General features: G+C 40.9%; 32 protein-coding genes across 32 annotated transcripts in view; 15 read left to right on the top strand and 17 right to left on the bottom strand.

Annotated features, from left to right (window-relative positions):
- The window catches only part of M430DRAFT_17370 (glycoside hydrolase family 18 protein), a gene marked incomplete at both ends in the record, with an annotated part of 1,087 nt that extends 252 nt beyond the window's left edge, over nt 1-835 (top strand). The window contains one exon of the mRNA XM_024863656.1: nt 1-835. This exon is cut by the window's left edge and continues 20 nt beyond it. Within this exon, the coding sequence (XP_024723494.1) occupies nt 1-835 (835 nt within the window).
- Nucleotides 836-1,494: 659 nt separating this feature from the next.
- M430DRAFT_117655 (hypothetical protein) lies at nt 1,495-3,709 on the bottom strand. The gene is made up of 3 exons (XM_024861678.1): nt 3,227-3,709; nt 2,561-3,170; nt 1,495-2,503 (listed from the first exon to the last, which is right to left on the bottom strand). The coding sequence occupies exons 1-3, from the start codon at nt 3,380-3,382 to the stop codon at nt 1,602-1,604; spliced, it is 1,668 nt and encodes a 555-aa protein (XP_024723493.1). The 5' UTR covers nt 3,383-3,709; the 3' UTR covers nt 1,495-1,601.
- Nucleotides 3,710-4,359: 650 nt separating this feature from the next.
- On the top strand, nt 4,360-7,620 carry M430DRAFT_65054 (hypothetical protein). Its single transcript, XM_024869146.1, has 4 exons — nt 4,360-4,493; nt 4,547-4,887; nt 4,945-5,452; nt 5,502-7,620. Exons 1-4 carry the CDS (start codon nt 4,432-4,434, stop codon nt 7,585-7,587), a joined length of 2,997 nt encoding a protein of 998 aa, XP_024723492.1. The 5' UTR covers nt 4,360-4,431; the 3' UTR covers nt 7,588-7,620.
- Nucleotides 7,621-7,624: 4 nt separating this feature from the next.
- Nucleotides 7,625-8,724, bottom strand: M430DRAFT_136392 (hypothetical protein). Its single transcript, XM_024862462.1, has 3 exons — nt 8,586-8,724; nt 8,297-8,520; nt 7,625-8,235 (listed from the first exon to the last, which is right to left on the bottom strand). The coding sequence occupies exons 1-3, from the start codon at nt 8,617-8,619 to the stop codon at nt 7,837-7,839; spliced, it is 657 nt and encodes a 218-aa protein (XP_024723491.1). The 5' UTR covers nt 8,620-8,724; the 3' UTR covers nt 7,625-7,836.
- An 881-nt stretch (nt 8,725-9,605) lies between these two features.
- M430DRAFT_217261 (hypothetical protein) lies at nt 9,606-11,567 on the top strand. Its single transcript, XM_024864562.1, has 4 exons — nt 9,606-9,934; nt 9,996-11,054; nt 11,112-11,298; nt 11,377-11,567. The coding sequence occupies exons 1-3, from the start codon at nt 9,784-9,786 to the stop codon at nt 11,135-11,137; spliced, it is 1,236 nt and encodes a 411-aa protein (XP_024723490.1). The 5' UTR covers nt 9,606-9,783; the 3' UTR covers nt 11,138-11,298; nt 11,377-11,567.
- On the top strand, nt 11,211-12,227 carry M430DRAFT_97651 (hypothetical protein; the record flags this gene model as incomplete). The annotated part of the gene is made up of 2 exons (XM_024870059.1): nt 11,211-11,298; nt 11,377-12,227. The coding sequence occupies 2 exons, from the start codon at nt 11,211-11,213 to the stop codon at nt 12,225-12,227; spliced, it is 939 nt and encodes a 312-aa protein (XP_024723489.1).
- A 28,916-nt stretch (nt 12,228-41,143) lies between these two features.
- On the bottom strand, nt 41,144-42,271 carry M430DRAFT_17364 (hypothetical protein; the record flags this gene model as incomplete). The annotated part of the gene is made up of 3 exons (XM_024863652.1): nt 41,144-41,422; nt 41,473-41,575; nt 41,652-42,271. 3 exons carry the CDS (start codon nt 42,269-42,271, stop codon nt 41,144-41,146), a joined length of 1,002 nt encoding a protein of 333 aa, XP_024723488.1.
- A 349-nt stretch (nt 42,272-42,620) lies between these two features.
- Nucleotides 42,621-44,678, top strand: M430DRAFT_65050 (hypothetical protein; the record flags this gene model as incomplete). The annotated part of the gene is made up of 4 exons (XM_024869145.1): nt 42,621-42,780; nt 42,867-43,167; nt 43,324-43,783; nt 43,831-44,678. Exons 1-4 carry the CDS (start codon nt 42,686-42,688, stop codon nt 44,676-44,678), a joined length of 1,704 nt encoding a protein of 567 aa, XP_024723487.1. The 5' UTR covers nt 42,621-42,685.
- A 25-nt stretch (nt 44,679-44,703) lies between these two features.
- On the bottom strand, nt 44,704-45,246 carry M430DRAFT_274031 (hypothetical protein; the record flags this gene model as incomplete). Its single annotated transcript, XM_024865600.1, has 1 exon — nt 44,704-45,246. A coding segment is annotated over one exon (487 nt), but the record flags the coding sequence as incomplete, so codon positions are not given.
- Nucleotides 45,247-46,354, bottom strand: M430DRAFT_217191 (hypothetical protein). Its single transcript, XM_024864559.1, has one exon. The coding sequence runs from the start codon at nt 46,136-46,138 to the stop codon at nt 45,395-45,397; it is 744 nt and encodes a 247-aa protein (XP_024723485.1). The 5' UTR covers nt 46,139-46,354; the 3' UTR covers nt 45,247-45,394.
- Nucleotides 46,355-47,043: 689 nt separating this feature from the next.
- M430DRAFT_17361 (hypothetical protein) lies at nt 47,044-48,469 on the top strand (the record flags this gene model as incomplete). Its single annotated transcript, XM_024863651.1, has 2 exons — nt 47,044-47,448; nt 47,516-48,469. The coding sequence occupies 2 exons, from the start codon at nt 47,044-47,046 to the stop codon at nt 48,467-48,469; spliced, it is 1,359 nt and encodes a 452-aa protein (XP_024723484.1).
- A 325-nt stretch (nt 48,470-48,794) lies between these two features.
- Nucleotides 48,795-50,875, bottom strand: M430DRAFT_136382 (hypothetical protein). Its single transcript, XM_024862461.1, has 2 exons — nt 50,486-50,875; nt 48,795-50,425 (listed from the first exon to the last, which is right to left on the bottom strand). The coding sequence occupies exons 1-2, from the start codon at nt 50,767-50,769 to the stop codon at nt 49,108-49,110; spliced, it is 1,602 nt and encodes a 533-aa protein (XP_024723483.1). The 5' UTR covers nt 50,770-50,875; the 3' UTR covers nt 48,795-49,107.
- Nucleotides 50,876-52,085: 1,210 nt separating this feature from the next.
- On the bottom strand, nt 52,086-53,366 carry M430DRAFT_217181 (hypothetical protein). Its single transcript, XM_024864558.1, has 2 exons — nt 52,365-53,366; nt 52,086-52,309 (listed from the first exon to the last, which is right to left on the bottom strand). Exon 1 carries the CDS (start codon nt 53,358-53,360, stop codon nt 52,539-52,541), a length of 822 nt encoding a protein of 273 aa, XP_024723482.1. The 5' UTR covers nt 53,361-53,366; the 3' UTR covers nt 52,086-52,309; nt 52,365-52,538.
- Nucleotides 53,367-53,991: 625 nt separating this feature from the next.
- Nucleotides 53,992-54,995, bottom strand: M430DRAFT_26338 (hypothetical protein; the record flags this gene model as incomplete). Its single annotated transcript, XM_024865373.1, has 4 exons — nt 53,992-54,017; nt 54,317-54,343; nt 54,650-54,924; nt 54,982-54,995. 4 exons carry the CDS (start codon nt 54,993-54,995, stop codon nt 53,992-53,994), a joined length of 342 nt encoding a protein of 113 aa, XP_024723481.1.
- A 1,145-nt stretch (nt 54,996-56,140) lies between these two features.
- M430DRAFT_65048 (hypothetical protein) lies at nt 56,141-57,092 on the top strand (the record flags this gene model as incomplete). The annotated part of the gene is made up of 3 exons (XM_024869144.1): nt 56,141-56,353; nt 56,418-56,812; nt 56,900-57,092. The coding sequence occupies 3 exons, from the start codon at nt 56,141-56,143 to the stop codon at nt 56,919-56,921; spliced, it is 630 nt and encodes a 209-aa protein (XP_024723480.1). The 3' UTR covers nt 56,922-57,092.
- A 2,332-nt stretch (nt 57,093-59,424) lies between these two features.
- On the top strand, nt 59,425-65,888 carry M430DRAFT_117631 (hypothetical protein). The gene is made up of 7 exons (XM_024861677.1): nt 59,425-59,435; nt 59,485-59,683; nt 59,734-59,862; nt 59,925-60,197; nt 60,248-61,222; nt 61,275-64,690; nt 64,747-65,888. Exons 2-7 carry the CDS (start codon nt 59,611-59,613, stop codon nt 65,416-65,418), a joined length of 5,538 nt encoding a protein of 1,845 aa, XP_024723479.1. The 5' UTR covers nt 59,425-59,435; nt 59,485-59,610; the 3' UTR covers nt 65,419-65,888.
- Nucleotides 65,889-67,025: 1,137 nt separating this feature from the next.
- M430DRAFT_217150 (hypothetical protein) lies at nt 67,026-68,545 on the top strand. The gene has a single exon (XM_024864556.1). The coding sequence runs from the start codon at nt 67,252-67,254 to the stop codon at nt 68,356-68,358; it is 1,107 nt and encodes a 368-aa protein (XP_024723478.1). The 5' UTR covers nt 67,026-67,251; the 3' UTR covers nt 68,359-68,545.
- A 700-nt stretch (nt 68,546-69,245) lies between these two features.
- M430DRAFT_65045 (hypothetical protein) lies at nt 69,246-71,783 on the top strand. The gene is made up of 2 exons (XM_024869143.1): nt 69,246-71,013; nt 71,070-71,783. The coding sequence occupies exons 1-2, from the start codon at nt 69,477-69,479 to the stop codon at nt 71,474-71,476; spliced, it is 1,944 nt and encodes a 647-aa protein (XP_024723477.1). The 5' UTR covers nt 69,246-69,476; the 3' UTR covers nt 71,477-71,783.
- An 814-nt stretch (nt 71,784-72,597) lies between these two features.
- Nucleotides 72,598-75,190, bottom strand: M430DRAFT_117624 (hypothetical protein). The gene is made up of 2 exons (XM_024861676.1): nt 75,126-75,190; nt 72,598-74,886 (listed from the first exon to the last, which is right to left on the bottom strand). The coding sequence occupies exon 2, from the start codon at nt 74,846-74,848 to the stop codon at nt 72,713-72,715; it is 2,136 nt and encodes a 711-aa protein (XP_024723476.1). The 5' UTR covers nt 74,849-74,886; nt 75,126-75,190; the 3' UTR covers nt 72,598-72,712.
- Nucleotides 75,191-75,327: 137 nt separating this feature from the next.
- M430DRAFT_33896 (glycosyltransferase family 21 protein) lies at nt 75,328-77,459 on the top strand. Its single transcript, XM_024866453.1, has 2 exons — nt 75,328-75,540; nt 75,590-77,459. Exons 1-2 carry the CDS (start codon nt 75,452-75,454, stop codon nt 77,097-77,099), a joined length of 1,599 nt encoding a protein of 532 aa, XP_024723475.1. The 5' UTR covers nt 75,328-75,451; the 3' UTR covers nt 77,100-77,459.
- Nucleotides 77,460-79,640: 2,181 nt separating this feature from the next.
- M430DRAFT_40606 (hypothetical protein) lies at nt 79,641-83,669 on the bottom strand (the record flags this gene model as incomplete). The annotated part of the gene is made up of 2 exons (XM_024867412.1): nt 79,641-83,487; nt 83,565-83,669. 2 exons carry the CDS (start codon nt 83,667-83,669, stop codon nt 79,945-79,947), a joined length of 3,648 nt encoding a protein of 1,215 aa, XP_024723474.1. The 3' UTR covers nt 79,641-79,944.
- A 712-nt stretch (nt 83,670-84,381) lies between these two features.
- On the bottom strand, nt 84,382-85,533 carry M430DRAFT_17350 (hypothetical protein; the record flags this gene model as incomplete). Its single annotated transcript, XM_024863650.1, has 6 exons — nt 84,382-84,450; nt 84,522-84,795; nt 84,850-84,954; nt 85,006-85,083; nt 85,135-85,191; nt 85,244-85,533. The coding sequence occupies 6 exons, from the start codon at nt 85,531-85,533 to the stop codon at nt 84,382-84,384; spliced, it is 873 nt and encodes a 290-aa protein (XP_024723473.1).
- A 368-nt stretch (nt 85,534-85,901) lies between these two features.
- Nucleotides 85,902-86,674, top strand: M430DRAFT_40605 (hypothetical protein; the record flags this gene model as incomplete). The annotated part of the gene is made up of 1 exon (XM_024867411.1): nt 85,902-86,674. The coding sequence occupies exon 1, from the start codon at nt 86,198-86,200 to the stop codon at nt 86,672-86,674; it is 477 nt and encodes a 158-aa protein (XP_024723472.1). The 5' UTR covers nt 85,902-86,197.
- A 465-nt stretch (nt 86,675-87,139) lies between these two features.
- On the bottom strand, nt 87,140-89,874 carry M430DRAFT_40604 (hypothetical protein; the record flags this gene model as incomplete). The annotated part of the gene is made up of 4 exons (XM_024867410.1): nt 87,140-89,157; nt 89,214-89,331; nt 89,391-89,628; nt 89,696-89,874. 4 exons carry the CDS (start codon nt 89,872-89,874, stop codon nt 87,245-87,247), a joined length of 2,448 nt encoding a protein of 815 aa, XP_024723471.1. The 3' UTR covers nt 87,140-87,244.
- Nucleotides 89,875-93,745: 3,871 nt separating this feature from the next.
- M430DRAFT_98219 (hypothetical protein) lies at nt 93,746-93,919 on the top strand (the record flags this gene model as incomplete). Its single annotated transcript, XM_024870104.1, has 1 exon — nt 93,746-93,919. A coding segment is annotated over one exon (174 nt), but the record flags the coding sequence as incomplete, so codon positions are not given.
- A 3,225-nt stretch (nt 93,920-97,144) lies between these two features.
- M430DRAFT_136363 (hypothetical protein) lies at nt 97,145-99,316 on the bottom strand (the record flags this gene model as incomplete). Its single annotated transcript, XM_024862460.1, has 2 exons — nt 98,977-99,316; nt 97,145-98,922 (listed from the first exon to the last, which is right to left on the bottom strand). The coding sequence occupies exons 1-2, from the start codon at nt 99,059-99,061 to the stop codon at nt 97,145-97,147; spliced, it is 1,863 nt and encodes a 620-aa protein (XP_024723469.1). The 5' UTR covers nt 99,062-99,316.
- A 423-nt stretch (nt 99,317-99,739) lies between these two features.
- Nucleotides 99,740-101,690, top strand: M430DRAFT_65042 (hypothetical protein). The gene is made up of 2 exons (XM_024869142.1): nt 99,740-99,916; nt 100,051-101,690. Exons 1-2 carry the CDS (start codon nt 99,802-99,804, stop codon nt 101,514-101,516), a joined length of 1,581 nt encoding a protein of 526 aa, XP_024723468.1. The 5' UTR covers nt 99,740-99,801; the 3' UTR covers nt 101,517-101,690.
- A 787-nt stretch (nt 101,691-102,477) lies between these two features.
- On the bottom strand, nt 102,478-104,605 carry M430DRAFT_17345 (hypothetical protein; the record flags this gene model as incomplete). The annotated part of the gene is made up of 4 exons (XM_024863649.1): nt 102,478-103,218; nt 103,274-103,602; nt 103,655-103,866; nt 103,917-104,605. The coding sequence occupies 4 exons, from the start codon at nt 104,603-104,605 to the stop codon at nt 102,478-102,480; spliced, it is 1,971 nt and encodes a 656-aa protein (XP_024723467.1).
- Nucleotides 104,606-104,653: 48 nt separating this feature from the next.
- On the bottom strand, nt 104,654-107,500 carry M430DRAFT_17344 (carbohydrate esterase family 3 protein; the record flags this gene model as incomplete). Its single annotated transcript, XM_024863648.1, has 7 exons — nt 104,654-104,754; nt 104,806-104,994; nt 105,040-105,145; nt 105,200-105,493; nt 105,544-106,014; nt 106,066-106,875; nt 107,006-107,500. The coding sequence occupies 7 exons, from the start codon at nt 107,498-107,500 to the stop codon at nt 104,654-104,656; spliced, it is 2,466 nt and encodes an 821-aa protein (XP_024723466.1).
- A 1,305-nt stretch (nt 107,501-108,805) lies between these two features.
- Nucleotides 108,806-110,347, top strand: M430DRAFT_217047 (hypothetical protein). Its single transcript, XM_024864554.1, has 3 exons — nt 108,806-109,106; nt 109,163-109,711; nt 109,765-110,347. Exons 1-3 carry the CDS (start codon nt 109,057-109,059, stop codon nt 110,327-110,329), a joined length of 1,164 nt encoding a protein of 387 aa, XP_024723465.1. The 5' UTR covers nt 108,806-109,056; the 3' UTR covers nt 110,330-110,347.
- An 18-nt stretch (nt 110,348-110,365) lies between these two features.
- On the bottom strand, nt 110,366-111,301 carry M430DRAFT_40598 (hypothetical protein; the record flags this gene model as incomplete). The annotated part of the gene is made up of 3 exons (XM_024867409.1): nt 111,248-111,301; nt 110,937-111,191; nt 110,366-110,861 (listed from the first exon to the last, which is right to left on the bottom strand). Exons 1-3 carry the CDS (start codon nt 111,271-111,273, stop codon nt 110,366-110,368), a joined length of 777 nt encoding a protein of 258 aa, XP_024723464.1. The 5' UTR covers nt 111,274-111,301.
- Nucleotides 111,302-125,378: 14,077 nt separating this feature from the next.
- M430DRAFT_87122 (hypothetical protein) lies at nt 125,379-125,537 on the bottom strand (the record flags this gene model as incomplete). Its single annotated transcript, XM_024869640.1, has 1 exon — nt 125,379-125,537. A coding segment is annotated over one exon (159 nt), but the record flags the coding sequence as incomplete, so codon positions are not given.
- Between the last annotated feature and the right edge of the window lie 10,597 nt (nt 125,538-136,134).

Genomic DNA, 136,134 nt, shown 5'->3' with positions numbered 1-136,134 from the left:
TCCCCGCTACCACACGCTCTGGGCCGAGCTCCGCGTCCTCCAAGCCTCCGGCATCAAGGTCATAGGCATGCTCGGCGGCGCCGCCAAGGGCTCTTTCACACGACTCGATCTCGACGATTCGACATTCGAAGAATACTATATCCCTCTGCGCGACATGATACGGGAGCGCGGGCTCGATGGCTTGGATTTGGATGTCGAGGAACCCATGACGCTCGCTGGGGTGATCCGTCTCATCGATCGATTGAAGAGCGATTTCGGGAGCGCCTTCATCATCACTTTAGCACCTGTTGCTGCGGCCCTGATGTCTGATAATCCGAAGCATAATCTCAGCGGATTCAGCTATGAGGCGTTGGAGGTCATGCGAGGGTCGCAGATCGCGTGGTATAACACCCAGTTTTACTGTGGCTGGGGAGACGTGAGCAAGCCGGACGGATATGATTATATGATTGCTCGTGGCTGGCCGGCGCAGAAGATCGTCGTCGGAATGGTTACAAATCCGGGGAACGGGAGTGGATGGGTGCCGTTTGAGATTGTACAGGAGGTCCTGCTTACGTTGAAGGCCAGGCATCCGGGGTTTGGCGGCGTAATGGGCTGGGAATATTTTAATAGTCTGCCTGGAGACAGGGAAAGACCTTGGGAATGGGCGGCATTCATGACGAGGATCGTTAGAGGGCGGTTACCTGCTGCGACAGAGGCCCCAGTGGCTACAAGCAACGGTGCTGCAGAAGAGAAGCCGAACCCGTTCCTGCTTGCTGATGGAGATGCAAAGGCCAAGAGTGAGGCTCCCTTACCCGCCGAGTTTGATTATTACACCGACGGCAGTCTCGAGGAATGAGGAAGGGATCTCATTTGACACTGTCAATACTTCTGAACTACAGTCTCTTACATGTCCGCGTAGGAACGAGTCGATTCAAATGCCGTCGAAGTCTTCAAGGCAAGTGCCAGGTAAGCTGATAGCAGCTTCGAGGGGGGCATGTTAAACATGAGAAGACTATGGGAATAATTCAGGAGGTTATATGCCCTCTCAATTACCATGTTTTACGTTATGAGATATGTTGCGGTTATATGCAGGAATGTTATAATAATTATATGAATCAGCCTCTCAAGGCCCAAGCTTCTTCACACAGTTGTTGTAAGGTCATATATGCAACTCATCCCATCTCAAATGTTTCAGCGAGTCCCACTTTCTTCTTCACCCCTACACAGCACATGACTAGTCCTTCTTCTCACGAGGTATTATTCCCATCATCATCATCATCATATACTCTCCTATCGCTCAAAATACCAATCCATTCCGAGACAAGAAAGGGGGGGGGGGGTTGGTTCGGCTAATTTGCTATTTGGACATTACGTCCCCGCCCTCGTCCAAGGGACGTGGGTCCGGGACTGGATTGAAGCGGCAGCTCCAAAGTTTTATTAGGAATCGTACTGTTTTCTTGCGTGTATTTCCAGAGCTTTTGGGCTGGCGTTTCAAGAGCGGGTAAAACAACAAGAGCGAATGATTGAAGTTGCTAGTTGTATTAATTGTGAAGTTTACTGGTGTTTCATCATGTCATAAATCCCTATCTCTTGCTAATTCTCACCGCTAATCAATTAATCACTCATGATATAGTAGTAATTTTCGTATCCGCCTCTTTTCTTTCACTGTCAACCTCCTCCAAGCCCTCACCATCATCTCTCCATTCCCTCAATCCCAACTTCTGCGCTTCGGCAGCTGTGAAGGTACCGAAATAATCCGCCTCATCCACATCGCCCAATCCTCGGGGCGGATCCAGCTTATTCAGGATGAAGTAGGCAACGAAGCTGATAGCGAAGCCGAGCGGGAAAGCCAGGTAGTACAATTCCTGCAGTTCTTTCTTGACGATAATGCTAGGCGTCACGGCGTTGATGAAGCCTGGCATTTGCGTCGCCCAGCCGACCACCCACGCCACGTAGGACCGGTAGTTCACGCCTTTGAAATAATAGTAGATGCCTTCCTTGTGCGGGTCATACAGGTCTGAGAGCTTGATGCGACGCTTGCAGATCAGCCAGTAGTGGCAGATCTGGATGCCGCACATGGGGCCGAGGAAGACAGAGTAGGCGGACATGACGTTGATGAAGGTGCCGGCGCTGCTTAAAAGCTCCCAGGGACACATGGCGATGGAGATTATCAGGCCGATGTAGGCGCCGCGGCGGATGTTGATGAATTTGGGGAAGAGCCCGCAGAGATCCATGCCGGTGGAGAAGGAGTTGTCGATGGTGTTGATGGCGAGTTGGCAGACTACGAGGCCTACGCCAGCAAAGAAGGCAGCGGCGCGGGTTCCGGAGGAGTAGGAATCACTCAGCCATTGTAGGATGATGTCGGGCGGGTTCCAGATTGCTTGGCCGTAGAGCTTCTGCGTTGCTGAACTCGTCAGGCAGCCGAACAGCGGCATGATGGTGCCGAAGCTTAGGATCGAGAACCATTGTCCGAATACTTGATCACCTGGATGGCGAGCAAATCGAGAATAATCTGGTTGGTTGGCTTTGCGCATACCATTAGTATTAGATTCGAAGAGGACGGACAGGAAAGATGGCTTACTGAGTCCAACAGCTATAGACCCAATCACAGTCGTCACTCCTTTCACAATTGCCCAACCCAGCTCGGCGCCTGTCGAAGCAGTTGCAGGAGCGGACAGAAGTGGCCCTGCACCACGCGCCGCTGCCAAAGCCCATATCATGATGCTAGTCAGCGTGACCAGAGAAATAGCGTTCATGATCATGAAGACACGCTTTGTTTTCTCCGGCGGCATATACAGCATTGGAATGGTAACCAGATTATACACCACCCATCCGATAAACTGCGTCGTGGTCATGTTCGCGCTCTCGGGGAAGTGATTCTTCATATGATGGAAGGAGGGGAACATGGCGTCGAGAACTGCGGTAATGCAGAGCCCGCCGGTCCACGATTGCACCGAGAACCACACAAGGCCGAGAAGAATTCGCTGCACGAGTGCTAGGTACGAGCCGTACACACCCCAGATCACACGCGCGTACACTGGGTAGCCGATATGCCATTCAGCACCTACGTAGCCGTTGAAAATAGCCACTCCTGAAATGATGATTTTGCCAATGATGGTGGCAATCATGGCTTGCCAGACTGAGAGCCCGACTGCCACAAGGGAAGAGCCGACTTGCCAGTTACTGAGGCACTATCCATATCCCTCTAGTCAGCAGTGGGCGCAATATCAAGAGTAAGAAAACGTACGATCTGATTGATTGCCCAGAAAGAAATAAATGCCAACTGTCCCCAATGCCTTCGCGAAGGAGGCATGGGACGGATATCATCGTTGATCCATCGGGAGGCCGAGGTCCCTTTCGTGGTAGGGACCTGAAGAAAGTTCACCAACCTCGCGGCCTTCATCTTTCAACCGTCTGTAGGGGAACAGTTGGAGAAGAGATCGGGTCTTCGGGACGACTATCCAAAATAATAGACGGGTTTCATCATATATTCTATTCAAAGCTGATGGTGTCCAACCTTGAGATGTAACGACGCGTCGTCCCCATTTTTTGATAAGAGATGAACATCCGTATATTCCACCATGTCATAGCAGTGACAGCGGTAAAGTTATCTGTTTCCGGCCAAAAATGCGATAGACGAGATCTTATCGTACAGACTTCAAATGAAGGTGCAGGTTCTCACAGGGAGGGATCTGCAAGACCGTGTAGGATTCGACGAGTGTGATTCTGCCCCCCGGTCCCTGACTCGAGAACACCCCCGAGCTCTGATGGACATTATTCGTATATGGAGAGTTTTCGGAAGATATAACTCCCGTTGAGCTCTTCATGGTGGTCAGCTATCCGAGTTATGCTCCGCCATGCATCCTGAAAAGGACGTTCTGGACAATCGCCAAGGATGTTGATAGTCTCGACGAAGAAGATAGGTTCAGATAAGTCTCCACAACGACAGATCGGAGACCACGACCGAGTCCATACCCCGCCGGCCGTTGATCGAGCTGAATTCGCGGAGAGGTCAATATCAATCTGATTCTTTGACACAATACTCTCCGCGTTGTTTTATCACGATGCCTCGGCTGCGATAGAAGTCAGGGGCAAATAGGCATTTTGACGAATCTGCCGATCTCACACCACCCCATTCTTGAATCCCTCCACTCTCAAACGACATCAACAACATCAGTCCGCAGACATGCCATTGGATGTTATTGCGTCGAAGAGTGCGGAGAATTCCACAATCCCTCGCCAAGGATAATGTCCGGCGGGTAGAGACGATAGATGGGGTCGCGGATCTCCGCTTTTGATACGCGGTATGTCTTGTGGAATGGCTTGATATATCTTCATTCTCTGGCTGTTGCCCTCTTGCATACCTATCCTACGGTGTATTATCTCTCTTCAATTTGGATTTGTCCTGTACTTACTGCAATCTTTATCTACCTTAGGTAAAGCACTCACAAGATGGGCAGTTTGGCTGTGCAGAAGACGCTGCGTATCGGTGTCGACGTTGGAGGGACGAACACGTGACTTCCCCCTGGCCACATTGGTTTTGGATAAGTTGCTGATCATATTCAAGTGATGCCGTGGTACTTGACCCTTCATTATCCAGTACGCCAGAACGAGGCGTCCTTGCACAGCACAAGACACCGACGACGAGCCCTAATGTCACGGACGGCATTGAAGCTGCTGTCCGCATTGTGCTGGAGCAATCCGCAATCGACAGGAATAGAATTGCGTGTCTTACAATTGGGACTACGCATTTCGTGAATGCAATCGTGGAGCATGATGCTCGGCGATTGTCGAAGGTGGCCATCATGCGGCTGTCAAAAAGCTTCACCAAGGAGATCCCCCCCTTCTCCGATTTCCCGCCTGCTTTGAAGAAGATTATGAATGGGTATTACTGCTTCGTTTCTGGTGGTAAGATTACTCCACGTACTACAAGGTGAACCACACAGTTTAAGAGGAAATATCTAGGTCTCCATATCGATGGCTCCGAAGAAGCTCCCATTGTTGAAGCTGAAGTCGTAGAGCAATGCAAGAAGATCAAAGAGCTGGGCATCGACGCCATTGTTGTCTCTGGTGTCTTCTCCCCCATTGATGAGCACTTCAAGCAAGAAGAGCACGTGCGTAAGATCATCCAGCGCGAGCTTCCCGGCGTCGATATCGTCTGCTCTTCCGAAGTCTCCAACATCGGATTCCTGGAACGTGAAAACGCCTCGATATTGAACGCCTCGATCCTGAAGTTTGCTAGAAAGACCATCAGAGGGTTCAGAGCAGCAATGAAGAGATTGGATCTGCATTGTGCGCTCTACTTGACTCAGAATGATGGGACTCTGATCGATGCTCCATCTGCTGCGAGTCTGCCAATTCGGACATTCTCGAGCGGGCCGACGAACTCGATGCGCGGTGCTGCATATCTCGGTCTCGCTGACTTCGAAGGAAAGAAGACTTCCACCATTGTGGTAGATGTGGGAGGTACCACGTGAGTATGATTCCAGGGGTGAGCAGGCTCGTTACTCACATGGCTTTAGGACTGATGTCGGCGTGTTGCTGCCCTCCGGATTCCCTCGTCAAGCTTCGGCCTACGTTACTGTAGCAGGAGTCAAGATCAACTTTTCAATGCCTCATGTCGAATCCATCGGACTGGGAGGAGGTTCGATTGTTCGAATCAACGGCGAAAGTGTGACTGTAGGACCCGACTCTGTGGGCCATTATTTGACCACCAAGGCCAAGGTCTTCGGCGGTGATGTTCTTACCGCTACGGACATCGCAGTCGCAGCCGGTGAGCCGATTGGTGATTCCAGCAAGGTCGCAGATTTGACTCCCTCTTCAATTTCTGCTGCACAAGCTAGGATCAGGACTCTCGTGGATCGGGTCGTAGATATGATGAAGACGTCCCCCGAACCTCTTCCAGTCCTTCTGGTCGGAGGTGGATCGGTCATTGCCCCGAAGGAAATCGATGGCGTGTCCGAAGTCATCCAACCCCCTTTCCATTCAGTTGCCAATGCTGTCGGTGCAGCAATTTCGAAAGTCGGAGGCACGATTGATATGATCCAAAGCACTGCAGAGCAGACAATTGCACAGATCGTTGAGAAAGCAAAGGCAATGGCAATTGAGCGTGCGGTCGCCGCTGGTGCAAGCCGTGAGACGGTCATGTTGGCAGAGGTAGACGCCATGCCACTGCAATATGTTGCAAACCAAGTCCGTGTCATTGCACGGGCCGTTGGAGAGTTTTCCCCTGACGCCTTCTCGGGCCAAGATGCGGCCGCGAGCTTAGATGCAGAAGAGGAGGAAACATATGCTGAGGAATCAGCAAAAGAATCCAAAGCCGGAGTTGAAGATGCGACTCCCATTATCGACGTCGACACATACAAGCCGACCGTCATCAACAACCCCAAGACGGGGCATCCCGAATGGTTCGTCTCAGAAACTGATGTCGAATGGCTCGCAGATGGATGCTATGTCCTCGGGTGTGCAGGCGGCGGCTCTCCATTCTCAGAATACATCAAGCTGCGAGACATGATACGCGCCGGGTACACCATGCGGATCATTGATTCCAGCGCTCTGAAAGAAGATGATCTGATCTACTGGGGCGGTCACATGGGCTCTCCCGCCGTATCGAACGAGCGGCTCTCGGCCAACGAAACCTACGACGCGATGATCGAGCTGATGGAATACTACAAGCACGAGTCCTTCGACGTAGCGATGAGTCTCGAGATCGGCGGTGCTAATGGCCTACAGCCTCTGCTCGTCGGGAGCTCGCGCTTCTTCGACCGGCCCACCATCGACGCAGACTGGATGGGCCGCGCGTATCCGACCTACTGGCAGACGACGCTCTGCGTCTACGAGACAGGGCAGCTGGTTCCGTGCGCCATCGCGTCCGGCGATGGGAAATCCATCCTGATGACTAAGACCACCAACGACGAGATCGTAGACCGCGCGTTGCGTGCCTCCTGCGCGGAGATGGGCAGCCGTGTCGGAATGGCGGCTAAGCCGACGACCAAGGAGAGGGTGGTCAAGTACTCTGTGCTCAACACGATGAGTCTTGCATGGCGCATTGGGAGGTGCATAGCTCGGGCCAAGGCACATAACACGACAAGCTCGATCGCGGAGCAGATGATTGAGGAAGTTGGGGGGCCGGAAACGGCGAAGGTGCTGTTCAGGGGGAAGATCATTGGGGTGGAGCGGCGGTTGTGGAAAGGGCATTCATATGGCGAGATCACAATCCAGCAGATTGCGGATGAGGAGCAGGAGAGCTCGAGTGGGCTCAGAAAGACGGTGGCAGAGGGGGGGGTGCTCAAGATCCCGTTCAAGAATGAGAATATCTATGCTAAGCATGTGAAGGATGATGGGACCGAGGAGTATGTGGCGATGGTTCCGGATCTGATCGCGGTGCTGGATACGCAGAGTGGGAAGGCTTTGGGTGTTCCGGAATATAGGTATGGAGTTATGGTTACGGTGCTCGGTATTACGTGTAGTCCCCGGTGGAGCGATACCCCCAAGGGGCTGGAGATTGGGGGCCCGGCTGCTATGGGTTATGATGATGTGGTGTATAAGCCACTGGGGAAGTATGTTGAGCCGAAGAGCGTGGTTTTAGAATATGCGCCTAAGCCGTAGATTAGATAGCTTCGTCTTCAAATCAAGTATGTGACAAGAAAGATATGCTTCTAGCACTAGTAACAAATCAACGTGATGTTTCCGGGAGGGGTTGGGATAAGACGCTGAACTGAATGTATCATTCTTCTTCCTGGTCAGACAAGGATATCACAACTACCTCCCCAGACCGAACAAAACGAGCAAATCCCAGAAAAGAAATTCGAACAATCCCTCCCAAACTCCACCAAATCCCCCGCCAAAAGAAACAACTCAATTGCAGAGTGCCGGACACTTTCCCACCCACTCCTCACTATCCAACTGGTCCAAAACCCAAGCCGCCGCACTCTTCCGGCTCAAAAACAGACCATCCTTGCCACTCCCCGTAAACGTAGCCGTGACATGTTTCGCGTCCCCGTTATCCAAGAACGGGAGACGGATCAGCGTCCACTTAAGCTTCGCCGGGTCCTGGCTCGTCACCTGGGCGCCGATACCCTGGATCTCGTGATAGGCGGAGCCGCCGATTAGTCGGATTAATCCTACGACAGCTCTCCACTTCAAGCCGCCTTGGTCCTCGGGCGCGGTGTAGGAACAGGTCGCGGTTATGATGGCGCGCTGATAGTTGTGGGAGATTAGGAGGGGGAGGAGGAGTTTGAGACTGTCTGATACGGGCTGTGCTTTTGGTGTTAGAGAGGTGGGAATTTCAATTAGATGCAAGATCAAGGTGACGTACGGTTCCTGTCGAGCCAAAGGTAGGTCCAGCAAAAGAAACAAAAACAGTCGCGCCGGAGGCAACGGCCTGCTTCAGCTTTTCTTCGTCTGATAATTGGCCTTCGACGATGCTGACCTTCTCGTGACTTTTGATGTTTTCGGGTACCTTGGATGGGTTCCGGACATAGAGAGTTAACTGGTGACCGGCCTCTAGAGCTGCATTGCTAAAATCAATCCCCGTCTGGCCTGCAGGTAGGCTGTCAGTTCAGTATGTTATATCACGTGAGGAATTCTCATATTTGGCTGGTTACCTGTCGCCCCTAGAACGAGAATACGGGAGGTCATGGCTCTCAACACCTGCAATTGGGTAGGACCGAGATAACTGGAGACGGGGTATTCGTATGTGAAGATTCCAATCCAGAGAATTTACGAAGATGAAGCTGAAGAAGTTGATGTGAATGAGGTTCTGGGAGAGATGTAGAAAGTGATGCTTTGTGCGGGGAGCTGCTGACAAATCAACTGTTGTTAATCCGGATAGGCAATATCCCGCGTTCCGAGGTGGTATACAATGATAGTAATAATGTACTACTGTAATGGAAGTATAAGATAAGGTAATGCGACAGTAATAACGCCGTATCTGGGCAATTGCGTCATTTCCAGGTTGTTAAGGGATTAAGCAAATTAGAGCCGCCTCTCGCTAGGTAAGGTAAGTAGGTAAGTACCTTAGTGCTCCAGGCTATACAATTAACCTTAAACATCTTTAATCTTCTAGTACCTTAGATAAGTACCTAGATAAGATCTTATCCAAATAGCGGGGTCCACGTCCGCATCTTGCTCCGTCTTCAGAGACATAAAGTCGCATTTTGACTTTCTGTCTCTCATTTCCTTCATTCGCTAGATGCTTGAAGCTCTTGGCTGTATCCAGAGCTTCTAGCGATTGCTCGAGATATCCGCCCTCAACATCATTGTTCAAGCTTGACATGAAAAATTGAGACCTGAACAATCCTAATGAAGACTTGACACAGACTCCTCTCCTAAATTAGACTCTTCTAGCCTCACGTGCCCAATCAAATCCGTGAGTAGGTACCTTAGGTAGCATATGCTCGGTACGTCCCCCCTACGTCTGTCTAAACCCCCGTTGTCATGGAGCATGGCATGTGACCTCGCTTATATCATGTATATAGCAACGTCTGATAGCTTAACCAATCCACAGACTTAACACAACGATCAAGGATCAAGGATCCGTCTTGCGGGCCAAACCTATGTGGCTATGCCGCATGTTCAATTCGCGGAGAGGGCTGGCCAATCGTGAATAGGATTAGTCATGGCTGGACTTTCTCAATATGCTATAAATACGTTCTCCTGCAACAGCCCTCATTTCGCGCCCGATCCCCAGCCTTGCCTTTTTGTCCAAGGAATATTCAACGGATCTTCATTTCTCGATACGGCTGCAATTGATTATATCTTTCCGGACTATTAGCAGCAATAGTCGGACCCTATCGTGTCGTAATGAGCGCATCGCCTTCAGATGCCGACGACTGGGAAGGGAGGTTGGGTGTGCCAGCCTTGTCGGCGGATAGTTCGTCGACGAACAATAAGCGTGGGAGGGACGATCTAGGAAACAACGCTCTGATGATAGATGGCAGGGTTGATGAACTAGGTTCGCATACTTTTACGCAAGTCCTCTGTGTAATTTCTGACTTGCTGCGTTTCTGTTATAGGGCAGACTCAACTTGAGGGCTCACACTCGGGGACATCGAAACGCAAGAGATATGTCCCTTCCTCTTCAACCGCGCAGTATCAGATATTTCATGAAGTCATATGCCACAGGGGCGGTTTTCATGTCAAGCATGAAAAATTAGCCCATTATCTGGATTCACCGAAGCTTTTTGCAGGGGACAGTAAAGGTAATGTCCTCCGAGGCAAGGAACGGGTAGTCATCGAAGACTATATGGAAGGTCGCTCTGACATCGCCTTCATCGTTTACCGACTATATGACTGCAATTCGTACCATGATGAGGTAGAGGATGATTTCGATCGCCTACCAATGCCACCGATCGATCCCGACGTCATCTCTCGGCTCAAAGCATATTTCTTCTCTCTCAGAGTAGAGGGCCAGAATGCGAAGCCTGTCGGGGAAACTATCCAGATCGAATCTCCAAACTTGACTAGGGCTATTTCAGAGGCAGAGGCAGCGATTGGACGTACGCTAGTCGACTTTGGTCCGAGTACCAACACACATCTAATAGCCCCGTATCTCCCATTCTATCATACTAGAGAGATATTGAACAAGCTTGTATCTGATTGCGACACTAGTGGTCGAGATTATCTCGCCCTGTTGTTCAACTTCATGGCAATCTCTTGTGGCCAGGAATGGTCAGCTGCAGACGCCGTATTGAAAAATGGAATGATTGAAGAAACTCACCTTTCAAAGCTTTTCCGCCCTGGAGACGTGGTAGTTGAAATGGTAGATTCTCAGCCAAGGGGTTATCAAATCGAGACGTGCACTCTTATTCCGAATTCAACTTCTCTCGAACTAAAGACCACATCTTGGACTTTTGACGAAGGCTTCAGAAAGGAAAAAATTGATCTTGACGTGTATTGGCCGCCAGGGGACGACCGCATACCCATCACGAAATTGGATATATACCCTCTGCAGTATGATACTTCCGGGCTGGAGGAGCGGTTAAGAAAGCGTGGTGAACAATTCTGGAAGTGTCGGAAGAGAGCTTTTGTGGGCTATGATTATCCCAATCCAAGGCTCGAGGTCCAACCTGTAAGTATGAACACAAACTCCAACGTAATTGAGAGAATTAGAAAGTTCACAAATAAGACAGATAGTTCCAAGGTATATGGTAGATGATGCCACATACCGAGAGTTGCATTCCAGCGATCGCGACCCGTCTGCTGACGAGGATGACCTCGGGCAAGAAGTTATGGACTCCAATAACCCTCCCGAAGACCCGTTTCTCCTGCTTCTCCCAGAAACTATACGTGGCTTCGGAATGCATGATAAGAAGTGGAGTACGTGTAAAATTAGCAGGCGCGAGTTTCCTGTTGCAATTTCAATGAGCCATGCCGGACCATACTGACATCGAATAGAGGAGCTTTCGGTTGAGCACATTCGCCCTGTCCAATGGAACAAAGATGCCTTTGAACGCCATCTCGTCCTCAAGCCACAAAAGAAAGAGCTTATAAAAGCTCTGGTCACTGTTCATATGGCTAGCAGCAGCTCCTCCACAACCGATATCATCGAAGGAAAAGGGAGAGGGCTTATCATCTTACTGCACGGTGGACCAGGCACGGGAAAAACCCTCACGGCAGAGAGCGTGGCAGAACTCGCCGAGCGGCCCCTCTATCGAGTGACATGTGGTGACATGGGAACCGACGCTGAAAGCGTTGAGAAGTACCTCAATTCCGTCTTGCACATTGGCACCATCTGGGGCTGTGTCGTTCTCCTGGACGAAGCAGACGTCTTCCTTGAAGAACGCTCACAAATGGACTTGCAGCGTAACGCACTAGTATCTGTCTTCCTCCGTGTGCTGGAATACTACGATGGCATCCTCATTCTAACATCTAATCGAGTGGGAACTTTCGATGAAGCGTTCAAGTCGCGCGTGCAGCTAGCAATGCACTACCCCTCACTAGACGAGAACGGACGTTGGGAGATCTGGCGGAACTTCGTGAACGTGCTCAAAGATGAAGGAGATAGCGTTAATTATGAAGAACTGAAGGATAAGCTTGATATATTGGCTAGGCACAAGCTCAATGGAAGACAGATCAGGAATTCGGTCAGCACAGCGAGGCAGCTTGCAAAATATCGGAAGGAGAAGCTTGCGTATAGCCATTTTGATCAGGCCATTGATGTCACGAACGAGTTTGAGGAGTATGTGCTTAAAACGCATGGGCACGACGATGAGGAATGGGCCAGGTCCCAGAGGACAAGGTATTGATGTCGAACGGGGGAATCGGACTCGATTGAAGAGTAAAGTAGGTAGGTAAGGTCTAGAGAGGCTATATATACAGAAGTGGGACCCCTTAACCGAGGGTATCATGTGACCTGAATTTTACCTGATTTCTACCTAGGTACTGTAGCGATAGGAAATGGTCACATGATATTACTACTATTTGATGGGGTTCGCTTAGCTATATATCCCTTATAGTAGTAGCACTTTTATTCTTAGAAATACAACCCACTAATAAGCAAGGACTCCTACCCTATTACATAGCGACCTAAGGAAGATTAGTAAAAATCGGTTTATCTTATTAAAGTTAGTTTTATTAGTGTATTCAAGTATAGGAAGAAGGGTTTAGTTTATAAAGAACTAGTGTCAAGAATTAAGGTAATTTTTAAGGATCAACTAGTAGTACAGTCGTACTTTCCTATACATTAGTGATCGTAGATTACTTATTACATTTCTCTTATTATTTAGTCTCTTTTTCTTCTTACCTTTTAAGTGTTATTAATGTCTAATCTATTTAAACCTACTTTAAATTTTCTAAGATCTCTTCTTCTAAAGAAAAAGGGATTATTAACAAGTATTGTAAAAGTATTAGAATTAAGCTAATTAAGACTAATAGAGAAAGAGATCGACTATTTAGTTATAAAAGTAGTAAAGCTATTAATAAGGATATTAACTACTTTACTATTAGTAACCCTTATTATAGTACTAGCTAAGTATTAAACTATTATAATGTTGATCCCTTAACTAACCTTTAGAGGAATAAAGAGAGAAGATATAAGCGAATATATTAAGGTGATTAAATACTATATAGACCTATATAAGGGAGAGAAGAGGACTAGAAGGATAAAAGTAGTCTTTAGATATAGGCTAACTAGTTAGGTAGTAGTATAGTATAAGGGTTAACCTAAGACTATAAGGACAGACTAGAAAGTATTAAAGAAGAAGTTTAAGACAAAATTTATAGTAGATAAAGAAGTAGACTTTAACTAATAATTCTTACTATAGTAACAGATCTATAACCTTAAGTAAGATAATAAAGAGACTAAAGTATAGTATTTATAACAAATTAAAAAATTAAGTAAAAAATACCTAGTATTATTAGTATTAAAGGTTACTAGACAAACATTAGGTAGGCTAAAGAATGTAGAACTTTAGTACTATATATAAAGCTATCTTTTCTAGGTAAAGAAGATTAATAAGGATAGGTAGCTAGTTAAGGATACTAAATTTAAGGATATATGTTTAGTGTTTATTATAGCTATAAGGCTAATTAAGAAGCCGAATCCCTTAGAAATTAATAAAGAAGAGCCTGTTAAAGAAACTATAGTCTCTTAGAATCAAATTAACTTTAAGCTATATTAATTATTAAAGAAGAGTCTAGAAAAGCCTAAACTATTAAAGACTATAGCTCTACTACCCTTATACTATCCTCTTAATCCTTTTTTATTAACTATACTATTTTAGTAGTAAAGATTAACTTTCTATATAAGTACCTGTTATAACTATTTAGGTTAAGGTCATATAGTATTAACGTGTCTATAGACTAGGGTTATAGAATCCTAGTATTATAAGAACAGGCAGAAGGTTAATATAATAAGAACTTAGAGAACAAGATATATAGTACTACTTATAAGATAGTAGACAGCTATATACATAGTTATAAAGGAACTATAAGAGGTTACGTAGAATTAGACGTCTTATTAATTTAACTATCTAGCTTAATAGCCTACTTAGCCTATAGTATTAGAATTATTAAAGCTAGTAGCTAAAAGGTCGTTAAAGAAATTCCTTACTATAGCTATAACACTTTATTACAAGCGACTAATATACGGCTATAGTACTAATATAGTACTAAAAGCCGCCTAAGCGCTACTTTCTAGTATACTATTAATACCTACTATACTAGTAATCTATTCTATAAATAACTAGTATACTTCTAATTAAACTTAGCTATATACTTAACTAAGAGAAAATAAGGGTAAGGGGTAAGAGGATAGACAGACTCCTCTACTAACGTTATAAACACTAACTATAGTAGGTCTCTTATAGACTAGACCTTACGTTTAGCTATACGTATCCTAAGAAATTAATCTAACATTAAGAGTTAAAGATCTAGAAGATATTAAGGCTAATAAGTCGTAAACTATACTAGATTACTAGCTATAAGAGTGTTAGTATACTCCTTAACTACTAGCTATACCGCTTTCTTTATTCCTATAACCTAACTATACTAAGCTAGGCCTAAAGAAATCTATCCTAATTAAGCTATTAGATAAGGTAGTACTTATAAGATTTAATATTAGAGAGTTTCTTTATAATACTAATATTACTCTTAAATTTAGCTAACTACTCGACTAGTTACTATAGATCTAAGCCTAATTAGTATAATACCTCTAAGCTAAAGTACTAAGTAGACGTAGTTAGCGTAAGAATCTTAATGTAATAGTAGTCATAAATAGACCTCTACCCTAGGTTATAGACAATAGGCTAGTTAATATACTAGAAACGTAGTACCTTTATATAAATACTTATATAGATAGCTAGAAGTTTGTATAGGCTCTAGTTAATAAAAGAGTAGTAGTAAAGCTAATACCTTCTTAAGTAGTATAGTAGCTAGGCTTAAAGGTCTATTAATTAGATACAAGATAGTATATAACGGTTATAGATAGTGTCACGGTTATTACGTGGAATCGCTACTTATAGCGCGTTTTATGTATATTAAATTCTATAATTGTCCTGTTTCTTAAGATATAGGCTATTTATAGGCTGTACACGCTACGCTCCTTCCTTTTTGTACGTTATGTACTATGTCCTGTACGCTATATATAGCGTTACTTACTCTACTATAACAACTCTTACTAACTAAAGAAAAAGGTAGTGTCCTTACTATACAAAAAGTAAATAAAACCGTATAAAAGTAAGTAAAAGGGTATAGACAAAGTAAATATAATTAAAAGGGTAGTTAAAATAAGTAATACGTAAGTAAAAGTAAAAATGTAGCTTAGTTAAAGTAGTCTTAGTTACGTAGTTTAAAGTCTTTATAGACTATTTAGACTATTATAACTTAAAACTGTCTGTCTTATATACTAAGTACTTATCCTTATCCTTTATAGCCTTATATTCTTATATACTTCCTCTAACGACTTTACTATCCTTATAGTAACAGTTACGCTCTTACGCTACTACTAATCTATAAGTACGTATATACTTATAGATTATGTTAACTTTACTATATAGGTTATACATTCTAATTCCGGAAAATAAGGTAGTATTAACGAATTAGCTAGGTTTTACAAAATCCTTTTTTATCTAGTCTTATTTAAAACAAAGAAACAAATTAGGTAGCTTAAAGTAAGACTACGCTTTATATCTCTTTAGTTCGTAAATAACGTTATTACTAGTTACACGGCCTTTATAATCCTTTAGGTCTTAGCGTATCTTCTAAATCTAAGCCTTAATGTCTTTTACCTTTACATTTATCTTAAGGTCTTCTAGCTTTACGTATAATTCGTTAATAGTCGTTATAGCCTTGTTACTCTTAGTAATAGCCCTATCTAACTCTTGTTTAGTACGTATAGCTACGACTCTAAAGACTTTTATAAAAGCTAGAGCGTAAGCGTATTTTAACGTTAATAGTATAAGAGTAGTCTTAGTCTAGTTAGCTTTTACTACGCGTATCTTACGTAATCTAGAGGTAGATATCGTTACTAAGTATAATCGTTGTTAGGCTAGTATAGATACTATAGTAGCTACGTCTATAGCTACTTCTTTGTCTACTTCTAGAAGTAGTATTATATAGTAGTCCTCCTTATTATAGTAATCTAGTAATAGCTCTACTACTTTAATTAGCTTTGTCTAAAAGAATAGTACTACCTTTTCTACTCTTCTTTCTAGTATATTACTTATTAAGGGAATTTTAGAGTTATTAGCTATTAGCGTAATAACTTTTCTTGTTAGCGTTAATATAAGCTAACTATACTACTTTATCTTAGTATATACTTAACTATTTAAAGCAAAATTTCCTAGCTAGAGCTTTAACCTCTCTTATACTAATATACTTGTATTTAGTACTACTACTATTACTCTACTTATAAGTATTACGTTAGCTAGAAATCTATTAGTACTTTTGTTATTATAATACTAGTAAGAGTATAGTATTAGTAGTTTTACTAGGTTATAAAGAGCCTAGGCGCGCGGGTAGTCCGGGTCTTTATTATAGTCTATTCTATGTTTCTAGGGCTAGATATACTTAGTACCTTATAGTTTACGTACTTTATCCCTTACCTTTTGTCTTATAATTAGCTAAAAGCCTATATCTACTCTAGTAGTCTAGTAGTTTACTATAACGTTAGGAACATTAGTAAGGGTACTGTCCTTATCTTTACGTTATACGTCGTCCTTACGTTTCTTAGCCAGTAGTACATCCTTTATGTCTTGTACTACTTGTTTATAGGCCGGTTAAGTATCTTTCTATACTACTTAATAGTAGGATCCGAACTTGTCTTATAGTATCGCTTAGAACTAGAACAGCGTGTTATTAGCTCTATTATAGTCCTTATTATACTTCTTTACGTTAGACATCTTGTTCTATACTAGATCAGAATATAGCTGTTAAGGTAGATTAGAGTAATGCTTGTACTTAGAATAAGCGGGACAGAAGTGTAATAGATTAAAGGGATAAGTAGGATAGATCTGTAGATTAGAGGGATAAGCAGGATAGATGTATAATAGATTAGAGTAATAGTTCTGTTGTTACTATAAAGGTAGTAGTAGATTAGAGTAGTGGTTCTGTTACTATTGTTATAGAAGTAGTAACTGTTACTATTATTATAAAAGTAGTAACAAAGGCAGTTAACATAGATTAGAATATAGTAATAAAGGCTGTTTAGAATATAAGCTAACTATAAGCAAATATATAACAAAGGTAGTAAATTTAAAGGTAAGGTAATGTTATAATAAGCACGCTTTTAGCCGTACTTAGTAAGTCTATAATTACTATTAAGGGTATCGTTCTTTAAACTCCTTTATTAGATCCTTACTGTTTCTTAGCTATAATACTAAGAGCTATACATCTTACTCTAGTCTAAATCCCTTTTAGTAAACTAAGTATTTAACGCGTCCTTTTATAGACTTCTTGTTAATTATCCTCTTTAATTCCTACTCCTCTTTACTATCTATAATAATAGGCTTAGAGTATTAGGGCCGCTCTCTCTTATATAGTGTCAGGTGTATTTCTACAGAGTAAAAGAGGCAAGAGTTAATAGACAGTTATAGTATATTTAAAGGTATATCGCTACTTTAACTATAGACTAATCTCTAAACCCCTTTTCTTTCCCCTCTCTCTCCTCTATTCTTATACTCTTTAATACCTACTATTACCTTAGTCGTAGTACGTAGTTACCTTATACTTGATTTCTAAGCTATTATAATTTTACATATTAGCGTACCTAATATAGTATCCTTTTTTTTTAGCTTCTGTCCTTAGAAGCTTATAGGTAGCTATTAGATCGTAGAGAGGCTAAGGTAGGCTAATACCTCCTTAAAAACAAGAATAAATGTATAAGAATAAATTAGTAAGTAAATATATAACTATATAACTATATAACTAGTAGTGTTAAGAAAAAGAGAAGGGTAGCGACTTTATAGTATAGTAGAGGCGTATAGCTAAACCGTAAGATTTCTATTATATATTATACTTTTAGATCTCTATCTAGTATACCTCTTATATTTACTTTTAGTAAAAACACATTATAGTAAAGTACTAGTAAGTCGCTAGATAGTCGTAAGACCCTTAATACGTAATATAAACCGTATTACCTAGGCGCGCTAGTATTTCTTACTCTTTTACTACTTTTAGAAATCCTTTATTACCCTTTACTAAAAGGTCGATAGTATACTAATAGTAGGTAGCTATAAGGATTAAACCGTATTACCTATAATCGTATTTTTTAAGTAAATATAGAAAAAACACCTCTTTTGTCCTCTTTTACTTAGTCTGTCCCTTATAGTACTAAGGGTTATATAAAGACTCGTTTTTACTAGTTTATTACTTTCTTTTCTTCTTTTTACCTTATATAAATATAACGCTACTACGCCCTCCTTTCTTTACGACTCCTTTAACGAACTTCTAACGTACCTTTATTAAACTATTAATAATAACATAGTACTAACAAAGCGTTTAGTAGCTTATAAGTAATACTTAAACTAAATAGCTTTATAAGACCTATAAGGTACCTTACTAAAGTATAAGGATAACGACTATAAGTATTCCTTTTTAGTAAAGAGTAACGGCCTAATAGTATAGTAGCTATATTAGTAAAGTACGTCTATTATAAAAATCTAAAGAAAGAGTACATTTTTATAAGTATAACCTTTCTTAAAGCGACGCTCTTATGTCGTAGCTTTGTTAACGTTACTAGGTTGTTTTAACTCTCTAAGCTAAAGGAATTAAACTTTAAAAAGTAATTATAAAAAAGGATAAGGTAAGGTAGTCTATTGTTTATAGTAAAGTTAAAGCTAATATAAACAGGCTATAATTTAGGCTACCTAAACTTTAGTAAAGAAGAGCCTTTAACATTTAAAGTCTTAGACTAGAATGTTAGTAAAGAAGAGGCTTTATAGTAATAAAGTAGATAAGAAAGAGTACGTAAAGTAAAAGTTAGGTTATCTAGTAAAAATTACCTATTAGTTAGAGCTTTATAATAAGTTTACTATAACTACAAACATAAAGGTAGATCGTTATAATTAGCTTATAGAGAAGGTAATACAAGTATAGTAAGACTATATTACTATCTTTAAAAAGTACGTGTCTTATTTTAAGAAAGTTATAAGTATCTTCTACTCTAATACTAAGTCGCTACTAACTTAAAGGTAGTATGTATACGATTTATAGAGATCTAAAGAAAGTAAGAAAGTAAAGGATAAAGTAGTAGTAGATACTATAAAGGATAATAATAAAGAAAATAATAGTAAAAAAGGTAGTAATAAGGACAAATAATAGACAAATAAAGGTTAAAGCGTCTTTAATAAGTAAGATCGTACTTTAGATTTTTTTCTTTTTTCTTTTTCTAAGATATATAATAATAAAGTTAGTAGAGCTTTAAAAGGTGTTTACTAGTAGAAGAGTAGTTTAGTGTTTTTTTTTAAGATACTTAGGTTTCTAAGTTTTTATATAATAAATATAGAAGTTGTACTTACGTTACTATAATAACACTAGTAACATTATGCCTTTCTAATAATTATCTTAATGTATTTATTTGTATTTACGTAAAAGTAAGCTATTATTAAGGTTTTGTCGTAGTTCTTATAAGTTTTCTAAATTGTTATACCTTTTTTATTTTATAAAATAGAGTCTATTTCTTTATAAGCCTTTATAGTTAAGAATAGCTTTTACTTTAAATGTTTCTTTATCTAAGACTAAGATGTCTATTAGGCTTATAAGGACTTTGCCTTCTTACGCCTTATAAGGTTCTAGGCTTATAATTAGAAAGGTAAGATATAGCTATACTAATAAAAAGAGGCGTAGTCTATAAGTAAGTCTATAGTCCTTAATAACGTCTTTAATTTAGTAAGGGCTAATATACTTATCTACGAATTTCCTAGAAGGTTAACGTTACCTTAGGTATTTTATTAATAAGAGTACTTAGTCTCTCTTTTTAAACAAAATCTTTCTCTAGTTCTAGTTATACTATTTCTTATACTATTTTTAAGAATACTATAAGAATATAATAATTTCTTTACGACTACTTTATAGCTACTTTACTTATACGTTAGCTACTAGCGTCTCTACTAGCTTTAACTAGTTTAGGGGTATATCCTTAGGACCTTATAGCTAGTACTTATATAGTACGTATAATAGTGTTACGTTTATTATAGAGTACTATAAGGTATTATATATAAATTTAGTAAGATCTAGCTTAGTTACTTAGTCGTCTTATACAAAGCTATAGTAAGTTTAAAAGTAATACTTAATAGCTTAGTTCTACTGTTCTGTCTGCCTGTCTGTTTATAAGTAATAGGCGGTACTAAGTTACTATAATATTACTAGGTACTAGTAGAAACTACTCTAGAATTTGCTTATAAAGAGAGAGCCTTAGTCTAAGATAATACTATCTAGAATTCTAAATTGTTGTATAACGTAGTGTATTAAGAAAGACACTAACCTATCGCTAGTAAGACGATTAGTTATTAGAATATATAAGGAAAATTTTATAAATTAGTCTATAATAATAAGTATTAAATTATATAGTTTGCCTATTATATTATAAGAGTAAGGTAGCTACGTAATAAAGTTAAGTAAGATCTCTTACTAAGGTTTAGAAAGAATAAGGAGTAGGGCTAACTTACTATATAGTAGATAAGTCCTTACCTTTGTTCTTTAATAGATAGTATAAGTAAAAACGTAATAGTAGACGTCTTTATTAAGACTTAGCTAGAAAAAGGATTAAAAAAGCCTTTTTTTTGTTTTACTAACTCCTTAGTACTCTATAGTAAGTACGTTATAAAAAAGCTTTAGTAACTCTTTATATAAGCCCGGATTATTAGGTATATATACACGTTTATAATACTATAGTAGCGTATTATCCTTAAACGTCTATAAGGACCTAGTAGTGCCTTAGCTACCTTACTACTTCTTCTACTCTTTATTAGTAATAAAGGCGTCTCTTTACTACGTATTATAAAGGGCTTCTAATAGTAATAGTAGTAACGTTAACGTTACTATTACCTAGCTGTTACTCTTACTAGCCTAACTCTAAGTAGAGTTCTCTACTAGTATAAGAGTGTTTAATTCGTGACTTAATACTCTAGTAATAAAAGCGTAAGGTCTCTAAGACCTATAATCGCCTTAGTCTACTAGCTAGTATAAGTCTGGCCTCTTATACTAGAGTAATTCTACTAAGATAGTGTATGTTAAGAAGGTTACTAGACCTTTAAAAGGAATAAAAGGAATTAAAGAAATAAAAAGAATTAGAAGAATAAAAGAAATAAAAGCTTTGTTTTAAATAAGCCTTATAACAAGACTAACGGCTTCTAAAGTAACTATATTTACCCGGAATTTATTAAGGAAAGTTACTAAAGGAGCTTGTTATACCTTTAATTACTTATTAGGATCTTATAAGTTAGGCTGCTATAATAACTTATTAGTAAGGTTTTAGCTACTCTTCTTATATTTAATCTTAAAGTTAAAGACAGAAAGTTTCTCTAGCTATCTAGCTTACTACTATAATAACTTCGGCTTTATAGAGAGGTAATAGTAGTTTAGGTAATCTATTAAAACTAATACTAAACTTTGTACATATACTAAGTACGGCCTCTATAACCTAAAAGCCTTAATAATAGCTATTAACTTAGCGTTAAGAGTATTATAGCGTAGCTCTAGCCCTTTTAGCTTTCTAGAAATAAATGTAATAAGGTACTAGCGGCCTTCTTATAGCTATAAAAGGACAGTACTAATAGTATAGGCAGATATATCTGTTTCTATATATATAAGTAGTTTAAGGTTATAGTAACGTAAGAAAAGGGCCTTTACAAAGACTAGTCGTAGCTTATAAAAGGCTTTTAAGGCTTTAGAACTTAGTGTAATAGTACTAGCGACGTCGCCTTAAAGGAGATTTGTTAGTAGTATAGTAATCTTTAAATAATTCTTAATAAAGCGCCTATAGAACCTAGTAAACCTTAAGAAGACATAAATGTCCTTTATAGTTATAAGAATAAGCTATTCTTAGATTATAGAGACACGCTTAGGTTTAATACAAACTCTTTATAAGTTAATAACGTATCTTAGAAAACCTACTTACTTTATATTAAACTCGTACTTTAAGAGGTTAGTATAAAGGTTATATTATTAGAGACGTTTAAGAACGTAGTAAATATACTACGTATACTCTTCTTTATTTATAGAGTAGATAAGGATATTATTAAGATATATAATATAAATATTATTAATAAGATTTCTTAGTACTTTGTTAATAAAGGACTAGAAGGTCGCTAGTATATTTACTAGCCTAAAGGGCATAATATAGTATTTAAAGTAGCCGTATTAGTACTAGAAAGCCGTTTTTTACTTATTACTAGCCTTAATACAAACTCGATAGTATACTTTACGTAGGTTAAGCTTAGTATAGACGCGGGCTTATAATAGCTAATTAAGGATCTCTCTAATTAATAGAATAAAGGCTTAGTTCTTTCTAGTTATACTATTTAACGCCTAGTAGTTAACATAAAGTCGTAGCTTCTCTCCTTTCTTTAGAACAAATAGTATTAGAGTACTAGTAAGGCTCTTACTTAGATAGATCTATCCTTTTACTAAGGCGTCGTCTAAATATTTACGTAAGACACTTAGCTTAACTTTTATAAGTAAGTAGATTCGGCTATATAGTAGTACTATGTCTCTTTTAAGATCTATTATATAAGTAAGGCTATTAATTATAGGTAGTAATCTAGCCCTTTTCTTAGAGAAGACATCTATAAATTATTAGTACTTACTAGGTAAGGTTACTATAGCCTTACTATCTTCTTATAGTTCTTCTTATAGTTCTTTCTTACTTAAGGATTCCGGGTCGACTATAATTAGTTATACTATTACTACGATTACAAATTAAGCTTCTTTTATTACTTTTCTAATTTCTTTCTTTATTATATATAGCTAGACTATTAAAGACGACATAAGGTATATAAACGTCCGGGTCTTTTATAAAACGATTAGGTCTATAGCCTCTAGCTATAGAAATCTAAGTATAACATCTAAGTCCCTAATGTTAGTAACAATAAACTTACCTTAATGTTACCTTACTATTAAGTAGTTATCTTAGGCCTTAACAAACAGATCGTATAATCTAAAGCTTGTTATTATTTTCTAGAATAGTAAGGATACTATAATATAATTATTAAGTTACTATAGTACCTCTTGTTCTAATAGTTATAAGTAAATAAGGTTAACTTCTACTCTTAAGTCTAGTAAGGCTAGTATAGCTACCTAGCTACCCTTAATATATATCTCTACTTAAATACTTATTAAGGGTCGCCTTTCTTCTTATTGTTTAAGCGTAATGTAGTAGGCTACTAGTATAGTATTAGCGCCTAAAGTACCGGCCTTATTAAGGTACTAAGCGTAAGTATGCCTAGATTAACTATATATAGAGTATTTATATAAGAAGTACAAATTTACTTAATAACCGGGCTACTAGTATTAGTAGTAGTTACCTTATACCTTACTTACTAAAGGGGTTTTTACGACACTAAGAAAGTCTCTTTACGTATTTAAAGTTTAGCTACTAGATGTTTTTTATGTGTTTACTAGTGTAGATAAGGTCTTTAGATTATAAGAAGAGCCTTCTCTAGTATAGTATAGTGTTAAAAGGGCTTTATAAGAGCCTTCTTATTACCTTATCTAAATAAGAGTTTCCTTTCTTAATACTACTACCTTAACTACCTTAAAGGTATCTAAGACCTTACTACTTACTATATAAGCCCTTAACTTAGGCTTTAAACAATCGATAAGAAAGTAGATATAGAATATCTCTAAGAAGGCGTAGCTAAGTTTAATAACTAAAGAGTTATACTATTAAAGGAAATTCCTAAAGGTCTTGTTTTAGTTTTAAGTTAATATTTAGAGTTTTAATACTACTTTAAGAGAGTAAGTACTCTTATCTATAATACTATAGAAGAGCTACGCCTTTATTTCTCCTTAAGTTATATTAAGAACTAATCTACCTTTTTCTAAGAAAATAAAAGACTTCTAGCGCTCTTTAATATAATCCTTTAGTACTACTACTATAGTGCCGACACGTTTAGTATCTATTAGATAACTCTCTAGATAAGTGTTAAACTTTATTTTCTAGTCAAATAAGAAGGTCGTAATACTAGTATATATCTTGTTTTTTAGTAGAATAAAAGGGGTATTATAATAGCTCTTCTTTGTTTCTTTAATATAAGTTTACTAGAAGGGCTATTCTACTTTAAGAGGGTTATTAAATTCGTATAGGTTTATTAAGAGAGCCTCTTCTTTCTTAAGTACTATAAGGTAGTCTTACTTTTACTTAAGGTACTACTCTACCCTTACTTAGGCGATCCTCTTGTTTAACTCGGTCTTACTTAAGGAAAGGATTTCTATTAACATTTAGAGAGTCGTACTAGGTTTACTACTATCTACTTGTAAAGAGGTATTCTAAAGAGTTACTTAAAAAGAGGCCTACGTCTTATTAAGGTTTATTTGTTATATCTACGTTATTACTTCTTACTCTAATAGTCTATAACCTTTTAGTAAAGAAGAGAGATTAGAATGTTAAGTATATTTCTATAAAGTAAAAGAGACAAGAGTTAATAGATAGTCGTAGTATATTTAAAGGTATATCACTACTTTAACTATAGACTAATCTCTAAACCCCTCTTCTTTTCTCTTTCTCTTCTTTATTCTTATACTCCTTAATGCTTATTATTACCTTAGTCGTAGTACGTAGTTACCCTATACTTAATTTCTAAGCCATTGTAATTTCACGTATTAGTACACTTAACATATAGGTCGACACCTTTTATAGTAGGCTTTAGATATACTATAAAGAAGACGTTATAGACGCGCTAATAATCTAGGATCTTAAGCTTATATACAAGTTGTCCTACTCTCTTAATTACCTTTAACAGGCTTATCCTTTACTTGTTAAGCTTCTTATTCTTTTTTATAAGAATTAAATAGCCCTTATATAATTATAAATATACCTTATCTCTTATATTAAAGAATATTATTATTATTATTGTTCTTACTACCTATGCCTACTATATATAAAACCTCTATACTACATAAATCACGTAGTAAAACCGTACTAAAGCCAGGTAAAAACTTACGTACTACTACTTACGTTTATACTATTATAGTACTACTAGGGCACTAGGTCTTTATTACTACCTTACTAGAACTTAACCTTTTAGCCTAGTAATACTAAACATACTAACAAGATACTAGTAAGGCGCTAGTAAGGCGCCGGCTACTAGCTAGGGCTACTTTCTCTCTTATAACTCTTTTACTAGGTAGTACTTAGCTAGCCAGAACTATAGGAATTAGCTAGTAGACAGTAACTAACAGATTAGTATATAAGTACTCTTACCTTTTTCTGTTACTACTATAAAGTTATAGAACGTCTATAGTACTCTTAGGTAGAGCGCTTATTATAAGGCCTACTACTATTAATCTAGCTACTAGTAGTTAAGGACTAAGTATACTACTGTCTCTAGGGCCTTACTATAAGGGTACTAGAGGGTCGCTACCTCTAGTACTTTATACTTAAATAAGAAAGCCTAGAGTCTAACTTTACTAGTATAGATCTATGTTAATAAAGAGCTCTTATACTTATAGAAGAGTAAGTACTTCTTAAGGGCGTCTACTAAGAGGGTAGGTAGCGTAGCTAGAGTAGTGCCCTAGTAGTATACTAGCAAGCTATTATGTTAAGACTATTATACTTTTTAGTTCCTTTATAAGATCTTCTCTAGAAAAGAGTCCTTATACTAGTCCTTTGCTTATACGGCTTAGCCTACCTTATACTTAAGTAACGTATAGAGTAGTACTATAGTAGTGTTGTAGTAGTGTCTCTAGCGTTATTAAAGATAGGTTACTACCTTATTATAGATAGACTATATAAGTTCGCCTTTACTTATACGTTCTAGACGTTATTTAAAGTCTACTACTTACTTGTTAAGGTAAAGGTTAAGTAAGGGCGTAGCTATTTTAGACTTAAGGAACTAGATAAAAGTCGTCTAGTACGCCCTTATAATAATATAAAGGTACTATAACTACTTTATAGTAAGGTCCTTTATAATCTCCTTAGCTTACTACCTAGAAGGGCGGTACTAGACCCTTATACTATATACTATAGTACTCTAGATTACCTTTATATAGATCTCCCTTACGCGTAGTAGGCTATATCTCTATACGGACGCGGTAAGCCTTATAAGTACAAACTACTAGGTAGTAAACTTTTGTTTAATAGCGTTAAGGTAGCCCTTTTATCTAAGCTTCTAATCTATCTAAACTCTTAGAAAGCGCGCCTCTTAGACTAGGGGTATAACCTAGCTATTAAGGTAGACAGGCGTTATTAGTATAGTATAAGCGTAGGTAAGGTAAAGAAGCTTACTCTTTTTAAGGGCAAACTCTATTTCTTTTATACATAACTATTAGCTATATATCTACTACGCCCTTTTAAAGTGTTAGTGTGTCTTTATCGTGTCTTTACTAAAAGCTAAGAGGTTAAGGTCGTTAGTAAACCTTACTATAATAAGGCTTATATAACCTTATAGTAGCGTGTACAAGCTAGTAGTATAGAAGAGAAAGAGGATAAGAAAGAAGGGCAAGCCTTATAATACCCTTATAGTAACCTCTTAGGGCGGCACTACCTTTTTGTTAAAGAAGAGGCTAGCTGTCTAATTAGTAAGGAAGCTATATACTTACTATATAGCCTATATAAGGAACCTTAGGTATTAGAGAGTATAGAGGAGGCATATATAGTTTACTATATTAAAGGCGCCTTTAATGTCTAGTTAGAAAAAGGACGCTATAGCCTTATAGCTTTACACTATATATATAGCGTTAACTACTATTTTAACTATAAGGTCTATTAAACGTTATAGCTAGTTTCTTATCTACGTTTTTAAGAAGAGCCCTTATAACTCTATAGCGTTAGTAAAGCGCCGGCTAATTACTAACTTAATTACTTTACCTATTATACTTAAGAGTAATATTAGCCTATAGGCCCTAGTGGTTTACTACTGTTTAAGGGTCTTTCTAGGCTTATATAGTACTACTACCTTTACTACTTTAAACTATACTAAGACGTACCTTAGCTAGAGGCTTATAGTTACTACTACTATAAGGAGCTTAGCTAAGGGGCGCCTGTATACCTTAAGAAAGCTAGTAAGTAGTAGGTTAGGTCTTAGCGCCTTTTAAGTACCTGTCTTTTAGAGAACGTTAGTAATGTCTGCCTTTATTATAGTGTTATTAATAGTAAACTACTAGTACTACTTGTCCTAAAGGTCTAGAACGACGTTACTAAGATTAGCTACTAATTCTAGAAAGAACTACTAGCCTAACACTATTACCTTATTATAGTAGCTTATAGCTAGTACCTCCTTATTAGTGCCTTAAAGAAGAGAGAGTAAGGCTAGTTCTAGGAGCACGTAGCTATAGAGCCTAGCCTACCTTTTAAGACTCTAGAGCTTTTATTAGTCTTTTAAGGTAGTAGTAAGGGTACTATACTAGCTCTTAGTCTTTATATCTTAGATCGTCTAGAGTTAGTAAGTATTAGCCTACTAGAGGTTACGCTAGTAAAGTTTAGTTAAGGTAGTAGTATATTAATAGCGTACTACCTATGTTTTCTAGATAGCCTTAAGGACCTTACTACTTTACTAGGGTTTAGTACACTCTTAGCTAACCTTCTTTCTTAAGGTAGATAAGTCTATAATACGTATAAGCTAAGAGGTAAGTAAGTTAACTACCTTATTAACCTTATAAGGTATGTCTAGCGGCTTAGAGAGAAGGTAGAGCCTCTTAGCCTTAATCACTACTAGCTCTTAGTCTATTAGAGTCTAGCTCTACCCTAGCGCCTCTATAGCTTTCTTATAGTAATCCCTTACTTAGGTAGTAACCTTAATTAGCTAGGCGTAGTAGTTAGATCCCTTGTACCCTAGGTTACTTTAGTAGGTATACTAGAGCGTTACTATAGCCTACGCGTAATTAATCGTTAAGTCTTATTTACTATGTCTCTTTTAGGTTAGCTCTTCTTATAGTATATATAGTAAGAGCTACTACCTATAGGCTAGATAAAAGAGGGTCTCTAATTTAGGGGTAGTCTTACTAGCTCTGTCTTAGAGTAAGTAGTAAAGGTTTATGTTACTTATAACGATCTATAGCCCCTTTAGGTCCTCTCTAGTAAGCCGCTAGAGAGGGCTAGTCTAGCCTAGAGAGTTAGGAATTAGCGAGTATATTAACTAGATAGTAATACCTTATAAAGTAACGTAATACTAGTTGACGTTAGTCTTTACTACTTAGGTAAAAGGTAAGTACTACTTATAAACATAAATAACTATACGGCCTTTACCCTTATAGACCTACTAGTACTTTACTTACGCTAGGTAGTAGACTATCCTTGTCTATTTGTTATACTATAGCTTCTAGATTACTATAACGTTAGCTTTATAGCTATTATAAAGTACTATTAAGGTAAAGCTATTCTTTCTTATAGTATTCTAGTATACTATTATTAATTTTATTACTAAGAGTCTAGGATCTATAAGTCTTACGTTATAAAGGGGTCGCTAGACCCCTAGCTAGTTCCTTAGCTTAACATTTCTATAATGTCGTAGCTCCTAACTGTTACTATGTCTAGCGCCTTAATAAAGAGGCGCCTACGCCTTACTAGAGTCCTTACTATAGGCTTCTTGTTATTACCTATCTATAGTCTCTTAGGTACTATAACCTAGTAGCCGTTGTCGCTATCTTATAAGGACACTAGCGTAACGCTAAGTACTTAGCTAGTAAAGCTACTCTTTAATACCTTAAACTGTCTAGGTCTCTACTAATATGTAGTATATACTTACTCCTTTACCTTAAGGGCCTTAAGACACTAATAGTCTTATACTATATATAGTCTACTATAGTTAATGTATCTCTTTCTACTATTAAGTTAAGGGTACTCCTCTTTACTCTAAGAGTGTGCCGCTCTTATATAGTAGCTATACTAGGCCTAGTTCTTATAGAACTACCTAATATAGCTAAACTAGTAGTACTAAAAGTATCTTTAGATTTGTAGGTCGGCTAAATATAGCTTATAGTTAAAGATCTAGGCTTACTAGATTAGCCCTTATTTATATAAGCGCGTCGTCGCGTTAGCGCTCTAAAAGTATAGTACTATTGTTATAAACTTTGTTATAAAGGCCTTAATAGGCTTGACTTTAACCTTTATAATATGTAGTGTATAGGCTTAGATCTTTACTAGTAACGCTTCTAATTCTACTTATATAACCTAGTCTACTAGTAGGCCTTTTGTAATTACTATAAACTTACTCTTATAGAGCTAGGCCGTAGGCCTAAATACCCTTTATACCTAGCCCTAATCTTAGATTATAGTCTTTAGTATAGCCTTCTTAAAGGTAAGGATAGTGTCGCTACTAAAAAGCTAGTAGGTCGCTACTACTTTAGCGCCTCTAATTACTATATTAGCTACTATTACTACTTTAATAGCGCTATAACGTACTAGGTCCTCTATCTGTCTATCTACTCTAATCCTTAGCTCCTTAATCTATCTCTCTAGTATTACTTATACTCCTGTTAGGCACTAGCCTACTACTAACGCGTACGTAGCCTAAAGGGCTACTATAGCTATTAGCCTTTAGAAGGCCTCTTTTAATATCGTTCTTAATTACTTAATCGTTACTAGGTCGTTATTAGAGAGGGTCTTAGAGGTATATAAAAAGGTCTTTGTATTTACTACCTTTAGCTCTACTACTACTATCGTTATCGCGATAAGGTCGTGAAAGAGGCGCGACGCCTTATCTTCTTTACCTAGTATTATGTAGGCCTTAATTCGTTATAGGATTAACTTTGTTTTATTGTCTATACCGCTCTTACTACTTACTAGCTCCTTACTATAGCTTTCTATTAAGGAATAAGAGTATTAGCTCCTTCTTACAAGTAGGTAGTACTAGCTCTGTTCGAGTCTAGTATACCTACTATCCGTTACTATAAGCTTACTTATAGTCTGCTAGTACTCTAGAGGGTATCTAAGGGTACTAATTTTGATTCTATCGTTTGTTTTTAAGTTTTTAAGGCAGTTAGAGGCGTAGGCGACTGTTGTAAAGTTTCCTAAATACTAACGTGTTTGTATATGTTATTATATTATTAAAGAATATTAGTTTACGCTTCTTATTATAGTAGTATTTAGTAGATACTACTATAAGATCTAACGTGTCTATAATCTTAATTCTTATGTAAGGTACTACTATAACTGTCTTCTAGCCTCTTACTAGCTTTATTACATTATTTAGTATAAAGCTATATAGTACCTTGTTTAGTAACTTACTTATACTTATAGAGAGCGTATTATTTAAATAGAATTATAGCTCTAGTAGAGCTTTTAGCTAGAGAGAGTTGTCTTTAAGAGTGTAAAGATAGTATCTAAGCGCTATTTTAATCGTTTAATTAGTTTGTTTACTCTAGCTATCGCTCTATAGGTAGTACGCTATTAAGTATAGTAATCTAACGCCTAAGTATATAAATATTACTACCTATAGACAAGCTAAGAACTATAGACCTCTATCTATAATAAACATCTTAAGAAGGCCTTAGTCTAAATCTAGTAATCGTCTAATAACTATAGCGCCTTACTATACTACTATCTAAGTTAATTTTCTAGGTATTATTACTAATTTCTTTATTAATTTGTTTATTAAGTTAAGAAGTACGTTAAACCCCTCCTTTAACTAAGGTAAGCCGACTATAAAATCTATAGTTATTATATAGAATAAGGCCGGTAGTATAAGGATTAGTTATAGCGTACTATAAGGCTTGTACCTAGTCGTCTTATATACTTAACATTCTAGGTAGTAACGTAGAAAGGTATATAAGTACTTTAATAATTATAAGATATAAAAGTTCGTAGATATTATCTCTAACATCTTGTTATACCTAAGGTAGCTATACTTATATACTATTATAAATACTTCCTTAACATAAGATTACAGTATATACAGCCTCCTTAAGTAGCTATTACTACTCTTATAAAAGAGTAAGCTGTCTTTTATATAATTAAAAGGTAAAAATACTATATTATCTCTAAGCTTTAAGTTCTCTATAACTATATTAGTTACTTTTAATAATTTTAGGTTAGCCTTATAGCCGTCTACGATTAATTTCTTAAATGTAGGGTCTATCTTAACTAACGTTACTATATAGTAGTACGTCTCTAATAGTACGTCTAGCTTACCTAGTTCGTTACTACCGCCCTTATCTCTATCTTTAGCTATAGTAGACAGGCGTAATAGTACATCTAGTATAATGTTTACTTTACCCGGCTTATAACATACATCTAGGTTAAACTAAGATAGGTACTCGCTAGCTAGTACTAGCCGTAAGTTTAGCTTTTACGTTAACGTTATTATTATAATATCTAATTACTTTAAAATATTATATAGAGCGCTATAGTCTATAAACATAATAATAGGCTATACCTTTAAACCCTTAATAAACCTTGTAAGTTTCTATACTGTCTATACTACTCTATACATTTTAAGCTTAGTAGGCTAGTATCTTGTCTCTAGGCTACGTACAGTTTATAATAAAAACATTATAGGCTATACTTTTGTCTTTACTAGGTATTTACCTTTTTATAGAACTAGATCGCCCTATACGTAGTATACTACTATACTAATACCCCTTTGTTTTAAGACGTTAAAGTTAATAAAGAACTGTCTTTTTACATTAAAGTATATTAAGACCTAAGGGTTTGTTAGCTCCTTTTAAAGCTTAGTAAACGTAGCTCTCTCTACTCTAGTTAGATACACAAATACCTCTTTTACTATAAACGTTTAACAGGCTCTTTTCTTTACTAGTGCCCTCTTAAGTAGCTTAGTTTTATGTACTTATAGCGGCTTTATAATTTACGTAAATTAAGGTACCTTATTATATAACTAACCTACTATCCTAAGGTATCGTTTAAGCTATTATAGTGTCTTTAGGAACATTAGTTTTACGATAGCCGCTAATCGTTCTTTTATAGTTAATAAGCTAAACGTATCTACCTTTTGTCTTAGAATAATAACTAAAGGGAATACTATAAAGTATTTTAGCCTTTTAAGCGTAATGTTTGCCTTTATAAAACATATAAAGACCTGCTATAAGTACTTAATATACTTAGCAAGCGTTTTACTTACTATTACTACGTTATCTACAAATACTCTTATAAAAGCTCTTAGTCGCGCTATTAATACGTTAATTTAGCGTTAAGTATATAATAGCGTGTTCTTAAAACCTATAAGAGTATAGTTAAAGGTATGTTAACTTATATACGTTACGACTATAAAGTAGCGACAAGTCTTTAGATAAGACCTCTATTAGTAAAAATAACTTAATACATCTATTACTATAATAAACCTATAGCCTTAAATCATTTAAAGGATATCTTCTTAGGTTAGTATTAGGTAGGCGTCTAGTACGACTAACTAGTTTAATCCTCTAATATTAATAACTACTCTTTCTTTACGTTTACTATTTAGTATTATACGCTAAACTATAAACACTAGGTAAGAGAAAGGTATTAAGTATAACGTCTTTTCTAAGCGCCCTTAGTTAATTAACTTATTAAATATAGATTCTAGTACCTTACGATCCTTAACTCTTAAAGAGTATACTTTAGCCTTACTTAACATTCTGTCTTACTAGTCTTATTAAAGCTCTACCTTTATCTAGTAATCTTTAGGTATATTAATAAATCCTTTGTTATTCTAAAGGCTGTCTAAGAACTTATTTATTAACTAAGAAAGCTGTTTAACTTAATCTAGAGGGCCGTATATAGTTATACTATACAAGTACTTTGTTTTTATAAAAGTTATGTCTAGGACGAGTCTTAGTCTCTCTCTCTATAGTGTTTGTAATACAAGGTCTTATAAGTCGGCTATGTCGTCTAATAATTAAAAGTAGTCCTTATAATTAAACTTAATAAGGTCTCTAAGCTTTACGTCCTTCTAGACTTAGACTAGTTTATTTATGTCGTTTCTTACTATAACTAATATTAACTACTAGTCTATAAGATACGTAAACAAGCTAACTTAAGAGTCGCTAGGTTTAAACAGTATGTCCTAACTACTTTTCTTTATATTATATACTACTAGTATAGTTACTATAGTATATAGTAGGATAGTAGTGCCCTCTTTAGCTACTATAGGTATCTAGTGTCTCTCCTTTAGTAAGACGTTAATATTAATTATAACGCTATATAAGCGTACAAGTGCCCTTTTGTCTAATACTAAAATATTAATACGTTTAGGGCCGATAATATCTATACTAATAATAAGGTTTATAAAAAGAGTGTTAATAAGGTATATTTTACGTAATATTACTACCTAGGCCGTCTTACTAGTCTTAGTTCCTAGTAAGAACATGTCTACTATAACGTATTCTATAGACTATATCTTATTAGTACCTACTCCTCTAATACTAATTAGCTTTACCTATATTTAAACCTAAATGTCACTATACTATTTATATAGCTATACTTTACTAGCTATACTTAGTATTAATCCTATATTAAGGTATCCCTAGACTTAGTTTACTATTATACTTCTAAATACTAACTTAATTATTACGTAGTACTATAATTAAAAGCCGTACTCTATACTATTATTAAGTATAAAGATCGTTAAAGACGCTATTACTTTTATAGAATTTAAGACTACTATAGGCTCTATAGAGTTTACTACTACTATAGACTTACTACTACTTGTTCTTACTTAGGTAACCTTATAGGCCTTTTTAAGGTATATAAAGAGTTTGTTAGCACTTTTAAATCGTTCTTTATACTTCTTATATTAGTGTTAAGGGCTATCTACTTTAGTAAAATTAACCTCTATAAAGTTTATAATTAGATCGTTGTAAAACTCGTCCTCTTATACGTAATATATGTTTATAAAATCCTGTTCTATAAAACTAGGTAGCGGCTTAACTATATTAGCTTATAAATCGTCTTATATATAATACGCTTTAGCTCTTATATACTTATCTTTTAGTATGTCTTTAGCTATAGCCTAATAAGCCTATACTAGTTATAGTTAGTATTAATACTCGTTACTATTCCTTACGTAAGCGTTTCCTATAGTTATCTATAGCTGTCTATGTTATCTAGGAGGTTAATTCTAATATAGGGTCTAACTTTAATAGTTAGCCGTGTTATTCTTATTCTAGCCCTTACTAAAGCTATTGTTCCTAGTAAATCTACCTTATAAGTTGTCCTAATTCTACTTATTTTTGTAAGAGCCGCTAGACTAGAACAGTAGTCGCTATACAGGCTATAATACCTGTAATTACTATAGTTATTAAGGCTATTATAGACTCTACTATAATAAGTACTAGTACAGCTAGTATAAACGCTAGGCCTAAGGGTATAAGGCTATAGGTCTAGGGTTATATAGACAAAACAAGGGCCTACCTTTATTTATATACTAGTTTATAGGTAGCTACTATACTCTACTTATAAAGTTAACTAATACTACTGTCTTTAAGTCTATCTTCTTATAAAATCTCTTAATTAATATGTTCTTTATAAGGTAAGATACGTGTAACTAGATCTATAGATTAAGCGCTATCTATACTAACAAGAGGTTCTAGAAGGTTAACTTACTTCTTAATAATCGTACTAAACAAAACATTTATATTAAAAAGGCGCGTATTAACTTACTATCTTATAAATCTACTATTATAAATCTTTTTATATTTAATGTAGCGCGCGTAACCTTAGGTCGTTCTTAAAAGCGTTAGTTTATTTCTTTAAAGATCTTGTCTATACTTACGTCTATTAGAAACTTTCTCTTAAGTTCTATAAGCTCTATAAAATACTATAGTAGCGCTTTACCTTATAAACAGGTTGTCTATATATTACGTACTACCTTCTCTAAGTATTACTTTATAAGGTATTAGAGTTAGTCTATATAAAGGTAAACGTCTATATATATTATATACTTTTCTTATTAAACGATTCCTAACTTAGTACCCTTACTATTAAATAACAAGTTAAACAATCCTATTACCTTAGTAGTTAGGTACTAGGCATTAGTATTAGTGTTAGTAGTAAGGGCCCTTCTATTGTTATTATTGTTATTATTACCTCTTTAATTCTAATTACTAAGAAGACGTATAACCTGTTAAGTGATCGCTTTCTAATCTACCTTTAATAGGCTAGCTAGTAGTATACCTTTATTTATTCCTAAACCTAAAGCTATTTCTTCCTTAATTCTTAAGAGAGGCTCTCTTAACTAGGCTTGTAATAAAGCTGTTGTCGACGTACTACTATAGTGTTTAATGTTTAATTCTACTATAATGTTTATTGTTACGTTATTAAAATATTTAACTACTTAACGTAGTGTTAGTCTATCTATTACCTACTTGTTAAGATATACTACTATTAAGTCGTCCTTAATAGATTTAAGAACGTAATTAACGATTTGTTGTATTAAGGCTAGGACTCGTTTTATAAAAGAGTCGCTTACCTCTATAAACTTCTTAATCTGTCTAGTAAGAAGGACGGTTTCTTTGCTAACTATAGTATACTATTATATAGTTCTAATTCGTTAAATTAGTAGTATATATAATAGTACTATAGACGTCTAGCGTATATTAACGATTACTTAATTATCTTAATAAGTTAATAATCGTATTGTCTAACCGGTTTAGTAATTCTGTAATAATCCCTAATAATATACAGGTTTAGTAGTTACGTGTTTCTTAATAATCTGATTTAATAGAGGTCCTTAATCCTTAATAGTATAGCTAGGCTACTAGTACGACATGTAGTGTTGCTAGTACGCCTGTTAAGCGACAGGGCTAGTCTTAGTAGTATTACTACTAGATGTTACGGTTATTACGTAGAATCACTACTTATAGTACGTTTTATATGTGTTAAATTCTATAATTATCTTGTTTCTTAAGATATAGGCTATTTATAGACTATACGCGCTACGCTCTTTTCTTTCTGTACGCTGTGTACTGTGTCCTGTACGCTGTGTACAGCGTCGCTTACTCTACTATAACAGATAGTTAGAAAATCGCTATTACTAAATATATAAACCTAGAGGTAATAGTAAAAGACATTAGAACGTTTCTTTATACGTTTGTTATAAGTATTAACGACTCTTATAACATCTTACTATCTAGACACTAGATAGCTCTAGTTAGAGCTATTAAAGATTATAAGAAGAGAACTCTATATATATAAGGATAAAGTAGCCTAATTATAGATGTACTAGTATTAATAGCCTTAACTCCTTATATTACTATTAATTAGTAGAAATTAAAGGCGACAAGTAATACTACTCTAGTTAAGGACTCTAACGATACTAATAACAATAATAATACTAGCTTTAATAAAGATACTAAGAAAGATATAAATTAGCTACTATAAGAAGTTAAGACGTTTAACTAAGTAGTATATTAGGCAGGAAAAGGTATGTATTAGTAAGAGAGTAGACTCTTTACTAGTATAGCGACATGTCTACTTATATTAACCTTATATCTGTTTATTTAAATCCTAACTATATTAATATTATTATGTATATATTATTATCTATTAGACCACGGCACTACTGTAGCGCTACCTTATACGTTACTTGAATATAGGGCAGGCCGAGCCGTGTAGGCAAAGGACTAGTACAGGGACTCCTCTCTAGAGGAGACCTTATAAGAGAACTAGAAGGTACAGTAGTCTTAACACAATAGCTTACTAGTATACCACTAGGGCACTACCCCGGCCGCGCTACCTGCCCTCTTAACAGATGCCCTTAAGAAGTACTTACTCCTTTATAAGTATAAGAGCTCTCTTTTAATATAGATCTATACTAGTAAAGTTAGACTTTAGGCTTTTCTTTTTAAGCGTAGAGTACTAGAGGTAGTAACCCTCTAGTACCCTTATAGTAAGGCTCTAGAGATAGTAGCTTACCTAGTCCTTAACTACTAGTAGTTAGATTAATAGTAGTAGGCCTTATAGTAAGCGCTCTACCTAAGAGTACTATAGACATTCTACGACTTTATAGTAACAATAAAGAGAGGTAAGAGCGTACGTATACTAATCTGTTAGCTACTATCTACTAGCTAATTCTTATAGTTTTATCTAGCTAAGTATTACCTAGTAAAAGAGTTATAAGAGAAGGAGTAGCCCTAGCTAGTAGCTAGCGCCTTACTAGCGCCTTACTAGTGTCTTGTTAGTATAGTTAGTATTACTAGGCTAGAAGGTTAAGTTTTAGTAGAGTAGTAATAAGGACCTAGTGCCTTAGTAGTACTATAATAGTATAAACGTAAGTAGTAGTATATAGGTTTTTACCTAGCTTTAGTACGGTTTTACTACGTAATTAATGTAGTATAGAGGTTCTGTATATAGTAGGTATAAAGAGTAAGAATAATAATAATAATAATATTATCTATTAGACAAGCTCTAGAGAATTAAGATCTAAACATACTATTTTTATTATAACTACCTTTATATAGCTACTTAACCTTAGTAAATCGACCTATCTTATAAGAAGTAGTATCCGGCTTTTTAGTTAATAAAAGACTTATACCTAGACTAATGTTAGACGCCTTATAATAGTATATTAACAAATAGTTTAATAGGATTAGAATTAATATTAGTAATGTTATAAATATAAAGGACAAAATAGTAAAGACTAAGAGATTACTATATATATAAAAGAATTACTTTATAATATAGATATAGAATATAAAAGCTACTAACTTAATTAAACATACTATTAACCTTATCTTAGGCGTAATACTAATAGTCGACAAACCTAAGTAATATACTTAGTAAGAAAGAGAATTTGTAGTAAAGGTATTCCCTAAAATAAAAGAAGCTAGTATTTTAGTAAAGAGATTAAGTCTATAAGAGATAAAAACTTTATTCTTACTAAAGAAAAAGAGATCTAACTAATTCTAAGTAGTCTATAACTTTATACTAGTTAATACTTTAACTATTAAACTAGTCTACCTTATGTATAGTATTAAAGAAGTCTTAGATACTCTAGTTAAGCCTAAGTTTATAGTGTTTTTCTTATTAGATATAATAAATAGTTATTAAGTAGTACTAATAAGACTAGGTAATAAATATAAGGTAGTAATAATAGTACTAAATAGCTAATATCTGTTTAGGTAAATAGGCTAAGGATTAAAGAGTACGCTTTATACTTATAGTTAGTTTATAGATTTAGTTTTTAGACTACTCTTTAAGACTAACACTTATCTTATAATACCTATATTAATTAGAGACTATAGTAATATAAGGTTTACTCTATTTATAGATAACTATATTAGTACTATAACTAGCTTTAAAGAGATGTTCTAGTTCTTATATAATTAATACTTCTTATAAGTAGTATTTAGTCTTCTTTTCCTCTTACTTTTAAAGTCGTATTTCTTCTTTAGTTCTATTAATATAATTAGATTCTTAGCTAGCTTAATAAGATTACGACTATTATTAAGGTATAAGAACTATATAGTACTATAGCCTACTTTAACTTATTAATAAGAGATAGACGATTTTATATAGATTATACTATTTCTACGTATTTTTATACTAAGACAAGCTAACTATGTTTTTATTCTTAAGGAATTATACTAGTATTAGGTTACTATACCCTTAAAGACTAGAAAGGAATTATTAAGAAAAGAATAAGTAGAAAAACTGTTTTAATAAGGTAAAGTACAAGACTAATCTTTCTAGTATATTAAAGATTATATTATTAATAATACTATAGTAGGCTCTAATCTTATAAAGTAGTACTACTTGTATAAAGATATAAGTAAGAGAGGATTAAGAAGGATCTTGTTTTAGCTAGTAGATGCCCTAGTAAAGACAGAAGTAACTAGAACTATTAAAGACTAGATATATATCCTTATGTTTATATCTTTTAAACTTTTAGACGTTAAGACTAGGTATATAACTACTAAGTAAGAAGCCTTAGTAGTCGTAAGAAACTTAGTAGAGGTTAGATAAGTTATTATAAGAAGTCCTTATCTAACTAAGGTTTATATAGACTATATAGTATTAATATTAACCTTATAGAATAGTCTAGACTTATATAAGAAAATAGTACAATAAATAGATTAACTAACTAAATATAACATTAAAGTTTACTATAAGCCTAGAAAATTAAATTTAGTATAAATTATAGATAAGCTGTCTAGATTACCTAAAGTACTTTAAGATAAACTAGTCTAGTATAATATAGAATATATAGTATTTATAGTACTAATAACTATACTAATATCTAAGAGGTTAGAATATAACTAGTATAGGCTACTAAAGAATTATAAGGTATATAGTCTTATATTAGAGTATCTTTTAGTAAGGGACGTAAGAATTATATATATATTAAGGTTATAAAGAAAGTAAGTAAAGAGAAGGGCGATTAGTTACTATATCTAGGGATCTTATCTTATATATAAGGAGTAGGTAACCTATTACCTAGTAAAATGTATTCTAAAAGACAAAATAAGTAAGGTAATAAAATAGGCGTATAATACTTATAGTTACTATATAAGTACTTTAACTCTATATAATCTATAAGGCTAATTCTTTTAGCTAACGTATACCTAAGATATTAAAAACTAGTTAGCTACTTATAAGGTATATTAAAGAATAAGACTACGTTATAAGAGCTATAACATTAAACTAATTATCTATTTTAAGCCTTAGTTAATAGTAAGTATAGATTTTCTTAGACTTATTAACCTAGTAAAAGAGAATAGTAAGAAATATATACTACTAGTCATGTATTACTTTACTAAAATAGTATTTATTAAGGCTTATATAATAGTAGACTTAGTTATAGTAATTAATTTCTAGGTTAACTATTTAGTACTAATATTTAGGTAGCTAAAAAGAGTATACTTAGATAATAGAAGTTATTTTACTATAGTTAAGACTTATACTTTATTTAAATTTTATAGATTATTTATAGACTATATACCTATTACTTATCTATAGTTAGTTAGCTTAATTAAGCGATACGTTTAGTTAGTTTTAGTATAGCTTAAGAAATAGGTTATTAAGAAAGGGCCTTAGTTAGTACTAATATAGCCCTTTACCTTAGAGGAAATCTCTCTAGTAATTAATACTAGGCTAGTTAAGACGTATTCCTTTTCTCTAGCTAAAATAATACTTAGATATATCTTAATATAGCTCTAGATACTAGAAATTAATTAACTAGTAGCTCTTAATAATAGTAGGCATAAGGCTAAAAATACGACTAACTAAGCTAATTGTTAATAACCTTAGTAAGTTAACTAGGATTACTAATTAGATATTATCGTGTTATTAGTAGTTCTAAGAGAGTATTAGTTATTCCTTTAAGAGAAACGTAAAGAGCTAAGAGACTAAGTAGTAGTATTAATCGTATATACTTACTTAAAGTTAAAGAATATAAAGAGTCTTAGGTTCCTTAAACTATTATAAGGAGATCTAGTCTTTATACGTAATTATTAGCTAGACAAAGAGAAGGGACGTAAATTAGAGATATAATAGATAGGCTCTAGGCTTCTAACTAGAATAATATCTAATATATCTATAAAAGTAACAAACATATATAGTAATAGTTAAGTTAAGAAATACTATTTAGATAATCTAAAAGTATATATACCTAGGACTAATTAAGTAGGTATAACAAGGTTCTTTATTAATACTAACTAGACCTATAATATAAGGATAGTAGTACTTAATATTAACCTAACTACTATAAAGTTTACTAGTAGACTAGGGACGCGATACTTAGATCTTACTAACCCCTTTAGCTTCTAAGTTTAGATAAGTAACTACTATAGTAGACAGATAAGAGATTATAAGTACTAGAATTAGCTAGTAAAGTGCTATTATAGAAATGTATACAGGTTACTAGAATAGTTTACTCTTCTTTTATTAATCGCTAGTACTTACTATAAGTCTAGGGGTACCTTATAGCGATAGGAAATGGTCACATGATATTACTACTATTTGATAGGGTTCGCTTAGCTATATATCCCCTACAGTAGTGGCACTTTTATTCTTAGAAATACAACCCACTAATAAGCAAGGACTCCCACCCTATTACAGTACCTATGCCACAATTGACTATGAATTAGTACATGGGTATCGGTCTTTATCTTCAATGCCTCTTCAGGTCAAACTTTTCTATCGCAACATAATCTCCAGTTCCCGAGTCCTAATTGCACATAGGCGATCCTTTGACCGCAAATCATCTGCTGTAGTAAAATCTTGAGATATGGTATAAGTCATGAATAGTTTGCATTTCGGCTCTTCAACAGGCCGAGAAAATTTTGATATGAATAGGTGAGCCTGGGCTTGTTGTTGTAACTGCTGATGGTAAGGCAGCACCATATTGGCTTGACCTTTGATCCGTCTTACCCTAAGTTGGTCCAACTTCAGCTGCATTTCATGTCTGTATTGGTCCTACTCTTGTTAGAGACGCATCTCACTATATAATATTTCTAGTGGCGTACTTTGTTCGGCGACTTGTGGAATGTTTCTTTCTCGAATCTGATACCGATCTGAATCCTTTTATTCAAGTCCGGAGGGTTCGGCGCATGTCGGAGATTTTCAATTCTGATAAGAATTACGTCAGTCCCTACACTATAGAATAACCAACCACTCGCACACTCGCACACTCCACGCGACTCACATTTGGGCTATTAAAGTCCGCTCCTGTATCTGCACTCCAGCTTGCCAGCCGCTCAGAGGTCCCGTCTCCTGCTCAAGGGATTGGAGAACGGATTTTTTAATGTGGCGGAATTCCTGTGCACGTCGTTCATCTCTTGCCTTTTCGATTCGCCGCCAGAAGAATTCATCTACTCGCAAATTTCGTGTATCTTGCATTTCTTCGTGGCTCCGCTCTTGACCCCCGAGGATAGACTCTTGCTGCTGCTGTTGCTGTTGTTGCTGCCTTTGGTGATTTCGCTGTATCAACATGCCTGATTGTTGTTGGTATTCCGCACTATGTTCTTCATCTCCTAGTTGCTCTCTTGCAGCTTCGGAAGCGGATGGCCGGAGTCCTTGTACTCGCAAGTTTCGTGTATTTTGCATTTCTTCGTGGCTCAACTCTTGACTCCCGAGGATAGACTCTCGAGACTTGCGTTGGAAAAGCTTTTCTGCCGTTTCCTTTGCCTTCGATTTCGCTCTGCCCTTCCTTATTCTGAAGTTGTCATCGTTTACGCCCTCTGATTTAGCTATCGATGCCCGGCTTGCTCTTTTCTGGCGCAAGGAAGCCGGAGTATGGTTGCGAAGTGGGATACTGGTATCCATACTTCTGTATCTTATCCCCAATCAAAATCCAGCAAACCCAGTTCTGGTTCTCGTCTCGCTGGTTTTGTCGTGGATTGCCTGTTTCTTTGAGAGGTCAGCGAGAGTGCACACTTTGAGGTGATTGTTGAAAAGAATTACCTACCCCTGGAGGATATGGTATGACGAGAAGAATGTCCCCGGATGCGCTGGTTGATCAAGGAGCGATGGATTTTGATGAGAAAGAGGTTGATTGTTGTGAAAAGCTCACATGTTGTACGAGTGTGGCTATGCGCTGCATACCTTAGCGACAACGACAATCGTTGAGCACTTTTCTTGACAGCCTTCAGCCTTGAGCTCGGAAACCCATTTAACCCAGGATAATTCAGGACATCAACATCGAATCGGTTCCATTTTTTCCAGAATTATATTCAAGTGATGTCGGGTTTGACCAACCCCCGTAGACTGGCGCATACATCGCAGGATACGAGTAGTATCACATCGTGGTACCAGCCTCGCCATGATCCCTCGAGGTAAGATGAGCCAATGTGACGCGAAACGGCACCGAGAACCAACCTTGCCCTTCGTAAGATAGTGCTTGCTGACACTGTTGTCTCAGTCCGCAAGATATAGCCCACGAAGCGTACCTCAGCGCATGCGAGTATCTCAAGACAGAGCTTCGAGGCTCTCCCGAGCTTGGCGAACTTCTCAACAGCAAGACGACGATCAACGAGATCAGGGCTGTTGTCGACTCACTTCGGGAACGATATGATGCATCTACAAAGTATGGGAGGGTGCGGAAATGGCTCCGAATTTTCTCGAGCAGGATCATGTATTATGGTCAAGTCCTGGACATGTTAGCGCAACACCATCCAGAATACGTCTCTCTCGCATGGGGAACTCTGAAATTCATTTTGATGGTACGTGGAAATTTATGTCTAATGACAATATGGCTTTCGCTGCCATTTGTTGCACAGCTTATTGAACACTAGCATCCGGATATTCAAAGTTGAATAGCCGTGCGCTTCGCAACAACACCAATCTGTCAACGCTGCTTCCCTAACGCCAAGTGCCAGGGTATCCTCAACCACGCAAAACTCGTAACCGAACTTGCAAAAGCGATAGCCAAAATAGGAGATGTCCTACCGCAGGTCAAGCTCAGTGCTGAGCTCTACCCAACGCCCACGATGAAGAATGCCATTTCGCGACTTTATGCGCACATACTTCTGTTTCTTCAGCAAGCAATGAAGTGGTACAACATGAGTCCAGCTAGAAAGGCGGTCTCCTCCATATTCCGGCCATTTGAACTACACTACCAAGACACGGTTGATGAGGTTAAACTCTGTGCTCAGATGGTCAATGACATTGCTGGCATGGCCAATCGCGCTGAGCTGCGGGATGTTCATATCACCATTCAAAGTCTTGACCAGCAGTTGCGGCAAAGGGATTCCAAGCTCCTCGAGATGCAGGTGCAGCTTAACCATATCCAAGAAAAGCTCGATATCTCAACGAGTACGATATTGGAGGTGGCTACCAGTCAGTATTCAATGCCAATCCTTTTGTCCCTTGCTGACAATATCTAGGAAACAAAGCTATCACTGAGAGTATTCACGTCGAAGTGCTGAAAGTAAATCCGGCCATACACGATATACAATTTTCCAGGATTCTTCAAGTCCTGAACCCTGTCCCGTGCCCAGAAGAGACGCTTGAAAAGGCCCGGTCGCTTGCAAAACGAGTTCAGATTCCAAACCTACCCTCTCGAGACTCGGTCGAACTGGTGAAAAGCCTCGGGAACTGGGTCTCACGGGAAAGATCTGCCTTGTTCCTTGTTAAGGTCGGCGCGCGCGCAGAAGCAAACGCAAAGGAGTTTGCCGTGGATGTAGTGAAGTTATTGCAGTCAATGCGATGTGGTGTCATCTGGAACCTCTCGTGGATCAGGTCTCCTGGTATCGTTCCATCGATGACGAGTCTTATCAAGACTCTCATATTCCAGGCCTTGCAACACGATCATACGCTACTGAGTAGCTACCCTGAGGAACTCAACGTTACCAAATTTCAGTCAAATCACACGGAAGCAGAATGGATTTCTCTCCTCTTTCAAATCCTTTCAAGACTTTCAAAATGTTACATCGTTGTGGAGGCAGAGGATATCTTCCAGGCCCATCAGAGCGTGCCTAAATGGACCGAAGACTTCTTTGGCCTCTTCCAGAGGCTTGTTGACGAAGCTGAAAGCAGCGGAAACCGGCTCAAGATCCTCGTTCTAGGATATGGCTCCACTCTCCCAACCCTGCAAAATATGCCTGTTCAGAATCGCATCGTGTCGACAATCCAGCGACCACAGCCCGTGCCGCCGCATTTGAGGCGACAATTTGCTTCTAGACAGAATAATATTCTTCTTGCTAGCAAACAGAGATTGAGGTCCAGGTTCTGAACGTGCTTTCAGGAACGCTACAGCAGATCTTGCCAGACATTGCAGTATACAGAGCCGGTGAGAGGACTTGCATGTATCGAGCTAATACAATGAGATCGATCTTGTGCTCTTTGACGAGGTCCACAATCTTGCTCGGCCTTGGTTGCTGCCGTCACAGGGAGGTGGTGGAATGGGATGCTGTATGTCGCAGCGAGGGGTGCGAAGTCCGGATGATTGAAAATAATGAGAGGGATGTCCATTCCTAGCTGGGGTTGACGGAACAGAAGATCGTTGAGGCAGTGTCCAACCTTCGAGACCATGATGAGAACTCGAGTCTTTCGCGACGGTTCGGAGATCGAACTCCATGTTCATTGCGTCGGCCGTCTCTTGGAAGGCAGCTTTCAGATCGGTGACATCAGTGCCCGCGAAATGCACGCGCATGAAAAATTTCTTGGAAGGGTCGCCGAATTGCTGTGAGTCGATGTTGAAATCATGTTGCACCAGGAAGCCAGTGACGGCGTGGACATGCCCGACCAGTCGGGGCGTGAGAGAGTGAGGATGTATTCCTTGGCCATTTCGGGGAGTGCGGTGTGATGATGATGTCCGGTGTAAAATTTTGAGTTGATGCTCGCTTGATCTTGTGGAATGTGGGGAGAGACTCGTATCGAAATATCATACTAACCAGTGTTGAAAGTATTATCTACCTCTGTAAACAAAGGATTCGAAAGTCCCTTTCTTTACTCGTCTTGAATCAAGTCGAGATATCTTTGAGTATTGTCAAAGAAGGCAAAGAAATTCAGAGGAGTGTAATCGGGGGCTGCTATCCCGTGCCTCCCTTCCTGGTAAGCCATCCAGCGTTTCGAGACTAGATCGCAACCAGTCTTCCAAACTTCATCATGGAGGTCAAGACCCAAAGATCCGAAATCGTTCTCGTTAAAATACGTAGCCCACGTTCCCAGTTCGTCGAGTCTGCACAGCTCTCGTGGACTGCACTGATCGAGAAAAGCCGATGCTTGGTCCTGTAGGTGCGGAGCGCTTCCCATGACCCCAATGGTCCAGACACGATAGAAAGCACGTTCAAAACGTGCAAGTTCAGATGGCCTCATGTGCGGATCTTCTCCTCTGTCAAAGCATTCGTGGATCTGACAGAGACTCACCCAGCTCTCAGCGGCAGCAGAGGCACAGCGAGCGTTGAACAGGAGACGCTTGGCTCGAATGATGGACTTCTGCTTGCAGCTGTCTTGCGACTGGTTCACAGCTTCAGCTTCCTCCTGCACGTCAAGCAATCGCTCGGCGTCGGTGAGGTTCGAGAAGACACGAGGGGCGACGGCTTGGCAGATGGAAATCGGATTCTCTCGCCAGGTGTGGTAGAAGATACGTGCCGTTTGAGCAAGAGCGGCCACCACGGAGAAGTCGTCCGCAAACTCGAAGACCCGACAAATGATTTCGGGCGGGAGGGTCGAGAAGAGGGAAGCCGACATCTTGATCACCGCGTGGTAAAGAAATGATGGTGAGCGACTAGCGAGCAGGGTTACAAGCTGACGATGCCCTCTAAGGCCTGTGTGTTGGTATAGAAGACAGAGACATAGCGAGGGTTTGAAGGAGCTGAGAGGAGTTAGGATGATGGTAGGAGTGGTTATGATATTAGGAGCGGTGGCAGTAGAAGCAATAGTGACAGTAGATTGTCGCTCGGCCCCTGTTATCACATGATCTTATACAACGGTGTTGTCGTCTGGGCCTGGCGGCCTAAGGCGCGACAGCCCACTTGAGAGTTCGGGACACGTTACCCGATTAAGAAGCCGAGTTATGCCGTTCAACTGTCCAGTTACCAACATGGATTCATGAGGCTGAGCCTATCGGGGCTAAGCAACTTACAAGATCCAAGCAGAATGAGACGCCCTATAAAATCCTGTGCCATACATCTGGATGGATTAGCGGCTTGGTACCGCCACATCCAGAGTTGGATCCGTCTTGAAATGACAATCCTGTCCAAGAATAGGGCCCTGCAATGTCTTCACTGCTGTCAAGTAAACAGCTGGAATATTATAAGATGTTCCTCCTTCCACAAACTTATACGATTGCTCCCTCTATCTTGCCTCGATTCCCCATAGAAACAAGCCCTTCATCCTCGCAGGATTACACTTTTGTCTTTGTAGTCAATCCCAAAATCTCACCTTTACCAAGAGTTCTATGTAAGCGGCGAGAGTAAAGCAACGGTGCTACTTGCACTGTGATATTCTCCTCAGATAGCCCTCTAATGGCCTCCTCTCTTAACTTCTCATAACTATACTTTTTTATTACGCCTACAACTCTACCTTTCTTGCTTTACTTTATCGAGTTATTCAGCCAATCTTCTGTTATATACTCCTACTCTCTAGCAATAGAGATGCTCTCTAACATACGAGGCCAGAAACTCTTCGGAGCCACCGCTACCCTTTGGGTGCTCTTTGCACTCACAATCTTCCTTGATCTAGCGTCTGCCTTACCGCAACAGCTATTCGGCAATGGACTTTCTCGGCGTACAGGCAATGCGCCAGGAATTGGCGTTGAACTTGAAATGGGGAAAATCGTCATCGAAGGCAAGCAGAAATTAACGGCAGAGAAACGAGAGAAGATAAAGGGCGCCGAAATGATACCTACTGGCTTCGCGGGGGGGCCGAAGACTAACTGGGAGCTCACTGCCGAGGTTGGCCCACTTCAAGTCATGCCAGAGGCCGTTGTCGATGGTCTCAAGAATAAAGTTGGAGACCATAAGATGAAAGGCATCGGAGACGAGATTTTCAAATTCTTTGTATTCTTACTCAACCCTCTTGTTACTCCTCCTATTGCCTTTATTGCTGATTCGTCTTCTCCTACAGGAAAGCTGGGCGCCATGCGCAGGCAAAGACTGCAAAGTTACTATTAAAGGCTTTGACAACCTTGGTCCATGGTCAGTCAAATGGCCAAAGAATGTGCCAGTGGACCTTTCCAAATTTCCCTTCGGCCCACAAGTAACGACTGCGATGCCCTTGGGAGCTGTTCAGGAGATTCTCAGCGACACGAAAAGCAAAACCCATAATCCGCTAGCTAGTATGGGGGCGCTGTATGGGAGCAAGATCAAGATACTCACAAAGAATGATTTCAAGTCTTTCTCCAAGATCAAAGCAAATGACATTACTGACGAGTTTCTTGGCTATTTCTCCCTCCTGACATCTTATTGTATTCTGGCCGACTTCGGTGACCCCAAAGAAGGTCCAAAGCGTTTGCTTCCGATCATGCCTCGCACCGACTTTGTTGCTCAGTACACCCAGTTTATCGAACCGAAGCTGAAGAACCAACTTTCCGACAAGAAGATATCCTTGTATGATATTGTCGAGAAAGTGTCTGGAGCAGGTCCCAAGCTTGCTAAACAAACATTCAAATGGAAGCCCGGAACAGTAACCAAAATCAACGACAACTGGATCGGCAAAGCAGAAGATCTCAAGACTGGAACTTTGGAAGTGGAGAAGTTTCTGAACTACGTGCAAGGGTACGACAAGGCGACCAAGAAGACACTTACCCAAATGGATCTCGTGAAGCTTATGGACAAGACAATGCGGCACGGCCAGATTGGAAGTTTCGGTAGCAAGATGGAAACAGTCCTGGGAACGAGTAAACCTGCCCCTATCTTTGAGTTTCGCGAGCTTACTCCGGTTCTTGGGACTGCCCTCGGAGATACTATGGGGTCATATGAAGATAAGGTTATCGAGTACCACAAGCGTTTTGCGAAGCGCAGTATTGATGTTCGAGAGGACGCGGACATATTACAAGAAGAACAGATGGGACTTAGCTGAGAGGAAGGGCTCAGGGTGAAGAAACTAATAAAAAAGTGACAAGTAGGAGAAGGATAAGAACAAGGGCGATAGGTAAATAAGGGATAGTAAGGCGCAAATAGAAAAGGGGGGTAAAAGAGTTCAAAGAATTGGATTTTTAAAATCTTTAACTTGATTATAAGGTCCTCGCTCTTTTTCAACTTATAAGCCTATAGCTTAAGTGAGTACTATTACTTATTCAGACTAGACTGACTAGTTAGTAGGCTACACGGAAACCAGTAGGTCCATAAGAGTTAGGGACAGGGTTGTTGAAAGCTACTACAATAACCCTAAAACATACAAATAAGCCACTAAAGAGCCCTTAGATTTCTGTAAAGAGTAGAACATAGATCTTTATGTGCAGAGTAAATGAGAGATTATTAAACCCGCTTTAATTCTCAAGCTTCACCCCTAAACCGCTCCTTTTCCATATCCCCGTGTCTATTCCTATGATTCCCAGACTCTAAAATGGCAAACTCCATAAACGACGCGGGTATGCGAGCAACGACCAAAGTAAAACATAATTCCTTCCCATAAACACGTTTCGTAACATCATGATAGCGTAGTAGGAGCATCAGCTCCCGTCTGGCTGCCTCTTGAAGAAACTTCTTCCGCTGCGCTTACAGCCGCTCGGTTGTGCCCTCCTTCTGCTTCATCAACTCGTTCCCAATGACGGCGTCAGTCGGTTCTTTCATGTGTTCCTGGTTCTCTATCTTGGTGGTGGCTTCCGGTTCATCATCCTCAACCTCATGAACATCCGTACTGAGCCAATTCCACCCCCTGATTTCCCCCTTCGTTCCGAATATAAGGGTATCATCTTTCGTGTCAACGCCGGTCTCAGGATCCAATTCCATATCCTCTGCGCTCGTTTGGCTAACCTCGATATCCTGGGATCTAAGAAGTTGCAGGACGGCCCGGATATTCAACTTCATGATCCTCTCCGGCTCCTCGATCGCTAGGAATTTCCGCGTGATCCAGGGGAAGAGGACACCGAAATCAGACTGGCTCAGATGCGCCGAGGTTGAAGCGTAGTAGAAGTTAGGCTTGGCCCATTCAGTTCCGTCTCCCCGCTGATAGTTATATTCGTCGGAAGCTGGATTGGGCGACAGAACACGTTTCGTGGCTTTCAAGTGCACATGCCATTTATAAAATGCCTGGCTTTCTACCGCTAACAGCGCCTTCCCCCCTGGCCCATTTTCTGTATAACAAGGGAAGGGTTTATCCCATAACCACCTTGTGGTCGCAGCGCGGAGGGGGAGACACCAGACATCTAGTAATATAACCGGAGTGTTTGGCGTAATTTGCTGAACAATTGGCGAGCGCGAAGAGGGCGTGAAGAGCGTCTCATGTCCTTCCGGGACATTTGAGTTATCGGGGGAGTAGAAAGTACTCTTCACGAATTGTGTGACAGTAGCAGCGCCAAAGGAGTGGCCTGCGAAGGTGATTTTTCCCGGTTCATGCACGTTCATCTGATCTTTGAACATTGCGAGGGAGACAGAAGATGAGTTAAGATTTGTTATATGTTTACCGATGTCGATCTTCAGGATCGAATCATGGATTAGGCCGAGTTCCCAAAGGCGGATCTTCAATTGCGCGTTCCGTCCTGCCTCTACTTCAGGAGTGGGTGTGTGGGACAGACGGTGGTAGTTCACCGTCCGTTTGGCTTTGTTTGGCAATGATTTCTCTTCTGAAGAATTTGTGGATGGGACTTCTCGAATATAGGATATTGGTGTAGAGCCATCGCGGTGCTCAGGGGCAATGACAATGACGCCGTGAGATGCAATTGAGCCCACGAGGTATGAATATGCGTTTCTTGATCCCCCAAGACCGTGCGAAAATATCATCAACGGCCAGCGATTAGTTGAAGTGGTGGGTGGTAGGAGAGGGGCATTCTTAAGGACGGGAATTGAAATGTAATGGAGGAGACGAGGGAAGTATCTGTTGCGCCATAATGTTAGCAATGGGATCCTCCTCTCCTCCAGAACTCACTATACGTACGAGATTAGCTCTGCCAGCAAAGAGCCAGCGCCCAGGAACCGTGTATACGCAGAGACATAACCCCGCTGCGGCGCTGGAAGCCAAGTCGCCGTCTTTCCTTTGGCATCTGGTTCGCATGGGTAAAAGACGCGGTATTGGACGGTCGAGATGGAGTCGTCGGGAGCGGGAGAAGGAGATTCGAGTTCGGCGACGGGGATTTCGACATCAACGGTCCCTACTTTGTAAGGCCCCGTGTAGGAGGGGAAGGTCGGCACAGGGTTGAGACGGGAGAAGTAGGAGGGCATCCTGTCCTGGTGTAATTGCGGCGCGATCAAGAATCCCGGATACCAAAGTTGCAAAGGGCCTGAGAGATGCAGTGACAAGTCAAAGAGAGGAATGGAGAGTGAGAAAAGTAACAGAGGAAATATAGAGAAGAAAAGGGAGGGAAAAAGGAATAAAAAAAAGAAAACGTTTGAATCAACAATGCGCCAATGCGGTGCCTCGGCCAGGCCCTTCTATGACGAAATCCAAGGAACGGGGCGTCATCCGTGTGGCGTTTCTTCCTTGTACCTTGTGGCGCAGCAATGGGGCTAGCCCTGTTGCGGCAATAGGGCAGAAGAGCAGACATTTCCCCGCATCATTGTTTTTCCGTTCCAGACTTCTCAGGCTCTCACTCCGTACTCCGATCCCGCCATCATGAGCATGGAGATGCCAGGAGCTATTATTGCTGTTTATTAGTGAGCAGCTATCTACCTTACGATCTTCTATCCAGTGATAAGATATTGGGGTGCTTACTGCAAATGCAGTGATTCTCGCATCCCGAGGTTTCCGGTTGGTCCTCGTAGGATCCGGAGATGCCGCCGGGTGCTACTGACGCCGCTGCAAGAGTACTGCAAGTATCAATGGTCTGAGATCCGCGCAAAGTCTGCATCGAATCATGTGAAACTTACACAGTGTCCCTCAGTAGTAAATACGCTCCGCAGGTAAAGACGTCGCTTGTTTTCGCTTTCCCTGAGTTCAGTTGCTTTTCAACCAACTTACCCCTCCGTGAGTTTGTTCCTCTCGTTACATTTGAATACGCTTTGCTCCGATCGTACCATCATGTCGTAGCAGCCTGCGGGAGTTTCTCATCAAAGATATCTCGCTCGGGTAGTCAAATGTTTGTATCCGCCGTTGGTCACCATGTGGGCAGTTATGACTGCGTTATATCAAAATTTGTGTAAAATGATATATGAGATCTTGACTATGTTTGGAACTCTCCCCCCGGCAACCCCCTGGGGAATTCGACTTCCACGACCGAGTTTCCAACATCAAGCTCGCAAACACGTCTTGTTGTATTAAGGGTCGTTGGTCTACTTCACGCATTGTTCGTACTTCTTACTCTCAGATCCCACCATCCATGAAGTCTATCCGAGTTTCCCAAAAGCGTCGTAATGCCCTGTTTCCGTTCGTATCCCCCTTCGCTCCACGCAAGAGAAACCTTGGGATGTAGATAGCCTAGTCAGCTGGGCTATTCGGTCCGGAACCTTCCGACCTTGGAGGAGGAGTTCAGGTTTTCTCTCACAGTTCCTTGTTTCTTCGTATGCGCCGGATGGCAAGGGTATCTAGCCTTCGAAACCTTTTCTGCATTGGGGAAGCACTGTAATACTGCGTAGAAAGTATCATATGTCTGGTTTGTTCTTGGATATCTGAGGTGACGGCTGATCTCCGTTGACCCCTGAGCAGATCAGCATCCTGAGTTTCCGACTATCTAGATGGATGTTCCAGATGCTAGATATTTACATATTGCCAGCGGCCTTGGAATAGGTGGTAGGCTCCAAAGAGTTCTCTCGTTGATAGTTGCATCTGTATATCTTGAGTCAATCATCGTGATATAAAACTCAATAATGGGATGTCCTACCGGGTCATCAGAAAGGTGAGACATTGAAAAGGACTGTCTGTACAGACACCATGGAAGCGTTTCCTGGAGGCGTTTCAGGCACTATGAGAACAAATATAGTTCCAACATATGAGATGAGAGCTCTGCACACCTCGCCCACCTTAAGTTCTTGGCATTCAATGCTCAGGATTCCAGCTAATACTTGCCCTTTATAGGGGGGCTGTCATAATGAACTATGTGTAGCCTAAATGAAGGCTGCCATACCCGAACCTCCTCGTTCTCGTCCTCGATCTCATAAAGCTCGCTCCTCACCACAATTTCTTTATTAGAGCGGCTCAACGCACCGTACCAGCACTCGTGAGTATAAGGAAGCAAGGCAGCGCCATTCGGGAAACTGATCGTCAGCTCCTCGAGGCCCGTAAAGAGTTCTCGTAGATGCGTCCATAACGCGAACCCTTTCCAGCAGCCACGAGATACATGTAGAAAACGGACCTTGTGAGAATTTCCAGGTGCAGTGATAGACATCAGATAATCCATATCCAGGTCTGAGTCGGGCCCGCCAAGTAGAAACTGATCATTGGCAAAGTTGATATATGTCGTTGGGGAGCCTGGAACACTCGTAATTGTGCATTTTTCGTAGGTTTTCAGTGCCTCTGCGCGTGATTCTTGGCAGGCTGAAAGACATGATGGCAATGGTGGAGTATCAACAAATACACGTCGGTCGTCCTCTCCTGTCACCGACGTATAAGATACCACTATGAGACGCGGTACTGAGAGCGCGAAACCCCAGACCTTGAGGCGGAGCTCGAAAGGTAATTTAGAAAAGAGAGTGAATTGCTTATACGGCCCTGGTATATCCGTTTGTTGGTCTTTCTCAAGCCCGAGGAGTCTCGATGCCGATGCTCGGTTGAAGATGAGCCCTGACAAGTCCTCATGTGTTTTGAAGTTGAGCCAACGTGTATTAATAGTGGAGCAAGGCGGCCGATCAAACGACCCGGCACATTGACAATCGTCCATAGTAAGGTAATCGTGGGTTTGCAAAAGAAGGTTGGAAGACCCAGGATTACGTTGAAATGCATGTATGTTGTCGCTCGTCTTTGCCCATTTGTGCTTGGTGCGTACCTAATGTATTCCGTACATCGGAGAATTTCCTGTATCAACTCTCGCTTGATAAGCTAGCGGCACCTAAGACTGGAGAATACTCCACTGCACTTACTCCACACTTACTCCATACACTCCGGAGTGTGGGGTATAATATCAAAGTAAGGTACTGAAAATAGTCAACTTGAGAGAGCTAATCTATGGTAACTTCTCTCTAAGTACCGACTCGATTCCTCTTCTTCATTCTCCTAGTCTCTTAACTTCCAATCTTTGAGTATTTTCGCGGTGATACTAAAACCGAAACTGCTCTAACAGGCAAACGGCGAACGCGGCAATAGAGAAGTAGGAGGCAGTTTTCACTGACCTCCAGTTTTATTTCGAAGTATGTTGGATAGCCCTCCTTCTGACGGGACTTGCTGAGTAAAGACACAATTCCATGTGCTGAAGGGAAAGAAGAATTGGTTCTTGAAAATATAAACTTACTTTTTCTGGGCTTGACAAAGAAAAAAAGAAGACAACTACCTCTTGACTTGCGGCCGATTTAACCCTACGCTATTATAACATGACGATGATCTATAAGGGCATTTAATAGAATAAGAAGTCACTAAGTATATCCCAAAGCCTCTGTTCCACACATCGGAGTCATACTTGCCTCTAACCTAAATAACGGGGCACGCTTATTCGGAATGATGGTTCACTTTTGCTGTCTCCACGAATTTGGAGCACAAAACTTGGTCTCCAAGGTGGGAAAATATCCCATGGCTTGACTCTGAGCTTAAAATCACAGATGCAGTTCTCAAGGTAGGAAGTTGGATTGATTCCAGTCTCTCTCCAGATTCGATGATAGGTGAAAAAGCGTTGCAATGACTTACCTGCTGGCAGTGCATGGACATAGAAAGCTGAAATTTTCCAATGCGTCCATAAGCTGGGATAGGGGAGGAAGAACGCGCTTGACGTGGCGATTCGCTCAGGATAGGAATAGAGATAGAGATGCAAAGCAATCGGATAACATATGGAGGCAATGCAAATATACATCACACTGGGAATATCGACACATACACCAGTCATGAAAACGTATTTAAGTCATCCAGCTACGCCCCTCCCTTCCGGGAAAAATAACAACTCATGTATAAACTCATCAGGAATCCAGCCCTACACGAAACATGAGCCTCGATCTCCATACCCGCCCAACCCTCACAACAAACCAATTTTGATCCATCCTTCCAAATGCGCGTCCAGCTCAACATGCACGTTTAAATCCAACTCAATGTTGATCTTCAAGCTGGGTTCTTTCTCGTTGGCTTTAGTGGCTTCGCGGCCCCCGGCCTTGCCAGCCTCGCCGATGAGCTCTTTCGCTTCTTTCTTAGGGATCACGCCTTTGCCACCTCTACCTTTGCGACCGCCGAGAGTTCCCGTGGGCTCGACGTCTTCGACGGAGCCGGTGTCGCTCTGGTTGTCGTTATCAAGAACAGTGGTTGGGCTGGGAGGATGTTAGATAGTGAGCTTTGGATGGAAGAGTAAATGCAATGCAACGTACTCGTTTTCAGACATTTTCGGAGGGGGCAGTGGAGTATAGATCTCTGCCTTGGGTTCTTCTTGCTTGACAGGAGGCAGTTCTATGGTTCCTTCTTCTTTAGGTGGTCTAGAAGCAAGTCTGAATGACCAAAGGAAGAGGTAGAGGTCGTCAGAGAGGCTGCGTTTCGGGTCGAATAGAGACAGGGTGAGAGCTATAGTGCATATGAATGAGGGAAGCAATATGAGTTATAGCAGGGCCTTTTCTGGGTTCATAAATTATGCCCAGGAGCATCGATTCATCCTGTATATTGCTTTGGCTCAATGCTCACCCCCGTTTAACAGCCTCTGGGCTTAACGACTAAAGCATGATAAGATCATACAGGTACCATTCAAAAGATACGCCGCCACCTCAGCGGGGGCTGTACTCCGTATGATCCTGCATGAAGATCCAGAAGAATTGGTGGTAAGAACTTTGAAGTGCATGGCCGAATGATATCTCTCCTCTGGTGAAGACCCAACTGCTTAGTGGGTCCGGGGGGTCTCATCACGCTCTAAGATCCACAGAGCGATCCACAACTTCACAAGGCCAGTGATAATTGCATGAACGAATATCACTTCTCTTTTAGTGGAGCGACAGTCAGGATTCTCGGGTGGTCATGAATGCTCTCCATCCTTCAACTACTTGGCTGCAAAGTAGAGTAGGGAGCTTGAACAAGTTGAACTACATTCTCTGTATCATAGGTCGTCATGCCCCTCCATCGGCTGCTTTCCCGGTGCATATCTCCCGTTTAGCACACGGTACTTTGGTCCTAAGATACGGGAAACTCTATTATAGGACAACTGCACCGGTCTGATGGAAGTGATTTGCCATGACGTGCTTGAAGGACTTTCTCAAATCTTTGCATCAGGTAAGGTAGCCAGAGACGCTCGTCTCTAGTGTTGAAGATCCCATGTACAGGTCTGTTCTGCACCCTTTATGGCTAGTGACTGCCGTCACCTGGGATATGGTGCTCAAGGCTCAAGCACTGCGCCGTGGTTGTACAGGACATGAATATGAAGCTATCAGTATCTCGAAGGATATCTGCACTTGCAGTCTTACATGCACCAACAATTTCACTTGTCCTTGAAGTCAAACAGAGTTAATCTTCCACGTCATCTGCAAATCCTCCCTTCTTCCAGAGATGGTGCTGGGAATTCTGGCTCTGGCGACCGCGGTCCCTACCATCATCGGGGTAAACGAAGCCACCAAAGGCACGCAAGACCACGAGCAAAAGCGGCGCGACGCCAATCGAAAGCAGAGGAGCCACCTCATTTCCCTTTGTGAGCTGACAGCGGCTTCTGGGAGAGACAGAGAGCAAATCCATGGGGCGAAGGTCGTTCTTCGCGACGGGCTGGTAGGGCGAATCCCGAGCCGAGGTGGCTTTCTGCACATGAGCTGACCTGATGCGCCCAATAAAGATGTATCTGGAGAAAAACCCCAGAAAGGACTCCCATCCGTTCACTGGCGTCTACCACCCCCATCCCATGTTCGCGCCCAGCAACATGTCTGGCCTCGTATCGACCGTCAGTCAAGACCCACCGCTGCTACGCTGGGTCTTTGTCGATTCCAAGACCTTTGAGGTTAGATACGGTGGCAAGGCTGAGTCCGAGGGGCATATTGTCGGGCCCTGGGATTGGACAGACGACGAGAACAATGTCACCTTGGAGGGATGGGAAGGGTTCCTGGCAATTTGGGTACCGCATGAGAAGGCATGGAAACTGTATTTCGACAAGAATGACGACGGCTGTGGGCTTCCGAGAGGAACCAAGGGCGGGCTTCCGAGAGGAACCAAGGGCGTGGAGATCTCCCTTCGGTATGGCCCTAGGCTTTTCTTTCTCCTCCTCTGTTCTTCCCCTTTCACCATGGGGAAATCAAGACGCTGATATCATTTGGTTGGTAGCCGCATCCTGGCTGCATCATAGGGTACTGGAATCAGTTTCGATCGGCGTCCTGGAGGCGGCTGAAAGCAATGCGGTCTCTCTGCTCTCATGGAACATGTACTCGGTGCATGATTGGCCTCTGCCCTGTCCGATTGGCCAGTGATACGGGGTTGACTATTCTTCGGACAAAGGCACGAATGATATGGCAGTGCGGGTGCGGGGACATGATTCTCGTCCAAGGACGCTTGCTGCGTGACTAACGTCTCTAACCTTTCTGTCGATCATCCCTACAGAGGAGAAATCTACGTGTTTACATGCCTTAGTTCTAGACTGCGCCGGCTTGGGACAGCCCCGTAGGGCCCGTACTCTACTCCGCAAGGGAACGGTGCGATGCGATGGTGATACAACATGTCGTCAAAACCCGTTTCTGCTCGCTGTGTTTTTGATTGATCATATTGGCAGGACAATCATTGTTAAGATTTGACCCGGAAATGCCTATACGCTACGGCTCCTTGCTTTCAAAGGCCCTTCTAGCTCTACCTCGCTATCCAAGCCCGCGGGCACTTGCGGTTAAGATGCACCCAAAGAACCAGAAACCCCCTGTCACAGTGATATAGAGATTATATTGCTGTTATGCTGCGGGGGCTGTGGTGGAGGGACCTATTCGGGAGGACGGGACGGGAGAAAAAAAAGGGGGGATAAACAAGGTGCTTATCCTGGGTAACATCTAGTTACAAAGCATATCGCCCAACCTCCCTAGGTATCTTACCCTTTTGCCGCGTCGGTAAATATAACGGGTATAGCCGACGGATGAGAAAACTGGCGACTGGATTTAGCAAATCCCATATCAGAAAGCCAAAGAGGCGCTACAGAGCTGTACGCGTCGTACAGTGGAACGTCGTGGAGCTTCGGTTCCCAGTCTCTCCTCGCCTCCTCCCCTCCTCGCCTCCTCGCCTCCTATCCACTCACGACTCAGAATATCCACGTCCAACTTCAGCTTTCCAACGGCAAGCCCCTCAGTCCACAGAATAACCAGCGGCGTGGGAATCTACCCGCAATGGTCTCAACATGCATGTTTCAGCAGCCCGGTTCTGCCGGTGGCGCGCGGGCGCCATCACATCAGAACCACAGATTCCTGACTTGGGGATTGACATGCTCTATCGGAGTACGTGGGCAGCTTCAGGGCAACCTCAAGCTCTATCTCGTGATTCGCGATTCCCATTCGTTGGCTTGTGTGACATCGCACCTCTCCTCCATTCAAGAATCTCTGGGCGAACATGATTTGAAATTTCACTTGGAACTTCCCGATCTAGGCGTCGGAATCCCAAGGGAGCAAGTTGCTCCATAGACAGAAGAGCACTATGACTCTATAGTGAGGCAATCCTTGGTTTGATGAACCTCTGAGAAGCCCTGGTTTACCCTGGTCTGTTGAATATCTTGGGAACTGGAGCTCTCTTGTACCCTCCGTCTCACAAGTGCTCTCATGCATCGTCGGGGAGTTGCCCATCTGGGCTGCAGCTACGGTGCAGACGTGCCATCAAATTGGGTCGAGCATCGTACCGTCACCAGTGAGACATTTCCCTTACTTCCATGCCGTAGTATGCGATACCAGGAGACGCCGGCTCTAGGCTCAATAACGGCGATTTTCATCATTGGTCATGCAGTAAGGTAGGGTTCGTAAAGCTGGGGGTTGCAGTGCTTTCAAACCATGGAACATCAATCTCCTCTTTGGGGGTATGGTTACCGGTTGATGGGAAGTTATGGGAAACAGAGCTATTCATGACGTTATTCTCTTATAAAGAGTTCTGTGCTATCTTCTTTCAGGACCTTATACCTTACTTACCTGTGATGTCTGTCGCCCTCCCAGAGACTTTGAATCTCTGAACTTCCTCTCTATAACAAGTCCTTTGCTTAGCATGTTAGGTTTTCGAGGACTGAACTCAGTGAAATGTGAGTTTCATACCAAGGGCATACAGTGTCTTTCAAGCTTAGCAATGCTCAAATATCACAGACCCCAAAAACGAAGCTGAGGCCAAGAATATCAACGCTACCAATCCGAAAAATATAATCTCAACACCATCATCCTCCAACAATCCACAACATACTACAATGAGTCCTTCAGCGACACAAAAGAACGGTGTAGTGTCACCCTCTCCGTCGCCTTCCCAGTCCAACGGGGCCAAACAAGCCCCGCAGGTCCAGATAGACGGAGTGCAGGTAGACGGAAACAATGGCAAGCAAGGAGGAAGCTCCCGCAAGCTCACTACACTTCGAGATGCTACACAACGAGCCGTCGCTATATACCGTGCCGAGCTCGGATCATCTGCGCAACAATTCTTCAGCAGCTGTGAATCAGTAGAAGTTTTCTTTGATTCAATTGCCGGAATCCGACTTCGACAGATGCCACATCACAGCGGTCGATGGGACAAAATTCTCAAATGGGCTGAGTTCTTTGCTGCCCAGGTATATGGATACTTCGAAGAGGTATCTCAGTTTGCGGAGTATGCTGAGGAAGCAGCACACATAATTTGGGCAAGCTGTCTCTCCTTAATTGAGGTATTTTGTTTCCCTCCTGTTTGTATGCCCCCGCTGACTATTTGGAAAGCTTGGTCCAAAATACATTTCAGTCTTGGAAAAAACATTCGGGGTGTTCTACAGCTGTGGCCTCACTCTCGGATTCTTCCTTCGTCATCATGAGCTCTTGCACTCTTCCGAGGAGCTGCAGTTTATCATGGCTGCATGCTTCTCAGACCTCGTGAAGCTGGTTACTGGCATTAGCATTAATTACACCAGAAAGCAGCTACGTTAGTACTCCTGAAGATTTCTAGCTAAGGGTGCTAATGCGAGATAATAGATGTCTCATTCAGTACCCGTAGCTTCGACGAGCTTTTTGGCAAGACGATCAACACCTTCTTCTACCATGGTGATCATTTTACAGACACCGTGTGGGCGACACGCCTTCAAAGCTTAGCGAAGCCTGGTGGTAAGTACATCATATCTCGAACCTGTGGCCGCATTGTACCATGATATACTAATGATATTAAGACGTGTCGGTTGACCTCGTTCGGGAATTCTTAATGCCCCATGACACAGTCATTCGAACTCTGGCCGTAACCCGATTCATCAGAAGGCCGCGCGCGGATTTCACCTGTGAATGGTTCTACCGACATCTGACGGATTTCACACAAAGCGGAAAGGAATTGCTCCTCGTGACTGGGCAACCAGCTACAGGAAAAACATTCTTATCGGAATGGGTAGTTGAGCGGCTTCAGACCTTGACTGGCCGACGAGCTTCAGAAGTCATGACTTACACAATTGGTGGGTACGGCAAAAACCTGTACGCAACGGGAATACTAACCTTCTGATAGACCCCGACTTGAAGACTGAACATACGTCCTTGAGTGTTGTAAAGGGTCTTCTTCTTCAAACTCTCCAACTGAACGTAGGCGACAATGGGCTCTACAAGTCATTGGCATCCGCATACGAACTTTCCGTCAAAGGCACTTCGAGCTCCCTTGTTGAGGATGCACTATGGAAAGCCCTTGAGGGTGGTCTACGCAGTGATCGGAATCAGACCATTGTAGTTGACGGTGTTGATAGCCTAAAGGGTGGAGAAGCTAGTAGCTTGAAATTGCTGGCACGACTACACTCGCTGGCCTCCAAGCATAGCAAGACGAAATGTATCGTCTTTTCCCGGCCATTTTCCTCGGCCGTTCCTCAGAACTACTCCCATTTCTCCATCCAGGCCGAGCATGTCAACCAGGATATCCACTACGTTGCAGAATCCGAATTGTCTACGGTCCAGTCGTTTGACTTCCTGAGTCAGAAAGATCGCGCGACGCTCACCTCGACGCTCGTACAGGGGTCAACTGGTTCTTTTGGATGGCTCCTTCAATCCATTGAGATTCTTAAGGCCGAGAAGTCTCCAGAAACCATTCTAAAGAAGGCCGAAGGTCTGCCGAAGACCCTCCCCGAGCTTCTCGAGCTCTCCATTAAATCAACTGACTTGCATCACCGTGATACAAAGTCGATCCTGGCTTGGCTTCTTGCCGCCGAAAGACCACTGCTAGTTGGCGAGGTGCGTCAGTTAATGGAAATCGACACCTCAACCTGCACTCGTGCCCCTCGCCCGACTAGAGTTGAAGATTTCGTCGCTGAAAGCCTTGGTCCTTTTGTCGAAGTCCGAGATGGCTTTGTACGATTCCGACACTCTACCATCAAAGAGAACCTTTACCAGCGTGCGATGTCAGTCACTGACTTCAAGAACACGGGTCCTTTCCCTTTCAACATCCAGGAAGCTCATTACGACTTAACAATTCGCTCTCTGGCCTATGTAAAGATCAGTAAGTCTCTTCAAAGTTAGCCAAATCTGTACTTCGCGCTGACCGAATATAGCCTTGACACGTCCTGCGCAGCCAACTCTGGAGCCATTGAATCATTATGAACTGGATGAGCTCTTCCGTTCATACGAGCTTCTGCAATACTCGGCCCGGTACTGGTCAACGCATTTCCAGGCGTCGCCAATGCATGAACCCACTGTCCAGCACAAGATCACGGCTGGTTTCAAAACGTGCTTCGCGGATACTACCTTACTGCCCGTGATTGAAGGTTCTTGTTATCAGTTCCAGTTCTCCCTCAATGAGGCCATTGACCACTACCTCCTTACCCTATCCGTCCGCCGCCTAGTCCTCGGCGCTTCTTCCGAGGCTGTTCTCCAGAACCTTTTGAACATTGCCCGAACGAAGCAGGTGGTTCTTAAACCAGCGGAGGTCAATGAATACTACTACGAGGCGTGGCAATTGGCAACGACACTCAGACTGACGAACATTGCGACCACATGTGCTCACAAGTACATCGAGATCACCTCTTCCATCACGACAACCAAGAAGACCGACATCACCACTCACCGAATCGAGCTGTTGCAATATATCATCACTATTCAGCGGGAGACCAAGGTTTCGGAGCGTGAGATCATTGTCTACTTGGAGTTGCTGGCCACCGTCTACATCACCATTGGTGAGACCGAGAAAGCCACCCACTATCAACGAGAGATCTACGAACTGAACGTGCGTATCTACGGACGCAGCGCGCAGGAGACTATCCGATCGTACCAGACATGGACTACTACCGTTCAAAAGAGCACCAAGAGCGAGGAGATCTATGAGATCACAAAGAAGAACTATGAGGAGTCCATTCGCAGCTTGAGTGTGACGGATTCGAAGCGTCTCGAGTTAACCTGGTCCATGATCGATATCTACGAAAAGCAGAAGGACACCCACAGATTGGAAGAGATCTTGGTCAGCCTGTGGCAGAGTCTGACCAGTGTCAAATTCCAGAAAGATAAGACGGTTCAGGAGACCAAGATCGATGTCGTGCTTCGCTATGTGGAACTGCTGAAGCAGCAAAAGCGTACCCGGGAGGCCGAAAACATCCTTCGCGCCATCTGGATTGATCTTGAGCATGAAGACACCCAATCAACAACAGTCATTACTCGCACGAAGACAATTGGTGATCAGTTGCAGAAGCTCGGGGCTGTTGAGGTGGCGTCCTCGATCTTTGCCAAGCTTTGGGCCTACTACGTGAAAAGTGGAAAGCAGTCATCGGCCGAAGCTGCATCTGTTTCCACTTCTCTTACACAGATCACAAGAGAAACCACCACCGAGACAACTTACGAAGTGACAACTCTGAGAGAAATCTTCGAGACCACCATCGTGACATCGACCACCAAGACAGTCGACACCACAACTGTGAAGACGGCTGTGACATTGATTGAGACTTACTATCAACAAAAGCAGTGGAGCGAGGTCGTCAAAGCCAGCACGATCACCATTGGGAGGTTATGGCCAGGGTTCACCAGCGATTCTCTCGACACCCCGTTGCCAACAACGTACACCACAGAGATTATCGAGCTCATTAACCGCTTGGCATTTTCTTACTTCAAGCTTCGCCAGATTGAGTCTGCCGAAAAGACATACCTTCGGATCTTCTACGCGGTAAAGGCCACTCCTAACTCGCCGGATGAGCTTCTACTCTCGACGTCGAAGACGCTCATAGACTTCTATGAGAGTCACTCGATGCTCCAGAAGACTGTGACTATCTACAGAGATCTGTACTTTGAGATTCAGAAACGACATGGCAAGACTAACACGTTGACTATCAACACACTGTACACGCTGGCAGACGTCTCCATGCAGTTGAATGACCTCAAGAATGCACAGTTTGCATACCAGGAAATCCACACAAACCTCTCCCAGGGTTCGGATGTCTGCCACCGGGATGCAATCCGGGCGGCACTGGCCCTCAGCACCATCTATGAGCAGCAACTTCAATATGCAAATGCCAGGAAGGTATACTCCTCTCTCTGGCAGATGTTCGTCAAGCATGGCAAGGAATATGATCTCAAGGCCGAGTTCGCCGAAGAGCTTTACCAGAAGTATGCCCGCATCACGAAACAGGAGACCAAGAGCGACTATCCAACTATCCGCCAGCTGGCTGTTGATTATCGCAAGGCTCTTGTCCGATTCTATGGTATCGGCTATGAAACCACGCTGAAGGCAACTTTGCAGCTCGCTGAGATTGATGAAGAGAAGGAAGAGCATCGCGAAGAAGCCATTGCGATGTATGAGGAAGCAGACCAAAAATCGCGAGAGGTTTCGAAGGGGAAGATCTCCGAGGAAACTCTGGCGGCAATCCTGGCTGCTAGAAAGCGACTCCCGCATCTCTACTCGATCTCCAAGCTGTCGACTTCTCCAAGAGCGATCGTTCTTTACTCTGAAGAGTTCCAGACTCATCATACCAAGAATGGACACGCTCACCGAGAGACCTTGGGGTGGTTGAGCCTCCTCGCTATTGCTCACGCAAAGCAAGGAAACAAGGAATCGACGACCAAGGCTAACCAGACTCTTGAACTCTCTATCTTCGAGATCCTAAAGAGCGAGAACAGCTCTCAGAGACTGGCTGACTCCGGATCGAAGATTGCCGAGATCTATCTAAAATCGGGTCTGAAAACCGAGGCTGAGCAGCTCCTGGTGCAGCTCCGCAGCCAGACGGTCTTTGGTCATTCTAGTATCAGTAAGACGCTGAACCTGGCACCCGGCGCAAAGCTGGATCCGCGAACCTGGGCCTTCCTCGTTGCTTTTAGTGTGACCTTGGCTGGCAAGAGGGAATTCTATTCTTCTGCCGTCGCCGACTTGATCAATGAGGTCTTCATGTACGAAGCATACCATCGATCACTGTCACAAAAGGCCCCTTTCTTGACAACATTGGTCTACGGGTCACGCCTCCTGCAGTTTACCAAGGACATCCAGGATGACGCTGGCACAACCCGAGTTCATGAAGAACTCCTCGAGTACTTCTCAACCAATTTGAATGCTCCAAAGTCAATCAACAAGTCCGTCCTCCGCGACTTCCTGCAGCTCGTGATTGTCGAGATCCACACTGTGGAGCCGGATGTCTCGATCCTGAAGACCGCGACTCTCACCGTCGGTGGATACATCGACAAAGCCAAGTTCCAAGAAGCATTGGACCTTGCATTCTTGGTCGACCGCTTGCAGCAGTTCCAAGGAGGGTACAGCAATCTCGTCACGATCGAGTTCGGGCTCAAGCTTGCTCTCGCCCTGGCCGGTCGTGGGAAGCCGAGATCTCCAGATGAGAAGCTCCGGGCCGCCATGTTCGAGCTCTCGACAACTATCACGAAGCAGATCCTGAAGACGGTCCGCTCGTCTAACATCAGCATCACCGAGGTGCCGATCGACCAGCTGAACCAAGTCAGCGGGTTGCTTGGCGACCAGCAAAACTTAGATGACCTGGAGGTAAGTAATATTGACCCTGACGCCGCAAGGAAACATGCTAACGATCACCAACACAGTGGGTTCTCACAGCGCTTTGGAACGCACGCGCTTCCCAGCCATCCTGGTCGGCCTCCATGGTCGTCAACATCGGCCGCCGCCTCGTGGAGACACAGTTCGCCCGCGGCCAGCACGACCGCGCCATCCACCTCTGCGAGGACATGTGCTACAACCTCCGCCGCGTTTGGGGCGCGCTTGACGCTACGACTCTCGAGATGCAAGCACTCCTCTCCTCCTTCTACACCGCAGCCGGCAACCACCGCCGCGCTATGCAAGTGCACGAAGACGTGCTCCGCGACACCGTCTCGGACAAGGGCGACGAGCTGCCCCAAGCCGAAGCCTCCCAAGTGGCCGTGCACCACCTGGCTCTCCTGCAACGCACCTACCAGCGCCTGGGGGCCTGGGACAAGGAGCCACAGGTGTACGTGGATCTGTACCAGCAGCTGGCGCACGTGTTCGGGTCGGAGGAGAGCTGGAAGCGAGCAGCGCCGCAGAGCGTGGCGAGCTGGCAGGCCAAAGGCGCGGACCAGCTGGGCGTGTGGGCGCGCCCGGCGAGCTTCGAGTTCGTGGCCGTGGCGGGCAGGAAACATGCTAACTACCTACGCAAGTCGAGTTCCTCGTGGAGCTGGCTGGGCCATGGTCACGGGCATCGGTTGAGCCGCACGTATAGCTCGACATCGATCTCGACGTGAGGTATTGTGTCGAGCAGACTGTTTGACTTTTGAGGTTTTGTCTGGTTGTTGGACTCGGTTGCGTCTTGTTCCGTATGGGGTTCCTTTTTGTATCTTACTCTCGCTTGATCTGGATTGTTCTTGTCGTTGGTAGTACTCGTGTTTCGTGTTCCGCGGGGCTGTTTGATCTGGGCTGTTGATGCATGTACGATTGATCGTCTTTCGCTTATCTCTTCAATCAAGTTATATTGATTCCATCATTGGGTTTCCCTTGTGTCCAAGTTGGTTGTGATGCTCCTGAATCTCCCTCGGAGACATTACAGGACTGTACTGTCTGTATCATCTTATCTTATCTCATCTCGCCTACGGTCCTCCAATCCAATGCATAATCCGTTCTCTTACCTAAGATAGGGCGGCAAGCGCATACATAAACCTGTGCATAACGCGAACTTGCACAAATTCCAATTCCACCAGCATCACAGATCGTAACCGTAATCGTAATCGTATAAATCGTATAAATTGTGATTACACAACATCCTCGTTTATCTGCATAACGAATGAATGAATGGATGAATGAATGGATGAATGAATGGATGAATGAATGGATGAATTGCACAAGGATACCTTATGCGAGTTCAGCCCTGGGCGATCGATCCCCGGGTCTTGATGTATTGTGCGGTGGTCTGTAGATGGATGGATGGATGGATGGATGGATGTTGGGCTGCTTACCTTACTGTACAGCATAGCACGGTGATGGTTGACGCCGCTGCGACGTTACGGGCTGCTTGCTTGCTTGCAGTGCGGTGGTGTAAGGTAAGGTAAGGTAGTCTGGACTGTTCGGGGGTCCGGGGGGGAATGATTGATGGATTGATTGATTGATTGATTGATTGAATGCTGCTCAGCTGAACATCGAATGGGCCGGGTCCTGCGCCGCTTCAGCCGCGTGGGGTTGTTGATAGGTAGTATTTCGCCGGGGATAATCTGACGCATATATGATCATCTTTTATGATTCTAATTTTATCATTCCAATTTGAAAACAGCTGCATCTGGGAGCGACTGTTGTATTTTTTTCTTATTTATTTGATTTATTTTCTATTTATTTCTCTATTTCTCAATCTCTTCGATATACCCTTACCTATGTTTCCATTCTGCCGCGGTGGAGGCGGTGTGGAGCCCTTGGGTGGGGCCCTGCCTGGATTCTCTGGCGCCAAGAATACGGGTAAATGCAGATTCTCCGGTTACGAAGATACGAAACTGGAAAGAAAAGAACGCCCCGATATTTACACGAGGCGACGGTTTACACGATTATACGCTGCGTCGGGATTATACCGCATTAGAGCGCACATTCACGCCTTCACCCTTCACCCTCTCTCTCGCGCCTTTTACGTTGGTGGCTCTTGAAGTCTTCTTCGCTCGTCCTTCTCTTCTCTTCCACCATTTCAACCTCCTCTCGTCAACATCCTCTTTTCTCTTCTCTCTTTTCCTCCCTTCTCCCTCCTCCTCCTCCTCCCTCTCTCCCTCCCTCTCTCTCCCTCTCCCTCTCTATCAAACTCTATCCTCCTCCTCTTCCTCCTCCTCGCTCTCCGCGCATTCCCTGGCCGATCCTCTCTCTCAATCGCATTCCTCCCAGCCTCCCGCGTCCTCCGTCGACGTCAACCCTTCAACAAGCCAGAGACAGCCCGTCGAGAGTCCCCTAAAGGCTCTAACGCGTCTAGGGCCTCTAAAATTCCCTAAAATCCCGCCTCGTCGCCGGGCTTCCAAGTCTCACTTGCCACTCCACCGGCCCCAAACCAACCAGGCCAAGCGCCCTCCCACGATCCCAGTCTTGTCTTGCTTGACTTGCTCGCTGCCGTCATGAATTCCGGCGTCCCCAGGAGAAAACCCATCCCCTCCGCCGCCTCCCAATCCCTCCATCCCGACAACCCCTACGCGCACAGTCGCTCTGCCAACTCCTCCAACACCTACCAATCCAGCCTCGATCCGCCCCAGCAGCGCCCTCCGCCCTCACACATGCAGGTCCACGCCTACACCTCCCGTCGCACGCCCTCGCAGGGCACTTTCTCTACCATCGGCAGCAGCGGGAATGGTCCCCTCCCCTACCGCCAGGCCTCGCAGGACCGCCGCACCTCGACCTCCTCCCGCTCCGGCCCCGTTGCCCAACCCCCAAGCTACGTCGCCCTGATGCGGAAACAGAAGGCCACTGTCTGGTGCGACCGCGCGCAGCAGGAAGACCCGCGGTTGCTGGCGGCCCAGCGAGCCGCGAAGATGCGAGCCACCATGGAAGTCATCGGCGGTGCCGGCACCGGGAGGACATCCACGAGCGGCTCCGGCAACTTGTCAAGCGGCAACCGGGTCACGGCTAAGATCCGACATCACGGCAAGGCCGGTCTGGTCGGCTACAGCCCGGGAGATCTCGTGGGGGGCATCGGCGGCGTGCCGATGCGGTTGAGCGCAAGCGAGGTCGAGGGGGGTGATTCTGATGACGATGCTGACAGCGGGCGGGTGAACGGGCTGGGCCCCTACCACCAGCGCTCCCACAGCGGACGGAGCAGTATCGGCAGCGGTGGCCGGCGAGGTCTCACCTACTCACGGCAGTCAGGCGCGAGTTCCACGGCCGGGCGGTGGAGTTCCGGCAACACGCCCCCCGACCCCTCGGCTGACGCGAGCGAGACCCCTGTGTCGGGCACCTCGAAGGACTACTTCCCCCCAGGGGGCAACCGGGACGGCACGCGCAGCGCAGGCAGCGGGAGCAGTGGTGAGCGCGCTGACAACGTGGGCGAGCTGGGATCGGCCGACGCGGCCCGGCTGGCCAGTAACAGCCTCATGAAAGCGACGATCACGCGGGAGAAGAGCGTGCGGAATCCGGAAGAGTTACGTCGGAGGGGTAGTGTGGATGATCGGACGATGACGATGAGCCATGGACGCTTGTATATTGCGAATCCGGATGCAGATAGTGATTAGGAGATGGTATCAGGGTCGGCCAACAGAGGGCAGGCGGTACTATCCGAAGGAGAGGACATCCACGGGGAGACAAGAAAGAGAGAGAGAACACCAAGGACCAACACCAGGCAGGGTGTATCCGCGAGACGGCTGCTGGTCCATGCATTTTACATCATAACGGCGTATGGCGAACGCGGGCGCTCTGGTCAGGGCCGGGACGGGGGGACAGGATTGAGATCCTGTGTTCTCTAATCACCAGAGCGGGACTGCATTTAATACCAAGATGGCTGTTGTTCGGCTGTTGTTCGTTCGTTTGGCGGCATCGCAGGGAGCGTCGGGGATTTGTTTGAATATACTGAGATGAGCATTGAATAGAATATCATGATAGGATATTGTTATGTGTGTGTGCCTGTGTGGCTACGTGTACGTTGTATATATATGAGGCTCAAAGAAAGCTGCTTATCCTCGATATCATGAACTATCGCATTGTATGTATGTATATTGTCTATGTATATACAATCTCCCCCACAACTCCTTAAATTCACATCAGATTCTTTTTCAAAATCATGAATTATCCCTCCACTCACCATGGTTTCTATACCCATACCCATACCTGGCCCAACCCCAAAACCTCCCTCGTTAATTTTCGTTTGACAAAGTAAATAATCAAATAAATACCTAGGTCGGCGATGTTATATAACATAATATAATATAAACCCCATAATCCATGCATCCATCCAAGAACCAACTCTCATTCCTCTCTCTCCTCGCATAATCCCAATGCGGCAGAAACAAAAAGCGGAGTCACCGCTTCGGGCATAGCGTAGGGGGTAGCGAAACGACTTGGAATTAAATGAAATCGCGTGTCTGACGCGCGCGCGATCTTCAACTTCAACGCGCCTCTCTATCTCTCAAACTCAACTTGTCTTGTCTTGTTCTCGAGAGGTTATTCCGACCAACGCAACGAACTTGAATATAAACGAAGAGACGAAGAGACGAATTGAAAGAAAGAAGTCTGGACGGGGAAGATTTGGAAGTTGGTTTGAGTTGAGTTGATCGGGGAATTGTGGAGAGAAATTCGGATTGGTTGGGATTATAATCAAGATCGGGTCGGGTTGGGATTAATTTGGATCGGAGAGATGGCAGAGATGGCGACGCCCCCGAAGAAGAGAGATCATGATCAGTTCTTGTTTGAGGGGGAGGGGGGAGAGAAGCTGGATGCTCGCGAGAGGACGCAGGATACGGCCCCGGAAGATAAATCTACTACTACGGAAGACACACCCAAACGAGCAGCCAGTCCAGCACGGGATAACACGGGGTCGGCAACAGACGCAGTGGGGGCGACGCAGGTCAAGAAAGCGAAACTCATGGTGTTGATAGACGGTTCGGGGAAAGCGAATGGGGATACGAACAAAGGGGTATTAGAAGGAGGTCTACAAGAGACTCCTGGGGATAAATCTGCCGCGCCTAATACAGAAGAAAAGGCTACAGCAGCCAGTCCGGCACGGAGTAACACTGGATCGGCAACAGATGCAATGGCGACGCCGCAGGTCAAGAGAGCCAAACTCACGTTTGCGGAGAAAGAGTTGAAGCGGATAAATAAGGAGATCAAGGAGCGGGAGAAGGCGGACGAGAGGGCGCGGAAGGAGGCGGAGAGGGAAGAGAAGAGATTGGCGCTTGAGGCGGAGAAGGCAGCGAAGGAGGAGAAGAGGAGGAGGAGGGAGGAAGAGAGGAGGCTGAAGGAGGAGGAGAAGCTCAGAATCGAGGAGGAGAAGAGGAAGAAGGAGAGGGCGCAGAAGACGTTAAATTCGTTCTTTAAAGTTCCCGCAGCTTCACCAGCCGCGGCGAAGAACAGTCTGGAACAGAGATCCTCGATGAGCCCCGCGCCTTCGAATTCAGTCCCTTCGAATCCCGTTGGAGCGGTTGACAGCCCCTCGACACCGAGTAAACCAGAGATCTCATACTACGATAAACAATTCCCGCCCTTCTTCATAAAGGAAGGTGTTGAGATGGCTCCGATCAACAGATTCGAGCGGGACGAGGAGGCCTCTGCGAATCGACAACGCGTTATTGATAGCTACATTGTCGAAAAGCGGGATCCAGACCATCAACTCTCCTTCGACGCTCTATCCTTATTTCACCTCCCTCGACGCCCCGCCCGCGGCAAGCGCGTCATCCCCCTCCGCGAGATCATGGCCCAGTTTTCCGGAAACGCCACACGACCGATCGATCTCACGGACTCAAACAAGCCAAAAAGCCCAACTGATCTGCTGCGGGCGGTCCCGCTGAAGTTCCTCCAGTTCCAGGAGGACGTGCGTCCGCCGTACCGCGGCACGTACACCAGTCTTCCGCTGCACGGGGTGAGGAAGCTGGCACGGAACCCGCTGCGTCGCGATCTCCCTGATACGAACTACGACTACGATAGCGAGGCGGAGTGGATCGAGGACGAGGATGCGGAGGACCTGAATAGCGAGGGAGAAGAGGATGATGCAGAGCTGGATGATGCGGAGGATATGGATGGTTTCCTGGATGATGAGAATGACGACCTGGCGAATTCGAAGAGGTTGGTGCTGCAGGGTGATCTGGAACCTATCTCTACGGGGTTGTGTTGGGAGGATGAGCGGAGGAGGAATGGGAATGAGACGATGGGGCAGTATCGCATGGAGATTATCATCGGTATGTCTCTTCTGCGGATTATGGACGTGTTAAAGGAAAGAAGCTAATCAAAACAGACGAAAACCTTCAATCTATCGACCCCCTCAGCTCCCACTACTGGGAACCCACGCCCCCTAAAACCACCACCAGCATGGAACCACCGCGGCTCCCCCTCAACACGCTCTCCAACCACCTCTCCCTCACATCTACCTCCACCTCGACCCCCAAACTCTTCCCCCTCTCGCCCGACACCTCCTCCAAACCCAAAGACAAGAAACTCCTCCCTCCCGATCTCCTCCCCAGCTTCAAGCAAGCGATCCAAGGCAGCAACCTCTCGAAAGTCGGCCTGATCGAAGTCCTGAAGAAACAGTTCCCGCGCGCGACTGGGACCATGGTCAAATCGACGCTGGAGGTCGTGGCTAAGAGGGTGGGGAAGAAGGAGAGTGAGAAGAGGTGGGTGGTGTTGGGTGAGGAGGGGGCGTGAATTGGAAGCTTGTTTCTGAGATGAGATGAGATGAGATGAGAAATCGAACGTGAATGGGAAGAGAAGAGGGAGGGGAATGAGGATAGGGAGATGAAGATGAAGATATAATCATACCTTCACCCCCCTGTTTATTTACAGTACTCTGCTGCGCGAAGGGGTAGAGGCATTGGGAGATAGGGCGTCGGAAATCTCTCCATCACCTCACACTACACTACACTACACTACCCTACACAACCCCCTCATTCCTCATCCCCCCCCCTCCTCCTCTTCCAGTCAAAACGCAGAACAAACCAGACAATCCAAAAAATAATAGCCTCGCAGCCACAGACATATCAATTGTCCTATAACATAGCAGAAGAGTAGAGAATAGAGTAGATTAGAATAACGAATTGTAATGGAATGGATTGGAATGTAATGCAATGGGATTATGAACATTAGTGAGTGCATGATAGATGATAGATGATGGATGATTTGAAATCGTTAATGTGATATGCCTACAACCCCCACCCCCCTTTTTTTCCCCTTAAATCCATAAATCCATACCTACCTAGGTAGAGATCAATCATTAGCAATTACATAGATAAGATCTAACCCCCTTTTCCTTACTTACTTACTTATAGGTACTTTAATTCATTACCTCTTTGTATTCTTAGTTTCTTTTACTATTATTCTTTATTCTTTATTGATTTCTGTCTTTCTTTTGAGGGGCGGAGAGGGGGAGGGGGAGCCGGGGGGGGGGATGGGGATGATATATGTTTATGTTAGGGGTGGGGGGTGGGTAGGGGTGCGTGTTAACTAGAATCGATCGGACAAACGGGCTATATAAATAAATGAATAAATAAACGAATAAGTGTTAAACCTCGCCCGGAGGGGGGAGTGGTTGAGAAAAGATGTTGAAGCTATATGGGTATAATGTCGGGATAGGAGAGAAGGAGGGAGGAGGAGGGAGATTGATTGATGAGTGGGAAAAGAAAAGAGGAAGAGGGTGGATGGGATGAGAGTTGGTGTTGGTAGGCTTCTGTTTGGTATAGAGGGAGGGAGGGGAGGGGGGAGGGGGTTGAGTTAGAGTGAAGGTTGAGTATACCACTTCAGTCATTTCCCCGAACGAGTGTATGAGATGAACAGCTTAGCTTTAGTTCATGGTCTATAGAATCATAGATCAAACGACCAGAAAGACACGAGGTTCAACTCTCATGTGTTATATCACATGTCTAGTCCTACATATCATACACACACTCACGCCTTTTCCTTTTCCTCGTTCGATCCCCTCTCCCGATTCGATAACCAACGCCTCATGACAAACTCCCTAACCTTGTACCTTCCCAGCACCCCATCAATACCCAATTTCCTCTCCGCGTCCGTGTCTACCGGCGGAGGAACATCCACATAAACCAAGACCAGCTTCTTTTTAACCTGGCTGATAACCCTATTGATACAATGCATCCAGGACCAGCTCTTCTTCTCTCTCCCCTTCACGTAATTCTGCATAAATACGTCCGAGCTCCAGTACGGGTCGGTGTAGGATGGGATGATGATGATGGCGAATTCGGCGTGGGAGAAGACGGGTCCGCGGTTGTAAAGCAGGAAATCACAGGAGAATTTCGCCCCGCCGCGCACGCACCAGCCCAAAGAGCGGTAATGGTGGTAAACAACATAGTTGAGAACAAATGGGTCGTCTGGAGAGAGGATGGGGTTGGAGACGGGTGTGAAATGTGAATATCTTCGGAACATGTAGAAGAGATCTTCATTGGAAATCGGGGAGTTGGTGGAATCGAGCACTTTCAGGGCACCAAGGCCGTAGGATAGGAAAAATGCTTCTTCCATCATGAGCTGGAAGTGCTCTTGGTCTTGGATGACAAGAGGTTTCTCCTGGAGTTCAATGGAGGCGGCTGTTGAGCTGCTGCCCCCTTCGAGATTTGGTGGCTCCCCTTCGATGAACGTATTCTGCTCGACCGTGGGTGAAAACCTTACACTCTTCTGACGCTTGATTTTTGGCGTCTCAGGCGCCCCGTTTGTGCTGGCAAAGCCATTGGACACTATCTCTTCGGATTGCACCGAGTTACTGCTTGCTTCATCACGGATGTCCGCAGTTGTTCCATTTACAGATGTTTCAGATCCAGTACGTCCATTGACACCAGAATCATTCGTCCATTTATCATTAATCTCCGCACCAGGCGCTGTATCAGGTTCAATGCCGTTCGGGATATGTGAATAGCCATTGGTAGACTTATCAAGTTCTGCCTCGGCGTGATCTCTACTTTCCAGGGGCTTTCCCCTAAGAGATAAATCCTCAAGGGAATTAGGCAAGGCCAAGATCTCCAATGGCCCTGTAGGCGCTGCACATTGCTGGCTGACAGGGGTCTCTTTTAGATGAATTGCCGGACTGGCAGCTACATCATTATATGGCCCATGCTCCAGGTCCGAAGAAGAGTTTGGTAGCAAGAGAAGCTCGGTGGGTCCAACGGGAGGTAGAAACTGCTGCTTTCTTGGCCCCATGTCCTCTTTTATGGGGTTCGGATTCGAAGGTTCATCATACACCCATTGCTTTAAGTCTGAAGAAGAGTTTGGTAGAGAAAGAAGCTCGATCGGTCCAACAGGAGATGGCATTGACCGACTTCTGTGTCGTGTACCTTCTTCTATGGGAGTTGGACTGACAGGCTCATCATCATACGCCCAGTGCTCCAAGTCTGATAAAGAGTTTGGCAGTGAGAGAAGCTCGATCGGTCCAACGGGAGATGGAAAGAACTTGAGACTTCTGCGCCATGTATTCCGATCAGGTTCAGAAATGGTCGAGATGGTGTCACTTTCATTCAGCGGTTTTTCTTCCGTCCAAGTAGAGTCATCATTGGCAACAGTCTCCTCCAGAACGGCTTTAGCCTCTTCCAAAAGCTTCTGATCAATAGCTTCTCTTTCTTTCCTTGCTCTCTCCCACTTGGCCTGCTGCCGTTCTTCTCGCCTTTGCCTTGTAAGCTCTTCACTCGTAGCTCTCAATTTATTGGCTCGAGCTATTTGTCCCTTCATCCAGTTAGGCTCACTTCGACTCAAGCTCCCCTTACCGTAGAATCCCTGCTCCCACAACCCTCGGACCGACCGTCCATCGGTGATATGCACAGACCGGGTTTCCGGAGACCAGTGCCCATCATACAATGGCTCTATATGTGATGACGGTGGCTTGATTGTTTGTGATAACCATACGTAGAGTACGTGAAAGAGGGATAATGGGTTGTGCGGGACAAGAGTGGGAAGGGGAAAGGTTCGGAGGGGAGCTGGAAGAGCGTATAGCTTGTTCAGCTGTTGGGAGCGAGTAAGTCTGGGTTCCGAGGGACGAGGTTTGTCCTCCCCAGACTGAGGTTTTTGAGTCACGTCTGTCATGATGTGAAGGCGACGCTATCGGGGCTTCATATTGATTCCTGAGCAGCCAGAGAGTTAGCCAGCTGGGACTATGATAGTTTGACCTCTCTATGAATATGTTATGATTGGCAACATTGCTCAGATACCGTTGTAGTCTTCTCGAAAGAATTGAGCCAGCATTGGAGAACGACGTAAAGTCAGAGCCATTCTCCTGAGCATCGAAGGTGTCATCACCGCAGTGGGTAGCCAGAATAGGCCTGTCGCTCTAGAGAGAGAAGGAAACGGATGCAATACTTACAATTCCTGGCATTCCCCTCAGTGGTGCTGAGAAGAAGTTGCAGAAGAATTGGAGATGTTGGATGCTTGAAGCCACCATCATTTTTTTCTTTTCTAGTCAGAAAATATTTAGACGCGGGAAGAGCCGGGCGGATCACGTGACCCGACTGCACTGCTCTCGAGTCTGGCACTTCCGTGTTTCCCGCTGCTTTGTAGGAGGGAAGAAAAAAAAAAAGGAGCCATGGTGTCTTTGGTTACAAATGGACGATCGTCCGTATGAGAAGTCCTTCTCCCAATTCCGTCCTGGCTACTGCATCTGCAGTAGGAGTAGCTTCAGAAAAACATGAAATGTCGTTGTGGCTTTTTGCAGCGGCCCTTGCGTGTGGAATATGGTATTTCTTTATCATCCTCGTCCAGGCCATTGGCTTCACCCAATTGTTCGTGAAATGCGCAGTTTGGAGAGAGGTCGTGCTGATGCTCAAACAGATTCCGCTCTTACTCCTCGAAGCCAAAACCTGCTGTTTCTCCCAAGTTAAACCCAGATGATATCCCGCATGTTACCATTCTGCGACCTGTTAAGGGGCTCGAACCGCAATTATACGAGTGTCTTGCGGCCACCTTCCACCAGGAATATCCACGAGAGAAATTGACCATCTACTTCTGCATAGAATCGGTCAAGGATCCTGCGTATCCAGTCTTGCAACGTCTGCTGGCAGACTTCCCGTCGTTCGATACAAAGATCTTCCTCGAGGAGGAGGATCCGAATCTCAGTGGCCATGGAGGGGAAATAACCAACTTGGGCCCCAATCCCAAGATTAGGAACATGAGCAGAGGATACCGGGAAGCAAAGGGAGACGTTGTCTGGATCATTGACTGCAATGTTTGGATTGGGCGCGGGGTTGCTGGTCGAATGGTTGACAAGCTCTGCGGCTTCAAAGCGGATGGGTCACGAACCACGCCCTACAAGTTTGTTCATCAACTGCCTCTGGTCGTGGACAGTGTTAGTGCCAGTGCTGGGGAAGAGGCTCGAGGAATCTTAAGACCTGAGCACAACAAAGAACATCAAGTCTCGTCCACCAGCTCAGCAGCATACAGTATCTCCTCCACTCCCAAGAACGAATCCCAGTTGTCTAGCATCCTCCGAATCCGTGGCGGGCGTCTTGAGGAGATGTTCATGGCATGCTCTCACGCCAAATTTTATACCGCAATCAACACCGTCGCTGTTGCTCCCTGCATTGTTGGTAAGTCCAACATGTTCCGGCGCTCACATCTCAACTACCTCACCTCGGGCGCCTCACCGTACTCGCCGGGTATTGATTTCTTCTCCGAAAACATCTGCGAAGACCATCTCATTGGCGATCTTCTCTGGCGCAAGAAAGTCGCTGGCGAAGTAGCAGGAGAGAAATGGAAGAAACACGGTCTGGTGCTTGGGGATCTAGCAATTCAACCTATGGCTGGCATGTCGGTGCGAGAATACATTGCACGCCGTGTACGCTGGCTGCGGGTTAGAAAGTGGACTGTGACATTGGCTACTTTCGTAGAGCCGGGCGTAGAACCATTCCTGTGTTCGGTATACGGAGCCTTTGCTCTCACCACACTCCCCTGGTTCCCCTTCATCCCACAAACATGGTCCGCCTTTGCCATTCTCTGGCTCGCCAGCGTGATAACATGGATGTTGCTAGACTCCCTCGTCTACGCAAAACTGCATTCCGGGTCCTCCGTCGAACTCGATGTCGACACACCCTCATTTGCCATTCCTTATATCGGAAGGTCACGTCGATCGCTCAAAGAGTGGGTGCTTGCTTGGCTTGGACGAGAGTTTCTTGCGCTTCCTATCTGGATTTGGGCTTGTTTAGGAGGAACGACTGTTATGTGGCGTGGGAAGAAGTTCTATGTTGGCTTGGATATGAAGGTCAAAGAAATCAAGGACGAGAAAAAGACATCCACTCCAAGGGCGGCGAATGGAAGCGCGAAGGGTAAAGGTAGATTGGATTGATGATACGAACTTGCAGTACCTAGTGCTCAGACTTGATACGTTCTTCATCCTTTCATTTTGCTCTTGGTCTTTTGAATTCAACGCTGCCCCAAGTCAGAGCATGCCTAGGACATCGCGTCGTTTCTCTGCGAGAACTCTCTGTTTCTTTGCTTACTCTCACGTCAATCGGACTATGAATAGACTTACGCGCCCTCTCAAATATGCACAGTTGTCAGAAAGGTTTGAGTAGTTGGAGTTGGGCTGGAGAGACCGGGGAAGCTGCCTTTTTGATTCTCTGTGTTATGCGTTGAGTTACTAGACAGTTTTCTACTCACGATAGGATGATGTGTATATCTTTATAGAAGTTAAATACCCTCATGCATTTCTGATAGGTAAAGATTTACCTACGTACCTTAGGTACCTAGTGATTTATCTACCTTACATATTTAGAACGGTGGTCACTTGGCGACTGATTATTCTCAGCAAGAGTGTCGGGAAGATGTCTACTATCAATTTCTCTAACTTCTATGCAGGCATTTGATCACACCACCCTCTACAGCCTTCTCTAAAGACGATAACGTATATAGTTTATGCGTGAAGATGAGTATGGCTGACTTTGAGCTGCCAGAAATCTTCTGGCGCGACGACCAGTCATCTGGGAGATATTGTTCCAGGTGAAGCGGAAGCTCTTACATATCAAGGTATAGGAAAGCTAGACCTTCCCACAGTTTTCCTATCGATTCAAGAAGTATATCAGAATGCTTCAATGCGGTAATCGTGGTGGTGCCAGAAGTCAAGCACTGCTAGTCGTCGATGACTGCAAGGTCGAGAAAATCTCAACTATTCCAATCCCCAATCTCTAGACAGCAGTGATGCATTTTAATCAGAACGAAAATGTCTTTTTGTTTCAAGGAATAACTCCCGGACATAAAAAAAGTACGGCGTTACCGCTCAAGCCTCGTCACGCGTATACAGCCAACCTCCTCTCACTTACCCTTCTTCTTTCTTACCTCCTCAGACTGGATCTTCTTCAACACGAACTATCTAGACCGCCGTTGCGGCGCGCTACACTTAAAGATTGAGAAAGTTTGCTAGCCTTGTGCATCCCTACGTTCCCGCGCTGTATCGAGGTCTAGTATCGAGGTTTGTAAAGTGTGCTAGCTAGTAAGGTAGGTTCTCCTAGAGGATACGGGCCCAATAACTCATTGATTCTCTCCATACCAGTTAAGCAAGCAAGCAGCGCAGATAGCTAAAACTCTGTTGTTACCAATTCGTACCTAAGATTCAGAAGACATATTATTCACTCTAGAACTCGACAGGGTCCCGGAAGCTGTAGCAATCAATTAATGTAGGGATTTGATAAACCCCCTTCTCGCGTCACGCACATAGTCGAGTATTTGTTCTTCGAGGCGAGCTCTTTTTTATTACTTCTTCTCTCCTGCCTCTCTATCTATTCTCTCAACTACCACAACGCAACCCAACGTAAGCACCGGCGGCGAACTAGGTTTCTTGTCGAGACGTACAATTTTCCAAATTCGTGTGTGTCATCGGGTCTTGTCGATGAGAGTGAATACAAGGAATTATCATTATCTTAGTTATCTATTATTATCGTTGTGAGTTGTAAATCTCATTGTCATTTGATTGATCGTTATTATCCTTATCTCGTCCACACGTTGCCACCAGGTCCATCATTTTAATCTTTCTAACGGTTATAGTCCCTAACCAAGACTACTCTCATCTCGGTCCTTGTAATTCTCGCTACAGACAACTACGCCACTCCTCCCGTCAAAGTGATTCGCATATGCCCTTCCCTCTACGGCCACTGATTTGCTGGTTCATGTCGTTTATTTTAATATCTAGTTTCGCTCTAAAACGCCGACTAGCTACTTCGTGAGGGAGCCCCCGCATAACGAGGACGATGATTCTTATATCATCGAGATATAGGGCCTCATAGGATTTTAGGATAGGAGACTCTTCGTTACTGTCAATAATAAAGCTCTCGGGCGGGAATTCTGTAACGAGAACAGTCTTGTCACTAAGTTAGCCACGATCCCCTGTAGTGTAAGAGAACGCGCGAAGGGTTCTTCTAAGGCTATCAGAGTCTGTAAAGCGAAACGTAGCTTCTACTTCTGGCACATCTTCAAGATAGTCCAAAGTCTAAGTCGAGTATCGAATTCTAGACTTCCTGCCAAGAACATTAGACATCTATGTCTTGTGTAGGGGGGTGTCAAAGGGTAGAGTACAGTACCTGGAACATCATAAGAGGAGTGGAGGAACTAGTAGTCGGCAAGAGAGTACCTAAAACGGGTTGGGCCCCTATACGAAGCAGGATAAGGTAGCTAACTGCCGTCAATAAATTTTGAATCTGATTAGTGTAACTAGTAGGGTATTAGAGAGATGATAAAGTCTGAAGGAGAGAGAACTCTATATCCTATCTATGATCTATCCTAGGCGGAACCCCTTAGGAGGAACTCTTAGAAGCTGTTAGTATCATATGCCTATCCTAAGGTTATCTCGCAAAGACAAATAAACATGCCACGCACGGGGAATCGAAGTTATATTCTCAGATATATACACTCTCCATCCCCCCTGGTTATCCTTGTATCTGGGCCCGCCAAGTCCTCATGGTATCATAGCAAGTAAACTCCTCTAGCCCAGACCCTTCCTGATGCAGAGTATTAGCAAATCCGCCTCAATATGATATGTACAATGTAATGCCCTCTCCAAACGCCATGCAAAATAATCGTACAGTAAATAGTTCTCCTTCTGCCTTCTGCCAGTTGGCTGAAATCCGACATTGACCGATCAATCGGCCGTAATGCGCCGGGACGATATTCCGACAATACACGCATTCCCATCCGCAGAATTACTCAATCAACAGTTGACCTAGGATAAGGCTCTGGATCATGACCTCGTCGCTGATGATCCTGATTCTCTTCTCCTCTGGTATCGGCTTCTCGCTAGCCGGAACGGGACCCTTCTTCCGTTTCCTTGAGCCGACACTGGTCGTAGGCGTCTGACCAAAGACAACAGTTTCAGCATGTTGCTCATTACCATCCACGTAAAGAAGGTCCCAAGTCTGCTCTGCTGAGTCCAAAAGCTTCTTTCGCGCTTGCTCCAAGTCCGGGACATGATCAATGCGTGAAGGTCCCAGAACGCGTGTTAGGAAGATGTAGGCCTTTCGTTTGTCCTCGGCACGACCTTTGCCTGTGACAAGCAAGATGGACTTTCCATTCAGGAATTTCTTTCTGTTGGAGAAAGTCTCTGGAAAGTTGGCATCGACGGCGGGGTAAGGCTGTAAGGTACGACTGCGGATAGCATTGCCGAGGAATGAAGATTGACCGGCACAGAGTAGGTAAGGACCCCAGTCAAGGATTTCGCCTTTTGAAACACAAGCCGAGATCCACCGTCCTGAGATACACGGAAGGCTAAGCGCCAGTGCCTGCATATACTTCTCTTTCCTTGAATGTTCATCCGCGATCAAAGCCGCGAAGCCGATCCTGCTCGCTACCGGTGATAGAGTTAATTCTACATCGTCTGCAGAATTAGTTCGTGATTTTGAGAATGATGTTGGCTCAAATAAACCGTCAAATCCATCTTCCAGGATCTGGCCGCCTTGTTCCGTGATAAGAGCTATCACAACATTCTTCTCCTGAAATTGGTTGACGTACGAGACAGCGAATGCCATCTTGTTGAACAGTCCACCTGCCCTCTTCTGTTGTCTTACGGCAATTGAGGGGAGGTTTGTCATGGCAAGGGGATCGGGGCTATCTCTACCCGGATGCGATGCCAATTGACGTTTGGATGATCGTTTGGTGAGATGAGGTTCATCTGCAAAAGATGATTTGCGTTTGAGAGACCTTTTAGCAGGTGCTGGGGAAGGTTCTTGCTCAATATCTACCTTTGCCTTGGGGGGTCGCCCACGCCGTCTTGCGCTTGGAATAGGACTTTCTTTTCGCATCGAAGGCAGCATAGCTAAGCCCTCTGGAATGGAAATGGGCGATGGTGGGACAGACAAATCGCTCGAGGCTGCCGAGTTAAGTATTGCAGACCGAGCCGGGCTCACGGTGGATGTGGAGCTCTTCTTCGAGACTCGTGAAGCTTGCCGAGGTGTGATATAAGTCTTTGGGGTTACAGCTTGTCCAGAGCGACGTAATTCTCGGGAGGGACCTTTCAAGTTTTCCTTCGAGCGGAGGCCATCTCTCTTCCCAGATCCCTGAGGAATGTGGTCTGCATCATCACCGTCTTGATTTTCTGGGCCGTCTTCATTTGCTCTTCCTGTCTCTGTATAGTCTGCCACGGATTGTAGAGAGCTATGCACAACAACCATAACACTGGAAGTACTTAACACTGCCTCAACACTATCATTGACACGTTCCTCAGAAATGGTCGCAGCCGATGTTGATGGTTCATCCGCAGCAGGAACCTCAGGTTGTTCATTTGAGACCCTCGGAAATTCTGATTCTGCAGCTGGTGGAGCAAAAGCAGGAAAAGGATTGCGCTTGGCCCTGGTCCGCTTCGGGGTCGGATGAGATGACCGAGGCTGAATGGCGTTTTCAAATTCAGTATCCTGTGTAAATCCCGGATAATCTTGCGCTTCATCAGAATTATTCTCAGCAAACGATATGTTTGCGATCTCCCCCATCGGGCGTATGCGATCCCCAGAAGGACTCGTCTCTGGAACAGTAACATCGGCACCGTCTGAGAATACCTGGTCCTTGCTAGCCATAGGTGTTCGTAGATCAGTGCGATTTGTAGATACTTCATTGAGAGGAAGACTTGGTGGCAGATTTTGTTGCTGGAGAGGAGAAGCAGGTCCGTTTGGTGGACTAGAGTTCTGCTCGCTATTTGTATTTGAATCTAAATCGGGAACGGGTTCCGAATCAGTTTCATGCTTATGTGGCCGTAGACTTGACGAAGGAGGTACATTCGAGTCGGCTGTTCCAACGGAGCCCGTCCAAGAAGGAACAACATCCTTCGATACGACTGCGGCTTCCGTCTGCTCAAGACGCTGAGTGTCACCTTGAGAATCGGCAATAATGTCATCTTGCTGAGTGTCACGAGCGTCTCTGCCTTCACATTGAGCAATATAATCTTCATCGATCGAGCGACGTCTCCCTGTGGATGATGGTACTTCGACAACGTCCGGGCTCGAGGAGCGAGGTCTACGGGAAGTTTTCGGATTTTTGTGCAACTCAACGATAGATAGCTGTTTCCGTATTTCCTGCTCCCTCCGTCTTCTTTGCTGACGTTTTCTTTGTATATCATCAATATCAGAATCGGATTCAGTCTCAGAATCTGGCGATGAACGACTCGTCTCCTTCATTCGTCGTTCTTGTGATTCCTTCATAGAAATATATGGCAGCTGCTCGCGTGCTGCACTTTGCAACTGGATTCTCGGTCCCACATCGAAGGATTGTACCCCTGACACCCGAGTACTTGTTGTCCCATGCGGCGAATCCATCGACCTTGAGCGAAGCGTTGTTCGGGCGGAAGATTGTAGCGGTGTTGTCTCATCTACCCTCACGTGCCGAGCCAGTGGTGAAGAGAGTATCCGCTTTGGGGGAGAGGTAAAATCATTGTAGACATCGGGCGAAGGTCGCGAAGACGTGACACTCGCGATGTGTCGACCGATGGATGACGACTGTGTTGCTCCAAACATCTCATGTGCCTTCAACACACTACCCTTGTTGGAGAATGGGTTGACAGGCGCAGCTGGAGTTTGGGGCTCGTATGACTCTCTATACGAAAAATCCTCCACCCTTGGCGCATACGAAGCATCTTGAGAAACGGGATCCGTTTCTGGACTCTTATCGCCCAAAGGGTGCTCTTCAGGCACGAATTCATCGAAATAAACATGCCCAGTATCATCCTCTCGATATGTACGTGCCGTGGAGTCGGTGATTGCTGAGTGATGTTTGGGAAGCAAAGAATCATAATCGCTAGTCGGCGCATGGTCTAGATCGTCCACCTTTTCTGGCGCATCCGCAGTCGAATGGTAATCGTTGGCTCTTTGAAGCATGAACTGCTCGTACGCTGATTCAGAATTCTCTTGTGTCGGTGACAGAGAGCTTATCTGTGTCAAGCCCTCCATTTCCGCGCGGCTTTTCTCCACTCGAGCTGGGCGATCGATTCTACCGCTGGAGTCCGGGGTTCTCAATTTGTTCGACAAGGCGTTTGAAAGAGCTGTTGGAGCATTGTTGTCCGCGCTGTCAGCTTGGGTGGTCCAATGCGCGGTTAATGGCCTGGACTGCTCAGCATGGTTGGAAGATTCGACTTCAAGGACTTCCGGGTCGCCTTCCGTAGATGACGAAGTACCTTCACCTTGGTGAGGGGCTGCTTGTTTGAAGCTCTCGACGTTCTCGTCTCTGCCTATGTTCGACGCGACTTGAATGTTTCTGGGGCTGCTCTATTCGATGGTCAGTGCCATCCTTGTACTCAATCCATGGAGGGCGTAGATGCAGTAACTCGCAGGGGGTGTCGCACCGACAGAATCTCCTCTTGCAGGCGGCGGCAGTACTGAGTATCCCAGTCCTCACCGCCTTCATCCTCAATAGCAGCTCTCTCTACCTCTGCCGTCGTGACAGACATTGTGCTGCACCATTTCTCCCAGAGTCGAGTTGGGGTTGGCGGGGAGAGACAATGGAAGTGGGATGGATGAAGAAGACGTGCCACGCGACGCGCTTTGAAAAGAGTTTGGAAGCGCGCCATTCCTATTACGGCTAGGGGCGGAGCGAAAGCACATGATCGACGATTTTACCTTTGTGGCTGAAATGTGGTGCCTGGTTGCCTGAGGGCTTCGGGTATTTTAAGGGGTCCAAAAAGCCCCTGAGTTCACAACACATTTTCGGAATAGGCGAATCTTGACACTGAGCAGCCAACAATCCTCTCCTCATACCACTAATTTTTCAAGTATCACATTCTAAGATGATATGTTTATTTTATGTTTATTTCGTCTCTAATACTACTTTCCCACCAATAAACTTAGTTTGAACATATTCATTCAAAATACTCCATGTTCTGTAACCAGCTTTATTATCTTATCTCTCTATGCCTGGCTCTTTTTATCTAAACCACTCTTTTCGACATTTCACTAAGTAGAAGATGGCTCTTTATCAGACTCTCCATTCTTCAGCGCCTCTTAATACTCACATTGAGTGTATAAACACGAGAATAAGGAGTCACAGGTATGCAGAGAGAATTATCAAAGAAGACAGATTTATTGAGCAAGTCAGCAATGGTGTCCTTCATTCACCAAGAGATGATTCACTCTTCCTCCCAGATCCGAATCTCTGAAACACAATCAATTATCAAAACCACCCCATTCCATATCCTTCTTCACTGCCACTCGCAACTTATCAGTAATTGTAAACTAAAACCATCATTCATGCCCCCGCCCTGCCCGTGCCCCTAATTGCCCTAAATATCTACCTAGGTATCTACATCGCACTTTTTAGGTGATTTTGTAGGTTCTTCAGCGACAGGCTCTTCTTCGATAGCAGCTAGGGTTATAGGACGAAGAATCGAGCCTTCGACAAGAAACGGGTTCGGATACCTAATGTGGATAGGTAGGGGATTCTCCGGATAGAAGAAGTCCACTAACACCCCTCCCCCACTGATCGTGTGAAGCCATGCAGGTCGAACTGTCTTCAGAGGGATTTCCTTGTTCGGAGTGCTTGCTGGAGTGCTGTTGAAGAAGGCTTCTACTAAACTGCCACTAAGGACGCATTAGGATTTTTTGGATCAAAGAAATGGTTAGATGTTTACTCACAGCTGCTTGCTTTCGTCATCTTTGGCATACATTGTTTTGTCGCCGAGAGAAATTGCCCAGAGGGATGCAGCAGGTCTGAGCATAACAGGGTGCAGCTCTACGCGTCTGTGAATGAGCTTGTTAGTATTTGAATCCAGGCTTTGTTACAGCACACACCTTTCTTTCATCTGCTCTAGATATCTTAACAACATAGCCTCTGTCTCCTCCTCTACTATTTCTTTGGGCTTTTCTTCACTTCAAGATATTAGAAACTGTCTCCGATTTGACGAAAACGCTGGTAATAACCTGTTATCTTCTTGATTCTTCCTGGTTTCTGCTTTGGAACGCTCATGTAGGATAGACCTGTTCAGTTATTAGACCTATCTAGTCAAGACAGCAAAAGGGCAAAGCTTACAGCATTTGGAACAGGCCTGAAGACCTAAAGTTCTCTTTGTTATCCGTTGTCGATCTAACATTGTGAGAGTCTGCCCATACAGCTGGCACAGCCGGTCTAGCGTGATCTGAAGCAACGTTGATGTTCAAGTCAGGTAAGACAGCAGTAGAAGCTTCATCAGCTTGAGCTTGTCCAAGAGGTGATTGTCGTGTTCTTGTTGTAGCAGGGACCCGTTCTGTAGAAACATCTGAGTCTGACCTGGCTCTCTCAGCTCTCTCGACATGCTCTAACAACAAAGTATCCCAATCCATCATGGGCTAAGATATCACTCTTTGAACTTGAGATGAAGCGCTTGGTTCATCTATAGAGGGTGGCGGTTGAACCTGTGTTGCGTGCAAACAGATCAAAGGTCAAAGGCATGTAGGAGGTTGACACTGAGTTGGAAAGAAAGGGAGGAAGCCACGTTGTTTAGCAGCCAACTTTCCAAGGAAGAATCGAGATGAAATATCGTGAACTATAGAAGTGAAGACATTGAGAGCAAAGCCAATCAGAGATTAAATAAGGAAGTAGATCCCTAGGAAAGTAACCCCGCAAGACAACAGACAGTGTTTACAGGAGTAACTAGAATCTGAATTATAGTCCATACAAGACTTTTGAATAGCACAAAGTTGAGGATCGAGTTCCTCTTCTCTTGTTAGCTTTCTAACAAGGATATATTCCTTGATAAACCTACCTTACCTTAGGTAGGTAGGTATGTACGTATTCACTTCATTCACCATCCCCACGTGACGCCTACCACCTCACTTCGTCCTAACCTTCACGCGCTCTGTTTACCCACATTACCCATCCCTCAATATCCACCTCTTCATCCCACGATATCATCCCACATCCAACCTTTCATCTCTCCACAAACCAATTTCCCCCGCAAACCAGCAACCACAAAACCCTCAAAGTCCAAACCACCTAACTACCAAAATGTCCCAAACCACCTCCTACAATCAAGTCGCGGAGTCGGAGTCTACTTCCCGCAACGACCCACCAACCACCTCCGCCCCATCCCGGTACTCAACCCGCAGAGGCCGATACGCGACGCCATCAGCGCCTCGCCCACGACAGCTTAGCAACGCGCTGCCCCCACTCAACATACAAGGGCCCATGTCCGCATCCATGACACGGCGACTTGAGGAGGATTACCGCGCCGGACGAATGAGCGAGAGGGTAGATGTGGAGCGCGAGGTGCTTCAGGCAATTATGGAGACGGGGACGGACGAAAAGGGAAGGCGGGAGCTGAAGGCGCGGTATGCAGGGCTGGGCGAGGCGGAGAGGAGAAGAAGAGAGGTGCTGTTGGCACAGTATTCGGGCTTTGTGATGAACAGTGATGGGACGTTGGATTATGGGCTGGACTGTGAATCAGGGAAGCGGAAGAAGTGGTGGAAGGCTTTGTTTCGTTAGGGCTGTGCGAGGGAAGGACGCAGGAGGGATGGTTGGACGACAGCTGGGTGTTGGGATGGTATGAGGCGCTTGACGGGCTTTAGGAGGCACTTTTCTGTGAATACGTTACGTGTTTATGGCGTTTAAGTGAGGGAAAGAAAATTATGGGTTTACTCTGATCAGGTTACAGAAAGAAGGTCATACCCAGAGCTGAATTGCAGGAGGATACAGACAATGGAAAAGCAATTGAGAAGGCTACTTCTGAATACTTCCCATGAGTACATTGGGCTATAGCCATACTTCCTCGCAAAGTGATGCATCTTCCCCAGCTGCGGCAATACTTCTGTGTAGACCTAGTACATATGTCAGAATTTTCTTTAATAGTGAAGCGAACTGTGTATGCATACCTTTGTAGGCTTCGTAAGCATTGGCATACGTACTACAATCCACCACTAAATTGCTTCCCTCAGCAAGGTGAAGACAATTCATTGGAGTTCATACAGTGGCCAGTGGAGTAGATCCAGGCTTGTCATGAAGTGGAACGTAGTAATCTTGGTCGTAGAATCATCCTTATGAAGCAAAAGGTGATGTTCAAGACTTTGGATTGTTGCCAGGAGCATCTGAGCTAAAGTGTCTAGAGCGGTTTCTTCCCTGAGCAATGGCTGGTGAGTTATAGACGTCGCGGAAAGCTTCCAATTGTCCTGATAGACCATCAAGCATCCTCGTCATCTCGTGTACCATCTCATCGTTTGACAGCGTACCGGATAAAGCGGCACTGGATGGTGGTGGAGGTAGATCAGGGAAGCGTTCCATTGTGTAAGCTCGTTCTGGGCGTGGAGCGGAAGCATTCTGCGAGGTGGGCGGCGGAGATGGCTTTGGGAGATGGCCCGATTGAGCAAGTCCTGGTCCGTCATGTCTCTTGACCTCATCACGATCGAATGTAGCCCTTAAGCGCTCGAACGTACTCCTTGAGCCTGATCCTCCACTTGATACAAAATAGTCAGGTGCTCTGGCAAAGTCTGGATTAGCCTGTTCTGTACGAAAAGGAGTGGCCACCGGATAATCATCCGTAACGTAAATGGAGGGCTCTCTCTCTTTGCCTTTGTCTGATCGATACAATGATGGGTGGTTCTCGAGATCGAAAGGAATACCTGGTGTCATTTGGCCACTTGCAGCCGATCCTACCTCAGAATTGGCAGTCGATGGTCGAGTAAGTTCAGGTAAGGGTTCAGGTATGCTCATATCTAGATCAATAAGCGACTGCATTGATGTACGGTTCGTATTCCTCTGAGGAGTCATCAGGCCGCCTCCGAATCCAGCTGGTTCCGTGGGATAATGGACCAAGGGAGGGCGATCACTGGATCCTGGTGTTCTAGGTGATTGTGGGGACTCATGGCGTAATGACTCTGAATCCTCGCAAGCCGTTGGTGACATTACGGGGAATTTCCACTCCTGGGTACGGCGATTATTGTTAGCGGTGGCGGGGTCACTGCGTGCAGGTCTTCTGCTAGAGCCGGCCGCTCTATGATTTGCTTCGTCGGCCCCAGCTAGATGTTCCGCCTTGATAGTGTCGAACTCAGGAAAGCTTGAAAGTCCAGTATCGGGGTCATGACCGCCAAGATCGATCGTTGTGCCTTTGATAGATGTCTGTGCTGAGTTGTCTCGTAGTGGCAAGTCAGACGAGGATTTCTGCACTGAGCGATGATATTGATTTCGACTGTTGTCGTTATAGCTTGACAGTGTGTTAGGATCAAAGACCTTTTCAAGTGGTGCCTTGAGTGGTGCCAAAGCTTCTGGTGGAGGGCGTCGTCTGGAGGGTTTCTGATGCTGTGGGAGCTTGACGGTTTCTTCTTGATCAAAAGACGAATCAAGCTCTACCTGTGTACCATATGCCTCGTAAACTTCTTGAGAAGCAGATTCAGTGGAGACCATTTGATCAAAAGCAGCGGTTGTGCTGAAGTTCCATTCGTCAGCAATCGGAGTCTCCGACGGGCTTTGGGCACCGCCGGGTGCGAAAAGGGATTCCCTCTTGCTGCCACGATCTTCCCACACCTTAAAAGCCCGAACTAGATGCGAAAGTGAGGAGGTTGGATGAGTTGCGCTGCTGTTGTATATGTAAGGGTGCTTCTGAACCTGCTCAATTGTGGGACGAGCACTTGGGAGCTCCTGGAGGCAGTAGGCAACTAGGCTCCGTAGTTCTTGCGAGTAATCTCCTCCTTCAAGTCTTGGAGCATGGGTCTTTAGATACGTGCCGAGATTTTCGTACGGAACACCACTGGAAACGTTTGGAGGAAGACCCGTGGCAATTTCATACACCATAGCTCCAAAGGCCCAGATATCAACCTCCTTACCGTAGCTTAGACTAGAATCAAACAGCTCGGGGGCCATCCAATGTAGCGTCCCAATAAAGGTCGATCTCTTGTCCAGCTTAGTCTCAAGAGTGCCTGCTACACCGAAGTCGCAGAGCTGGACGTCTCCTTTCTCTGTAATAAGAACATTCGCACCTAGGATCATAAGCAAAGGACACAGAGGATTCAGCTGCCGCATCGTGGACTCTTACATTTAATGTCTCGATGGATGATGCCCGCTTTGTGAACCCATTTGATAGCTTCCGCGACCTCTCGAACGATTGGAACAATCCACTTCTCTTGAAGGCCGCCCGGAGCTGTAGGTTTCATCTGTTATTCAATTAGCTCTGAATGATCAATTACAATCGTCCGGGGAAAGATAGATCTACCAGCGTGGCCACACTGCCCCCTGCACAGTACTCGGTGACAATCCACATCGTCTGGTCCACTGGCAAAGCCTCAATAACATGGTTAATGTTGCGCGCCTTGTTCTCGCTCAGAATCTTTAGCGCGTTGACCTCTTTGAGAAATTCGCTGTATGAATCAGCAGTTCGCGGATTGGCCGTATCGCTCTCATCAATGTCAAGAATCTTCACAGCCACAACTTTTGCGGTACTCAAGTTCTTCCTATCGCACGCAGAAGGAATAAGCAATGCTTGCACCCGTTGGCTGGTGATGGCAGGGGGTCACTTACCCCTTGTACACACGGCCAAAGCTACCTTTGCCGATCAGCTCCATCAGAACATACTTGGGCGGATCCTTGCCGGCCCTCTTGGCAGACTCAATGATGCTTATTTGTCGCTGGCGGGCATCCTCAATGGCTCTGGCTTTGACAGAGTTGACCTCACCTAGCTTAACGGAGAGATGATCCATTGTTGCTTTATTGGTTTTCGAAAGGTGATTGGCATTCACGAAAGAAGGACATCGAAGATCGATGGGATCGCGGGGGGGCGACGTGAAGCGGCCGCCTCGCGTAAATTTATTAGTGCGTGGCAAGACAGGGCTTAGCGTTGAATTAGGTAGACCTTTCATATAAATGGTGTGCAGTTATGGACGGATCATCTCACTTTCTCTGTATACTCCTGCGTCAAGTGAATACCTTGAACATTTTGTCAGAGTGCATAACCAGCAATCATGTGATGGGGCTTTATTTTACCTAGGTATGGTTAAACAGTGTATAACTCTCTGTAAGAGAAGTCTAAAGACCCACGATTAATTATAGGACAGAGACGCGAGCCTCCTGACACCCTTATAAACACAGATTCACCAATTATTACAAGTAATCCCTTAAGGGATGGCGGCAAAACATAAAAATACTATTTAAGAAAAGGTTTGCTGCTATTACCTATAACTCTTCTTCCTACCTAGGTAATCCAATCTTAATTCCTTCTTCTCAATTCGACTAATATACTTTTAACTTTATATGCGAGCCGATCTCTTCTTCGGCGATGCGCTTCATTTATCTTATTATAAACACACTCCCGCAAGTTCGACTAATTTAAGGGTGAACCGTTGGTATCACTGGTGAGGGCCTAAGACACTTCCTTTGAGTGCAAGAAAGAAAGATAGTCCTTAGATTTTCAGACAGAGAATATGAGTTCCAATGATGGACAAATTATACCAGGTCTAAGGGCCAAGGCTATAGTAAACCTCTATATTCTCCAGCTTATTTATATAGACGCTATATAATTGTCAAACAGCAGGGTCAATTACCACTAGGATACGGAACCTGTTCCCCTAATTACTAACTGACCCTTAATTAATATATAGGGATCAATCCCTTACACCCTGTTTAATAGTTTATAGTGTTGTTAGGATTTAGGTACTTAGGTACCTATATACCCTGTTTATAGTAGATATAGCGCCTATACATATAAATAGTAACCCCCTTTTTTAAGTATATAGAACAGGAGACTACTCTCTATTCTATTTAATTTAGTTTAATTTAATCTACTTCTAACTAACTTAAATTTGCCTGTTATTACTACTTCTTTATAGTAATATATAACCTCTTTTATCTAACAGTTATAAGCCCGGGTTACTTTAATAGCTATTTAGTAACTATTATTTTGATATAAAAACACCTTTTTAACTAATTAGAGAGCTTAAATTATAAGAGCTAAAATAGCGTTAAAAGGGATTAATATCGACCCCTTTCTACTTCCTTTAAACAACTAGTTCTAAGTACTACTAACAGCTATTTAACACTACTAACAACAGTAGAATTACACCTAATTTCGACGATTTTAGTAGACTCTACTACTTAGTAAAAGTACGTTAACTACTCTTAAACGACTAGAGTTACTTCTTTTATTTACCTTCTTCTAATACTACTTTTAGTTAATACAAAACAACTAGAAACATGCCTAGAAATATACTAGTTCTTAATAGATCTAGTAACTAAGATTACTAGATAAAAGTCATTAAATCTAAAGCGCTTAGTACTAGAGTTTAGATATATATTAACTTAGACACTATAAAAGCAGAACTTCTTGTTCTAGTAGAGCTAAGCCTTCTAGATCCTTTAGATATTAAAAGAGTCCTTAAAGATAGCTTAAGAGTTACTTACGCTATACTAATAGACGATAAGAAAGAATAATATTATATCTACTAAGGGTATTACTCTAAATACTAAAGAGAGTATAAGTACTTAGCTTAATTAGTTAGAGACATACGCTCTCTAATTACTAGATTAGTAAGGAGAGACTACGTTAAATATATTAACACTAAGGACATAGTGTATAAGATCCTAGTAGATCTTTAGCAAAAGGTTATACCCTTTAATAAAGTCAAATAAGATCTCTTCTTATAAGATCTAACTAACGCTAGTATCTTACTAAAAAGGGGACAGTTAGTTATAACCTAAGTAGAACGCTTTAAGTCTACTTACCTAGCTTGTTTAGTTAATAAGATACTAGAAGTGTCTAGTAATAGACTAATTAAGGCCTTTATTAATAGCTTAAAAGAAGTTAATCTATACTTTATTAAGATAGTATACTATAGGTTACTTAAGAAAGAGGTAATAACGTTTAAAGAGGTATTAGATAAGTTTAAACTTAACCTTAGAAGCTAGAGGGACATTAAAGTTACCTAATCCGGTAATTACAGTACCTTCTTAACTATAGAGGCTATACTTAGTAGAAGGAGTAGTAGTAGTAGTAGTAAGGGTAAGCCTAAGTACCTATATAGTAGCTACTACTACTACTATAATTACTACTATTTAATACTATCTAAGCGTCCTAATTAGTAGAAACCCTATAATAACGTCTAAAAGAAGATCGACGATTAGCTAAACGTAAGTAGTAGGCTTAAGGCTTTAATTAAGTTAATTAGAAAGAAAGAGAAAGAGAACAAGTAAGGTAATAGTAATAAGAAGAACAGTAAACCTAACTAGAACAAGGATAAAGACGCCCTAAAAGTGTTTACTATAGACTTTACTATAGCTACGTCTAACGCTTATTAAACTAACTTTAGCTACTTAGTTTTTGTATTAACTCTAATTCTAATAGTCTAATTAGTCTAATCCTCTTTCTTTAGACCTACTTATCTACTTAAGGATAGCTTTATTCTAGACTTAGAAGTAACTATTTATATCTATAATAATAGATTACACTTCTACTTTATTAGGCCTGCCTTACTAAAGAGTGTTTTAATAGCTAGTAAGGACTATATCTAAATTAAAGCTTTTAGAGACGTTAAGATCTAACTTACTAGCCTAAAAGGGAAATTTAGTATAAAGCTAAAGAGTATAGCCCTTATTCCTTTCTTCTATACTAGCGTAGTTTCCTTACGTAAGATGATTTAAAAAAGAGTCTACTAGAATATAAAGAGAAACCGTCTAACTTATAAGAATAATACCTTCTATTATACTCTTATTAAGTTTAACTAATAGGTACTTAAATATAATAGTTCTACTACTAGATCTACCTTTCTAGTAATCTAAGATATCTCTTCTAATAGTACTTTTACTTACCTTATATCTAATTCTAAACTAGGGTTAATTAAATATAAGTTATAGATAGTAGTAACAGATATATTAACTATCGAATTAACAGCTGTTTTAGCGGCCTTTCTAACTAACTTATACTTACTAAGAGTACTATTAAAAGCGTTAGTAGAACTCTAGTATAGACAGATAAGGCACTTATATATAAAGGTAATCTAACGCCTAGCTACTAGTACTAAAAGAGTTAAGTTAGTACCTAAGGATTAGTACCTAATCCTACTATATAAGGTTTACTACCTAGTAAACACTAAACAGATTATATCTAGAGCTCTTATTAAGCGTATAGACAAACTATTTATTAGGATCTACCTAGATCTTATTTAAATATACCTAATAGACTCTAAAGAGGTATATATCTTTTACTTTCTTAACGATCTTACTAGAATAAGCTTTATATATATTCTTATAACTAAACAAGGCTCTCTAGCTACTATATAACACTTTGTTTCCTTAATTAAAAGACACTTTAACGCTAAAGTCCGCTAGATTAAGCTTAATAAAGAAACGTCTCTTAAGAAAGATTTTAATAATTAGGTAGAGGTAAAAGGCTTTATTATTAAACAATTAGTACTACGTATAGTAGCCTAAAATAGGCTAATTAAAAGATCTAAAGAAGTACTCTTTAGTAGAGTAAGAGTACTAAAAATAAGATCTAACTTACTGTTAAAGCTATAGCCTAAACTAATAAAAACAGCTAGATACTTAGTAAACAGATCTCTTATTACCTCTTTAGGCTAGAAAACACTATATAAGTGTCTTTACTACTCTAAACCAAACCTCTCTTACCTCTACGCCTTTAGCTATAAAGCCTACGCTCTAATTAAGAATATAGTACGTCTTAACAAGCTAGAACTAAGAGCTTTTATTAGATACCTAGTAGGATATAACTCTACTAATATCTATAAGGTCTAGATCCTAGTAAGAGATAGAGTAATAACTTATAGAGACGTTATATTTAACAAAACACAAAGGTACTAGCCTTAAGATAAACAAGACGCTACTAAAGAAGTAATTAAAGCTATTAAAATACTAGTAATTAGTAAATATAACTAGTAAATTAAAGAAGAAGACAATCCTTTTAATTCTCTTGTTAAGAATAGTAATAGCGCGCCGCTTAATCTGCTAGTAGATCTAACAGATCTTATAATAACAATAGATCTAACTAATCCTATTATAACTCTTATAATAATAAGGAACCCCTTAGCTAAGAAAGTAGAGAAGAGGACTAGAACTTACTACTTATATGCCTAAAGAACTACCTTTACTAACTTAACAAATCTATTAGTACTACAGGCTCTTAACCCTCTTTTAATACTAAGAGCTTTACTTATTCTAACAACTCCTCCTTCTTTACTTATTAACTCTAGTAAAACCGTAACTAGGGATATTAATAAGGTTATAATAAGGGATATAAATAAGGATATACTAAGAAGGTAGCTAGAGGATAAAACCTAATAAAGGGTCTAGTAGCGTAGATCTAACTCTACTAGTCTTAATCTAGCTAATATACTTTTAATAAGAACAAGGAATAAAAAAGTAAGAAAAGAAGCTTATACTATCTAAATAAAACAAATTAGAGCTTATAGTAGCTTTTATACTACCTTTTAAATAAGAATAGAGTACGCTAAAAGAAGGATCTATAGAACAAAACTACTAGGCGTCTTTAATAACTAAAAAGAGCTTTAAAACTACTAATATAAGGATAAATTTATAGTAGTAGTAAACAAAAAGTATAAGGATCTTAAAAGACGTAAGACCTTTAAGACTGTTCTAAAGAGTATATCTAAAGGATCGGCTATCTTAGTTAAGTAAGTGTTTATATATAAATTTAATACTAATAGCTTCTTAGACAAATTTAAAGTAAGACTTATAGTTAGAGAGGATCTTTAATATCTAACTAGCTAGGACAATTACACTACTACTTTAGCGTTATAAGTGTTTAGAGGTTTAATAGTAATAGTATACTACTTTAATCTAAAGATCTACTAGCTTAACGCTATAAATACCTTTACTAATAGTAATATAGACAAGACTGTCTATATTAAATATCTTAAGGGTTTTAATAACCTAAAGTATATTCTTCTCTTTCTTAAAGCTCTTTATAAGCTACGCTATTTCCCTCTTTTATAGTATACTTACTTTACTAAAACACTAGCTAAGTTTGGCCTATATCTAGTTCTAGAGGCTAAGTGTCTTTATATAAATAAATACCTTATTGTCTTCTTTTATATAGACAATATTACTATTCTAGTAAGAAAGAAAGATTAATAATACCTTTAAAACTTTAAATAGAGCTTATTTAATAGCTATAAGATATGTAATATAAGAGAATTAAAGTAGTTCTTAGGTATTAAGGTAACTAGAGACAGATCTACTAGAAGATTATAGCTTAGTTAAGACTCTTATATTAAGTTAATTACTTTAACCTTTTACTTAAAAGATAGGAAAGTACCTTTTATACTACTAGAAAGTACACTACTTGTCCTAAATATAAGACAGGCTTTTCCTTAAGAGATCTATAGCTACTAACGTAAGGTAGGATCTATTCTTTATACTATAGTTGTTACTAGGCTAGACGCTATTAGATTAGCTAACAAACTGTCTAAGTTCCTTACTAACCTATCTTAAGAGTACTAAAGGGTAGTAGACAAAGTAATCTAATATCTTTATAAAACCTAATACTTAGAGATCTAATTTAGAGGTAGTAATAAAGGCTCTAAAGCTTTTACTTATACTAGTAATATAGTATATACTAATAATCTAGAGACCTAAAAGAGTACTAAAGGATACGTGTTCTACTTGTTTAGAGGACTTATTAACTAGAAATCAACTAAACAAAAGATAGTTACTATATTAAGTATAGAGGCTAAGTTATTAGCTCTCTCTTATACTATAAAGGATCTCTACTAGTAGCGACACTTCTTTACTAAGATTACTCTAAAACTATATAAGGAGTTTGCTATTAACGTAAATAACGCCTAAACTATCTGTCTTATATAATTAAGAACTCTACGCCTAGTTACTAAGCTTAAGTATATAGATATCTATTAATACTAGCTACGCTAAAAGGTAACTAAAGAGAGACTTAGTCTATAGTAGCTATTAACCTATAACATACTAGTAGATAGGTTAACTAAGGCCTTACTATACTAGAAACATATTAAATTTATTAAATTACTTAATCTAGTAGATATTAAGACCCTAAACCTAAACAATAGCTAGCCTATAGATTAGGGCAGTTAAACACCCTTTATTTAGGTAAGAAACCCTTTTATTTAACTACTAAATACCTAGAACTAGCTTTTACGCTAGTCTAAAGGTAATTCTTACTTAAACAATTAAGTAAGAGTTCTAGGATCTAGTTCTTATCTTAAGCTTAATTTCTTATTTAGAAAGTCTACTTTTTACGCTATATTTCTTATTTAAGAAGTCTACTCTTTTTTCTTAGAGATTTAACTATTTCTATAATTATATTCTTTAGTTCTATTTATTTCTACTACTTACTTAACCTTATTACTTAACATGTCTTACTACTTAGAGTACTTAGAATACTAAGAGTCCTTAAGGTTCTTCCTTAAGGAGCTTTAAGACTTAAACGTTAAGCCCCTCTTAATTAAGTACTTACTATTACGTACTTTCCTTAATTCTTTAACCTTCTACCTAAGGAGAGAGACGTACTAGTAAGTACTAATATACCTTTAGGTATAAGAATAGCTTTATTATTACCTAATTAGAGAGAGAGCTAGAGAGAGAGCTATACTAGTACTTAGCTCTCTAGTTAAGTCTAGAATTAGCTTGATCCCTAAGGAGGTATGTTAAATAGTAAGGTTAATTACTACTAGGATATAGAACCTGTTCCCTTAATTACTAACTAACCCTTAATTAATATATAAGGATCGATCCCTTACACCCTGTTTAATAGTTTATAGTGTTATTAGGATTTAGGTACTTAGGTACTTATATACCTTGTTTATAGTAGATACAGCGCCTATACATGTAAATAGTAACCCCCTTTTTTAAGTATATAGAACAAGGGACTACCTTCTGTTCTATTTAATTTAGTTTAATTTAATCTACTTCTAACTAACTTAAATTCGCCTGTTATTACTACTTCTTTACAGTGATATATAACCTCTTTTATCTGACAATAATCGTTATTATCTTCTCTTTAGATCCGTTAAACCAATGGATAGAAGACACTTCGTCCTCCTGGTATTTATATGACATGTGGGTAATTATCCCAATCCGCTCAAATACTGTAGAATCAGATACTGTACACCCAGATGCCGAGCGTGATATAGACTTGTCTGGCGAAGATGCCAAAACCAAACCCCACAATCCATCGTTTTCTATGTTATGCAGAACCCATAGACAAGATACCTCGTCTCCATCAGTGAGCGAGAATGCCCCTAGCTGTAGCATGTCCGATCGGCCTTTGTTGTCGCCATCAGATAAGGGGCTTACTGTATTACAATCCGGCACAAAAGAGATCCTTTCCCCTAGTATATTTTGGAGTCCTAAGACAGTGCTATGAGATACGTCAAATTTGAGCGTTGCCTTTTGAACCCGTCCCTTCAATACGATCTTCCCACTCTTGACTTGACCTAGAAAATCTTGCCTGTGAGGGCTGGTATATGTGCTTACAACCTCCACTTGGCTTCTGGCCTCAAACATATCGTGATCCCAGATCACCGGCGTATCTAGAGAAGCCCAGGACCATGTGGGTGCCGAGGAGACGGTTGTGAGCTCGTCGGATCTAAATTGGAACGCGCGCCAGCATAGCAGCCATGGTAGGTCCTCTAACCAAAGCCCAGCGAGGTATGTGCGTTGTTCGGGAGAGTTATTCATGCGGGAAAATTTTCTCGCCATACCAGATATGGCTGGAAGCTTGTCAGAAGAGTAGGTCAGCTGACGAGTACTATAGCCACCGATGAGCAGCGTCCATGCCATTGTTATTGCTTTGGTCCGTGGATATTGTGCCATGGCCTGGTCCAGCCTAGACGCGCTCTCAATGGATATTTCTTTCATGGCTCGTTCGAAGCCGACCTTGGGACTGTGGTTTCCATCGAGTCCTATGAAGTCGCGTGAGATGCATCCGCACTCGCAGAACAAAGTCGTTTTGCATTCCCAAACGAATTCAGATTCTGTGAAGTGAAGAGTGCGGCGTGAAAGAAGACGCTCCTGCAGCGTCCAACCACGTGCCATGAGAGGATACGTGATCTCGTAGGCGCTTCTTGGCATGACCAGGTCGTGGTGGTCTAGAGGCTCTCGTACGCGAATGTTGTGTACATCAGCTTGCGAGTCGAGGAGAGTAAAAGCCATAACTTTGGAATTCCTCGTGGGGCGGTCTTCCTCGATGAATGCAGATACCAGATCTGTGCTCCTAGATCTCAATATACCTCTTGTAGGATCCTTAGCGGCATCCGTGGCGATGGTGAGAAAGGCGTTCTCGTACACTTGTCCCATCTTTAGAGCTTCTCTCTCCCAATCTGACTTGTCGTCTTGAACGATACAGAGCGCATCTATCCACAAGTACCGCATGCCTAGACCCCTTGTAATTGTGACAGCATCTCGGAATGAGTTTGGTAAGAGGTCCCAGGATATGCCACGTTTTCTATCTGAGATTGTCGCTTTTGTCGTTGTCAAGTTTCCTGTCTTGCCCCAGCAATAGCTCAGGGCAACGTATTTCGCGCCCTCGCCAGGAGTTGGCTCATGCAGTCGCAAGTTCACGGGACCGTGACAGTCTCCAAGGTCAAGGACGCGGGTAGGTAACTCGTCGGAATGCTCAGCTTCGCATTCTGGATGCTCCTCTCTGCATTTCTCAATCCAGCGACGGGAAAGGTCAAGGCAGCTCTGAATACCAAGCTGCTCCCTTACTTCCTCTGCGCGGCCAATGATGGGATACTCCGGAATACCTGTCGACTGAGTGAGCATCCTGTTACTAGATGGCGCAAAACGGATGTCCATACTCTTTTCAGGAAAAAGTTCCAAAATTGGGAAGTACTTCCCAGGCGGCATATCATCCAGCATCAAAGTCAACGTCTGTCCAAGCATGCCCTCCACCCAAATGTATGCCTGCTCTTCACCCTCAATATGTGACTGTGTCAACTCTAAGACCAGCTTTTCGTCGACATGTGTTACGATGTCCCATATCAAGCGGCAAGTATTGCAACCTGCTTCGGCAGAGCAGTGCCATTCTCTGATAGGCACACGTCGGGAATACGTGAGCACTCGCTCTGCTTCCGGTCTGCTTGACTCTTCTGCTGGTTCATTCGTGGTTGAGTCGACCTTCAGATTATGACAAGTGTTACAGAGCCCCATTTATGAGGGTTCCTAGTATTTGAGGATCCTTTCGTGTTGGCGGGAGAGTATAAAAGTTCAGGTCGTCCCACTTACAGAGTAAGTCTTATTGTAGGGCCATGTTTTGGGCAGCGAAATGTAAGATTGTTAGATAATCAGCGCGCCAAACAGGCCAGAAAAGGATAGATCTGCGCCTGGAGATGAGGAAAGTAGCCGGAGCCAAGAAGAGCGCCGTGGAAAACTAAAACAAGCCTTTTAACACTAAAATAGGCCTTTCTAATACTAAAATAGCTTTTTAATGCTACCTCGGCTCGTGTTAAAAGCCCGGGTCCGGGAACTAAAACGGAAACGGCGTCACCCCGCACTCTGCTCCCCGCGTTCGGAAATACTCCGCATTCTGCACTCCAGGAATATGGTTCTGGATGTTCTGAATAGCTTCACCACTTCGACATCTTCTCCATCTCATTTCAACACCATCTCACCATCATTCCATTATGTTCTCAATTGCTCTTCTTGCGGCAGCCATTCTAGGCCTCCTCGTTATAACTCTCCTTTCCTCCTCTCGCCGCAATGGCCCTCCAGGAACCACCGCTCTGCCCGGCCCCACGGGTTTGTCATCTTTTCGTTCTCCCTTCAAACAGCAATTACTTCTTAATTTCTCAACATGAGAGAGAGTCGAGACTTCAGAACCACACAGATGTATCCAAGCGATCCAGGATCTTCATCGCTAACCTACAAACCAGGCCTCCCCCTCCTCGGTTCTCTCCTCTCCATCCCACCCCGCCACTCGTGGCTGAAATTCTACGACTGGTCGAAACACTTCGGGCCCATATACGAGCTATCCATTGCCGGGCGGCCGCAAGTCATCATCTCAAGTGAGAAAATCGCCAACGACCTGCTCCGGGAACGAGGCAACGTCTACTCTTCCCGCGAGCAGGTGCCCATGGCCGCACAGCTCCTATCAGACAGCCTCCGACCTCTCCTGCTTCCCTACAACGATCTTTGGCGTGCGGGCCGCAGGTTCATGCATAGCCTCACCATGCCCTCGGCGGCGACATCGTATCAGCCGATGCAGGAGCAAGAGAGCGTGCGCATGCTCCACGATCTGATCCGCTCGCCGGGTGAATATGAGAAATGGCTGGAACGGTATACAGCGGGGTTGATGCTGCGGCTGGGGTTTGGGAAAATGCTTATCACTGGGGAAGAGGACTACCTAAAGAGAATCATGAGCGTAGGGAAGAACCTGGAGCGCATTGCGAGCCCTGGTGTTTATCTGGTGGACACATTGCCCAGCCTGATGTATCTTCCCGACTTCCTAGCTCCCTTTAAACGGGAAGGAAAGAGGTTGCATGTCGAGGAGTTGGAGTTTTTCAGGGAGTTGCAGGACGATGTTCGGAGAGAAACGGAGAGTGAAAAACTAGGAAGTAAACATGTGGAACAGGAGAATTTCACGAGTAAATTCCTGAGCAGCCAGGAGAAATGGGGCTTATCAGACGACCAAGGCGCTTATGTCATTGGCACCTTGTTTGAAGCTGGAGCGGGCACCACTGCAGCGGCGATGATGAGCTTCCTCCTCACAATGGCATCGCATCCTCCCGAGCTCCGAAGTCTCCAGAGAGAAATTGATATAGTAGTTGGAGACAGGATGCCGAGCTTCGAGGATCTCCCCGGCCTACCGCGCGTAAGAGCCGTCGTCAAAGAAACGCTCCGCTGGAGGCCTGTGACGGCAGGCGGAGTTCCTCACCAGTTAACCAGAGACGATGTATATGAGCTTGACGGGAAAAAATACTTCCTCAAAGCAGGATCTGCCGTCCACGCAAACCAATGGGCTATCCATCGAGACGCATCTCTTTACCCCGATGCAGAATCATTCCTCCCCAACCGCTGGCTGGACCCAAAATACCCCACCTACAAGGAACCTCTCGAAGCTTATCCAAACCTGCAGAACTTCAGTGCCTTCGGATTTGGAAGACGAATATGTCCCGGGCTGAATATTGCCGAGCGCAGTTTGAATATTCTGGTGGCGCGGATTGCGTGGGCTTCTGATATAGAGGGGAAACAAGGATGGGACTATGAAGCGTATGAGTACACCACCGGTTTCAACGTGCAGCCTAAAACATTCCCATTCTCACTGACGGCCCGGAAGGGGCGAGCCAAGATTGTGGAAACGGAATATCAGCGTTTATGGTCGCATATTATAGGGGAGTGAACTAGCAAATCCTAGTTGGTAAGGGCAGATCCAGCCTCAGAGATGTTCAGAAATCACACCGAGGCTGGCCACCTCGACCGGGTTACTCTGTATAATTAATTATTAGTTTATTACCTTACAGAGCCATCTAGAGATAAGAACAAACCAGGTGTGCATAAAATCCCGTTATCGTAGTACATAGCAGGAGTCAGAAGAATAGTTCTCCTTTGAAGATAGAGGGCCTAAGAACTTGACGGCTATCTATTTTCCCCTTCTATAACTGTATTAAGATTCTGTAGTAGGGAATTTTTGTAGTAGACAAGAAGCAAGTGAAAAGAAGTAAGAATTTATAAGCTACGATAAGTTCATAACTCGATACATCATACATTGATCTTTGTAGCTGCTGTTTTGAGTTGCGGTTATTAGTGTTAGTATTTATTATCTATCTCCTCCCTTTATCTATTCTTCTTGCTTCTTTTCTTCCTTTCTGTCGCATATAGAACGGGCTTAATAGCGACCTATATTTTTTGAGCAATTGTCACCCGGTAATAGGGTCCTATTACCGAAGATCCGTCGTAGCGATTTGCCATCTCTTTATGTAAGGTATATATAGAGCCTCTAGACGGCTACCTTCACTCTTCATCGAGTCCGTTTCTCCCGTTTGACACTTTCTTTCTTCCTTTCAAAAGAAACAACAATGACACACAAAATGATGACTCTAGTAAACGAGTGTTCTTGCTTCGTTACTCTAAACTCTGCTAGAATAGAAGCTCTAGCTTCTATATCACATCTAGGCTATAGATTCTCAAAGTGAATTACCTATCTCCGCTTCAAGGAATTATCGTTATGATTCTAGCAGTCGTCGTTGTCAATGAAATCAGACTGTTGTCATTCTTCCAATTCTATTATCAAGATTCAATGTGCCTGAGATGTATTGGATAGCTTAATCAACACATTATCAAACCCTCCACTACCTTACCCACTACAGCTGCCCGACCCCCTCGATCACCCCAAGGAGCGCATCCCTGTATGCCACCATCCCCGGACTCCTGGGATGGAACGTCTTTATTTGCCGAGTCGGCAAATAGCCCGCAATGTCCTGACTGTTATAATCCCCACTCGCGATGGCCGCCTGCGCAGCCTGGTATCGCATTGCCTCTGGCCCAGCTGGGTCCTCAGAGATCGAGATAGACACCTGACACATGGCGTAGGCGTATGGGTCCGGATCCGTGCCCAATGCCGCATAGCAAGATCCGGCATCCGGCAAGGAGATGTTGCCAGACGAGATGAGCGTGGCAACTTCGGCTGCCTCGACGGCATCGGTGACATCGGCGGCAGATTCGATGCTGGTATCCTTCCAGGCACTGAGAAACAGCCAAGTATCAGCGCGTGAGACATCTGGCTCGTGGAACTCCCCGTTGGGATTCTCACACCAACGGTGCCCGGCAGCAAAGGCGGGCGCGAGGTCAACGAAGTGCACTTGTGAGGAGCCGCCGTACTCGTTATTGGCGTCGACAATGGCGCCGGCAATGACAGTATTAAGCTGGGTAACGAGCGTATTGAGCTCACTTCGCAGGTCGGTGGAGAGGTAGACAATACGGTTCATGGGCCAGTCAGAGGAGGGCTTGTAACCCGCCCACCAGTAGTGGAAGGTAGTGTCTGCACAGTCGCTTGTAGCAGCATTAAAGAAGTTGACGTAGCTAGTAATGTAGAGGTGGAAGTACTGTTGTACTTGTTAGTTGTTACGGGCTTGTGTAATGAAGGGATGGGCTTCTTACGTCGTGGCCGGATTTGCGCAGGATGCTGAGGTAGGCCTCTTTAAGCTTGTAACGCAGGCCTGTTGTTCCAGGATCCAACATGTAGTCTGTCGCCTTCTTTTCAGACGCCACGCAATTTGCACGATTTGCGGATCCTGAAGGCCCAGTATTAGGCGTGATAACACAGTACCGAAGCAGGGAACTAAAGCCGACATCGTTACCGCCAATTGACAGTGTGGCGATAGATGCACGCTCTGGGTTACTCCAGCTGTTGATCTGCCCCGTCAGACCAGTAAGAGTGTCGCCAGAGCAGACCTTCTCGACGTACTCGATATTAGCATCATTCACGGCTACCAGTGGTCCGCTTAGTAGCAGAAACTGGGAGTGGAATAGGTGCATTACACTTTCCAGAATACCAGACCCCAGCAGCCACGAAGGCGTATGTGTCTGCATTCTTTACTGACATACTCGCCATACAATTGCCCTCGTTGCCCGAAAGGTCAGGACACATGACCTTAGGCCTGCCTTTCATCTGGCTTGTCATACAACTCCTGTCAAACTCGCCTTCAGCAAGTAGTGAACAAAAGGTATACCCATAGGCGTAATCGCGCGTCCTTCCTCTTGTTAGTATTCATCCGGCGTAAGCCTCTAGCAGAGAACTTACTTTTCTCCGAAGGACATGGCAAATGAAGTATGCGTCATCTCGTGTAACAAAATGGCAGAGCGCGTTCTCTGAACAACTCTCAAGTCTGGGACTGTGGTTTTACACGTACTTAGTATACTGTCCGTAGAGACGATCTCTGAGTCAGTCCAGAATTTCTCGCAAAAATTGACCCTGCCAACCTTGCCTTTCGCATTGTCATTCATATGGGCGTACCACCCGATCTTTGTACAGTACTTCGTTGAACTATCACAAGTGGCTGTAACTCTGTACGCGGGACCGCCTTGGAGCATAGTTGCAACATTTCCGTACACTCTAGCGGTGTTGGCTGCGAAATCTTCGTTCTGACGGGACCCCTCGTCAAAGAACTTGGTAAAGTATACCCCTCTTTGCAAATTAGCTTCCGTGTCCACAGCCATTTCTAAGGTACTCTGCAGTTCTAATATAATGGCAGCTTGCCTCTCTGTAGTACAGCTAGTGTCCGGGAACGAAATGGCTGCCAGTGGACAGACCTCAAAGCCGCAGCCTGTCGTGATAGGGGTATAGGCTGGGAGTTCTGGATCGCCCATGTTTGCATCGTCTCCACCAGAGCCAGAGGGACATTTGTTGTAGGATATGTACGCGAGGTTGGTCCGGGGGATTACCTGAATGATGTCCGCACGGTGTTGGCCACCCAGAGCACCGAAGTTCATGTTTGACCCACGGTCCCAGCCTTTGTAAAGAGCTCCCTGGTTGTTCCATTAAAAGTGGCTTCCGGAGGTAGGAATTTCTCCACCGTTATACCAGACTGTTGTGTCTCCTGTGTACTTGCTAATCCAGAGAAGGTCTGCTTTTCCATCACCTAGTGTGCCCTATCAGAATCAAGCTCTATGCCAACACAGGATATGCTTACCATTGACGTCGTTAAATCGAATATTCTGACGGTCATAGTTCGTTGCAAGTTTGATCTGACCTACGTCCTCGAAAGTGATTATCCCAGAAGAAGACATTCCCCGATTGAGATAACCCGTGACGCGCCCGTTGTTCTCGATACAAAGGTAGTCGGCTCTGCCATCGCCCGTAAGATCAGCAAAGCGGACCCCTAGATCATTTTCAATTACACCATATCCTTAGGTACAACCAGTACTGCCAGATACAATGCCATAATCGACAAAATTCCAGGTCTTGGTTACGCTATTAAAGTTGTTGAGCCACATGCGTACCGCGCCCGATGCTTTGTCAACAGACAAGAACTATTCGGGATAAGCAAAGATTCGATAACTGTCAAAGCAGATTGGAGAGCTTACATCACACTTGCCATCACCATCGAGATCAGCGATGTGGATGGTCTTCCTCGTTACACCCAATGTGACAACACCTAAGTGGTTATCCCACAAAGGATGATTATCTACGTTAAGGTAGATATCGACCTCGCCGTTCGGTCCAACCCAGATATAATCATCTTTCCCGTCACCATCCATGTCGCAGTAATAAGAGCCGTCTCCCTTTAGATACGTCCCACCTGCGCCGATGTTCTTCCAGATACGTAAAACAATACGGTCAGCAGTAATACTAGAAGGAACTGTCTGGAGCCAGATATACTATAGTCTACTATTAGCATCTAATCTAATTCAATGGCTCTGATACTCACGTCTCGCCTTCCAGTCCCGTACATACGACCGAACTTCACAACGCCGTTCGCATCCGTGACACCTAACGATGCCAGCCCGCCGTGTGTTACATTTGCATATTGCCAGTCAGGTATCATACCATTTCCAGTACCGCGATTATTGACAAAGGTGTCAACTTTGCCCGTTGTGTCCATGAAAAGCCAATCCGATTTGAAATCTCCGTTGATATCAACTAGGTTGACTCCTGCTGCGTTGCCTCTGTGCTGGCTTGGGAAGACAGTCGTCCACGCTCCCCCGGCAGTGTCAAAAGCCTGCCAGAAGCCTCCATAAGCGGCAACAGGTGCAGCTCCTTGCCCGCCATTTCTCTGGCAGGCAATGTCACCAGTTTTCAAGAGAATACACCAATCGGCGCGTCCATCACCGTCAATGTCAGCCATGTGGACTAGATCAACGGTGTAGCCATCAGCCCAGAAGCTCGGCGCATTTCCGATCTAGAGACCCATCAGCAGCGGAGGGGAAGGTTTGGGAGTCTGAATTCATACAATACCAATAGGCTTGAACACAGGAGGATTGCCTCCTGTATTGAGAGATGCCAAGAGGTTGCCTGATGTGTCAATACACAGATAGTCGTCTAAACCGTTGCTGTTAAGATCAGCAAACCGCGATGCCTCCGGAGTGCAGTTATAACCTGGGTCGAAAGCAGCCATATCCCCAAAATTGTTGTTGTTATTATTGATGAAAAAATACCACGCCCATTCTCCACCCGTGAAATGGGCCCAGATAATCTCATCGACCTCACCTCCTCTATTTGGGTTGCCGCCAGCATTGACAAGCTGTGCAAAGAAGAAACTCTTGCCAAAGTCTGTTTCTGCCTGGCTAACGCCGAAGGGAGAAGACCAGACGTTGCCTTGGTCCTCGGACGCATGAACATAATTGCCGTCATCCGTGCCGCTTCCTCTTTGGATCTGATAGTTCCCATCACCGTCACCGTAGACTTTGGGACACGTATACTCACTTGACGTCGTTGAATTGTCGGCGATGCCCACATTTGGAGGAGCGGTCAACCAGCCGTTGAGCTCGACTGTTTGGAAGGCTGCCCACCACACAGAAGCCATCTTTTTGTAGCCGAAGTCATTAGGATGCGTGTCGTCATTCATGTCTGCTAGAGTGATGAAACCGTCGTTCATATCGGCTAAGACGATTTTCTTGCTAGAATAATGGCTCATCACTGTTGTTCGGATCGCGTCGTTGATTATATTGGCTCTCGCATTCGTGTCGGCATTCTTGTTGACAAGTAAGGTGGATAGAATAACGGTGGCATCAGGTATTCCGAGCCAGAGTTTATCTAGGAGCTATAATATACGTAGGTCAGAATTATGCTTGAAGTTGGTCTCGTTACACCTCCTTGTAAATCAACCAACATGGTCTGGTAGTACTAGACTGGCTACAACTGAACCAGCGTCTCTCAAAGGAGAAACATACCTGTATATACTCGTCGGCTATGGTTGAGATACCAACGTTCTGGGCAGCATTGTTCGTGCCAACATTGATAAGAACAAGATTTGGCTGGTCTGGCACAATATTTGGCAGGGCTGCATCGGTCACTTGACTAATAACCCAGCCTAGATGACCCTCATTGTTATTGTCGTTCATAGTGCCCGTATTGATACTTCCAACCATATTCACCGGCCATCCATCAAGTCGAAGCTCATCTCTGAGATGTTTGCGGTACCCATTGCCGTCCGTCGATAGGTAACCATTAGTGATCGACGCCCCAAGAGGTGCAATTCGGAGATAAAAAGGCTTGTCCGCTCGTGACTGCAGCTCTCTCATAGCAGAACGCGGAGGCATTGAGCCAAAGTCAAGCAAAGAATCATTCCCATTGGCAAAGATAGAAGGACGAGAAGATGAGGCGGCTGACAAAGGAACCACGCATGCAATTGCAGCCAAGCAGACGTGCAGCAGAGTGCGGTCCATGGTAAGACTGATAAACGCCTTTTGAATAACGTTTTGATTCCATATTTGGGCGCCATCATGAGCTTCTTATAAGGAGAAAAAGACTTCAACCTCCCTCAATCCTTGAGGGAGATGCGGCTGGCCAGGGTCTCCACAGATTGGGATGTTGGAAAGAATTGATTAGTGCCATCGTTGACCCGTCTCATGAGGCCAGGCGTTCAAGAATAGATATATTACTCTTGGCGATTGAGCTCAAATAGTAGAGAACCCCGAAATGTGGATGTATATAGCAGCACTGATGTTCCGTCATATACGAAAGTACTTGGCAGTTGGAGTGCCCTCGCTTAATCAAGTCTTGCCGTTAAACTAAGGTACCTTATGCTCTGTGACAACCATTATAATATGGCGAATATGAAATAGTTATAAAATCAAAAACTAGGAGGAGAGGGGATTTTAAGTTAAGCGTTTAACTTAGACACTTTATTTTATTTTCTGTAGTTATGCTATTAACGGGACTCATTACCACATTGACAGTATTAACTGTAATATTGGATTGATATCCTGCTCCGATAGTAGAAGGTTGACATTAAGTTATTCAGTTTCATTCTTAATATATAAGTCATTTAACCTTAGGTCACAAAAGGAAGTTTAAGAAGAGCATGCATTGGACAATCCATATCTCACTCTTGGCGCTTAAGCTCGGATAGTAAAGTCTCCCGGAATGATAATTGCCAACTGCGCCTCAAGCTTTTCCTATCGCCTACCGCGCTGCGCAATGTTGGTTTGTCTTGGACTCTTGGTGTAACATTCGATCCCATAATTGCAAGGCCATGCCCTGATACAGTACTAGTTAACTGATATTAACCTGTTAACCCAGAACACCAAATCCAGCATTTCACGCACCTTGTGACTCCCCTCATAACTCTGTAACCATTGCTCTAATCGACTTGCTAATTGCAGATGTTGAATCCTCTCCAGTTGGTGGCTTGCAAAGGAAAAACTGTTTCCCAATAGTGGAGCGGCGCTACTCTTACATTCGTCCCGTGTCATGCTGCCAAGCAGCCAAGGAGTGCCTTCGGCCGAACAACCTCAACACATCAATCAAAATATGCAACGCTAGATAACCATTCGGAGGCTAACTTGTATATGGTCTTTTTGATGTTCTGAAGAAGGTGGCCAAATGCTTCCAGACTTCCAGTGTCATCCCATGAAGCGGCGGCGCACGCACTTTTAGCGCTGTTTGAGCCTTGGCTATGAAAGTCACCTTCTGCAAAGCAATACCACTTGGTCGCAAAATAAGAAAATGAAATGTTTTTACAGACAAATCTAGAATCTCGAAGCCCACCTACTCTGATATCAAGTTGAAAATGACTTTTGTAGTAAGCTGCTTTGGATGCAACCCGCTTATCTTTTTGGCGCTAAAACGCGTTGCTGCCGCCGCTCTATGGGGTTATTAGACACCCCGTCGTTGTGTTCTTAAGCCTCAAGCATCACCTTTCCTCCGTATCCTCCGTAACCTTCACATTCTTCGTGCTGATTCTCAACGATCTCATAACAACCTCTATAATTAAATAGGCATGGACCAAGAACTCGCACCCTTCATTCTATTTACAGAACACCACGTGCGGTAAGTGGCTACCGACGAAGAAGGAAGATGAATCGCTAAACTTACCTTCTGATGAGACCCGAAACTCCCCATCTGAAGCTCGAGCTGGCACTCGGCAGTAAGCTAACAGAAGACTCTGGCTGCCATGTGCTGGCGACAATCCACCGTGCTGGCGACTCGCACGAAGAGCCGTGCATTTTCAGATGGGGCCGACACGACGCCACCGCGGCCTTCCTGCTCTTCCACCACACGCCAGATGGCTTGCGCAAGATCGAGATAGCCAGCGAACCCCCTTCAGCGGCCGTGCAGGCGCCTCTTGTGGTGGATGGGTGGGGTATATCGGTGCGGGAACTGGCGCCGGGAGGGAGGGTCCGTTCCATGATAACGCTGCCGAAAAGATATCGGACAGAGTTGGTGAGTGGTGAGAAGTACGAGTTGGTGTGGCCCGGTGGTGAGATTGCCATCTGGGACTGGGGCACCGAGAAGCAACACGCAGGCCGGGAGCTAGGTGTGAAGTCGCCAAAGATATGCCTCCCAGCTGCGCGAGCCACTCTTGAATTTAACAAGTTCGGCCAGGCAACGGAGGGGCGAGGCAGTCCTCCCCCGATCTCAGCATCAGAGAGAATGCAAGTATTACTTTCCATTGAGTGATGGAAAAGATCAGCTGACTCCACCACAGCCCAGGGGCGCCAATAATGAGCGTCATGCTCGAATGCAACAAGAACGTTCCTCAAGCTGGCGTAGCAGATGTGAAAATCAGCGTGGTATATGAAGCTCCAGCTGGGAGCCCGGCTATAACTTTTCATAGCTTGCCTTTCCAGTCATGGTACGGTCCTCGCGAGGGTTACAGGCTATACCGTCGCCGCGCAAACGCATGGGAGTCCATCGAGGACGATACCACCGGCTTTATGATCGTCGACGATCCTGATGTTAGTATTCATGTGAGCCAGCATGAGGATTTTGCAAGCCTTCAGCCTGGACAGACGTGGACTTCATCGGATCGGCTGCAAGGCCAGGGATTAGGAGCCCTGCCTGATGATATGAACGTTGGCGATGTATTCCGCTACGTATTCAAGGGCGTCGAATTGGACTGGTGGGACTGGGGAGACAGCTCAGATCATGCAGAGACCATCGTCAAGCTTCCCTGTTTCATTAAAGGACGAGTAGTCGACCCTAAGGATAATGGTGGAAGGCCAAAGCTCAAAGTACCAGCTTCAAATTCTATCGAATTTACAATAGTATAAGAAATGCAATTGTCCAAATGAAACTTGCTATTCTATTCAGTGGCCCAAGAGAGGTTCCTCCTCACCTCGTATTCCACTCTGATGCTGCCTGGCCAGATAAAACAACACGGCCTGCACAAGTGCAAAAACCCCGTTGTCAACCGCCGCCCACCCTACCAGATAATACCAAGTCTTGAACGGAAAGCTTCCTGCGCCTGGCTCCATCTCTACAAATCGAACCCTTGCGGTCCACGACAGCGCCACAGCAGCAAAGACCACTGCCTGCGCAGCTAGACCAGCTGAGCTCAATGCCGCGGCTTTCTGCCACTGGAAATACAACGCCGCGATACCCCCGAGAGTGACGGGCCAATTCACAAACATCGAATGCACGCCGAAGAAGATGGCGCTAAACCATCTCTCATCCTCGTCTTCTCCGAAGTTCACGGCGTCGGTGAACAACGGCACCACGGATATGAGCAGGAATGCCACATACATCGCTACCACGCGCGCTTTTGGGGCGCTGCTAGGAGCGTAGAATAGGCATGCTGCAAACCTGTGGGTGTGTTAGAGCCAACATAGGTACATACCAAGGAAGGTGTATATAGATGGATAGGTAGGTAGATCTTACAGTACGAGAGACATTAACCACACCACCGCGAGCTGGGCTAGGTTGAGCCAGTCGCCTAGGTTGCGTGGGTCGCTGACGAAGAAGTCGCTGTCATGATTGTGACTGGCGATATAGTAGAATCCCAGGGTGAATTGCTCGGTGGTGGATATTGTGTTAAGGAGGATATAGGTGAGGGAGATATCGACGCTGGATTTCTTGCTCACGATGCGGGAGATCTGGGGAAGGAAGGAAATGAGGGAGAGGACGGTAAGGACGCTGGCTGAGTTTAGAGGGAGGGGCAACAGCAGCTATGTAAAGAAGGGGAAGCTTACATTCTGAACCAGTTGTGTATAGGCATGTCGGCGGTGTATGGTGTTGAAGGACGATGAGCGGATGGTCGGTAGAATAAGTAGAAGCAGATAGCTGAATATAAGGAGATGTGGAATTTGATGAGGGGCTCAAATGTACCTTAGAAATAAACGATTAAGAGCCTTGGCCCGTCACCACACGGCAGACATGCGCGGCATTTCGATCCTTAAACCATTCTTACGTAAAGCGGCGATGTACTGATGAGGGGGGTAGGAGTTCGTTATTAGTAGGTTAAATTCTCTAGATCTAACTAAGCTACCGTAGGTAGGAAATAGCTAGCTACGCGAACCCTTATTATATAAGCTACGTTAGGTAACTATTTTCTATCCCTATAATATACCCCTAAACTTATAGTAAGTACCTACGATCAATAAAGAAGAGTAACTAGTGTAGTAACATATATACTATATATAATAGTAAAACTATAGCTTATTCCTTTATTATAACCTGTTACTTAGCTACTATTATAGTCGCTATTCTAGTATTAGAAGTAGTATAGATTAGTAAGGTCTAAATATTAGGGTCCTAGACGACTAGCAAACTTTATTATATTTAGTTCTATATTTAGTAAAGCTATCTAAACGTTATATATCTAGACTATATTAACTAGAAATCTAGTTAAATCTACTTAATTAGTTCTTAGTATATAAACCTTTAGGTTATTAAAGTAGTATTTTTTAACTTGTCTATCCTTATATATGTTAGTAACTTTAATAAATACGTCTAATACTATTCTAGTTAGTAGATGTTGTAAGAAACTACTGGCCTATTACGTAAGGTTATTAATCACGGGACTAGGACTCTAGTCTAACCTAATCAGGGTTAGTAACCCGCTAAAATTCCTAGTTGTTTACTATAGCTATAAAGGCACTTTATATGTTTACTTAACACTAGTTAATTTAATTTATTAGTTCTGTAACTCTTTAATAGATCAAATATTACGCGTAATATAGTAGTAATACTATTTGATCTCCTTTACTAAACTTAAATTAATCTATTATAAGATTTGTTATAGTAAAGCCTGTTTTTAATTATAGTATGTCTATTAATTAAATAGAGCTCTAGACAGGATTATAGAGCCTAAGGGATAACAACTATATTATAGAACCCTAGACTAATCTATAATGTCTAACTTAACTGTACTTATAAGTAGTAAGAGGCTATAAGGTAAGAGTAACTTCTGTACTTAAAAGACAGATATATATAATATACTTAAAGCTAATAGGCTTAACAGGTTTATATCTAAGAAGTATCTTATCCCTAAGTCTTATAAGTATAGTAATACTACTATAACAAAAGAAGAGCTAGATTAGTATAACAAATAAAGAGCTAGTAACGCTATAACACGTTAGGTTATTAAAGAGAACATATCGTTAGTTCTAGTACTTAATCTTATAGCTAAAGTAGACTTAGTAGAGGTTATATAGACTAAGCTAGCTAATTACTATAAGGGCAAAGGGTTTACTTAGTAGTGTTAAGCGGTAGATAAGTTCTAGCTACTTAGATATAAGGATTATAACGATATAAAGAAGTTTATTAACGCCTTTATAACTTAACTTAAATAAGCTATATAACTAGATATAGCGCCTAAGAGCGACTACTTGTACGCTATTATCTTTATTAATTAACTTACAAAAGCCTTTCCTTAATAGGCTAAAAGACACTAATCTCTTTAAAACTTATAGAAGAGTAGTAAGAAAAGTACCTTATTACTTAATACATTAGTTATAAAGATTAGAGACAAAGTCTAGGTAAAGGATAGCGGATTAGTACCTTTATTAGTATTACTATATAGTAGTAAGCTAGATAATAAGGATAAGGAGAAGAGTAAGGGTAAGAATAAAGATAAGAAGAAGCTTAAGAGAAAGTAGTACTACTACTATAGTAAGCTCTACGTTATAAAGGATAAAGACAATTACTAGACTACGTTCTTAGAAAGGCGTCTTAAGAAGGACTAAAAAGAGTCTTTAAAGAGCGTTATATTACTTTATATAGTAGGTAATTAGTAGCCTTAGATTAATAGTACGCTAGGCCTTAGGGCTTTAAAGGTAGTACTTAGATTAGCTACTTAAGAAAAGTTCTAAAAGGAGAACTAGTACCTAGATATAAGGGTAACTTATTATATATATAACGATAAGTCGATCTTTTATAGCTTTAAGGTAACTAAGTAGTTATAACCTATTCTAACAGACGCTAGATTAATCTAACTAGAGGGCTATAGTAATATTGTCCTAAAGGCTAAGGTAGAGAGTAATGTTAGGTACACTAATACATAAGACTATAATAGCTTAGAAATTAAGTATAAGATAACTACGTACTATAACTAAAGTAATAGTAGGCATTAAGAAGTATAAGAATAAAAGGTAAAGAGAAAAAAGAAAGAAAGTTTAGAGATTAGTCTATAGTTAAAGTAGTAATATACCTTTAAATATACTATAACTATCTATTAACTCTTACCTCTTTTACTTTATAAAAATACGCCTAATATTCTAATCTCTTTCTTTTACTAAAAGGTTATAGACTATTAGAGTAGGAAATAATAATATAGATATAATAAATAAACCTTAACAAGATGTAAGCCTCTTCTTAAGTAACTCTTTAGAATACCTCTTTATAAGTAGATAGTAGTAAACCTAGTATAACGCCCTAAATGTTAACTAAAATCCTTTTCTTAAGTAAGACTAAGTTAAATAAGAAGATTACTTAAGTAAAGGTAGAGTAGTACCTTAAGTAAAAGTAAGACTACCTTATAGTACTTAAGAGAAAAGAGGCTTTCTTAATAAACCTATATAAATTTAATAACTTTTTTAAAGTAGAACAGCCTTTTTAGTAAACTTATGTTAAAGAAATAAGAAAGAGCTATTATAATACTTCTTTTATTCTACTAAAGAACAAGATATATACTAGTATTATAACCTTTTTATTTAACTAGAAAACAGAGTTTAATACTTATCTAAAGAGTTATCTAATAAATACTAAACGTATTAGCGCTATAGTAGTAGTACTAAAGGATTATATTAAAGAGTACTAGAAATCTTTTATTTTCTTAGAAAAAAGTAGATTAGTTCTTAATATAACTTAGAGAGAAATAAAGGTATAGCTCTTTTATAATATTATAAATAAGAGTACTTACTTTCTTAAAGTAGTATTAAAACTCTAAATATTAACTTAAAACTAAAATAAGACCTTTAAGAATTTTCTTTAATAGTATAACTCTTTAGTCGTTAAACTTAGCTATACTCTTTTAGAGATGTTTTATATCTGTCTTTTTATTAATTATTTAAAGCCTAAGTTAAGGGCACTATCTTCTTATAGTTCTTCTTATAGTTTCTTCTTACTTAAAGATTCTAGGTTAACTATAATTAGTTATACTATTACTATAATTATAAATTAAGCTTCTTTTATTACCTTCTTAATTTCTTTCTTTATTATATATAGCTAGACTATTAAAGATAACGTAAGGTATATAAACGTCTAGGTCTTTTATAAAATAATTAAGTCTATAGCCTCTAGCTATAGAAATCTAAGTATAATATCTAAGTCTCTAATATAAGTAATAATAAATCTACCTTAATATTACTTTACTATTAAGTAGTTATCTTAGGCCTTAATAAATAGATTATATAACTTAAAGCTTGTTATTATTTTCTAAAATAGTAAAGATACTATAATATAATTATTAAGTTACTATAGTACCTCTTGTTCTAATAGTTATAAGTAGATAAGGTTAACTTTTACTCTTAAGTCTAGTAAGGCTAGTATAGCTACTTAGCTACTCTTAATATATATCTTTACCTAAATACTTATTAAAGGTTACCTTTCTTCTTATTATTTAAGCGTAATATAGTAAGCTACTAGTATAGTATTAGCGTCTAAAGTACTAGCCTTATTAGAGTACTAAGCGTAAGTATACTTAGATTAACTATATATAAAGTATTTATATAGTAAGTACAAATTTACTTAATAACTAGGCTACTAGTATTAGTAGTAGTTACTTTATACCTTACTTACTAAAAGGGTTTTTATAACACTAAGAGAGTCTTTTTATATATTTAAAGTTTAGTTACTAGATACTTCTTACGTATTTACTAGTATAGATAAGGTCTTTAGATTATAAGAAGAGCCTTTACTAGTATAGTATAGTATTAAAAAGGCTTTATAAGAGCCTTTTTATTACCTTATCTAAATAAGAGTTTCTCTTCTTAACACTACTACCTTAACTACCTTAAAGGTATCTAGAACCTTACTACTTACTATATAAAAGGCTATAGTAACCTTACTTAGTAAGTACTAATAATTTATAGATGTCTTTTCTAAAGAAGAGGCTAGATTACTACTTATAATTAATAGCCTTACTTATATAATAGACCTTAAAGAAGACGTAGTACTACTATATAGCTAAATCTACTTACTTATAGAAGTTAAGCTAAGTATCTTATATAAATATTTAGATAACGCCTTAGTAAAAGAATAGATCTATCTAAGTAAGAGCCTTACTAGTACTTTAATACTATTTGTTTTAAAGAAAAGAAAAAAGCTATAACTTTATATTAACTACTATACGTTAAATAGTATAACTAGAAAAAACTAAGCTCTTATTCTATTAATTAGAGAGATCCTTAATTAGTTATTATAAGCCTATATCTATACTAAGCTTAACTTACGTAAAGCGTACTATTAAGTTTGTATTAAGGCTAGTAATAAGTAGAAAACAGCTTTCTAGTACTAATATAGCTACTTTAAATACTATGTTATACTCTTTAGGCTAGTAAACGTACTAGCGACGTTCTAGTCCTTTATTAACAAAGTACTAAGGAATCTTATTAACTATATTTATATTGTATATCTTAATAATATCTTTATCTACTTTATAAATAAAAAAAAGTATATATAGTATGTTTATTACGTTCTTAAACGTCTCTAATAATATAACCTTTATACTAACCTCTTAAAGTATAAGTTTAATATAAAGTAAGTAAGGTTCTTAAGATACGTTATTAACTTATAAAGAGTTTATATTAAACCTAAGTATATCTTAGCTATCTAAGAATAGCTTATTTTTATAACTATAAAAGACATTTATGTCTTTTTAAGGTTTACTAGGTTTTATAAGTACTTTATTAAGAATTATTTAAAGATTACTATACTACTAACAAATCTCTTTTAAAGTAATACTACTAGTACTATTATACTAAGTTCTAAAGCTTTAGAGGCCTTTTATAAGCTATAACTAGTTTTTATAAAGGCTTTTTTTTTACGTTACTATAACTCTAAACTACTTATATATATAAAAATAAATATATCTACTTATACTATTAGTACTATTCTCTTATAGCTATAAGAAAGCCGCTAGTACCTTATTACGTTTATTTCTAAAAAGCTAAAAGGGCTAGAGCTACGTTATAATATCCTTAATACTAAGTTAATAGCTATTATTAAGGCTTTTAGGTTATAAAGGCTATACTTAGTATATATATAAAGTTTAGTATTAGTTTTAATAGATTACCTAAACTACTATTACTTCTTTATAAAGCTAAAGTTATTATAATAGTAAGCTAGATAGTTAAAAGAACTTTCTGTCTTTAACTTTAAGATTAAATATAAAGAGAGTAGCTAAAACCTTACTAATAGATTATTATAGTAGCCTGACTTATAAGATCCTAATAAGTAATTAAAGGTATAATAAGCTCTTTTAGTAACTTTCCTTAATAAATTCTAAGTAAATATAGTTACTTTAAAAGCTATTAGTCTTACTATAAGGCTTATTTAAAACAAAGCTTTTATTCTTTTTATTCTTTTAATTTCTTTTATTTCTTTAATTCTTTTTATTCTTTTTAAAGGTCTAGTAACCTCTTTAATATATACTATCTTAGTAGAATCACTTTAGCGTAAGAGGCTAGACTTATACTAGCTAGTAGACTAAGGCGATTATAAGTCTTAAAGACCTTACGCTTTTATTACTAAAGTATTAAGTCGTAAATTAAACACTCTTATACTAGTAGAGAACTCTACTTAGAGTTAGGCTAGTAAGAGTAATAACTAGGTAATAGTAACGTTAACGTTACTACTATTACTATTAGAAGCCTTTTATAATATATAGTAAAAGGACGCCTTTATTACTAATAAAGAGTAAAAGAAGTAGTAAGGTAGCTAAGGTACTACTAGGTCCTTATAGACGTTTAAGGATAATATACTACTATAGTATTATAAACGTATATATATACTTAATAATCTAGGCTTATATAAAGAGTTACTAAAGCTTTTTTATAACATACTTACTATAAGGTACTAGAGAGTTAGTAAAATAAAAAAAAGGCTTTCTTAATCCTTCTTTTAGCTAAGTCTTAATAAAGACGTCTACTATTATGTTTTTACTTATACTATTTATTAAAGAATAAAGGTAAGAACTTATTTATTATATAGTAAGTTAGCCTTACTCTTTATTTCTTCTAAACTTTAGTAAGAGATCTTACTTAATTTTATTATATAGCTACCTTACTCTTATAATATAGTAAGTAAACTATATAATTTAATACTTATTATTATAGACTAATTTATAAAATTTTCCTTATATATTCTAATAACTAACTATCTTACTAGTAATAGACTAGTGTCTCTCTTAATATACTACGTTATATAATAATTTAGAATTCTAGATAGTATTATCTTAGACTAAGGCTTTCTTTTTATAAGTAAATTCTAGAGTAGTTTTTACTAGTACTTAGTAATATTATAGTAACTTAGTACTACTTATTACTTATAAATAGACAGGCAGATAGAATAGTAGAACTAAGCTATTAAGTATTACCTTTAAACTTACTATAGCTTTATATAAGACAACTAGATAACTAAGCTAGATCTTACTAAATTTATATATAATACCTTATAGTACTTTATAATAAATATAATACTATTGTATATACTATATAAGTACTAGCTATAAGGTCTTAAGGATATACCTCTTGTTAGGTGTATTTTTATAAAGTAGAAGAGGCAAGAGTTAATAAATAGTCGTAGTATATTTAAAAGTATATTACTACTTTAACTATAGACTAATCTCTAAACCTCTCTTCTTTTCTCTTCTTACCTTTTATTCTTATACTCTTTAATACTTACTATTACCTTAGTTATAGTACGTAGTTACTCTATACTTAATTTCTAAGCTATTATAATTTTACGTATTAGTATACCTAATATAGTATCTTTTCTTTTTAGCTTTTATCCTTAGAAGCTTATAAGTAGCCGTTAGATTATAGAGAGGCTAAGGCAGGCTAATACCTCTTTAAGAACAGAAATAAATATATAAGAATAAATTAGTAAGTAAATATATAACTATATAACTATATAACTAGTAGTATTAAGAAAAGAAGAATAGTAGCGACTTTATAGTATAGTAGAGACGTATAGCTAAACTACGAGATTTCTATTATATATTATACTTTTAGATCTTTACTTAACGTACTTCTTATATTTACTTTTAGTAAAGACATATTATAGTAAAGTACTAGTAAGTTACTAGATAGTCGTAAGACTCTTAATACGTAATATAAACTATATTACTTAGGTATACTAGTATTCCTTACTCTTTTACTACTTTTAGAAATCTTTTATTACCTTTTACTAAAAGGTTAATAATATACTAATAGTAAGTAGCCGTAAGGATTAAACTATATTACTTATAATTATATTTTTTAAGTAAATATAAAAAAACACTTCTTTTATTCTTCTTTACTTAGTCTGTCCTTTATAATACTAAAGAGTATATAAAGACTTGTTTTTACTAGTTTATTACCTTCTTTTCTTCTTTTTACCTTATATAAATATAATATTATTATTATTGTTCTTACTACTTATGCTTACTGTATACAGAACCCTTATACTACATAAATCACGTAGTAAAACCGTACTAAAGCCGGGTAAAAACCTATGTACTACTACTTGCGTTTATACTATTATAGCGCTACTAGAGCGCTAGGACCTTATTACTACCTTACTAGAACTTAACCTTCTAGCCTAGTAATACTAAACATACTAATAAGACGCTAGCGTAACGCTAGAGAGACGCCAGCCGTTAACTAGGATTACTCTCTTTCTTTCTTTACTAGGTAGCGCTTAGCTAGCCTAAACTATAAGAACTGGCTAGTAGACAGTAGCTAGTAGATTAGTATACGCGCGCTCTTTTCTTTCTTTATTACTACTATAAAGTCGTAGAACGTCTATAGCGCCCTTAGGTAGAGTACTTACTATAAGGCCTGTTACTATTAGTTAAGCTACTAGTAGTTAAGGACTAGGTAAGCTACTGTCTCTAGGGCCTTACTATAAGGGTACTAAGAGGTCGCTACCTCTAGTACTTTACGTTTAAAAAGAAAGGCCTAAAGCCTAACCTTACTAGTATAGATCTGTATTAAAAGTAAGCTCTTATACTTATAAAAGAGTAAGTACTTCTTAAGGGCATCTACTAAAAGGACAGGTAGTACGGCTAGGGTAGTACCTTAGTAGTGTACTAGTAAACTATTATATTAGGTCTATTATGTCCTCTAGTTCTCTTATAAGGTCTTTTCTAATAAGGAGTCCTTATACTATTCTTTTACTTATATAGCTTAGCCTACCTTATACTTAAGTAACGTATAGGGTAGCGCTATAATAGCGTTATAGTAGTGTCTCTAGCGTTATTAAAAGCAGGTCGCTACCTTATTATAGATAGACTATATAAGTTCGCCCTTACTTATACGTTTAAGACGTTATTTAAAGTCTACTACTTACTTGTTAAGGTAGAGGTTAAGTAGAGGTATAGCTATTTTAGACTTAAGAAACTAAATAAGAGTCGTCTAGTACGCCCTTACGACAACGTAGAGGTACTATAACTACTTTATAGTAAGGTCCTTTATAATCTCCTTAGCTCGTTACTTAAAGAGGTAGTACTAGACCTCTATACTATATGTTATAGTACTCTAGATTACCTTTATATAGATCTCTCTCGCGCGTAGTAGGCTATATCCTTACGTAGATATAGTAAGCCTTATAAGCGTAAACTACTAGGTAGTAAACTTACGTTTAATAGCGTTAAGGTAGCCCTTTTACCTAAGCTTCTAATCTATCTAAACTCCTAGAAAGTAGGCCTCTTAGACTAAGGGTATAACCTAGCTATTAAGGTAGATAAGTATTGTTAGTATAGTGTAAGTATAAGTAAGGTAAAAGAGCTTGCTCTTTTTAAGAGTAAACTTTATTTCCTTTATTTGTACTTACTAGCTATAGGTTTGTTACGCCTTTTTAAAGTACTAGTATATCTTTGTCGTATCTTTACTAAATACTAAAAGGTTAAGGTTATTAGTAAACCCTACTATAATAAGGCTTATGTATCTTTATAGTAGCGTGTACAAGCTAGTAGTATAAAGAAGAAAGAAGATAAAAGAGAAGAGCGAGCCTTATAGTACCTTTATAGTAACCTCTTAGGGCGGCGCTATCTCTTTATTAAAAAAGAGGCTAGCTATCTAATTAGTAAGAAAGCTATATACTTACTATATAGCCTATATAAGGAACCTTAGGTATTAAAGAGTATAGAAGAGGCGTATATAGTTTACTATATTAAAAGCGCCTTTAATGTCTAGTTAAAGAAAGGACGCTATAGCCTTATAGCTCTATACTATATATATAGCGTTAACTACTATTTTAACTATAAGGTCTGTTAAGCGTTATAGCTAGTTTCTTATCTACGTTTTTAGAAAGAGCCCTTATAACTTTACGGCGTTAGTAAAGCGCTAGCTAATAACTAACTTAATTACTTTACTTATTACGCTTAAGAGTAATATCGGCCTATAGGCCTTAGTAGTTTGTTACTGTTTAAGGGTCTTTCTAGGCTTACGTAGTACTACTACCTTTACTACTTTAAACTACGCTAGGACGTGCCTTAGCTAAAGGCTTATAGTTACTACTACTATAAGGAGCTTAGCTAAGGGGCGCCTATATACCTTAAGGAAGCTAGTAAGTAGTAGGTCAGGTCTTAGCGCCTTTTAGGTACTTGTCTTTTAGAGAACGTTAGTAATATCTGCCTTTATTATAGTGTTGTTAATAGTAAACTACTAGTACTACTTATTCTAGAGGTCTAGAACGACGTTACTAAGATTAGCTACTAATTCTAGAAAGAACCGCTAGCCTAACACTATTACTTTATTATAGTAGCTTATAGCCGGTACCTTCTTGTTAGCGCCTTAAAGAGAAGAGAGTAAGGCCGGTTCTAAGGGTATATAGCTATAAAGCCTAGCCTACCTTTTAAGACTCTAGAGTTTTTGTTAGTCTTTTAAGGTAGTAGTAAGGGTACTACGCTAGCTCTTAGTCTTTGTATCTTAGATCGTCCGGAGTTAGTAGGTACTAGCCTACTAGAGGTCGTACTAGTAAAGTTTAGTTAGGGTAGTAGTATATTAATAGTATACTACCCGCGTTTTCTAGACGGCCTTAAGGACCTTACTACTCTACTAGGGTTTAGTACGTCCTTAGCTAACCTTCTTTCTTAGAGTAGATAAGTCTATAATACATATAAGCTAAGAGGTAAGTAAGTTAACTACCTTATTAACCTTATAAGGTATGTCTAGCGGCTTAGAAGAGAGGTAGAGCCTCTTAGCCTTAATTACTACTAGCTCTTAGTCTATTAGGGTCTAGCTTTACCTTAGTACCTTTACGGCTCTCTTATAGTAATCTCTTACTTAGGTAATAACCTTAATTAGCTAGGCGTAGTAGTTAGATCCCTTATACCCTAGGTTACCTTAGTAGGTATACTAGAGCGTTACTATAGCTTACACGTAATTAATCGTTAAGTCCTGTTTACTATATCTCTTTTAGGTTAGCTCTTTCTAAGGTGTGTGTAACAAGAGCTACTACTTATAAGCTAGACAAAAGAAGGTCTCTAATTTAAGGGTAGTCTTACTAGCTCTGTCCTAGAGTAGGTAGTAAAGGTTTATGTTACTTATAACGATCTATAGCTTCTTTAGGTCTTCTTTAGTAAGCTACTAGAGAGGGCTAGTCTAGCCTAGAGAGTTAGGAATTAGTAAGTATATTAACTAGATAGTAATACCTTATAAAGTAACGTAACACTAGTCGACACTAGTCTTTACTACTTAGGTAAGAGGTAGGTACTACTTATAAATGTAGATAACTATACGGCCCTTACCCTTATAGACCTACTAGTACTTTGCCTACGTTAGGTAGTAGACTGTCTTTGTCTGTTTGTTATACTATAGCTTCTAGATTACTATAACGTTAGCTTTACGGCTATTATAAAGCGCTATTAAGGTAAGGCCGTTCCTTTTTATAGTATTCTAGAATACTATTATTAATTTTATTACTAAGAGTCTAGGATCTATAAGTCTTGTGTTATAAAGGGGTCGCTAGACTCCTAGTTAGTTCCTTAGCTTAATATCTTTATAATGTCGTAGCTCTTAACTGTTACTATATCTAGCGCCTTAATAAAGGGGCGCTTATACCTTACTAGAGTCCTTACTATAGGCTTCTTATTATTGCCTGTCTGTAGTCTCTTAAGTGTTACGACCTAGTAGCTATCGTTACTGTTTTATAAGGACGCTAGCGTAACGCTAGGTACTTAGCTAGTAAAGCTACTCTTTAACACTTTAAACTGTCTAGGTCTTTGCTAATATACAGTATATACCTACTCCTTTACCTTAAGGGCCTTAAGATACTAACAGTCTTATACCGCGTATAGTCCGCTATAGTTAACGTATCTCTTTTTACTATTAAGTTAAGGGTACTCCTCTTTACCTTAAGGGTATGCCACTCTTATATAATAGTTATACCGGGCCTAGTTCTTATAGAACTACCTAATATAGCTAAACTAGTAGTATTAGAAGTATCTTTAGATTTGTAGGTCGGCTAAATATAGCTTATAGTTAAAGATCTAGGCTTACTAGATTAGCTCTTGTTTATATAGGCGCGTCGCTACGTTAGTACTCTAAAGGTATAGTACTATTGTTATAAACTTTACTATAAAGGCTTTAACAGGCTCGACTTTAACCTTTGTAATATATAGTGTATAGGCTTAGATCTCTACTAGTAACGTTCCTAATTCTACTTGTATAACCTAGTCTGCCGGCAGGCCTTTTATAATTACTATAAACTTACTCTTATAGAGCTAGGCCGTAGGCCTAAACGCCTTCTATACTTGTTAGAGATTGGTATTACAGGTAATATAGTAGAGAATTATAGTTAAGTAGCTAGTAAGTCGTAGTATGCTTTAATTTAAATCTAAACTAATTCTTACTTTTCTTCTTTACTCTCTACTCCCTAAGATATATGTATACTACCTAAGAACCCTAAGTAGCCCTAGCGTACTTATAGGTACGTAGGGCCTACGTATTCCTAATCTTACCCCTTTAAGTCCCTAACATTACCTTTTCTTCTTACGGCTTTGTCTTAGAGTCGTATAAGCTATACTAGATATAGCGCCTCCCTAGAGTTATATAGAACTTATACTAGATGTAGCTAAGCTCTCTCTTTATAGCGCGTGCTTAAGATAAGTAAGGGCCGTACTAGGTAAGCCCTATACTTCTTCTTATAGCTCTTACCTTATATATAGACTATTCTTACTCTAAAACCTTAAAATAATATAGTATAAATATAAGAAAGAAAGAATATCTCTTTCTTTTGTCTACCTTTTGTCTTTATCTATACTAGTAGTAGTGCGCTTATCGCGCTAGATTTACGCTAGTACGTTCTTAACAAGCTATATAATAAAGGCTCTAGCCGCTCCTTACCTATAGTACCTTGTCTACGTAAGAATTTGTTTAACGTAAAGAATTGTTTATAAAGCCTTACTAAATGTTTGTATCGTGTTATTAGTAAGTATCTTGTAATACACTACTAAGAAAGAGTATATAAAGAGGTAAACTTTTCCCTTCTTACCTTCTTTTTTCTCTCTTTCTAAATTAAGCCGCCTTACCTCTTATACCTTCTTAGCGCTACTCTTTCCTTAAGCCTTTTCTTTAAAGCTATTACCTTACGCCTTACGTCTCTCCTTATTCTTTCTTTAACCCCTTCCTTACCTTATACGATACTACCTTACTATAGCTAACCCTGTCTGCCTTTACGCTTATAGGGTACGCCTTTACGCCTCTCTTACACGTACTATATCTACTACGTAAAAACATAAGCGGCTAAGCCTAAGCTTACTTATATTACTTAAGCAGGTTAGACTAAGTATAACTAATATACTACTAAGTGTAAAGCTTATTATAAGATCTTATAAGAGTTTATAGCTAAGCTTAATAAGTTACTTCTCTTGTCTAATCGCGCTAAAGCCGCTATTATAGCTAATCCTGTCTTTACTTACTCTACGACCCTTAAGGCAAAGCTAGGGCCTTGCTAGTACTCTTTTACCTAGCGAATTAAGAGCTATTTTCACTAAGCCCGCCTCTAAGGCCTCTTATAGCCTTTACGTACTACTACTAAAGTCGTCCTAATTACGGTTAACGTACTATAAGGTCTTTACTACTTAATTAATGTTATTATAGACACTTATTAACATAACGTAAGTGTCCCTTTTACTTTACTAGTACTTACTAACCTTAGTTAGTCTAACCTCTTACCTGTTGTTAAGACAGATCCTTATAATAGTAACAATAACAATAACGACAATAATAATGTAAAGGATAACAAGAATAACAATAGTAATAATAAGTAGTAGTCTAGTCTAGTAGTCTTAGGCTATATAGTCGTAGGGCTTAGGTTACGCGTATATGTTACTAGCGTATAACTAGGACTTGTTTTTACCTTTCTTTTTTTTTCTTTTTCTAAATTAATAACTATTCTTAACCTAACTACTTACTATAACTCGTGCCTTCTCTAGTGTTTCTCTTTTACGATACTACCCTAGTCCTTAATTAGTACTACCTTCTTATATTCCTAGACTGTATCTATAGTGTTTCTAAGGTTTCTTACTAGCTCTTACGTGTCGTCTATAAGAGTATACCTCTTTTATCTTACTAAGTATTACTTTCTTATAGCTTATTCTTTATGTACTAAGATTAATTCTACCTTAAACTCTTTTTACCCTTTTATAACGTCTAGGCCAGGTAGCTCTAGTGTCGCGCCGGCTCTATAGTAGTATAGCTCTAGTAAAGACATATAGAATATAGAGTAGATTTTAAATACTAAGGGTAACTTAAGCTTATAGGCTAACCTGTTTAACGTAACATAAGTAACTTTAAAAGGGCTAAGGTAGTAATCTAATAGCTTCTTGTTAGGCCTAGTAACTTAGAGGTGTTTAGTTAAGAGTATTACCTTATTACTTACTTAAAAGGACATAGGTTTACGTTTCTTATTATAAAACCTCTTTTACGCTTTAATAGCGTTACGCTAGTATTTATCTAGCACTATCCTTTTTTCCTTAATCTATTTTGTCTTCTTATATACTACTACTACCTTTTTCTCTATAATGTTGTTCTTAATATTAACCTAGATCTTTAGTAAAAACTTATATAGTACGTAGAATAAGGTTACCTTTATTAAGGAGTATACGCTATTATTATATATAAATTTAGCTAGGGCGAGTTTTAATACTTAGTTATCTTACTTATATGTCGTATAGACCTAGAGGTAGTGTTTAATTGTCTAGTTCTATACTTTAGTCTAACCGTTACTCTATAAGTAGAAGGTAGTACTAAGCCGGTACCTTACCTTTAAGTAAAAACATAAGGAGGCCTAAAACTTACTTATAAACTAAGGGCCCTTATCTAATACGATCTCTTCTAAAGTCCTAAAATCCTTAACTATATAGTATATAAAGAGTTTTACTAGCTATAAGGCCGTAATTGTCTTATAGTATAAGATGTAGTACGCTACTTTTATATACCTGTTAATAACTATAAGACATAAGTTAAATACCTTTCTATTAAACTTACTTAAAGGTAGGCCTATAATAAAATCTATTAAAATCTATGCCTAAGGCCTTATTAGCTATTCTAGCGGTACTAACCTACTATATAGCTAGTGCCTCTTAGGTTTAGTCTTCTAGTAGACTACATAAGTCTTAACCTATTCCTTAATATTATAGTATATACCTTACTAGAAGTATTTACGCTAGAGAAGCTCTAGCGTCTTAGTAGTACTAAAGTACCTTACTATTAGGTCGTTATAGTTAATTATAAAGATCTTACTTCTTAAGGCTTTGCTTTCTAGGACATAAACCCGGCTGTCGTACTAAAGTAGACCTATTAAGTCGACGTACTACCTTAAGTAGTTATCTCTCTTATCCTTAAGTTCTTTACTTATGTTATCTCTTATAACATTACCTTAAATTTAGGTGTCTAGGCTTTATTACTCTTCTTCTGTCTTATTACTAGGGCCTTATAGGCTCTTTACAGTAGTCTTACTACTACTAAGGCCTTGTTGCCCTCTTAAGGTAGTCTTACTATTACTAAGGCCTTGTCGCCCCCTTATAGTGCCGGCGCGTACCTTACGTATTAGTATTAATTCCTATCCTTTCTTTTAAATAAAAGCGTCCTCTTATTAGGTATTCTAGATTAAGTTAGTTATTAATTCTAATAGTACGTTATATGTTGTTTTAAGGCCTACTACTAACCTAGTAGACTCTTGTAAGACAAGGTGTCTATAGTTACTAGTCTTAGTAATAAGGTTAAGCTAGGTCTTAGCTATGTTGTACGTGCCTAACAGTCTTATAGCGTCTTACCTAGTCTATAGCTACTAACGCTTAGGTCGGCCTAAGACATCTTGTCTTACTTAAGAGTCCTTACTCTTTAAGAGTTCTAGAGATCCTGTCCTTATAGCTAGGATCTATTGTCCTTTTGTTATAGTACTAGCGACTCTTATTAGGAGTACGCCTCTTAGCTTCTCTCTTAAGGCTAAGAGTAAGTCCTGCCTAATCTCGTTAGTACTAGACTTATAGTCTAGGCGCCTTAATAGGCTATTAGTAAGGTTACTCTTACCCGGCCAGTACTTAATACTAAAATCAAACTTAGCTAGCTTCTAGACTTAACGTACTTATCTCTTATTTAGCTTTTCTTTCTTTATAAACCGTTTTAGGTTATTATAGTCTGTCTTAACCGTTACTAGTATAGAGGTATAGCTAAGGTAGTGTCTCTATTACTTAAACGCTATAATAATTACTAGTATCTCTTAGTTATAGGTTAGGTAGACTTGTTATACTAGGTTTAGCTTCTTTAAGTAAAAGGTAATAAAGTACTACTACTTTATGTCCTCTTAGCTAACAAGTTATAACAAAACCCTAGCTATAGTAAACTAGGATATATTAGTCTTAATAAGCGTAAGTAACCCTAGTATAAAGTAGGTAAGTATTAGAGCGGTCGTAAATACCTTTTTTAGCTTATTAAATGTACGTTACGCTTTCTTTCTAAATACTAGAGGCCCTGCCTTCTTACCCTAATTTATACCTTTTAAGAGGTTAGTAAGTAGTACTATTAGTCGTAAGTAGCCTTTAATAAACTAGTAGTAGAAGTTTGTAAAACCTAAAAACACCTAAATATCCTAGAAAGTATACGGCACTAGCTACTCTCTAATTATAAAGACCTAGCTTAACTCTATTAATACTCCTTTAGTTAAAATAATAAAACCTAAGAACTTTATAGACTAAGTATTAAAATTACATTTCTTAAGGTTAATGTAGAGGTTATACTATTATAACTATTTAAGTACTTAGCGTATATACGTTATATAGTCTTTTGCCTTCTCTAAAAAGATTAGGATGTCGTCTAGGTAGATTATATAAGTAACGTCTACTAGGCCTACTAGCGCCTTGTTAATATACTACTAGAACGTAGCTAGCGCGTTACACAATCTAAAAGGCATAACGTAATACTTAAAATAGCTATATTACGTACAAAACGCTATCTTCTACTTGTCGCTAGGCTAAATGTAAATATAGTAGTAAGTATCTTTTAGGTCGAGCTTTATAAAGACTATAGCTCTCTTAAGCTAATCTAGTGTCTTACTAATTAGTAGTAGAGGCGTCTAATTCTTAATAGTAATCTTGTTTAGTACCTAGTAGTTAACGTAAAGGTGTAAGCCTCTTATCCTTCTTTAGTATAAATATAATAGGTACGCTTACTAGACTATAAGACCTTCTAATCTAGCCCTTTTCTAACTTGTCTTCTAAGTATTCTTATAATACCTTTATTTCTTTCTTTACTAGTAGGTAAAGTAGTCCTTATAGCGGCTTAGCGCTAGGTTCTAGCTTAATTACGTACTAAGCCCTGTTTTTATCTAAAAGCCTCTTTACCTCTTTATTACTAAACACGCGTATAAAATCCTTATACTTAACTAGTATATATAGCGCTATTAACGCGCTGTCGCTAAGTATAGCTACTATAAGAGGGCTACTATAACCTCTCTTAAGAAACGCCCTAAATAGTAGTATATCTTCTTCTTTTTCTAAGACCTATATAAATTCCTTAGGTTTTATAATCTCTACGCCTTTATATACTTAGTAATACTCTTATGTCTTAGTAACAAAATTAATCCTAGGGTTTACTTTATAGAGCTATAGGTATCTAAGTACTATTAAGTATACTTCTAGGTTTATAGCTAAGAACTTATACGTGTCTTCTTAGGTCTTACTCTTTAAGTTAGTAGCGCTTACTAAGACCTAATACTCTCTAAAGATAAAAATTAAGTTACTATTAACTGTCTAGAGCCGTAAACGTAAGAAGGTAGTGTTTTTATTATACTACTTATACTTAACTATAAGGGACTAAAAGACTACATTAGCCTCTACTTTACTATTAATTAGACCCTATACTTTCTTTACCCTTTCTTAGCTATCCTATACCTTAATAGTAATAAGAAGGCGTATCCTTAGCTACTTCTTATAATCTAACTACCTCCTTTTATTAGAGAGGCCTAAGTTAATTAAGGCGACTATCCTTAGGCCCTTTCTTTCCTTAAGTTAGTATACTTATCAGCCTTCTTAAGGCAGGCTAGGGCTATATAGCCCTTTTCTCTATAGACGTAGTAGACGACTTTTAGGCGTGTCCTTAGTGTAGACGTAGACCTGTAATCCCTTATATAATGTCCTCTTTCTTTATACTTATAGTATTCTAGGCGCGGCCTTAGGTTTAAGCTAGATTATAGTAGCGTGTTATTAACGCTTGTATTAGAGTGTTAAGAACGCGAGTCTTATAAGCCTCCTTTTTTCCTAGAATGTTCCTTAGACGTAGAGTAGCTCTATTAACGCGCTAGGTACTTACTACGTCCTTACTAGTACTCTTTAGATAAGGACTAACTTCTTTAATAACTTATGTATTTCTTATGTCCTTACTAGTGCCCTCTTATATACTTGTCGTTATTAGAATCCTAACCTACTATACTTCTCTAGATCTAAGTTACTACTATAATAAGTTCCTTATAGGTCTATAAAAGCTTGTACTTAGCGACCTTAACTTAAAGCTCTTATATTAGCTTAGTAAAGAGAACATTTATCCTAGTCTCTTTAGATTTAGAAAGAAGTTGTTCTTTAAGGAGCTTTAGGTATTAGACAAACAACTAGATAGATTGTCTTAAGTAAAGTACTACTTTCTTACGCTAGCTAAGCGCCTTTAACTTTACTGTTTTTAGGCCGCCTAAGTAAGATAGTATAACCCTCTTAAAACCGCGTTATGTCCTTATATCCTCTCCTTACTTCTACTCTTTACGTATTTATATAGATTAAGAGGTCTTCTTTAGGTATAGTATAGTGTATACAATTTTACTCTCTTTTGTTATATAGATATTAGGGCTTATATAAAACTTTATCTTATAAGTATATATAAAATTGTTATATTCTAAGATGTTCTTACTTATAAAGGGCTTTAGGGCTAAGGCTTATTATTACTTAACTATTGTCGTTACAAATACTAGTAGTCTTAGAGGTATTACTAGGTGTCTTTCTATAGACTTTATAGCCTTATTATAGATACTGTCTTATTCTTAGATCGTGTCTCTAGCCTTGTCTTTAGGCGCGTAAAGGCGTAAGGAGAGACACTAGCTCCTTATACGCTTTTCTTTAATAAGCTATTAGAGCGACCTTTTTTAGGCCTTACGCTTCTTCTTATCTCTTTCTTTATTTAGTTACTTAAGTTCCTTATTACGTTTCTAGGCTTTTACGAGTTGTACTTATAGCCTTTTAACTTAACTAAGCGTTACTAACTTGTCGCTAGCGTCTTTTACTCTCTAATCCTACTCTTGCCTAACTACTATATAGCTTGCCTATATCGTGGCAAGAGTTCTTTTACTAGGGTTTCTTTTACTAGTAGCTCCTCTTATAAGAGTCCCTTAAGTATCTCTTCTTAAACGACTAAGTACTATAACTATAATAAGCTACCTCCTTAATAAGAAGAAGAATTAGAATGTTAGAGATTAGTATTATAAGTAATATAGTAGAGAATTATAGTTAAGTAGCTAGCGAGTTATAGTATACTTTAATTCGAATCTAAACTAATTCTTACCTCTCTTTCTTACTCTTTACTCTCTAAGATATATGTATACTACCTAAGAACCCTAAGTAGCCCTGGCGTACCTACAGGTACGCGGGGCCCGTGTATTCCTGATCCTACTTCTTTAAGTCTCTAACAATACTTAGCCTTAATCCTAGATTATAGTCTTTAGTATAGCCTTCTTAAAGGTAAGGATAGTGTCGCTACTAGAAAGCCGGCAGGTCGCTACTACCTTAGCGCCTCTAATCGCTATATTAGCTACTATTACTACTTTAATAGCGTTATAACGTACTAGGTCTTTTGTCTGTCTATTTACTCTAATCCTTAGCTCTTTAATCTGTCTCTCTAGTATTACTTGTACTCTTGTTAGGCGCTAGCCTACTACTAACGCGTATATAGCCTAAAGGGCTGTCGCTACTATTAGCCTCTAAAAGGCTTCTTTTAATATTGTTCTTAATTACCTAATTGTTACTAGGTCGTCGTTAGAGAGGGTCTTAGAGGTACGTAAAAGGGTCTTTGTGTTTACTACCTTTAGCTTTACTACTACTATTATTATCGTAATAAGGTCGTAAAAGAGGCGTAACGCCTTATCTTCCTTACCTAGTATTACGTAAGCCTTAATTTGTTATAAGATTAACTTTGTTTTATTATCTATACTACTCTTACTACTTACTAGCTCCTTATTATAGCTTTCTGTTAGGGAATAAGAGTATTAGCTCCTTCTTATAAGCAGGTAGTACTAGCTCTGTTTAAGTCTAGTACACCTACTATCTGTTACTATAGGCTTGCTTATAGTCTACTAGCACTCTAAGGGGTATCTATAGGTACTAATTTTGATTCTATTGTTTGTTTTTAAGTTTTTAGGGCAGTTAGAGGCGTAGGCGACTATTGTAAAGTTTTTTGATTTATATAAATATAATACTACTACACTTTCTCTTCTTCTTATAACTCTTTTAACAAACTTTTAACAAACCTTTATTAAACTATTAATAATAATATAGTACTAACAAAGCGTTTAGTAGCTTATAAGTAATACTTACACTAAATAGCTTTATAAGACCTATAAGGTACCTTACTAAAGTATAAGGATAACAACTATAAGTATTCTTTTTTAGTAAGAAGTAATAGCCTAATAGTATAGTAGCTATATTAGTAAAGTACGTCTATTATAAAAATTTAAAGAAAGAGTATATTTTTATAAGTATAACCTTTCTTAAAGTAACGCTCTTACGTTATAGCTTTATTAATATTACTAGGTTATTTTAACCTTTTAAGCTAAAGGAATTAAACTTTAAAAGGTAATTATAAAAAAGAATAAGGTAAAGTAGTCTATTATTTATAGTAAAGTTAAAGCTAATATAAACAGGCTATAATTTAAGCCGCCTAAACTTTAGTAAAGAAGAGCCTTTAACATTTAAAGTCTTAGACTATAATATTAGTAGAGAAGAGGCTTTATAGTAATAAAGTAGATAAAAAAGAGTATATAAAGTAAAAGTTAGGTTATCTAGTAAAAATTACTTATTATTATTATTATTATTGTTCTTACTACCTATACCTACTATATATAGAACCTTTATACTATATAAATCACGTAGTAAAACTATACTAAAGCTAGGTAAAAACCTACGTACTACTACTTGTGTTTACACTATTATAGCGCTACTAGAACGCTAGGTCCTTATTACTACCTTACTAGAACTTAACCTTTTAGCCTAGTAATACTAAACATAACGCTAGTAAAGCGCTAATAAGGCGCTAGCTACTAGCTAGGGCTACTTTCTCTCTTATAACTCCTTTACTAAGTAGCGCTTAGCTAGACAGAACTATAAGAATTAGCTAGTAGATAGTAGCTAATAGATTAGTATATAAGCGCTCTTACCTCTCTTTATTACTACTATAAAGTTATAGAACGTCTATAGTACTCTTAGGTAAAGCGCTTACTATAAGGCCTGTTACTATTAATCTAGTTACTAGTAGTTAAGGACTAGGTAAGCTACTATCTTTAGGACTTTACTATAAAGGTATTAGAGAGTTACTACCTCTAGTACTTTACGCTTAAAAAAGAAAGCCTAGAGTCTAACTTTACTAGTATAGATTTATATTAAAAGAGAGCTCTTATACTTATAAAAGAGTAAGTACTTCTTAAGAGTATCTACTAAGAGAACAGGTAGCGCGGCTAGGGTAGTGCCTTAGTAGTATACTAGTAAGCTATTATATTAAGACTATTGTACCTTTTAGTTCTCTTATAAGGTCTCTTCTAAAAAAGAGTCCTTATACTAGTCCTTTACTTACGCGGCTTAGCTTATCTTATACTTAAGTAACGTATAAGGTAGCGTTATAGTAGCGTTATAGTAGTGTCTTTAGCGTTATTAAAGACAGGTTACTACCTTATTATAAATAGACTATATAAGTTTACCCTTACTTATACGTTTAAGACGTTATTTAAAGTCTACTACTTACTTATTAAAGTAGAGGTTAAGTAAAGGTATAGCTATTTTAGACTTAAGAAACTAGATAAGTATTGTCTAGTACGCCTTTATAATAACGTAGAGGTACTATAACTACTTTATAGTAAGGTCTTTTATAATCTCTTTAGCTTACTACCTAAAGGGGTAGTACTAGACCCTTATACTATATACTATAGTACTCTAGATTACTTTTATATAGATCTTTCTTACGTATAGTAAGCTATATCTTTATGTAGATATAGTAAGCCTTATAAGCGTAAACTACTAAGTAGCGAACTTTTGTTTAATAGCGTTAAGGTAGCCCTTTTATCTAAGCTTCTAATCTATCTAAACTCTTAAAAAGCGCGTCTCTTAGACTAAGGGTATAACCTAGCTATTAAGGTAGATAAGTATTGTTAGTATAGTATAGGTATAAGTAAGGTAAAGAAGCTTACTCTTTTTTAAAGTAAACTCTATCCTCTTTATACGTAACTACTAGCTATATGTCTACTACACCTCTTTAAGGTACTAGCGTATCTTTATTATGTCTTTACTAAAAGCTAAGAAGTTAAGATCGTTAGTAAACCCTACTATAATAAGGCTTATATAACCTTATAGTAGTATATATAAGCTAGTAGTATAAAGAAAGAAGAAGATAAGAAAGAAGAGTAAACCTTATAGTACCTTTATAGTAACTTCTTAGGACAGTACTACCTTCTTATTAAAAAAGAGACTAGCTGTCTAATTAGTAAAGAAGCTATATACTTACTATATAGTCTATATAAGAAACCCTAGGTACTAGAGAGTATAAAGAAGGCGTATATAGTTTACTATATTAAAGGTACCTTTAATGTTAAGTTAGAAAAGAAACGTTATAGCCTTATAGCTTTATACTATATACGTAGTATTAACTACTATTTTAACTATAAGGTCTATTAAGCGCTATAGCCGGTTCCTTATCTATATTTCTAGAAAGAGCCTTTATAACTTTATAGCGTTAGTAAAGTACTAGCTAATTACTAACTTAATTACTTTACTTATCGCGTTTAAGAGTAATATTAGTCTATAAGCCCTTATAGTTTATTACTATTTAAGGGTCTTTTTAGGCTTACGTAGTACTACTACTTTCGCTACTTTAAACTACGTAAGAAAGTGCCTTAGCTAGAGGCTTATAGTTACTATTAGTATAAAGAGCTTAGCTAAGAGGCGCTTATATACCTTAAGAAAGCTAGTAAGTAGTAAGTTAAGGCCTAGTACTTTTTAAGTACTTGTCTTTTAGAGAACGTTAGTAATATCTACCTTTATTATAGTGTCGTTAATAGTAAACTATTAGTACTACTTATTCTAGAGGTCTAGAATAACATTACTAAGATTAGTTATTAATTCTAGAAAGAACTACTAGTCTAATACTATTACTTTGTTATAGTAGCTTGTAGCTAGTACTTCCTTATTAGCGCCTTAAAGAGACAAGAGTAAGGCCGGTTTTAAGAGTATATAGCTATAAAGCCTAGCCTACTTCTTAAGACTTTAGAGTTTTTATTAGTCCTTTAAAGTAATAGTAAAGGCACTATACTAGCTCTTAGTTTTTATATCTTAGATTATATAGAGTTAATAAGTACTAGCCTACTAGAGGTCGCGCTAGTAGAGCTTAGTTAAGGTAGTAGTGTATTAATAGCGCGTTACCTGTACTTACTAGATAGCCTTAAGGACCTTACTGTTTTACTAAGGCTTAGTACACTCTTAGTTTACCTTCTTTCTTAAGGTAGATATGTTTATAATATATATAAGCTAAGAGGTAAGTAAGTTAACTACCTTATTAACCTTATAAGGTATGTCTAGCGGCTCTAAAGAGAGGTAGAGCCTTCTAGCCTTAATTATTACTAGTTCTTAGTCTATTAAGGTCTAGCTTTATCCTAGTACCTTTATAGCTCTCTCTTAGCGATCTCTTACTTAAGTAATAACCTTAATTAGCTAAGTATAGTAGTTAGATTCCTTATACCTTAGGTTACCTTAATAAGTATACTAGAGTATTACTATAACCTACGTGTAGTTAATTATTAAGTCTTGTTTATTATGTCGCTACTATATTAGCTCCTTTTAAGGTATGTATAGTAAGAGCTACTACTTATAGGCTAGATAGAAAAGGGTCTTTAATTTAGGAGTAGTCTTACTAGCTCTGTCTTAGAGTAAGTAATAGAGGTTTATGTTACTTATAACGATTTATAGCCCTTTTAGGTCTTCTTTAGTAAGCCGCTAGAGAGGGCTAGCCTAGCCTAAGGAGTTAAGAATTAGTAAGTATATTAACTAGATAGTAACACTTTATAAAGTAACGTAATACTAGTTAACGCCTGTCTTTACTACTTAAGTAAGAAGTAAGTACTACTTATAAACGTAAATAGCTACTCTACCTTTACTCTTATAGACTTACTAGTATTTTACTTATACTAGGTAGTAGACTATCTTTGTCTAAGTATTATACTATAACTTCTAAATTACTATAACGTCGACTTTATAGCTATTATAAAGTACTATTAAAGTAAGGCTGTTTTTTCTTATAGTGTTCTAGTATACTATTATTAATTTTATTACTAAGAGTCTAGGATCTATAATTCTTATATTATAAAAGGGTCGCTAGACCCCTAGTTAGCCTCTTAGCTTAATATCTTTATAATGTCGTAGCTCTAGACTATTATAGTATCTAGTACCTTAATAAAAGAGCGCTCTTACCTTACTAGAGTCTTTACTATAGGCTTCTTACTATTACTTATCTATAGTCTCTTATATACTATAATCTAGTAGCTATTATTACTATCTTATAAAGACACTAGTATAATACTAGGTACCTAGCTAGTAAAGCTACTCTTAGATACCTTAAACTATCTAGGCCTTTATTAATATATAGTATATACTTACTCTTTTACCTTAAGGGCCTTAAGACACTAATAGTCTTAT

The sequence above is a fragment of the Amorphotheca resinae genome, assembly GCF_003019875.1.
Source record: "Amorphotheca resinae ATCC 22711 unplaced genomic scaffold M430scaffold_3, whole genome shotgun sequence".
NCBI classification, from domain to species: domain Eukaryota; kingdom Fungi; phylum Ascomycota; class Leotiomycetes; order Helotiales; family Amorphothecaceae; genus Amorphotheca; species Amorphotheca resinae.
This window is presented reverse-complemented; position numbering and strand designations above follow the sequence as displayed.

Coding starts and splice junctions, on each gene's coding strand:
- M430DRAFT_117655 (XM_024861678.1), bottom strand. CDS start 3,382: ATGAAGGCCGCGAGGTTGGTGAACTTTCTTCAGGTCCCTACCACGAAA. Junction 3,171..3,226: donor TCTGGGCAATCAATCAGATC/GTACGTTTTCTT, acceptor GGATATGGATAG/TGCCTCAGTAACTGGCAAGT. Junction 2,504..2,560: donor GTCTATAGCTGTTGGACTCA/GTAAGCCATCTT, acceptor GTATGCGCAAAG/CCAACCAACCAGATTATTCT.
- M430DRAFT_65054 (XM_024869146.1), top strand. CDS start 4,432: ATGGGCAGTTTGGCTGTGCAGAAGACGCTGCGTATCGGTGTCGACGTT. Junction 4,494..4,546: donor GACGTTGGAGGGACGAACAC/GTGACTTCCCCC, acceptor ATCATATTCAAG/TGATGCCGTGGTACTTGACC. Junction 5,453..5,501: donor GTAGATGTGGGAGGTACCAC/GTGAGTATGATT, acceptor ACATGGCTTTAG/GACTGATGTCGGCGTGTTGC.
- M430DRAFT_136392 (XM_024862462.1), bottom strand. CDS start 8,619: ATGACCTCCCGTATTCTCGTTCTAGGGGCGACAG. Junction 8,521..8,585: donor TCTCGTTCTAGGGGCGACAG/GTAACCAGCCAA, acceptor GCCTACCTGCAG/GCCAGACGGGGATTGATTTT. Junction 8,236..8,296: donor CCTTTGGCTCGACAGGAACC/GTACGTCACCTT, acceptor CCAAAAGCACAG/CCCGTATCAGACAGTCTCAA.
- M430DRAFT_217261 (XM_024864562.1), top strand. CDS start 9,784: ATGAGCGCATCGCCTTCAGATGCCGACGACTGGGAAGGGAGGTTGGGT. Junction 9,935..9,995: donor TGGCAGGGTTGATGAACTAG/GTTCGCATACTT, acceptor TTTCTGTTATAG/GGCAGACTCAACTTGAGGGC. Junction 11,055..11,111: donor GCTCGAGGTCCAACCTGTAA/GTATGAACACAA, acceptor CAAATAAGACAG/ATAGTTCCAAGGTATATGGT.
- M430DRAFT_217191 (XM_024864559.1), bottom strand. CDS start 46,138: ATGTCGGCTTCCCTCTTCTCGACCCTCCCGCCCGAAATCATTTGTCGG.
- M430DRAFT_136382 (XM_024862461.1), bottom strand. CDS start 50,769: ATGCCCTCCTACTTCTCCCGTCTCAACCCTGTGCCGACCTTCCCCTCC. Junction 50,426..50,485: donor TTGCTGGCAGAGCTAATCTC/GTACGTATAGTG, acceptor ATGGCGCAACAG/ATACTTCCCTCGTCTCCTCC.
- M430DRAFT_217181 (XM_024864558.1), bottom strand. CDS start 53,360: ATGGACGATTGTCAATGTGCCGGGTCGTTTGATCGGCCGCCTTGCTCC.
- M430DRAFT_117631 (XM_024861677.1), top strand. CDS start 59,611: ATGGCTGCATGCTTCTCAGACCTCGTGAAGCTGGTTACTGGCATTAGC. Junction 59,684..59,733: donor TTACACCAGAAAGCAGCTAC/GTTAGTACTCCT, acceptor GCGAGATAATAG/ATGTCTCATTCAGTACCCGT. Junction 64,691..64,746: donor AAAACTTAGATGACCTGGAG/GTAAGTAATATT, acceptor TCACCAACACAG/TGGGTTCTCACAGCGCTTTG.
- M430DRAFT_217150 (XM_024864556.1), top strand. CDS start 67,252: ATGAATTCCGGCGTCCCCAGGAGAAAACCCATCCCCTCCGCCGCCTCC.
- M430DRAFT_65045 (XM_024869143.1), top strand. CDS start 69,477: ATGGCAGAGATGGCGACGCCCCCGAAGAAGAGAGATCATGATCAGTTC. Junction 71,014..71,069: donor TCGCATGGAGATTATCATCG/GTATGTCTCTTC, acceptor TAATCAAAACAG/ACGAAAACCTTCAATCTATC.
- M430DRAFT_117624 (XM_024861676.1), bottom strand. CDS start 74,848: ATGACAGACGTGACTCAAAAACCTCAGTCTGGGGAGGACAAACCTCGT.
- M430DRAFT_33896 (XM_024866453.1), top strand. CDS start 75,452: ATGTCGTTGTGGCTTTTTGCAGCGGCCCTTGCGTGTGGAATATGGTAT. Junction 75,541..75,589: donor GCCATTGGCTTCACCCAATT/GTTCGTGAAATG, acceptor ATGCTCAAACAG/ATTCCGCTCTTACTCCTCGA.
- M430DRAFT_65042 (XM_024869142.1), top strand. CDS start 99,802: ATGTTCTCAATTGCTCTTCTTGCGGCAGCCATTCTAGGCCTCCTCGTT. Junction 99,917..100,050: donor CGCTCTGCCCGGCCCCACGG/GTTTGTCATCTT, acceptor CCTACAAACCAG/GCCTCCCCCTCCTCGGTTCT.
- M430DRAFT_217047 (XM_024864554.1), top strand. CDS start 109,057: ATGGACCAAGAACTCGCACCCTTCATTCTATTTACAGAACACCACGTG. Junction 109,107..109,162: donor TTTACAGAACACCACGTGCG/GTAAGTGGCTAC, acceptor CCTTCTGATGAG/ACCCGAAACTCCCCATCTGA. Junction 109,712..109,764: donor ATCTCAGCATCAGAGAGAAT/GCAAGTATTACT, acceptor ACTCCACCACAG/CCCAGGGGCGCCAATAATGA.